The sequence below is a fragment of the Triturus cristatus genome, chromosome 8 (assembly GCF_964204655.1).
Source record: "Triturus cristatus chromosome 8, aTriCri1.1, whole genome shotgun sequence".
NCBI lineage: Eukaryota > Metazoa > Chordata > Amphibia > Caudata > Salamandridae > Triturus > Triturus cristatus.
The window spans coordinates 955,264,924-955,409,102 of record NC_140591.1 but is presented as its reverse complement, the minus strand read 5'-3'; the positions used below and the strand labels follow the sequence as shown (position 1 = coordinate 955,409,102).

Below are 144,179 nucleotides of genomic sequence, written 5' to 3'. Positions count from 1 at the left end.
GTCCAAATACAACTGGCCGAGTTCTTGGAGTCTCACAAACTTCTTCACGATTCCCAATCGGATTTCAGATCGGGCTATAGTACCGAGACGGCCGTGCTGGAAGTGGCAGAAACAGTAAGGGGGACTGTGGATCAAGGCAACTATGCGATGCTAGTGCTGTTGGACTTATCCGCAGCATTTGATACGGTGTCGCACCAGATCCTCATAGAAAGACAGCTTCTCTGGGAGTGACCGGAACCACCTCACATTGGTTCCGCTCCTTTCTGGAGGGACGATCCCAGAAAGTGTTCCTCCGCCCGTATGTGTCCTCTTCTAGCCCTTTGACATCTGGAGTTCCGCTAGGCTCAGCCTTGAGTCCCTCCCTTTTTAATGTTTATTTGGCCCCTCTGGCCCATATAATTGAACAACTAGGGGTAAAGGTTATCTCCTACGCTGATGATACTCATCTTGTGTTTTACTTTAGGGAACACTCAGAGGCGGCATTTATTAACTTCAAGCGGTGTCTATTGAAAGTGGCATCTTGGATGACTGATAACTGCATGAAGCTAAATGCAGAAAAAACGGAGGTACTCTTTTTTAATCAACCATCTTCCCCCAGGCCAGAACTCTGGTGGCCTTCAGAACTGAATCCCCCCCTGTGCCGGCATCCTCAGCCAGAAACCTGGGATTTAAATTTGATTCTAATCTATCAGGCAAATCTCAGATTGGCCAGGTTTCCTCCACGTGTTTTTGGAAATTAAAAGCCTTGAGAAGATTTCTGAATCTAATGCCGATGGACTGTAGAAAGTCAGTAGTCCTTGCATTAGTCATCTCTCAGCTGGATTATGCAAACAGTTTATATCTTGGTTTGCCAGAGTATCTTATTAGAAAGTTGCGGATCATACAAAATGCGGCAGCAAGGCTCATTAGGAATGTGCCATATCGCCATCACATCACCCCGCATCTCCGGAGCCTACATTGGCTGCCGGTCAAAAGGTGTATAGGATTTAAGGCACTAACCCTGGCCTACAGAGCAACTAGAGGCTCTGGTCCAGTATAACTTAAGCAAAGACTCCGGAAATACCACCAAACCAGGGCGCTTCGGTCAAATCATCAGGAGCTACTGGTAATTCCACACTTTAGGAAAGCTAGGATTGGTGGCTGGGCTTTTTCGGTAAGAACAACCGTGTTATGGAATTCTATGCCCGAACACCTTCGGAAGTTCAAATCAGAACGCGTTTTCAGGCAAGCCCTGAAAACGTGGCTGTTCGACCTGCCCTAGCACCTTCTAGCGCCCTAACTACACTACTGCTCATGCTGCTAGCGCCGGGACACCTCCGTTGGAGGTAGCCGAACGCTCTACAAATAGCATTAATAATAATAATAATAATAATAATATAGACGAAGTGCCTTCATGATGGAGACTAGGGTAAGTATTGTGGTAATAGTGCAAGAATTTATATCCTGGCGACAATTTTACCTCTGAAGTCAATCAATGTTTTCCAATGTTGATTTGGGGTCTGTCTGGTCCAATAAGCTTTGGTTGAGTTTGGGACTTTTCTATGGGAATATGTTGTTACAGTTGGATATGAGACGAATCTGGTGGACAGCTTCTATATTCTAAGGCTAGAAGATTCTCAGCTATCTCGTTCCCTTTGAGAATTAATTCTATGCAATCAGTGGCCTGATTTGGGACTACACATCTTCTTGCCCCTAGGATGTCGGCACGAATTACTGATCGGCGCCTCCTAACACGGCAAATCCAATGAATCGCTTTGTTTGTCAGTGAATCTATGCTCTCATACCCCTTCCTCTCGCCCAGTTTGGGAACATTGGTAATATATATCTTCCGAGTGGCATATGGGGTAAAAAGTAAGGGTGGGCATAGTTCGCGAAGTAGCACTTCGCGAAGCTACGCAAAGTGAAGTTCGCACTACGCGAGCTACGCGTAGCACTTCGCGAACTGCGTAGTAACATGTTCGCACTGTGCAAGATGTTGTTTTCAATGATTGTACAGTGCGGACAAGCAACCGGCACTGTGCAATCATTGAAAATGGCATCTTGCACAGTGCGAGCTGTAGTTTTCTGCTGCTCGAGTAGATTTTTACTCGAGCGGCAGCTTTCTCAACGCGAACTGGTAGTTTCTCATCGCGAGCGGTCGCGAGCATACGCGACCCCTCGCAATGAGAAACCTGACCTCCTCGCGTTGGGAATCTCGTCGGGAGGTTTATTTTCCATGCTCGCGATCGCAAACAAGGAAAAAGTCTCGCCGGGATGTCATTTTGCTTGCTCGCGGTCGCCAACTTGACGTTGAGGACCGCGAGCAAGCAAAAAATGACCGCAGCACTACGCAACACTACGCTACGCGTGTTCGCACTGTGCTACGTGCAGTTCGCGTAGTGCGAAGTAGCGCGAACTTCGCAAACTACGCGAGCGTAGCGTAGTGCTTCGCCCAGGCCTAGTAAAAAGTGCTTGGGCTTGAGAGATTTTCTGTAACTAGCCATATTTAGCCGACGGAGCCCGCTGGCATACCCTATTTCTTGTTGCTCCATGGTGATTACATAATTTACTCTCCACCATTTGGTTAAGAGAGGAATCACTTATGGGGGGGATATGTTTGATACCCCTTGGACATGGCAGACAATAACAGAATGTTGGTTGCTTTGTGCAGAAGGATCCCTTCCATGCTTAGTAGGGGGTATTATGTGTGGAGACATATAAGAAGGTTGGCTGCATTCTCTCTGCCCCTTCGCAGCAGGATGAACAGTTCTTGAACTATTCTCCAACAGTTGCATCAGGAACCCTTCTAAGCCAGCTATCATGGATCTTACAACCCCCACTTCTGTCCTCAGGTCACTAATAGGAGGGATGGTATTTAGGTTGTGATCTTGGGGAATTGGAACTGGCTCACTTAATACCTCTGTATCGGGATGCATATTGTCCTTTATTGGGTCAGTGTTTAAGTCAAAAAGAGGGGAGTATTTATTACTACACTGGACCCCTAAGGTGGGCTGGCTCATTGTGCAAGTATCAGTTGGTGGTATAAATCTCTCTGTTCGCTAGAGGTGGGATTCTTACTTGCTATTCTATTACACATTTTTACAATAGACGGTGTAGTGCTCAATCTGGTATTATTTTTGGGGGGGGCATGGCTGCCTGATGGACTTGGTGAGGCTAATGCTTCAGTGTCTGGTATGCCTTCACACTCATCTAGTAGGCAATTGATTTGATCTAGGACACAATTACTATCAGCGCGTTTCTTCGATTTCTTTGCTTTTTTCCCCTTCCCCACTACCCCACCACCCCCAACCTTCAGCCGCTTTCTTTTTCCCCATGAGCAGCACAACCACGTTCGACATAAGGAAAACTGCGCCCACTTGTTCGTCGCCCTAGAGGTCCTCTTTTTTCCTAAGAGAAGACACAACAAAAATACCCAACCAAATTGAAGGTCCACCAGAAACCCACAAAAGAAATGTCCTGCAACTAAACAAGTGGGTATTATGAGGTTGTGAGGTTATGGATCAATAGTCTAGACACGGAAAGGGTCAATAAATTCCGCAGTGTAGGGGATGGCACCAAAATGGAGGGAGGTTGCAATTGATCCAGCGCGAGACCGGAGAAAAAGGGGAAAATTATCTATATACACAACTATCCTCCCTGTGTCGCAGACCCGACGTCACACTAGCTCATTCACACACGCAGTCATTGGTGGGGCCCATAACATCAACACTCACATGTCTCCACTCGCACGTCTGCACACAGGAGGGATGATGATTTCGCGCTGGACATGTGGGGGGTACCTTATTACCTATAGGGAAGAAAAGTTATTTTACAGAATATACATTAGCATTCACCACCTATAGTTTCCTAATCCCAAACATCAAGGCACTCCACCACTTGGTCGACGGACCAATTAGTTTGATTGGTTGATGGTGATTTAGAACCAGCTAAAACATATTTAAGACTCAGAATCCTTTATTCTCTTCATTGAAAAACCACAAACTCGTAATTTCTGTTAATCAAATATTTGTTTATCTAAATATTGTTTGCAATTAATATTAGCATTTGTCTCATCAGAAGTTTTAGAATTTTTTTTTAGTTAAATTGATACAAATCGCATGACATTATATTTACCTATTCTTGCTATCTGGATTTTTCTGTAGTTCATTTGGCTCTGCATAACTGAATTTAGCCGTTAGTTGTCCAAATAAAGCAGGCCAAAGCTCAAAGTCTGAAAGTTCTTTGCTCAGCACGTTACAGTTCCAAAGATCTCCTAAGAACCAGAAATCGTGCAAGCATCTGTCATCGCCTGTGGGGTAAAAGAGGGTGTGCAGTCATCCAAACCGCCAAATGCTCTCTTCCCTCCCTATTCTACTACTCTTTTATAATACATTTCGGGATAACATGAAACATTTTTAGGCCAAGAAAGACGGTGATTGGCTGGTTGGGGAACGTCCGATTTTTATTCTATGAGGTTCTCATGGATTTTGCTGGTTCATTTCCTCTGTTAGTGTTGCCCTTATGCAATAATGTTGAAGGTTTGCTTGTAAGTCCCAATTGTTCATTTAGACCAGTTTTTACTGACTGAAGTTTGGCAGTCCACCAAGTTCCCATCCTTGACCAGGAACATGGTGCATCAGGGTCGTCAGAAAGTTTGCGGAGCCATCCGAGTCTGCGCAGTAGGCATCGCGCTCAAGAGACGGTGGCCACTTCTGAACTCCATTACAGACGCCATTTTTAGGTAGGCCCAAATGCCAACTTAAGCAAAACAAACACAAAAGAATAATTAATACAAAGAAATGAAGATTCTAATGTTAAACCCTCACTAATCCCTTTATGTATTTGTATTTTCCTAGCATATAGCAACATTTAAAGCGATAATACTCACCTTTAGGATCCAAACAGGAACGCAAACAACACATAAGCGACATAAATCATGCGATATCCTATTACCACATGTACTACTATTAATATGCGTACATATTTTAGTTATTAGAGTTATTTTGCCATGCAAATAGCAATATCCCATGTGTAATTGGTGTATGCAAATGGTTGGTTTAGTTTTACACTGCAATCCATTAGTAAAATTATAATCAGTAGGTTATATAGTTAGTAATTTCATGCAAAATAGAGGTATATAAAATGTTGTTCTACCTGCTCCACCACAATCATTCAAGCTTTAATGTCACAGGTTGGAGGGAATGTAAACAAACCGTCCTCCTAGCAGAGGATAGAATAGAACGACAAAGTGGCTTTTATAATTACAGCAGCCCACCTCAGCAGATCTCTGGGTCCTGAGACGCACGGGGGAGGTTGGCCCTACCCTGCCTCTTCCTGCCAATGACGGGCAAGGATGGGCCTGCCCTTAGCCCGGGCTTCGCCAGGGCAAAGCCTGCGTGCCGCCCAAGCCGTGCGTGACAGCGGGCACTTTTATAGCGCGTTGCTCCCTCCAGGGAGTGAAGGCTTCTGGGGCATGTGGTCCTGTGGCCCCCCAGCAGCAAGACAAACAGCATATGCGGAGGTAGATGCTCCCGCGCCGTGGGTGACAGCAGGCACTTTTATAGCACGTTGCTACCTCCAAGGAGTGAAGGCTTCTGGGGCATGTGGTCCTGTGGCCCCCCAGCAGCAAGACAAACAGCAGATGAGGTGGTAGATGCTCCATATAGTGGTGTTTGCCATTTGAAACTACTATAGGTGTTGGCAGTGCATAGGAAAACATGGGCTGCCAATGGGGCACTCTCAAGATTGGCAGCTCGATTATGGTACCACTGAAATATGTTATGTTTGGTATCAAACAATGTGGCTTTGCACCCTTGACACAATTCTCATGTGCTGGGTAACATGGCATGCACCAAAGTGGCACCTTTGAGGTTGCCTACCTGGCTGCCCCAACTTCACTGTGCTCTAGCTGATGAGCCCGCACTTTCCAGCACGTACTGCCGCCAAGACTGGATTCTGACCTTTTTCCGGGCAGTATGATCACATCCAGGAGTCAGGAACAAAGGCTTGGGCAGGAAGGAGGTCACACCTCCCTCCTCCCAAGTAGGCTAATGAACTGACACATGAGAGCGGTAAGTTTTAAAGACTGCCCTGCCTCTGATATACATTCCGGCTGTCCCCCTGGGGAGGAAACAGCTCTCCACTTGTCCAAGGCATGCTTGAACCTAGGCAATATGGTGAATTAGCTATGCAGGAGGTCTACACCCCAGGAAGGCTGGCCACACCTCTAGGGTGAGCAGCATAGTCTGTGCACATAAAGTAGAAATCTGCTAACTTCAGGAGAACAGAAATAGTTTGTTCTAGTTAGGAAAGGTGACCTACACCACCAGATGTGGTCACATCAGGGATGGCCTAGCTGAAGAGACTAGCTGCCCATTGGTTACTAGCTCCCACACACCTAACTCCCCTAAATATAGGAGTTAGGGAACCCCTGACACAAGAACCCCAGATCTAAACAACTTACTACAAAGAGGGACCAATAGAAGACCTGTGCCGCCAACAACAGGACTTCTACCACAGCATAATGCAAAAGTGGGATACTTTGTTGCTGAGGCAACAGACTTTGAACTGAGTTGATGATCCCCATCCTTGGCTAGTACTCGACACTCCGGAAGAGAGGGACCCTTGTGGAAGCCAGAAGCACCCTCAGTTTCCCCTGGACAAGTAGCACTAGCCCCTGCAAACTACAGGTAAAAACACAAACTGTATCAGAATCACTGCCCATTTAGCCCTCTGAGGGATCGCCCAAATCCAGGTTATCCAGTGCATTGTGGGAGTTGTAGTCTCACCTGCCCTTAAGTTTCAGGCTGCTGCTTTACTCCCTCAGACCCAGTTACGTTTCTGAAGCTTTTCCCTTTGCTTAGCACTGCCAAGGCTTGTTGGTCACTAATCCGGTAACCAACCCTTACACTCGAAGCTGCATGTACAGAGAACACTGTGTAAACATCATCCGACATCATCAGCTGTGTATCTGTTTTGTTTTTGCTTTCTGTTTCTTGCAGCACCATGTAAGCGGTACAAACAGCATCACCAGCATGTCCCATCCAGCACCACAGACAGCCAAAAAAACTCTTCACCCTGACTCCATGGACTAGGCAAAATTGATCTGACTGATGTCCCCTGGTCCTGGAGCCTGCATGTCCTTAACCCTATGGGTTCCATGGAACTCAACCTGCAAGTGTTCGATTGCCACTAGTGGTTTTTGCCATTGACCGCAATGTTATTTTGTCTATGTATTTTACTGCACTGATTAAATATTGCTTAAAAAATATACAACTCTGCTTATATTTATACTATCCCGTCCATTTTGGTATCAAAATTAAGATAAAAATACACTCTATTTTAAATTAGTGTCGGATTCCTCTCAAGTCACTCCAATTACTTATCATCCATGTTGGCACTCTGAAATGCTTAACACATGTTCCTCAAGCCTGACTGATCTTTGGCACTCTACCAGGATTGAGCTAAGTATTTATTAGTGTGAATCCAAGGACCATCTTTGGGGTATTGTGATAATATTACATGGTAAGGTCACCCAGCCATACAACATACTCCCAACTACCAACACTCCCAAGACCTATTGGCCTCAGTGAACCATTGTTTTTCTGAAACAGATCCCAGATCAAGTGTCCCGGTAGGTGGTGTAGTTTCAGGGGGATTTAATCTGGCGTGTGGAACTACACAGGACTGCCCACCCTCCCCATGGTTGTATGTTTTTGAGGTGGAACCTCCGGTAAACTGGATGTGATGCGAAATGCGTAAATACTAAGAGTCAGATGAGAAATGGACTGGGAAGATATAATTCCCTTGTATACTGAAGACCTCCTTCTGTACGTAACAGAGCCAGAACATTCCATTCCCAGGCTTCTGGAAATGCTCAACTTATTTGGCGACTATACAGGAGTCGGCATAAACTAGCATAAATACATAGCGCTCTGGCTCACCCCCTGGCAACCCTTTGCAGTCTGGGGAAATCACTTACCATGGCAGATGGAAGGCTTCATATAGTTGGGAGTGTACATCACTAAGAACCACATGGTGTTCATGTGCAACAACCAAGAGAAGATCCATGAAGATTATAAGGCAGATGGTAGCCCAATAGAGAAAGCTTCCACTGTCTTTGAAGGAAAGGGCATCCCTCTGCAAAATGATCTTTCTGCCAAAAATGATGTATATGCTTCAAAATAAGCCCTACGAGGTCACACGCGCTTTGGAAAGTTAATGCAGTGACACCACTGTTGCTATGGTATGGGGGCCTATAGGATTGTACTGTGCACACTAACTATCTCCAAATATTATGGTGGCATCGTTTTACCTAATGTAAAACTGTACTACAGGGCTTCACAGCTCCTAAAGGTCAATGATTGGGTGTTTTGCTTACTTGCATAAACCATTGCTACAGGCTGACAGGAGAGCATGACCCTACGAAGATACCACAGAGAGCTGTATGGCAGAGGGATGGAGGCTGGAGACCAACCCAGTTGACCATGTATTGTAGAAGGATGGAGACTGGAGACCATCTCTGATTACTAACATTTAGGCTGGCAAGGGGCGGCTTACATTAGAAACACCTCTCTGGGACTCAGCCTTTCTCCCAGCCCTGACCAAACTACAATGTTTTCACAAGTTGGCTCTCTCTACCGAGCATCTCAAAACTAGGGGACGTGTGGGGCCCCACAGGCCTATTATCGTTTGATGAACTCCAAAGACAATATGAGTTAGCTGACACTCAACGCTATTGCTATGTACAGCTTCAACATGCATTGTATTCATTTGGATCCCTCATGGAGTCCTTGGATGATAAATATCCTTTGGATCCTAGACTTTTGCTGGCACCACTCTGGAAACTTGCCTTCTCACAAATGTACAGGGCACTAATCACCCACAGTCATGACCCACTTGAGGCCTTCAGGCTTAAATTGGAGGTGAAATTGAGGCTGATTGATGACAGAGATTGGAAAGAAGCCTATAAATACCAGAGAAAAGCCGCAATTAGATTATGCTTTCGACTAATCCATTGAACATCCTCCTCAGGGATTGGTGGGGTAAAATGATGGGCCAGGAACATGTACTGGTGCTTTTTTTTATTACCTACATTTAAGTGGTGCTATATTATTTAAAGCTGAAGAAAGTTGTTTTCATATAATCTGTAAGGAAATGCCTCTTTTTGCATGCTCAATCCCCCAATGTTTTGGACTGATGCTGCTGGTTTTTCTACTATGACAGTGCACTAAGGTCTGCTAGCCAGACCTCCCTTTAGAATATATATCTCACCACTGAGGGAAGCCTGTTTTTACTCACCTGACCATGTATTTCTGATTTGGGGTTGACAGCGAGTTCATGACGGGCAAGTTTGTTAATTATGATGCAATTTTGCTCATGTATGTAAGTGTATCATTATAAACATTGGCATTGATTATATCAAAATTAGCACTATTGAGTCCAAAAGCAGGGTGCCGTTCATTAAAAAGTAGGACATACATTTTCATATGTCCTAGCAAACCACAAATTTTCATTTTTACAGTGGAAAGAAGTTTAGCCCTATTGGTAAAAGCAGGGTTATACGTTGACCACTCAGCTGTGCTAACTCCTGAAAGTAACAACTAAAGTTGGTACTACAACTTATGCAACGAATCATTACATTAAACCTGACTTGATGCCCAAGTCAAATTTAATGTAACTTTTGAGTAAAAGGCAAGTTTCCACTGGCCATTTGCAGATGCTGGCCACAAGGAAGCCTTCTGCCTTCCTAGGGAGAAGTGTGAATGTCTCCCAGGAAAGAATACAACAGAGGCTTGCCATTGGAAGAGGTGTTATCTCTCTGTGGCAGGAAGCCACACGGGGTAGAGCCCAAAAGGCGAGCTTCAAAGGGGAAGACACCTGTGAAACCGATATGGCGGACACACAAGAGGGGCTGCTCTTTTGTTCTGTTTGGCGTCAGGGACAGATAGGGGAAACAGTTCCCAAACTGGGTTCCCCATGATTATAAATGCCTCAGGTAGCCACACATTTAGGGTGGGCTACCAAGCTCCACACACTGAGGGGTAGGTCCGACCATCTTGAGAGTGGCAGAATATTGCACTCTGGGATAGCTAAATTCCACACATTGCAGGAAGTCATCATTAGATGGGAGGGGACCTGGTAGCCCGTTGGCTAGTAGCCGCTGCATCCCAGAGGGCAAGTTGTGGGCATAAAAGTGGCACCACTGGCACACAGACCTCAAAGAAGGATGCCATGTTGTGTCCTGGAATTAACAGAAATATGACAGTTAACTTGCAGTTAAAGCATTCTTCAGTGTGTTTCCAGGCTCTATGAGCCAACTCCCATTAACTTCAATGGAGTGTTCCTGATGCAAGGGATACAGGATGCTGAAGATTCTGAACATGCTAACAATGGTGATCCAGTCAACGGATCAGTCAAAGACTGGACTGCTCCTGCCGTTCCTGGGCTATCAAAGAGAGGACTGCGACGGTGTTTCCTAGCTCAAGGAAAAGTCATTCACGAGCCTCAGTGAAAAGTGGTGAACTCCAAGAGTAATATCAACCTCAGTGGCCAAGGTCTCCCCACCCTGTTCTTGGACCGAGGAGTGGCCACAGGATGAGCCCCATTGACCCGATCAGCATTGTTAGCTTTTTCAGTATCTTCAGCATCCTGTATCCCTTGCATCAAGACCACTCCATTGAAGTCAATGGGAGTTGGCCAAAAAAATCATAGAAATGGACTGGTAACTGCTTTAACTGCAAGGTACTTGTCCTACTAAGCCTTACTGGCCCCCTTAACTTGCTCCCTGCCGGAGTTGGTCACCCAAAGTGAGCAAAAGCACCAGAACTCAAATCTTTACAAAGTTGGCAAAAGTTCCCAAAGTAATAATTAAACATGGTAGTTGCCAATGCCTATTTATAATTTAAGTGAAAAGCAATGATATACATTTTTTAAATCTATATCTCTGGTACCCTCTAGTGGATTTTGTTTGTTTTGGTTTCTAAAAATGTATAAAAATATGATCTATTTTTATAAATTGGTGTCAGATTTCTTTTGTGTTCGTTCTTTTCTTATTCAATTGTTTTGGTGCTTCTAAATGCTTTTCACTTGTTCCTTTGATGTAGCCTGATTGCTCAGAGCCACACAGTTATCCAGGGTTGTGTTAAGGTTTTATAAATGAGGTTGACTGGACCTAAGACAGGGTTGTGAGTTTATTACACCATATAATAAACTTCATTTTCTCACATGCTCCTTATAGAACACTGGGACTGTAAATATTGGACTAGGACTTGCTCAAAACTGAGATGTGACTTCATCAACTGGCAGACTTCTTCGATTATGCTGCTGCCTAACATAACATTGAGTAGCAGTCAACACCGACTTCGAGCTGTGGGAGTATGTAAAAGGGATTGCATAATGATCAGACCAAGAAACTGCAAACGTCTGCTTTGTCTAACACAATCTGATACCTGGAAAATCAAGAGTATAACCTACTATATGAGTAGGGACACATTCATTCAAATTGAGTTAAAAAACGGAAAGCACTCTCAAAAATTAGATTGCCAGGTGTTAGTAGGCGAGTAAATGAAGATTAAAGTCACCACAAATCACAATATTCATGTGTTAGATGACAACTGAGAAAGGTCAAATGTAGTAGTGATTTCAAGGCTTTGGTGGTCCTACTTTGGCAAGGATGATAGGACAAGAATAGAATCCTTTACTTCCGGGTGGGGTCAATTATTGTGAATTAACGTATTTCAGGAGCTGAATACTTATGCCAATAAAGCTTGCTGTATTTTAAGGTTTCTTTACATATATAAGAAAGCACACCTGCATGCTTCCCTTCTCAAAAAGATATTAAGTAGCCTGCTGGCGGAAGGTCCATGATTGCTGAGCCACATTCCAGCTTTACCTCCTATTCTATAAAAAGGCCAATCATGTCAAGATTGTGCTATACAATATAGTTGGAAATCACGCACAAATTTATTAGCAGCAGAGTGCTAAGCTAGCGATCAGGGATTTCGGACAACTGTCCTGTTTCCGTTATATAGGACATTATTTGATTGTGCTGCCGATATACTCAGAGTAAAGTATTTGGAGGCACAAGTTATGCAAATCACATTCATCCAATAAAAGACCGAACAACAAAAAATCAAAGCTCATTTTATAATGTGTAGGATCGAGCGGACTGTATTCCGGCCACGTTTCGGCCATGGAGGCATGCAGCCAGGCTTGCCTTTGGCGCGCAGGCAGAGTTTTACAGCTGCCGGGCCAATTGTACTTTGAGTAAAACGAAAGCTAAACTGCCAGGCGAAATGGTGGGTCGCAGCGTGTACAAAGAAAGGTAAACATACGCCAATCAAGAGGGCACTATGTAATAAAAAAGCAATGACTTATTAAAGAACATAGGGGCATATTATCAAGACAGGCGATAAAATTATTGCAGCTTTAGCGGCAGAAAACTGCCGCTAAAACGGCGATAATGAGCTTGATAATCTGCTCTATGGAATTCCAATTGAAGCCCATGTTAGATGTGAAGGACATCTAACCTAAGCTTCAATTGGAATTCCATAGAGCAGATTATCAAGCCCATTATCACCGTTTTAGCGGCAGTTTTCTACCGCTAAAGCGGCGATAATTTTATCGCCTGTCTTGATAATATGCCCTATAATAGGCCTAAAAGTATCATTAGTACACTTTACAAAAGAACATAAAACTAAAGAAGAAAATTAAATAAGACCAATAAACGCAAATAGCTTCATCCAACATTTAAAACTGGTAACTGAGTGCTGAGAAAATCAAAACACGCACTATAGCCCCCACCCCCACAGTAATTGCAAAGAACAATTTGATGGAATAAAAGAGTAACACATCCACTAACAAAGTGCTGGCAGGTAGATTAATGACACATATATTATAATGTACGTTTAGTGGCCTACCACACTAAAGCAATTACATTTCTTTAGGTTATGTGGATGTGGAGCATGGTAATTTTGGTCCTCAACAAAAAGTATCTTATTTGAACCAAGTTAGTCAAGTTGACACGCTTTTCTGGCACTGCGGATTGTCCAAAATAAATAATTTGACCATTCGTTATGTAAATGGCCTTGTATCAGTGCCACACTTTATATTCAGGTTGTGTAATTTCACCTGGGAACGTGAACCCTTGAAACAAAAGTTAAGACTCATCCTTTTTCAGATAACAGAGATTTTATATATTTTTTATTATTATTATCCATTCATGTAAAATAACTTACTCAGGAAGAAATCCAATATTTGTATATGCTAATACTGACACAGTGACAATTTGAAATCTGGCTTTAAAGGGGATCCAAAAACAAAGACAGAAAATTAGGGGGAGACATTGGGGCATATTTACAAGCCTCTATTGCCACTGGAGCATAATTTTTTGGATGCTCCAGTGGCATAGCGCCATGTTCAATATTTACAAGTTGGCGCTAAGCCACTTAGCGTGGCTTAACACCACCTTGTAAATATGCCCCTTTCCGCCGTAGTCTTCTGGGGCAAAGGGGCATGCAATGGGTGTTGCAGTGGGCGGTCCACCGCAGCACCCACTTCTTTTTGACACTGACCCAAATTTACAAGGAGGTGTAAATCTGTGGCAGCCCTAAAAACTGATGGCATGCAAGAGCAGGTGTTAGAACGGCGCACGAGGGGAAATGCTTTTATTTCTCCTCGTTTTTGCTTTTTTTATGTGTGCTGCAGCAGACAACTAGCCATTCTGGATTGTTTAAGTGCAGGAAGGGACACATTTCTGCACATAAACAATCATTTCCTGCAATGCAGGCACCCTTGCACTATGGTGCAAGAGTGCCTGCTTTGGCGCTAGGCAGCTAATTTTACACATGGGTGCGCCGTTTTATAGTAAATAAGATGCATCCCTGCATTTTGAAAATGTCAGAGCATGGCGCACACAGGCAAATTTGGCGTTGCTCCGACATTTTCAAGTAAATATGCCATATGATTTGGGATTTTGTGCATATAACAGATAGATGCAAATTATTTTTTATCACCTCACTGTACTCTGATGTGGGTCCTTCCCAAACAGACTGATGCTTTCTATGTGGAAAGTCTTCCCTGTAGCGCTAGTGGCAGGTGCTGAAATTCATTTGATGTGGTGAGAGAGAGTCCAGGCAACCAAGGAATATATTGTTGGTTCAGAAAGAGTTCTGTCATGCTTAAAAAAAATCACCATGTTTTTTATTAATTCCTGTAAGGAACAGATTTACTCTGCTTTAAAGCACTGTCCTGGTACAGGATTACTTTATAGGGCTTGGAAAGCGAAGTTTGAGGATCATTTAGTGATTGTTATGATTGGTTTAGGTATACCCACAAAAGACACACCTTTTAAGAAATGATGGACAGATTGTTGGATCTCAGAATGAAATTGAAAGAAAAAGGTAAGCACTTTCTATTGCTGCTGCAAAGAACTCTTGCTTTGGCTGCTGTAGAAAAATGTGGAGATTGTAAAACCCACTAGATGGAACTTCTGCTCTAAGAGCTTGTTCCAAAGAATGTGAGGACAAATATATCAACGGATACTCGAGAACATTGGGATCTAGATCCTCTTTTGGTTATTCTGCTTTACTGGAAACCTTTCTTCCTGTAGCCAGTGATGAAGGAGCTACAGAGGACTTGGAACAAAGGGGTTTTGCTGATTAGTAAGAAAATGTCCAATTTATTGGTGAGCTAGTAAGAAAACTGAGTGAACCTGTACCAGTAGTGGGAGGCAGCCACATCCTCTTCCTTTCAACAGGACTGGGTTTACTGGATGATGTTGAACCCCCTCAGGCACAAGCACGTTATATACAATTTAGGATTGGGGTTCTCCCATTGAATGCTATGAAAAGCAATTGGGCGAATGCTACTGTAACTTCGTTGTGCCCGTCGTGTGGTTTTAGCCCAGAAACCATAGAACATTTTATCTTCTTCTGTCCCCACTATGCTAACTCAAGAAAAATATGGATTATTCTGGCATGTCGTCTGTTGTCATTCTCACGTCCCGCTGATGCACTACGTGTATTCAGATCAGATACGACAAGTGGGGTTGTGTTTACACTATCAAGATATTTGCTTTACGCCTGGTGGCAGAGGACTAAGCTGGAAAAATAATATCCCTTGGCACGAGCCTGAAATACGTAGGAAATGTATGCTCTACGGTTAATTGGTGGTACTGTAGTGTATAACGATGTTTGTTAATTGTCTTGTGAATGCTGGTGCATTTTTAATGTCTATTTTAGATATTCTAAAGTTTTTAAGTTTCTCAGACAAGTAAACAATTGTATTATCTTACTCTCTAACGATGTTTAGAATCATGAAGATGATGTAATTTTAATATTTTCTTGTTCTTTTTTTAATCAAATGAAATATTGTATGTTATGAGATTTATTTCTAGGTATATGATCATGTTATTGATCGAATAAATTTACTACTACTAGAACCAGTCCAGAACAAAACACCACAAGCTCCATTTTGCTGTACCTTTTTTGTCTACATGGGACAACATAATAATCTTTGTGGGTTTTGGAGACTGAGGAGTCGAGGAGCTCCTAGATCCAAGGTACCACAATGTCATACAAAAGAACAGACTCATTCCATGCATACCTTTTTGTCACGATGTTCCTACCTGGGAACCTATGGGAGAGGAGGAGGTGATCAGCTACCTCCTTACGTCTCTCCTGTGCTTTATTTTCAGTCACCATGGGAAACGCCTGGTCCGGACTGTAGCGGTCCCTTTAACTCACCCCCTTCCCACTTCCTGGAGAAACAGATGCCCCACGTGACAGTGTCACATGCGCCTATCGGATCACCGGCTGGCGAAGAGGCGGGGTTCTTAAACCAGGAAGAGGCCGAGAAGGGGGTCGCCTATTGGGACTATGGACGTTACAAGTGGAAGAGCCGAAGTGAAACCGACGCGCAGGAGGAAGACGCCAACCAAGCCCAGCTGCGGTACGGAGAGGGAGAAGCACCGAAATCTCAACGGAACTGACAGAGAAGACCAGGCGAACGGGAGCCGGACCCGATCTGGTACCACGAGAGCTCCACCCACGCTCACGGAGGAGTGTGGCTCCCAGAGGTACGTGCTTGAGTGCGGGGTTGGTTCCGGAGTGGCTCTGCCATACTTGACTCTGCAGCAAGCCAGGGGAGGGAGGAGAACCCTGAGTTGTTAACCCCGATGGGCATTTTCTTTTCCTTCGTGTAGTTAAAAGCACAAAACGTCTCATGTGACATTGGTGGCGGCTCAGGTGTTCTTCCCTCACTCCTTTTCCCCTATCCCACATGTGATATAGGACCCCAGAGTGATAAGTCTTCCTTTTTTCTTTCCTTTATGGTGACCCGACCTCAAGTCGATGGAAGCGGAGAGCAAACCAATCTCAGAGTCATCACACAGCCGTGATATTAAGGAGCAACTTGACCAGAAGGACTGTATCTATTTCGGACTTTGAATCAGGAAAGATTAAATAAAAGTCTTCCTGTATCCCACCCTCTGTGTCTGTCTCCGGCTGTTTACCCACACTTTTTCTTCCCCACAAATGCCACTGATCAGAAGTAAGCAATCACTTGCTAATCTCACAATGAAAAATCCACTTGTCGGTTGACTTAATTGAGTCACTGGAAATCTGAAAAAAAGCAGACCAAGGGAAACTCCATGCATGCAAATCCTCTCATCTCTCATGTAGGAAATTGGTTTTTGATTTCCAAGAAACAACTACAATCCCTGTCAGGGTAACCCACAAACGTCTCTAGATTAACCTGTGATTAACCTTCTGGTATCTTGGCACAAAAGCAGTCAGACTTAATTTAGAAGCACTGTGGTAGGGATTTATGCAACAAACAAACAGTAATAAAATGAAAACACAACACAAGAAAAATCCCACACCAATTTAGAAAAATAGAGTGAAATTTTATAAACAAAATTACACCAAGATGAATTAAATCCAATCAATTCAAATCAAAATCCTTATTTGGATATTAGTATATCCATAAAAGCATAAGTCGCATAATAGCATGAAAGAGTACACAAATCCATTAGTCATGAAAACAATATGGTAAGATCGTACGTAACAAAGCATGTTAAAACAAGTAAAAGAAATTAACAATAAAAACCCTATAAATCATTTGAGGCATTGTGAGCTGATTAAGAACTAATCCATGAACAGTATCCATTAAGTTCATATAAAACATGACCACAATATATCAAATTAGTTCAATAAAAGAAGCTTCATAAAGTGTACAATGTGTTTCGAGCGCGTGATGCAATTTTGAGAAAAGTGCCTACACGAACAGTTAATTCATCATCTTCCAACTTGCGAATTTCCATGTAGGCTGCATTTAAGTGAATCGACGAGATTGTAAAAAAATGGAATCACATTGTTTTGTGTATTCTTTGTAGAACTTACAAAAAAAATAGGAAGTGGAGTATTGTTTGCCCACTCCTATCATCAAATGGGCAAGGTAATTGGTCTAAATTAGCAGTGTACCCCAATGGGAAACACCGTAGAAATTTGACTGTGCCAGCCCTTAAACAGAAGAGGATTCCTTTGTCCCATCGACCTATTGATTTTAAGAGATAACTAGGTGGTATATTTGATACATCCACAATGGGCATATAACTTGATACAGACGTTTTCAGAGCCTCCCTTTCATGTCTTATAGTTTGTAATGATCACAAAGAGCCCCCGGAATAATTGTTTGTTCATACTATCAATTTCAGTTGGATTTGTAAAGACCAGTGTGTGGTTAATGCTACTCAAGCTCTCCCTCACTGCGGCAAGTCATGGTATTTCTTTCCCCTTGTCAGACTTGAGACAGTCTCTTATTATCTCTCTAGTGAGGGACGCTACAGGATTTTTCCAGATAGCGAGCCAAAAAGGGCAGGGCGAGCCTTTATGTAATCTTCAACATAGTCAATTTTAATTCAGCATGGTAAATATATTGTGAGGTGTAGATCGGTGCTCCCAGAAATTTTAATAGAATCTGTTTTCTTTGAGCTAGATACTATTACTCATTGTGTAGCCCCATACCTCCGTGCCATATGTCGCTGTTGGGACGCACTGTGTTTGGTACATTTTCAGAAGTGCTAACATTATCTCAGTCCTTTAAGGTTGTGGTAAACCAAGAATTGAATTAATAACTTTGGACAACTTATTCCTGCTATATGCCAAATGGTCGACCCAAGAACTATTGGCAGAGAAGACTAGCCCCAAATAGGAAAAAGTGCTGGTGCATTGTAGTTTTTGTTTGTCTACAGTTATGGTGTTTAAAAGATGCTTTTTTGACCCACAATACATGATAAATGATTTTTTAAAATTAGTACATAAATCTAAACTCCCCATAAAATCCACAAAACCCTGCACTAAAATATGCAAGGCATTAGGTGTTCGGCCCATTAGGACCACGTCGTCGGCATACAGCAGGGTAGGGACTGGCTTACCATTCTGGGGACATCATTTGTGAGTACAATCAAAGATTTATGTAGATCATTATTATATAGAATAAAAAGCAGTGGGGCCAGGACATACCGCTGCCTTACCCCTCTGTCGACTCTGATGTCGTCAGAATCCTCCCCACTCTTATTAATCCTCTCACGAGCTCTCAGGTCCTCATGCAGGTAGGCTAAGAAGTGAACTAAAACCTTATCTAAACCATATTCTAAAAGTGTATACCATAAATGAGACCGGTTAACAAAATCAAAGGCCGAGGTGAGATCCATAAAAGCCAAATATACAGGTCATTGCTGGGCAATAGTATACTTCCCAATAATTAAATTGAGATTCAAGCATTGTTCGATTGTGCCCACTTTACTTCTATATAACAATTGGCACGGTTGTAAAATACAACCCCCCTTGGCCCATGTTTTTATCTTGTTTTACAAGATCCCCTCTAAGATTTTCATAGTATTGTCTATCAGGGAGATTGGCCTATAACAGTTAGGCTGAGAACGGTCGCCCTTTTTGAAAATTGGTACAATAGTACTTGTTAACCAAGTATTTGGGAGCGGGGCATTAGTTAAATTACTAAGAACATTTAATAGAAGCGGCGCCCAGAACTCAGGTTTAAACTTGATCAAATCAATGGGCAGCCCATCAGTTCCTGGGGCTTTACTCCCCATACTTTGATAGCATCTTCAACTTCCTGTAAGGAGATAGAAATTCCTGGGGAGGCCTGATACTCTGTTGATGCCTCATTCTGTGTTGGTACAGAATAGTTTCTAGAAAAATGGGCTATCCATGCCTTACTAGTTATATTGCAGTTTATTGAAGACAATGGTTGGCCAAGAGATCTCATATCTTTAACCGCAGCCCAGAAAACATTCCCATTATTTAGCATGGAAGCCTGTGCTAGTGCGTCCCAGTGCTCATTCACAAGTTCTTCTTTCCTTTGTGAGACGGCTACCTTATACTTTTTCCTTAGTGATTTAAACAAGAAGGGGATTTCTGGGGGTTGTTAATAAGAGTGCCCTATGAAGCTATCTATTGGTCAATGAACATTTGCCATTAAACCATCTTGGTCTATGTTGTACTCCCGGAATGGGTTTAGACAGTATGAATTTGATAATCTCACATAATTTTGAGAAGGCACCAATTACCTCCGGGTTAAAATCATGTAGTGTTAAGCATGAATCAATAAGGCTCGGGTAGTCGCTAATTATCTTAGAAAAGAGATCTGTGTAGTTGGCTCCTCGCCAAACCAATCCTAAGTTATCTGTAGAGGGTGTCAGGTTCCTGACACCACACTCGTTATTGTACATCGGCTTTGGAGCAATTCTCAGTTCTATTATATTAGGGTTGTGGTTGAAAAGAGTAGTTGGGATGACCTTGGCTTTCATTAGAAAATCTTCAAGAGTAGGGGAAATAAAAACATAATCTATAGTAGAGGCACTACTACCCCTTCCTCTAAATATCGGTTCAGGAAGGTCATGGTTGCTAGTTACTGCAGCAATTTCCATCACATTGATCGGATTATAAGTAAGCAAATGATGACGTAATTCAATGCCCCTATTACATCAATGTATTTTAGTACTTGATCCTGTAGTTGAGGTGATATTCCTAGGAATCTTGGAGTTAAAATCACCCCCAAACAAATGCCAACAGTATTACCAAATCTGTTGTGTTGTTTTAGGGATGAGATAAAACTAAACAAATTAACAACATTTATATTAGGTGCAGAATGAACCTTTACACTACCTCAGCGGCAATATTGACCCAAATTGAAAGGCCACCAGATAGACGACCAAGCTTAGGAATGGAGGCAAGAGTGTTGAAACATTCAGACCCTTCAATATATAAGTCTTGCGTAGCCCAGGTCTCCTGAAACATAAGAATGTCCTGCTCTTGTAGTATATCCAGCCAATTTGGTAAAAATATTTTTGACTCTAAACCAGTGACATTCCAACTTAGTACTTTTAAATTACAATCATTAGTTACTTTATTTAACATATCATATTCATTTGTGTCTAGGGGATGCACATCTGTATTCAATATGAGAGTAAATTCATTGGTCACCAAAAGGTGGTGTTAGTCAATCCTGGTTATCCAGATCAGATAATGGTAGGAACCTATTTTGTGTGAATGGGTGGGGGGCATCGTTTATCAAGGTCCCAGGGACCGGTTTATAAAAATAGCCCAATGGTAGTGAGTGGATATGTGTAGAGTTGGTAGTGAAGTCTTCCTGTGCCCTTAATAATGATCTAACCATGGACGGCCTGCAAAAATTAATCACTATGCGGTCTCCCTCTATGTTCTTCGGTGACACCTCCACCCACCCTATTCTTCTTACCATAATGATGTTATTCATATCTGACACCCTAAACCTCCTATGTTTGGATAACCAGCCCACGCACTTATTTCGTCATTGATGCCAAGTCTCACCCTGTTCTTTCTTAAGGGTTGGCACCCTTGCCAGCACTAAGACATAGGGGCATGCTTCTGGTGCAGTCCTAGGACCTCCACATTAGACCCATAGTGTCCCTTTCTCTTGAGGTTAGGTCAACTTCTATTCATACTGCCTGACATTAAGTTCTCTGCAGAGGTTCTAATCACTGGTTCGGACTGGCTAGTAGAGGGCAGGTTTTGAGTAGTCCTAAATATGTTTTGTGCATTTTTAAAAGAGGGTCGATTTTCACACTCATCATTAAGCTTGGGTAAAAATAATTCCTTAACTTTGCTACATGTTAAAAAATGAATTATCAGACAAGGGGCCTTTGAGCAGAATTGGGGTTGGGATCCATGGATCAGTTCTCGGCCCAACATCAATTAATAAGGGCAAACCCTCCCCTGCGGTAGCAACAGTCTGAATAGTCTCTTGTTGTCCACTCATTTTTTTATTATGGTATCCAAATGGTCTAAGCGTTCCCAAAGCGAGGTGAAGTTCTTGTCTATCAATTCTTTGATTTGTACAAAGACAGTATCAATAACTGTATCAAAAAGTGCGACACCGAGGGCACTATATGTTGGTATAGAAGATGCAACATCAGTCTGTGTACTAATAGAATTAATTTGTGCCACCTCAGGGTTAGGAACAATTGATGAAGGCTGTATCCATGAGCTCCAAATGTTAAGTGATTAGCTTGAGCAAGTAGGTTGTTTTCTTTTAGAACTAGTGGGCTTCCCAGATTTCCTTTGAGGCTTAACCATCGGAACTGCGGCGGGCGCTAATGTGTCCATGTTTGACTGCGACTCAGGCGTATAAGCACCCTTAAAGCTGCCACTAGAGAGAACCATATTGTTAGCACTAGTTCATGAAGCTGGGTGCAATTGTAGGCATATGGCTGGCTGCAGATTGGATAGCTGAAACTACTGGCGACCCTCCTGTTTTTGGACCGTTCAGTAGTGCCTCACTTTACAGAGATAGACGTCATTCAGTGAGTTCACTTTTATTAGAAGCAATGCTAACAACCCTTTCTAGCATCCTATCTATACTAGTGGTAGCAGGGCGCAATGTCAATGTCCCTGTGCACTTCCCCATAATTAACACTTAAAATACCATTTCGAGGTAGTGGGACACTCAAAGCACTTGCTTAATTACTAGCTGTTAATATATGAAAGAGGGGTGGCCCAGCCCTGCCTCCTCCTGGTGCTGACGCGAGCACATGTGCCTGCCCTTGTACCGGGCTTTGCCCGGGTACGCCTGCGTGCATCCCGTGCTGCGGGATCCCTGGCAGGAATTAATGCACCTCCTGGCAGGCAGAGCAGACGTTGGTGGCGTCCGAGCCGCTTGGCAGGCTGGGCGTTGTTGTTTTGGCTCTCCCGCAGCCCCCCATGGTCACAAAAACAATAAGGAATGGGCTGTAAATCCAATCAATAATACTGGAGTTGCTTATTTTTTAAGTTTTAGGTGAAAAATAGCACCTAAAAGATCGAAGTGCCAACTGTGGGTATCTAATTGCACAAGATTGGGGCGAAGTAAAATGTTATGGCCAACTGCGATGGAGTACGGTTCGGCTACACAAGGTGGACTGTGCCCAGTCCAGGCTTACCTTCGGACTTAGAAGAAATTTCAGTGAAAAGTTCCTGAAAAGGTAAAGCTCAGAGGGTTGAGGCAGCAGACGGTGTCGATAGAGGAGGCGTGTTTGTCAAGGAGCTGCTGGACGGGGTAGCATTGAGGATTTCTACCTTCGTACTTTGTCACTTTTTTGGAAGTTGAGATTTGCTAACGGGATGAAGCAGTAGATTGTAGCTGTCGAGGGCTCCAGAGACTAGATACTGTCACTTGGAGGTCCTGCTGAACAGTATTTGCTGCTGCAGAGAAGAATGTAGCTGTAGCTACTGCAACGTCAGGCCAGCAGGTGATGCACTACAGGTGGATCGACAAGCAGATAGGTCCTGTTCTCCTGTCAGTTCTAAAAACACTTTTTATTGAAAATATTTTTAAGTTCCAAGCTTCAGGCTTTGGCAGTAGGAGCACCTTTAGCACCACTTTCAAAGGTCTAGGAATGGTTCGGCATCACTTGGGGGGTGGGGGTCAGGACTCACTCCAGGCACATGCCAGATGCAGGTTCCAAGGAATCTGTAGCTTATTATGTCCCTGTAGCTCAGGGTACAAGGCAATGTTTAAGCAGAATAGCAGTCCTCTGGAAGCAGCAGGACAGCCCTTTGAGGTACAAAGCAGGGATGTTCTCTGAAGTATCATACAGTCCTTCTGGGGGTTCTCCACTGGTCCAGGAGTGTACTCAAGAGCTAGTCTGAGGGTTCCATATTTATATCTGGTGTCATCCTTTCAAGTGGGAGATATGTCTAGGCTATTCCTCCATCCTGTATGGAAATTTTCTTTCTTCCCATACCCAGGCTCCAAGTGGCCAAGTTGGCAACAACCTGGGGCAGGAAGCAGCGCCACCAGAACATGTAAAACTTAAACATACATGTCCTACATTTAAATACAAGCCCCCCTGCCCTATGGGATGTTTAGGGCCTTTCTTAAAGTGACATATGTCTTAAAAAGGAAGGTTTAGGACTGGCAAAAGGTTCGTTTTGGCAGGTAAAAATGGCAGTTTGAAAACTGCACACAAAGGCTGCAATGGCAGGTCTGAGACAAATTTAACAGGCTACCTAAGTGTATGGCAGAATAAATGCTTTAGGCCCCCTAATAGCATTTCATTTACAAGCCTTGGGTGCATGTAGTACCCCTTTATGATGGACTTACATGTAAATTAGATGTGCCAGTTGGGTGTAAGCCAATTTCACCATGTTTGAAAGAGAGAACACAGGCATGTTAGCACAGTTTTGCAGTGGTAAAGTGTGCAGAGTGAAAGCCAACAAAAACAGGTACAGAAAACAGGAGGGGTGAAGGCAAAAAGTTTGAAGACTCTGCAGAGAGGGCCAAGTCCAAAACCAACCTAATGATTAAAACTCTTCAGTAGTAAACTGAGCTCTGTTTGAGCATACAGCACTTCAATACAAAGACATTAATCGAATTTAAAAAACGCATCATTCAAGAGATATCTTACCTGAGGCAGTTAGATTTCCAAAATCCCTACCCACAGAAACATTGGGAGCAGACATGTGACAGGATATGCTCCAAAACGGTACGAATACAGTCTCTATCATATACATAGCAACAAAAAAAGGCAAACAAGATAGTTAATTGATCCAGTCTAGGGCAGAGCCCAGTAGAAAATGTCAGAGAAAAATGTAATGTACTGGTATTAAGGTAATAATAAACATATAAGCATATCTATAAAATCTTTAACAGATGTTGAATCAATACGCATGAGGTAGCTATGGGAACAGAATAAACGATTCTAGACATGAAATCAGTTTCCATAGTAGCACAAATGAAATTGTGCTTTACTTTTGTGCATCTGAAGACAAATAATTTCTCATAAGACCAAGGACCAGCATTGTTTAAGCCTAATACACATAATATATTTTGTAAATGTGCCCTTGACATTAAAAGCAAAGTGAAAATGCCATTTATTTACATATAATCTGTTCCTTACATGAAACATAACAATATGCCTGCACCTACATGGAGCAGGGAGAGGGCATCAAGTTATTTTGTTTGGGATTTCCGGCAGTGGCCCTCGTCCTCATGCAAGAAATCCATGACTGCGAATACAGCCTCCCCCCAGGCTTGCACAGCAATGGGAGACGAGCATTTCGAAGCCATCTTTGTCCGCACTGTAAGGGAAAGAAACAATAAATAGTGCATAACTTTCCTTTTTGTTTCTTCCTCTATCGTGTGCATATATTATAACGCAGATGTAAAAAATAAAATGATGACAGAGTGGTTAATGAAAATAAAACTATTGTAAAATAGCATTCACTAAAGAATACCACCACATTTTACAGCAGCGTAGTGTAATGTTACGCACATGGAATTACGTGAGTTACTCCCACCACATGCCCCTTATTTATTATTTTTTCACGCAGCGCAACACAGCAAGCTATCTTACTGCACTGCATGTAAGGGAAAGGGCAGCAATGTGCAGTATTTAACATTATATAGCGCATTCCTGTCATTTCCTACTGCTGATACACCTTTGGCTGCCTAATGCCAATACAGGCAGCCTTGCATCATGGTGCAAGGCTGCCTGTGTTTTTTGGCATGATTGTTTTTGTGGAGGAAGGGACAATGTCCTGCACAAAAACAATCCTCAAAGGCATTTGCTTTTTTCTGTGAAGCTTAACTCGAAAGACACCTGCCCACCTGCCTACCTGTTGGGGTGAACTCTGCTCTGCATTCTGCCGCCGGCGCCGCAGCTTCTGTGCTCCCTTCTGCTGCGTGTCTCCCCCGCCGCCGCCACTTTACATCGCGGACGAGTGAGGGGGGAGACTACAGCCCCCAGACTGCCTTGCGGCCGCTGACGCCGCCAACGCGCCCGGAGGCGCTTAAAAGTTCACGGCTCCCTCGGGGGAGTGGGAAGCTTAACTCGAAAGACACCTGCCCACCTGCCTACCTGTTGGGGTGAACTCTGCTCTGCATTCTGCCGTCGGCGCCGCAGCTTCTGTGCTCCCTTCTGCTGCGTGTCTCCCCCGCCGCCGCCACTTTACATCGCGGACGAGTGAGGGGGGAGACTACAGCCCCCAGACTGCCTTGCGGCCGCTGACGCCGCCAACGCGCCCGGAGGCGCTTAAAAGTTCACGGCTCCCTCGGGGGAGCGGGAAGCTTAACTCGAAAGACACCTGCCCACCTGCCTACCTGTTGGGGTGAACTCTGCTCTGCATTCTGCCGTCGGCGCCGCAGCTTCTGTGCTCTCTTCTGCTGCGTGTCTCCCCCACCGCCGCCACTTTACATCGCAGACGAGTGAGGGGGGAGACTACAGCCCCCAGACTGCCTTGCGGCCGCTGACGCCGCCAACGCGCCCGGAGGCGCTTAAAAGTTCACGGCTCCCTCCGCGTCGCGGGACGCGCGCGGGCGACGCCGGGCTAAGCCCGGGCAAAGGGCGGGCCCTCTGTGGCCCTCAGAGGCCTGAGGAGGTCGGGTCTGGGCCAGAGACGTTGTTGCTGTGTGATTTACGTCCTTGAGGTTGATTGTGAGCCCGCGCTTTATGGTTGTGTCATTAAGTGGTTATTAGAGTTAACATATGGTGGGTACAGTGGGCTTGTTGTCTTTGAAGAACCTCACTACTCCTGATTTAAATCTGTTATAGTATTTGGTGGAGTGGTAGGACCAATGAGCAACGGCAAACTTAATGAAATGCCGCCAATGAAGGGCCCAATGGATAATTATCTCATTAAAAAGGTCAGCAAGATTAATAGTGATAGGAGGGCTTCCTTGGGCAAAGAAAGCCTTATCTTGATGCCTGGAGAAGTGTCCCTCCCATTGGTTGATACACACACGGCTAGTAATTCTACCTGTGGAGTAATGAAAGCTGTTACTACTACTGTTCAGGTGCATAACGAAAGGCATGTTGACCCTTTAGCTAACCCTAAGGTTCATTTAGAGCATGCCTCGGTATCTACTAAATCGATTAGGAAAGTTAAAAAAGCTAAACGTAGATATAGGGGTAAGCATGCTCAAAAAAGATTAGTAACTTCAACTTATAAAAGCGGTTCTCTAACGCAGAAATTTTTGGGTAAAAATCCCGATTTGGGGCATTTAGGAACAGAGCCATCATTTTTGCCTAATTCACAAAATTTGCCATTAGCTCCCATTACATTACATAATTTTGATCTTGAGGGATCTGCAGGCGAAGTTTCGGATAATTTTTATGTAGCAGATTCCCCTTTAAATACGCCCGACAACGCTGGCGACTCTTTATTGAGTTTTTATGCTAGCAGTGTCGACGAAGGGTCTCCTAATTTGCTGAATTTTTCACCGGCTTCTCCTCTAATTTCACTCAATGAAGAACCTAAAGGGACTAAACTCCAGAAAAATAAGGGAGGTTTAACTTTAAAATGGCTAACTGAAAATTTGCAAGAGATCATAACTCCTATTCTTAGGGAAGTAATGGGTCAATTGACCTCGCAGATGCCATCCTTAGTAACCAATCATTGCTTTCCTAATGAGAGAGATACTTTGGCGAAAATTGAATATATGGTAAAATCTCTAATTCAGCCTCTTTTGGAGAATGTCGTAACTACTAACATGCGCTTTGACTCTATTGAGAAAAAACTCACTGATAACACCTCTGCACTTTCTGCCTTGGTGACAGGCCTAGAGAACAGTAGCTCTGGCAATTCTTCTGCCAAAGCACCGAGTAATATTACTTCTGACCCACTAAGCCATTCTACTACTCTAAAATCTACCCAGATTAGACATGTGTCATCCTGCCTTCCATCTACTAAAGTTCCAACTAAGCCCCTCCAAACGAATAAAAACATGCAAAGCAAAGCAATTGATAATATAGCCGATAATTTGACCTCGGAATCAAATTTAGCTTCAACACAAATGAACAACGTGCCTATTAAGGAAGGTGGCCTAAAGAATACCCTTAATAAACCTCGGCAATCCCACAATATAGTGGATCTTCCTCCTGAAGCTGCTCCCTATGCAATTGTTCTAGCTGGCGTCCCTGAGCTCACTAATGATATCAGGGAAGACCATCAAAGCCTTCGGAATAAAGTGATCTATTGGCTGCGCAAGAATAGACCATTGCCCGCCTATATTAATGGGGAAATACTGCATGTTAGGCGTTGTGAATGGGTGGGGTCGCGTCCCAAAGACATAAAAGGGGACGTAATTATAGTAAATTTTAAAGACCACAGAGCAGTCAGACACATTGGGGATTGGTATGATTACATTAGCAGTGATACTGTTTCGACACATTATCTTAACTATTTTTACCCATATTCACCAGTTCAATATCGCTCAAACCAGGAGGACGGTTGGCAGATTGTCAATAGATCAGAACCTAACCATTACGGCCGTAGTCGATTTTCACTTGCACAAACACGTGAATCATTCAATTGCCAGTCTAGACAACCCCATCCTCCTAATAGAGGTTGGAACAATTATTTGTGGGAAAACAGAGACATTGTCCTGCCTGCCTATAATCTACCAACCCAAAACCGGTTTGATGTCTTTTCCGGGTTAGAATACGTGGATTGACGCAAGACCGTTACTCCCAATAGCCTACCTATTAGTTCAGGTGTACATAATGTCGATACTCAGGAGAACACCAATGAACAGATGTCATTATTTTGCACCGAGGATATTATGTATGCACAAACTATTCATAGTACAACCTATGATAATAAGATGAAGGACAGTTATGATCCCAGCCATAAGGCCTTACACACATTTAATTTAAATGATGAGGGACTCATTGGGAGCCCCTGTCATAATCAAATCCAGGAGTCTGGGACCCCTAGTGATTTAACCAATGGGGAAATTAAAGTTAAAGTTAATAGGAAAACCTGCACACTTCTATTTTGGAATGTGGCAGGTCTTAGGGAGAAAATCAATAACCCATCCTGGGGCACACTCATGGATGGTCATGATATCCTGGCTTTCCAGGAAACATGGTCCTTAGACCCAGTGAATATGCATGGGTATAGAAGCTTTTTTACCCCGGCGGTGGGGGGTACCCATGGTAGAGCTAAGGGAGGTCTATTGACTTTTGTCTCTAATTTGCTTAGATATGATGGGATCCGGTTTTCTCCAAAATCTAGCTTTTATCAACTGATTATTTTAAGGAATATAAAGGGACTTAATGTCGTTATTATTAATTTTTACAATAATATATCAAGGAAAGAAATCCCCAGTGTCCTAGCAACACTGAGGGAGGATTTATATCATGAAATAGACAAAACCGATAGAGAAGTTATGTTTGTTTGGGGGGGGGGATTTTAATTCTAAACTTTGTACTAAGAGTAAACAGGGATTATGCGGCTTAATGATAGAGCAGGAATCTAACTTAACTCATTTCGAACATTCTCTGATTGGGGATTTATTGAATGACATTATGTTTATGTATGATTTAGGCTATGTAAATGAATCCGCCCAAAATCCTACCACCTTCGTGCCTACATTTATTGGTAAAGGTGCATCATCCACCATCGACTTTATCATTGCCTCAAATAATTGCAGTCACAAATATATTAAATCTAGTACCTTGGACCTGCCGGTAAGCGATCATTTGCCCCAGATTATGGTGGTTGAAAATCTTTTTCCTGATCAACAAGAGGATGTGCCTCTTACACACATAGCATCGGATATGGCCCTTGGTAGTCAAAATGGGTACTATTTAAAATGGGACAAGGTTGTCCCGGAAAGGTTCTTAGACAACCTATTGAAGGTTTGCCCTGGTAGTTTTGCCATCTGCTTAGATGATAAATCTAGTAGTGACTTGATTATCGAACACTTTAATATAATAGCTACCACAATTAAGAATATATTGTGGGTGGAGGCAAACAATGGTGCAAAGGGTAAGAGAAGCTGGTTTGATAATGCCTGCACCAGATCTTTAACAGCTTTAAAAATAGCCGTTCATAGAACACCACGTGATCCCATCGAAATAAGACACTGCAGGAAAAAATATAATGAAGCCTTAAAGAATAGGAAAATGGATATAAAAAAGAATGCCCTGGAAATGCTATGTGAAGCATCGCAACAGAAGGATACATCTGCATTCTGGAGGGCTGTTAATACACTTTTCCTATACGATAATTCTAAGGCGCGTATAGAGATTGCCATCACAGAGGAGGATTGGGTGGCGCATTTTTCTAGCCTTTATAGTTCACAAGAATTTCCCAATATTACTAGCCCCATCACTGGGGATCTTATAGGTGAAGGGAGTGAAAAATTGGTAGTAACCCTGGAGGAAGTCAATAAGGGTCTGAATGCAATGAAGGGCGGCAAAGCTGCAGGGCCCGACGGGATCCCCGCTGATTTGTATAAAGGAAATGCTGAGCTTTGGGGTCCCATGCTGGTGCAATTATTTAACGCAGCACTGGCTAGGGGCCTAAATCCGTCCTGGTTCACTTCGGTGATTGTACCCATTTACAAAAAGGGAGACAGACAATGTTGTGCCTGTTACAGACCAATCTCCTTATTGGACTCATCTGTTAAAATCCTGGGGAGAATTATCTTGGCTAGACTACATAGCTGGGCAGTAGAAAATGACATAATGAGTGACCTACAATATGGTTTCCAAAAGGGTATTGGCACCATTGAACAGTGCCTAAATCTGATGTTAATACAATCAAAATATCTTAGCATAAAGGGTGAGTGCCTGTATTTTACGTTCGTTGACCTTTCGTCAGCGTTTGATTGTGTTTCACATGCTAAATTATGGGCAATTTTAAAAGAGATAGGTGTGGAGGATTCTATTGTGTGCTTTTTGAAGGATCTTTATTCAGGTGCTAATGCTACGGTTCGCTTTGGCAGTGGGGGCCAATGTACCAGGAGCTTTCGGGTGGGCCGGGGCGTGCGTCAGGGATGCGTCCTGGCCCCCTTTTTATTCCTGGTGTATATTAATGGTCTTGAGCGCCACCTCTTGCGGGAGTGTGTGGACATGCCTAGGATTGGGGGAAGGTTCGTCCCCGCGCTCCTATATGCGGATGACGCAGTCTTAATGGCTCGCACCCCCATGGCGCTACAATCTTTGATACAATCCTTTGAATCTTTTATGTCCAATCTAGATTTAAGGGTTAATTGCAGTAAAACCTTCACAATGAACTGTGGCAAAAAAACTGGCAAACATACTAAAAGAATGTTCTTGAATGGAGTTTGTTTGGAATCTACTTCTACCTTCTCCTATCTTGGCGTTCTGTTCCACGAAAATGGGGTGTGGTCCCATGCAGTTAAGGCCAGAACTTTTTTGTTCCAAAAAACTATTATGGCCTTAAAGAATTTTATTAAAAAACTGGGAAAGAAACCGATTAAAGAAATTTTAACAATTTATAATGCCACATGTATATCGGTTGCTATGTATGGCTCAGGTCTTTGGGGCTATTTTAACATTGATTCGATCCAGAAAGTGGAAAACAGATTTTTGAGATATGTCCTGGCAGTACCTCAGTGTGTCGCGACCTATATCTGCCACATTGAACTTGGTCTAACATATATATCCGATTTGATTAGAATCCAGCCAGTTCTCTTGTGGCATAGGATCTGGACAACTAATGAGTGCACAATGAATCGGGCCATCCTGCAGGACGTCCTTAAATTGGAAAATGTGGGTTGTGTAGAATGGCTAACTTATGTTAGAACATTTCTTGGTAAAATTGGTTGCCCACAATATTTCGAAGAGCCACTCTTAATGGACCAGGTTTCTAGGAAATCTTTGTTTAGGTTATCCCTGGAATACCTTATGGAAATTAGAAGGGTGGAGGAAATGAAGAAAAAGACTGTATCTCTACATTTTCCTCTGCTCTCTGGTATTAAAGTACAGCCATATTTATCATTGTCGATATCAAACTATGACCGTTTTATCTTGACCCGTTTTAGATTGTCTATTGTTTTTAGACTTTTGTCTCTCCCAGTTATGAATTCGTGGTCGCCAAATCTACCTCCATGCTTGTGTGATGATTCTTCATCCCAGTCAGATATTCACATTTTATTCTTTTGCAAATTGTATACTACACCTCGTAGGTCATATATTACTCCTCTTCTTAAAGAATGGAAAATCAATAACTATCGCCTTGCCTTTTTAGAACTACAGAGAATGGATACTTATCTTACCATTACCGCAGTCCTAAGTTTTTTTAAAACTGTTTTTAAACTCAGGAAAACATTGGGTCTTTAATATGTTTTTAAATTTTGACCCTTCTCCTTTTTATACTTTATGTGTATTATGTATTACTGAAATTTACTGCTGTAACTTTCATGGTTTTTGTCTTTTAAACCGAATAAAGTATTCTTGACTTGACTTGTGTGTGCTTCAGAATGCAGCACTTATAGAAAGGGCAAAAAACAATGAGAAATAAAAAAACTTCTCCTTGATACGTCTCACCTGGGGAGGCATACCATTTTACACATTCCCAGGTCTACCACTAAAGGTAAATCTGGGATTGTGGCAAAATCCATGGGTGGATGCTAGGGAACACCCACGCTTCACCCATGGAATGCCTTCCTGGGGCAAAGTAATGCAAGGCAGTGAATTGCTTCTCTTGCTTTACTCCAGATATATCAAGCCATGCAGGGCCACGCAAGGTGGCCTTGTGTGGCTTGGTAAATCTACCTTAGGTTTTGCATCGCCCTTGCCCCCCCCTTGTATGGCACAAGGGCGACACAATCTTGATAAAATCTGGTCCTTCGTCAATGCCACCCAACCTGAAAAGCTACTCCTGACTTTAGCATATGCCTAAAGGAGATTACATCTGATTTTTCATCTGACTAAAGTTCTGTCTGATTACTTAGCAGATGTGATTTGTCATATATTATTACTAATGAAAGACAATGCCTGCTATTTGTTATGATGCACTCCAATGCAAGAAGAATTCTACAAACATTAATAATTCGAATTTCTTGTTTCTAATGATATTTATTGTGAGCTAACAGACTAGGATCTGCGCTGAAATTGCCTGCAAATCGGTGGCATATGAATGAAGGTTTTGCAACACACTTGTGCCACACAAGGGGGCACAAGGGTGATGCAAAACCTAACTGAGATTAATAAAGCTACACAAGGCCACATTATATAGCCCTGCATGACTTCATAAATCTAGAGTAATGCAAAGCAGTACAAATCGCTGCCTTCAATTACCCTGCCGCAGTGAGGCATTCCTTGGGTGGAGCACGGGTAATCCCATGCATTTACACATGGATTTTGGCACATTCCCAGATTTTCCATGAGTTTTAGACCTAGGAATGCTTCAAAATACTACACCTTCCCAGGTGAGGCATAATGGGGGGAAATATCTTTATTTGTCCATGTTTTCCTCTTTCAACGTGTGCTGCATTCTGCAGTTAATATAGAAAGGGAAAAATACCTCTCATGATTGTTTTTGTGCAGGAAGGTGTCCCTTCCTGTACAAAAACAATACTGCCTACAATGCAGGCACCCTTGCAACATGGCACCTGTGTTGGTGCTAGGCATCCAAAAGTGCACTAGCACTGGGAAAAGGCAGGAATGCACTTTATAATGTTAAATATGGAGCATTCCTGCAGTTTCACGCAGAGCAGCTGTGTTGCACTGCACGAGAGATTGATAAATATGCCCTGCTTAATTGCTCAGCGCACTTTTGTTCACGTTGAGGATTTTTATGCTGGTTTCGTACCACACACATTTCTTATCGAGCAGCTACTCATTGCTTCTCTGGTCACTATACACCACAACATTAAAGTCCATTTTGCCTTGTACCCATATTGCCTTCATTTTCTTTTGCAAACAGCTTCGACATTCATGAGTAAAAGTACTGGGATCTGATGGTTGTAAAGAGAAATGCGAGACAACAGGAGGTAACCCTCATCATGCTTTTTTTTTTACTTGTACTGTGTTTTCATATATTTAAATGTCAAATTGCCCCATTATAAGGTATACCTTAAAGGGCACACCTCTGCCTTGATTAGAGTCGTCATCCATCTGACGTTTGATGGGAGTGACCTGTCATCAGACTATGTCTTTGTCGTTTGTGACTATAAAACATCTTCGTTTTGTTCAGGCCCAAAGACAGCAAAAAAGGATGAGTTCCTCTACCAACATATGGAAGTTTACAAAGGTGGACTGTGTCCTTTTTCTTTGATGCAACCTGGTGGGTTAAAGCAATCTGGGAAGCCATACAACTCATGTACGGGGCAGCATACACAATCTTCACAAGGCAAAAGGAAGACAAGAGGCGCAAGATCACACAGTGAGTCGTGTTCACAATGAAGTTGAAACCATGCAGCCTTTCCTTCGCATCCGACTAATAAGAACTGTAACTACCTGTATAAACTGTGGAGTGGCCGGATGTGTGACCTTGCCGAACCCTAAAATGACACATTATAGCTTCACACCGCAGGATGCGCTGCCTGCAACATTCTGGAGAAAGACACAATTCTAAGTAAATGGAAAGGACAGTTGTGAACACCTTTGTTAAAATGAAAAATGGATCACAGGGTAGAAGCGCACAGCTCGATAAATGCACTTCCAAGAAAAATAAGCCCACCTATCATTTCGACTGCAGACAATACTACCGTTTTGTTCGTGCTCAAATTCTGCTCGAAGTGGAGAATCCCAAGATTATCTACTCACATAGTTCATGCACTTAAAGCCATGGGGAGGGGAATACGTGCTTATAAAAGGTGCACTAATAGAGCCGGTTTGTAAGAGTCGAAATCTAAAAGGCCTGGTCACAAGTGAGTGATCCACCATATCTCGGTTGTAGATACCTACTGAGGATGTCACAATTCTTTCCCATGTTGACAAACGCGGCCTGTCGTTCATGGAGAAGCAGAAGACGTGATTTGAGTATGCCCTCCTGGTCAATCTAAGTCTTAGGCTGTGGAGAGGTGTGGCTCACTGGTTAGAGGCGGCAGATCCGCAAGCAGAGAATCGGCCAGGGACCAGGGTTCAATTCCCGACGCGGCAGGGTCGTGGACCAGGGTCAAAACGGACTCGATAATTCTCGCCTCCGTACCTACTCTAACCAGGAACACACTCGGCAACTCTGGCCATTAGCTTGCCTCATCTCCACAACGGCCCCCCACATTCGCCGGGGATGCCTGGTTTCACCTTGGAGATACCCAGGAGGGACCATCTCACAGGGATAGCCAGGACGGGTTCCCCAGCGGTCTACAGCGCCACGACGCCTCAGGGCAGCAGTGCGCTTTACAAGACACATACATTTAGGCTTGCAACGTGTTGATACATATTTAAGTACAGGTACTTTTTTTTTTTTTTTGCATCTTTTATATAGCGCAAACTCGACCCGAAGGTATTGGATCGCTGTACATGAGCACCGTATTTACATTACATATTCAGGCACGGGGAGATTAAGTGATTTGCCCAGAATCACAGGATGTGCACGCGACCTCGAGGCTCGAACCCTGGTTTCCTGCACCAAAGTCGGCAGTTTAAGCCGACGGACCACATCCTCTCCCCTCTCCTTGCCACCATCGTGAGTGGAGAGTAAATGTCTGATGATGTCAGCAGGCTCCATCCCCACCACACACTTTGCATGGCAAGAGATGACACTAAGAGACAGGAGGTGAAGGAAAGGGTGAGCCTGTGAGTTGCTTCTTTGAATCTGTGAAGCTCCTTAAACAAACGGGTCATGCATCTTATGCTCCAGTGGACACTTTGTCATGTGATGACATCTGAAGATGCATGTACTGGGCAGAGGAAATGTGTACACCTAATCGCATATGAGTACTAACTATACCAAGGGCTTGGTGTTAAGCTGTGCTTTGCACAGTACCTCTGTGTTGCAGACCCTGAGCACAGCTGAAGGCCCTGCCGTGAGTAATACTAATAAAGGCATGGACCAGGTCATCTGGATTCCTTTTTCTGCTCTTTATGAGGCACCAAAGATATTATTGGTGTGATGTCATCAATAAGTGGTTGTGATGCCATGCTGCGAGTCATGAGATGTTCAGCAAAGCACTTGAGGCTCTATGGTTGTGTATTGATTGATCACATGCACATTTTAGTGTTTTTAGGTTTTGCATTGTAACCATAGCGTAACTTCAAAATAGTTTTAAATTGAAAGTCATATTTTTTTTTATAACTTAGTTTAGTAGAGAGCCATAGCATACTATTAAGAAAGGTGCCTTTGATTGTGTAGTGATGTGGGTTATCTAAAATATGGTGTGTGGCTACTGGACAATCCGTATGTCATTTGGGGACTTGTGCCTGTAGTACCTGCAGAGAAAAGTCCACAACCGGTACATAATTGTGGCCGCGGACATCGTTGCTGGGCATGCCATTTGCCAAGTAAATAGACCTAAAAACTTGCAGTGCAATGGAAGGGGCCTTTGCCTGCAGCTGATATATAGGGCCAGATGTACGGCTCAACAATTTGCGAGTCGCAAATTGCATCACATTTGCAACTCACAAATTGGGAAGCACAACAGTGTCTGAAACCCTGTTTGCTATTCCCAATGGGGTCGCAATTGCATGCGTCATGCATATTAATGAGGCTGTCACAATTTCCGATCCCATTGGGAATGGCAGGCACTCCCAGGGATGGTGGCCTGCTGGGATCTGCAGACAACCATGTCTGGGACTGCTGTAAAATAAAGCAGTTTTTTAAATTAAATGCAGACGGTTTTTCTTCAAGGAAAACGGGATGCATTTAAAAAATTGAAAATGAAACTTTTCAGTCGCAAAACAGTTCTACACAGCTTCAGGAGTTGCTATTAGGAAGGGACGCCCTTGGAACGCCCCTTCCTAATAGCGAGTCGCTAATCCTATTTTGATTTGCGACTCATAAAATAGGATTAGCACATGGGCCACACATTTTTTGAGGTCGCAAACGGGTCTAAAACCCATTTGCGCCCCCAAGAAACGTTAGTGCATCTGGCCCATAGTTCTTAATTCATGTTTAGTTCAAATGGACAGTTTTCATTTTATTGGTGGTCAAAAGCTAGACCAAAAATTATAATGTGTTTTTAATATCAAGTAGTCTTAATTGTACAGAGGTTCAATTAACAAATGTTTGATAGTTTTCAAATATTACAACAACAAAAAATCACAGGGATCTGTATAATTAGGAGAGTAAAAACATCGAGGGCCAGTCCTAATAACAAGCACAACTGGTAGGCTACAGGCAGAGTGAGTCTTTGCTGTGAAGTGTATGCTTGCGCCTATAATTGGTTATTTTACATGCTGGATATTACTGACAATCTGTGCTGTAAAAATATCTACACTCCACTGAAGTCCAGTATACTGAGTATATTACCGGATTAATAAAATCATATTGAGTGCTGATGTAGAGCAGTCTTTGGCCTTCATTCAGTAGCCTAATAAAATCATATTGAGTGCTGATGTAGAGCAGTCTTTGGCCTTCATTCAGTAGCCTAATAAGATCATATTGAGTGCTGATGTAGAGCAGTCTTTGGCCTTCATTCAGTAGCCTAGCAAGAATGCAATGGACTCTGGTGCACCCGTTTGACTGCTGTAAAATGCGGCAATTATCAGGGTTCAATATAGGCCTTGTGGCTCTGAGCCCAGGTGACACTTCACATGCTACAGCAATGGTAGCTACACTCCTGCCCTTATTCTGAGTTGCACAATCTCCTATTGGCCAGTAAAAGGAATTACCAGATCCCAAGCGATTATGAGTAATGTGGTGAACCTGTGGGTTCAAAGGTAGCCAAAATCTCAAGTCAAAAACCCGAATAATCAGATACAATACATTGGATTTCCCCAGTAATCCTCATCTCCTTGTGCATCATTTTCTGGCAGATTGGAACAATTTGATGCAGTGGCAGTGGATAAAGCTTAATGTGTATAAGAAAGTTTGCTGGTGCCCGACGCTCTGTTAATAATCCGCTGGCCGATGCAATTAAACGTCATCGCTCTGAATACCAATGCCGGTAGTCTTTAATCCATTACCAGACACTCTTGCAAGTTCCTACATTCTGTTGTGATAGTTCTGATGTCTTTTTCTGTGTTGCCTATTTGTGTTTTTTATCCCGCTTACATTCAGGTAAATGTCTTATATGTAAAAATAAGTGCCGGTCCGCAAAAATAAGTGCTGGTGTCCACCAACAGCAATCACTGGCTTAAATTAAGCACTGGTAGTGGAGCCGGCCAACAGAGTCAATGTATGGTTGCCTTCATCTCCAAAATTAGAAAACAATGCTTGAATAACAGCGACAGAATAAGCCTCAGCAGCCTTTGCATTACAGGTGGTCCCAGTCAAAATTTCACCCACTTGTTTTTCTCTTGCTGTGCTATTATTCAGCTGGTCTTCTTAATCTGTAATGTAATCACTGATGACAGTCTCCAACAATTTGTAGCTATGTCTCTTTTCTCCCTCAAACCCACACGCAATGCAAACAGTTTTGACTGTTGTTTCTCATTCTTAAACCAGTGCTTGATTTGAGCCAGTGGTTTCCGGTGCTCGGCACCGGCACTTAATTGTCAACTCCGGCTCTTATGACAGTCTGCCACATGGTGGCACTGTCTGTCTAATTTAGAGATGAGTACACCAACAACAGTTGTTTATCAATTGAGTATACATTATGAAAAATAAATACCCGCCACCCAAGCCATTCTTATAGCTTTGGGGGCCTAGAATACTCTGAATTGTCACACTTGTAAGAGTGTGGTGGTTGGTAGTTGTTTTGGTACTGTCGTTGGACCGCTGGCAGCGGTACTGGGTGGTCCAAGCTGCAGTGGCCTCCTGAAAAAGGCCTTAGCAGTTACTTTTTTTTAAAATCTGTCTGCAGCTCAGCACCACCACAGAAACACTTTTTCAAGATTAGCAGGATCTCCAGAGGTACTTTAGGTACAAGTACAACATACAGAGCAGGTTTGCATCCTCATTTTCAATCATTGGGTGAGAAACTCCTAGCACCCCCTGAACATGGATGTCTTATATTAACTATGATACTAGGGGAGATTCTTTATGAAGTTCGCAGTACTGGCCTCTTCTGTAGCAGAAGGCATAAGATAGAGATGAAGAAATTATTCAGATAGTTGAGTAGTTAGACTCATATGATAGTGTTGTGCAATTATGTCTAGAGAGACTGATGGAAGGAATGACCTCCATTCAGACACCTAATACAGGCCCCGGGATTTGGCTATGCTATATATTGATTCCCCATGTCTGCAGCATCTGCAGAACACAGCTCACAACTATGCACTGTGTGGGTTGCCGTCCAGTGTCAAGTATCCATGTTTCAGTACTTCTAAGGCCAAAAGGGGTGACTGTAGGCTTTACACCCCTTGCCCCGTATTTGTACCTACAATGCCAAAATAAACTTTAGATATGCTGGGCCCGATTCACAGAACAAACTTAAGACAAAATCCTAAACTTAGTACCATTTTAGTATTCACAGAATGCACTTACTACTTCTGGTATTCACAGAATGAACGTACTACTTTTGCGATTCACAGAATAAACTTACTACTTTTGCTATTCACAGAATGGATTTAAGACTACTAACTTTACGTCCGCACTCGGGCCGGAAATTCCGGCCCGGAGGCGGAGCTTCCGGCCCGGAGGCGGGGCTTCCGGGCCGGAGGCGGAGCTTCCGGCCCGGAGGTGGGGATTCCGGCCAGTGGCGGAGATTTAAAATCTCCACCTCTGGGCCGGAAGCTCCGCCTCCGGGCCGGAAGCCCCACCTCCGGCCCGGAAGCCCCGCCTCTGGGCCGGAAGCTCCGCCTCCGGACCGGAAGCTCCGCCTCCGAGCCGGAATTTCCGGCCCGAGTGAGGACGTAAAGTTAGTAGTCTTAAATCCATTCTGTGAATAGCAAAAGTAGTAAGTTTATTCTGTGAATCGCAAAAGTAGTAAGTTCATTCTGTGAATACCAGAAGTAGTAAGTGCATTCTGTGAATACTAAAATGGTACTAAGTATAGGATTTTGTCTTACGTTTGTTCTGTGAATCGGGCCCGCTGTGTGCCCAGCACATGCACCTGTGGTACTCGCAGAGCATGGTGTGTTGCTATGATATGCAGTTACTGGCACAGGGTGTGGCCCAAAAAGGTAGAAGTCTGCCTCCTCTTCTGTTCCTCACTGTGTTTTAACATTTGCTTTTCTTGCTTGTGACTGAACATAAACAGACATATTTACTAACACTTTGAACTGGATTTGAGCCAGAACAATGATGCAAACTGGTGTTGTTTTAGCAATTACTTTCCAGTGCAAATCATAATTTGCTTTGGGAAGTAGCGCTAAAGGAATGGAAAAAATAGCACTTTGTGCTTCTGTGCACTATTTTGCATCAAGGGGGCACATGGCCTTTCCCATGCAACCACCCATGTACTTAGATGCAATCTAATAAAAAAAAGTAAATAGAACTTTGCACCTCCTCGAGGATGGCATGAAGAAGTGAGAACAGTTTTCTTTTCTGTAAAACTTTCCAACTTTGGATATGTGTTGCTCTGGGATATCCTTTCAGCACAAAACCCATGCTTGACATCATGTATATAGTGCAAAGGTGTGCGTTGGTGCATGGCAGCCTAAAGTGTGCCCGCGCAGCAGGAGAAAGAAACACTGACATACCCTAGCAAATATGATGCCACTCTGCGCATTCCCTTTCAAGCAACGCAGACGTTTTTGTTGCTGCACAGTGCTAAGTTGCGTGAAAACTTTAGTAAATCTCCTGAAAAATTCTTTTTTTTAATTATACGTGAATGGAAGGGACAATCCTAAACCTTGTAGTAATGCCAAATGTCATATTGATAAAAATACCTCAAAAGAAATGCAATCCCACAACCGTTCCTTTGCCAGACACAGGCTGCATTGATTGTTTTGTATCTGCTCTGCTGCATCAACTAGTTTTTGTTTCACCCATTGATTTTCCACTCAACAAGACAAATGCATCCGACACAAAACAGCATCTCAAAACATAATATCAATGTAAGGTTTACGTAAATGTCAATTTAAGTAATTAAAAATGATGCATGTTGCAATTCATGAAGTAAAGCCAAACTAAAGCCAGAAATTAATTTTATGACAAATTTAGAATAACCTATTCATATTCTCTCGCAATGACACTTCCAATAAACTAGGGAGATTCATGAGCATTTACAGAATAAATCTGCACGAGTATATTTCCCAAGTTCTGTACAATATGTCTACCTTTAAGTGGGTTGCAGTTAACAATGACACACAGAGCAGTGCATCTTGCCTTAGTGCAATTAAAGGACATTTTGTAAAGTGCAATTAGTTCAGCAGGAACAGAATTTCCCAAACCATGCATGATTTATATCCCGCTCACAGTGTCGTAAACATCAGCACCCTGAAGGGAGAGTTTGGCGCATGCCTGTATTACATTACATCACGGTGAGTTTTACTTTACGTTGCAAAAACATTTCCTCATGGGGTGCATACATCAAAACAATAGTATAGGAGGAAGGAATGCATATTGCACACAACAGCCAGGGTAAGCATTTCCATAAATTGAGGTGAGGCACCACTAAGGGCCTCCTGATGAGTTACTGGCCAAATCGGGAGTACAAACAAGCATTGGCATAGCCAATAGGTTTCGCTTTTGGGACCTTATAAGTGTTTAGCCATGCAACACTTGATGTTGTTTAATCAAGGATATTGTGCTGGATAACTAAACACTTATAATGTCCTAAAGGCGAGACCTATCGGCTATGCATTGGGGGGGCCTTATAAGTGTTTAGGTAGAGCTATTGACTTTGCCAATGTTTCTAAGTTGTGCAGTAGAGAAGTGTGGCTGCTGTGCAGCATGCTGAGAAGTTGTAATTAAAAAGTGTAAGAAGCACTGAGTGATGCTGTGGTGTTGTTGAGTGATGCTGTTCTGGCCCTGATTTATGCTGTAGTGGCGTTGAGTGATGCTGTGCTGGCCTTGAGTGATGCTGTGGTGGTCCTGTGTGATGCTGTGGTGGTGCTGACTGATGCTGTGGTGGTGCTGACTGATGCTGTGACGCTGCAGAGTGATGCTGTGGTAGCATATAGTGATGCTGTGGTAGTACTGAGTGATGCTGTGGTGTTCCTGAGTGATGCGGTGGTGGTGCTGAGTGATGCTGTGGTGGTCCTGAGTGAGTCTGTGGTGGTGCTGCCCGAAGCTGTGGTGATGCTGATTGATGCTGTGGTGCTGCAGAGTGATGCTGTGGTAGCATTTAGTGATGGTGTGATGGTACTGAGTGATGCTGTGGTGTTACTGTGGTGGTGCTGAGTGATGATGTGGTGGTGCTGAGTGATGCTGTGGTGGTGCTGAGTGAAGCTGTGGTGGTGCAGAGTGATGCTGTGGTGGCCCTGAGTGATGCTATGGTGGTGCTGAGTGAAGCTTTGGTGGTGCTGACTGATGCTGTGGTGGCGTTGAGTGATCCTGTGCTGGCCCTGAGTGATGCTTTGGTGGCCCTGAGTGATGCTGTGGTGGTGCTGACTGATGCTGTGTTGATGCTGATTGATGCTGTTGTGCTTTAGTTTGATGCTGTAGTGGTACTGAGGGATGCTGTGGTGTTCCTGAGTGATGCTGTGGTGGTGCTGAGTGATGTTGTGGTGAAGGTGAGTGATGCTGTTGTGTCCCTGAGCAGCCGCGGCCCGTGGAGGGAGTTCCGTGGGGTGGAAAGGTGGGGCGGTGGAGGGGCAGGGTGGGTTGGTACTAAAAACCGGAATATGGATAATTGGAGGTAAGTAAACAATTAAATAAATATAACGAATTTTGTTGTGCGCCCTGCATCGCAAAATGTGATGCAGCGCACGCTACGAAATATTATTTTGGGCAGAGTACTGAACATCCGTGCATCATTCCTATCAGAACCACCTGTTTTTCAGCACAGAACTGGGAGAAGGAAGCCTTGCTGTCTCCCTGTGTGTTGGCGGGACAGCATGGTACTGCTGAACACACAAGGGCAGAAACACCACCGAGGTTGGAGAGATGCTTAATGTTGCCCTGCCATAGTGGAGACACTCAAAACCACCTACGTTCACAACAGTTTTTGTCTCAAACGTGCTGCTTCCTGTTGAAGTTGAGAGCATGAGAAGCAGTGATGTCGTATTAAGATCACCTGCTATGATTTAGGACTAGGAGCTGAGTCTAGGCCCAGCCCTGGATGACTGATGCATTTAATTGCTGAAACTGTGCAAGTATGTCATGGAATAGGGCACAAGGGGTTGCTCTAACCGGGTGTTAGACCTTTATTTAACCATCCTGTTATTTGGAGTTCCCTGCCTAACTGTGCTTCAACTCTATCGACTCACACTGTCCTCTTTTAGAGCTCCCTGCTGCGCCCTCTGAGCTACAGCTTCTCTGCTGGAATTTCCATTCACTATTGCATCAGCTTTCGTTCCTATGCCAAGGCAGCAGAAAACATTTTTGGATTATCCGCTTGTTTAGCCGGAAATTTGCTTCAAAAGAAGCTGCATCTTTTGCAGAAGCCGCCATTTTGGTGCGATGGTCTTTGGAGGTAAACCCACCAATGCCCATGTCGGATGGTGTCATTTCTGCCACCAAATGTGGAAACCCAAAATGTACCCCCGATTAGGGACACATTGTCAATTCTACATGTCCTGTACCTCTAATTTGCTCAGGGTTTTCCCCAGAATGTTTGAGAGACAACAATTAGCAATGTATAAAACCAAGCATGCTTTCTGTGCTAGTTTTTCAAGGTGATAACATCAGAAAAGGCGGTAGATCAGCTGCTGAAGCCTCAATGGTTTAGCCAGATGAGCATCCACCTGCGGGTTTCATACCACGAAAGGGTCATGATATCGGATGCTTTGTACGGCATGAGCCCCAGACAGTATATATAATATGTTTCTGTAGATGTACCATTATTGCTCCCTTCTAGATCCTGTCTTGTGTCCTTACTTTCTCAGATACATGGGAGTAGGAAACTAAAGCAAATGGGGTTAAGGGGTCTTTAATAGCCTAAAGAAGTCAAAGAGAGTCTTCCTTGAGAATACATGACAGGCTCTTGCTGTAAGAATCTGTTTGAAAATAAACTCTCCTGCCAAGTTCCTCCATGACAATCTCTTGCAGGTGTAATGCAATTCTTGTAAAAATATCAATGCGAAATGAAACCAACCTTTTGAAATGTCACTAGGCCAAGATGACACTATTTTGATAATGCATAGTGAAGTAAACCTTTTAAAAAATTCTGTTTCAGAACGCAACATAATGACAATCTCTCAGTGCGAAAATATCCTTTGTAAATGTAGCCTACTTATTGAAAATTACATACTTTTTTGTGAAAAACCCATGTCAAATAAAGCAGGTCATTTGTTAAAATTACCACTTTCATTTGAGGTGCTTCTTGTGAGACTACAGTGTAATTTAGTTTAAAAACATTATTGACAGAGCAAATGGGTTTAGATTTGTTATAGGGCTTCTGCACAACTTGCACATGTAGAGAAACGCACATATACAGATGCCAACATTATATGGCACAGGAGCTCACAAAGAAAATGTCCAGAATCAAAAACATGTGAATTCACAAAATACAACAGGCACACATAGACAACGTGGCAAATAAAGGGGAACATTTCTCAAAAAATCACGCAGCACCGCACAGCTCAGCAAGTCACCTTGCTGCGTTGCGTGATAGGGAAAGGGCATTGTATTTAACATTATACGGTGCATTCCTGTATTTTCCCTACACTGTTGCACAATGTGCTGCCTACCACCAATGCAGGCACCCTTGCACCATGGTCAGGAACATTTTAAGGATTTTGGGGGCCCTGGGCCAAACTTATTTTGGGGGCCCCTATTGGGAACAGTTTTGAATGCATGATTCCATTTCAGCTCTTTCATGCAGTCTTTGATCAGATCAATAACAGGCACACTCGTCCAAATGCTAAATGTGTTTACATCAAATATTCAGGGATACTGATGTGTGTTTTCAATATTGTACAGTGCTGCAAATAGAATAGTGCTGCAGATAATATCTCTTACACTCTCCCATTTCTTATATGTGATGTCCTGTTTTGATCTCAAAGAAAGTTTTTGTATGGGTGTTGCATAAACACATTTATCTGCAAAATGGCTGTAATAGACTCTCACGTAGCACCCAAAATAAAAATAAATTAAAGGAAAAATGGTATTTAAACTCTGTTTAAGAATTTGTAAAGGGCATCAGTGCAAGACTCTCTGTAGAACAGAGCTGACTCTATCAGGGGGCCCACTGAAAGACTGGGGCCCTGGGCCAGAGCCCTCTTTGCCCATGCCTTAAAATGTCTCTGAACATGGGGCAAGGGTGCCTGCATTGCTGGTAGGGTTGTTCTTGTGCCGGAAGGGACATCGTCCTGCATATATAAAGAAGAAGTAAAAGGGAGAAATAAAGATATTTCTTCTTGTGATGCCTCACCTGGGGGGATGTAACATTTTAGATGCTTTCCCAGGTCTACCAGTAATGGAAAATCTGGGAATGTGGCAAAATCCATGGGTGGATATGTAGGAACACCCATGTGCCACCCATAGAACGGCTCTCTGGGGCAGAGTAATGCAACACATCGATTTTCACTAGGTTGCGTTACTCTAGATTTATCAAGCTAGCTTTGGGTGACTACATAAATCTTACTTAGTAGTTGAGTTGCCCTTGAGCCCCATTACGTGGTGCAAGGGCAATGTAACTACTTGGTAAATCTGATCCTGATAATTTACATATTCCATGGTGTGTACTTCTCAACTAAAGTAAACAAAATCCGGAATGGATCTTAATCCCTCAATTACATCTGTAAAGCAGGACCACTTAGATGTAAAAAGAAAGATTAGGGTGAGAAATGACGGCATACCTGTCTGCCCTCTCTGAAAACTGTATAAGATAAATGTCCACACATAAAGAAAAGCTCTTTAAGTTACTTCAGAATGTCCACACATACAGGAAAAACATCTAGGTTACTTCAGAATAGCAGTTTTTCACACCAGATACATCATGCAAAATAAATCTGATCTCTTAATTTCACTTCCTCATTATTAGTAATGGGGGTCTCTAATTGGCAGTGGTTTGCAACCTGTCCAAGTAGGGACCCTTATTCTAGTCAGGGTAAGGGAGTTATTCACCCAAGAATAACCCTGCTCACCCCTTGGTAGCTTTGCACGAGCATTCAGACTTATCTCAAAGCATTTGTACAAAACACACACAGCAACACAGTGAAAACAATTCAAATGGACACCATACCAGTTTAGAAAAATAACCAATCTTTAACAAGTAAACAAGACCAAAATGACAAAAATCCAACATACATGTAGATATCACTTTTTTCAAGGTTTAAGCAAGTTTAGTCCATAGAACTCTAAGACTGCATTGATTTTAGCACAAAGTACCTTTGATGCAGCAAAACCCAAGATGAAAAACAGACGCAGAGGAGGGAAGCATCAGAAAACTCAAGCGATACGTCCCTTCATGAGTCCCAGGGGAATGGAGGCGTCAATTCTTCTGCACGGCAGGAGAAGTGTTGTGTCGATTCCTTACTGTGAGGAGAAGCAATGCGCCAAATTCTAGACACGCAACCTCAGCTCCTTACTGTGTCGCTGAAGTCTTGGCACAAAGGTGCGATGCCTGGAAAATCCAGGCACGCTGGGTCGAGGCGGCAGTTGCAAAACAGGTGCTGTGTTGATTCAAACAGCCGCGGGCAGGTGATGTGTTAAATTTGCAGCTGCTCAGCAAGGCCAGCCTCGGAGTCAGAGCGAGTGCCTTGGACTTCGGAGACACAGTGCTCGGGACTCGGGGTGTGGCAATTTTCTGGCTGCATGCCAGGTCCTGCATCGATTCTTCAGCCACTGGAAGGCTCCTCCTCAAATCTTCTGCTGCTCCACCAAAGATACATCGTAAAAACTGCTGCTGAGAATCAGTTCATGGATTTTCAGTATGTGAAGCAGCAAAGCCACCTTGAAGGGCACAGAACTGGGATTGGCACCACTTGGTAGGTCAGAACTCACTCCCAGCATAGGAGTTCTGGGGAGCTGCAGATGAAGTCCTTGATGCCCCTGACACTTCCAACAGGAGGCAAGCACACAGAGGCCCTTGGAGAACCTTGACAAGCAGGATAAGAATATAAAGTCTAGTCCTTCCAATGCCCAAGACAGAAGTCACAAGCAACAGGCCAGCACAAAACAGCAAGAAGCTAAGTGGCAGTTCTCCTCCTACTGCTTCTCCAGCTCTTCTTCTTGGCAGGATTGCCTCTTGATGCAGAAGTGTTAAAAAGATGTGAGGTTACAAGTCCAATACCTATACCCCCTTCTGCCTTTGAAGTAAGTATACTTCAAAGGATAGTCTTTGTAGTGCACAGAGCCCGCCTGGCCCTGAACTGGCTCCAGCCACACTACAGGGGATTGAAGACAGCTTTGTGTGAGGACAGGCACAGCCCTATTTAGGTGTCAGTGACAACTGCTCTCACCATTCCAGCTCAGGAAGGCCCATCAGCCTACTTATGGGCCATCAAGTTATGCATGGCACACCTCAGCTCCCTTTGTGTGACTGTCTAGAGTGAATGCACAAATAGTCCAACTGTCATTCTAAAGCAGATGTGGATTCCACAGGCAGGCAGAGGCAAAAGATGGTAAAGCAAAATAATGCCCACTTTCTTAGAGTGGCATTTTCAAACACATAATATACAAACCACCTCCACAGAAATATGTTTTTAAATTCTGAGTTCAGGGAAACCAAACTCCGAATCTCTATATCTTCGCAATTGAAAGTAAGGTGTTACAAGGCAGCTCCAATAATAACCTATGGGAGAGATAATCCTTGAAATAGTGAAAAAACAATTGGCAGTATTTCACTATCAGGACATGTAAAACACACCAGTACATGTCCTACCTTTCCCATACACTGCAGCCTGCTCATGGGGCTACCTTCTACCTACTTTAGGGGTGCCTCACATGTAGTAGAAGGGAAGGTTTGTGCCTGGCAAGTGGGTGCACATTCAAAGCTCTAATTGTGCTTATGTGCAAAAAGATAGGCCTTAGGTTAACCCATTGCAACATTTTTGGAAATCGAGTTTGTCCATTCGTATCTGTGACCCCCAAGTAATTGGATGCCAAAACTTCTCATTCAAGAAAACGCCTATAGGACCATAGCCATAAAACACCATGTGCCCAAATATAAAATTCTACACCTACCAAAAGCTTAAAACCAAATCTGTTGTATCCAGTGTCAGTTATACGATGCAAGCTTGACTGCTGTAGAAACATGGTCTATATGTTGAAAGCCGAACTGCCATCTTTAACACAAGTGACAAACTTGGTCTGACAAATTACTTACGGGAAAATGAGTGTCATGCGACCACCAGCTACTGTGCCTTTCTTTAATCTGCTGTCCGTAATGGATTCAAAATCTGTAAAGGAATGTGTGCCGTGATTACCATTCTGTTCTAACAAGCAGTGGTCTCGGAAAACGCAGATGGAACAAACGCAGATGGAACAAACAACGTTACCTTCTTTTTTGTGATTTTCAGTGCGAAAATAACGCATTGTGCACGTTTGGCTTTTCCCAACATGCAATGTTGTGTGTGGTTGCCAACAGAGTTTAATAGAAGTGAGGTGAAAGTGAGTAAAAGAATGCAGGGAAAGACTTCCTACCACGGATCTGGTAGAATAAAATACCTCGCCTCAAGGAAACAGTCCACCGCAACGCTTACTGATATTAGCTGTCTCAGTTGCAGTTAGAGTGGAGGATCAAAATTACTAAAAAACCTGCTGTGTGAATATTCATTCTACAAATGTGCCATGAAATGTACCCCCAATTTTTTTTCAATTAAATTACACGAAAAAAGGGTGCAAGTGCATACTGATTGTGAATATCAGTAAACTTAACATGAAATACTGAATACTGTGTCTTTAACGGATGTGATACTAGTCCTTTAAATGTGTGCTGGAGATCCACTTGTGCCGTACATAGCAAACTGATGTAAAAATATCGGACACCATGTTCAATAAGATTGGTCAGAAACAGCTTCCGAAATTGCATCACTTGATATCGGAATCATTATAAAAAACATATAATTTAAGTTTTGTCATTTAGCTCCTTTGGTTTTAAAGTCTGTAGTAGTTTAATCCAAAAAGTTTATCTACAAGCTAAAGGTTTATGTATATCTCTGTCTGGTGTAGGGGTGAGTCTTTCTAGAACAGTGAAGCACAATTCAGTTCAGTGCCAAAGTGCAAGTGCTCCCTTTGTAAATAATTTGTATGGATTGGTGATTCCATGATTGGCATATTTGATTTACTAGTCAGTCCCTAGTATAGTGCACTGTGTTTGCCTAGGACCTGGGAATCAAATGCTGCTAGTGGGCTGCAGCTTGATTGTGCCCCCCACATAAGCAGCCTCTAAATGTAAATCAGGCCTGCCATTGTAGAGCCTGTGTGCAATTGGTACTGCCATGTTGACCTGGCCAGTGCACCCACTTGCCAGGCCCTAACCTTCCCTTTTCTTACATGTTAGTCACCCCTAAGGAAGGCCCAAGGTACCCCTGTGGACAGGGTGCAGTGTATGTGAAAGGTGGGACATGCCCTGGTGTGTGTGACATGTCCTGATAGTGAAATACTACCAATTTCGTTTTTCACTATTGCAAGGCTACCTCTTACCATAGGATAGAATGGGGAGTTTGCTTATAACATTATATAAACATAACTACCTTTGGGAACAAGGTAGGAAAAGATAGTATAGTATGCCTGAACTCAAAATGGTAAAATGCATCATTTAGTGAGGGTGATTTTTACATTCTGTGTTTCAAAAATACCACTTTTAGAAAGTAGGTATTTTCTTGCTTAGCCATCCAGTGTGCCTCTGCCAGGATGTGCATTGACTGTCTGGCTTTGAAGTGGCAGGGGCTAGGGATGAACAGTGGCTCCAGAGAGTTTGGATGGGTCAGGCCCGGGCTGAATAGAACTGGGCTGCATTTAGATTAGGGGGAGGAGATTTCCTTTCACCTAAATGGGCCTGGTATGCCTACCACAATACTGTCTCCACCTCCTGCCATGAGACTGCACCAGAGAGAACAGAACTGTTTTTGACTAAGCACAGGGCTTGTCTGCCACCAAAGAACAACAAATCTTGCTCTATAAAAAGTGGGACCCAGACACCAGACTTTTAGATCACTTCTGGGAATCAAGAGGAACCTTTGCCAAGGAGAAGAGCTGGGGAAACTGAGGAGCAATACTGCCCCAGCACTGTTTGCTGTCCAGGAATGGCCTGCAGTGGCTACTTTCTGCCAAGGAAAGGGAAGAGAACTTTGCTGTTTGTTGTGTCCCCTGCTTGAGGAAGATATCCAAGGGCTTGAAGAAGAGCTTGCCTCGTATTCTAAACACTCAGGGACACAAAGACTTAACCACCAGCTCCCCTGAACTTCCTTGCTGGGAGTACTGTCCTGCTAAGAGGTGCCTGCTGTTGTTTTGACCTCTGGAGGCTGTTTTGCCACTGGGAGCTGGAAAAATAATGCGACTTTGAGAAGCGTGACGCATCTGCATCTGTTTCCGACCCATCGCCGAAGAAATTGTCGCAGCGCCTGCCCGTGGCTCGAGAAATCACAGCACGCTGCATCGAGTGCACCAATCTCCAAAGGCTGAGATCAACGCACCGATTCTGATGCAAGCCCTGCTGTGCGGTTGCAAGAACCCACGCATGGTCCCGGATCGTCGCATCGCATCGAGGCGCCAAGTCTGTCGCATCACTGCAGGATGCAGTAAGAAGCTGACACATCACCTCCCCATGCAGTAAGAAAATGACGCATCACCTCCTCTCCGGTAAGGAACCGGCACATCACCTCCCCTGCGCAGCAGTAAGGATCCGATGTATCACCTCCCCTTACCTTCCCTGAGTGTAAGGAACCAAAGCATCACCTTCCCTGCAAACCTTTTTGTTTGTCTGGCCGACGCACCCGAGGTACTTTGTGTGAAAAGTGTTGCATCTGCAATTTGCTTAGAACTGAATCATTTCTACCATTTGAAGACCATTTTTTTATTACTGTATTGTGTATTTTTGTTGTTTTGGTCTTGTTGGATTTAGATAAAGATTACTTATTTTTCTAAACTGGTGTGATGTCCATTGGTACTGTTTTCACTGTATTACTGTATATGTTCACAAATGCTTTACACACTGCCTTTGTGATAAGCCTGTCTACTCGTGCCAAGCTACCAAGGGGGTAAGCAGGGGTTATTTTAGGAGTGTATCCCCCTTACCCTGACTAGGAGCAAGGGTCCCTATTTGGACAAAGGTACCAACCCCTGCCAACTAGAGACCTCCATTTCTAACAGGCCATGAAAGGACTTTTGGGTTTAATTTCATGTGTTTCCTCTTGCTCTACAGTTAGACACGGTCGATCATACCACCTTGATCGACCGTGTCTCAAACTTAGGTATTAACTCCAAAGCATAGGAACTCTTGGCCTCCTTCCTATCTAACCGCTCACAGTCTGTGAGTCTCGGCGATTTCAACTCTCCTCCATTTACCCTCCCATGTGGAGTGCCACAAGGATCATCCTTGAGTCCGACACTATTTAATATCTATGTGTCGGACCTGGCCAAGGTAATTAAAACCCATGGAATCAGGCTTACAACCTACGCCGATGACACACAGCTGGTGCTTACTATTAACAAGGACGGAGAAGCAATTGCAGCCAATTTTCAAACTGGCATGCTTGCCATCAGTTCTTGGATGGATGAGAATTGCCTAAAGTTGAACTCCGACAAAACGGAGGTAGTAATATTTGGCAAACTACATCCAGCTTGGTCCCCTACTTGGTGGCCAACCACCTTGGGACCTCCACCCACTCCTGTACCCAAAGCTAGAAACCTAGGGGTCATATTCGATGACAAGCTATCCTTCCTAGCCCACACAAACACCATTGTCTCATCATCCTTCTTCATTCTCAGAATGATAAAAAAAACTACTCCCATTCCTTCCCCCAAATGCAGGAAAAACACTGGTTAGCATGCTAGTATTCTCAAAAATTGACTATTGCAATGGCCTGTTCCTGAATGCCCAAAAAAAGATCATTAAATAATTGCAGATGGTGCAGAACGCCGCGGCCAGACTGATAACAGGTACTCCCAAGTACAACTCGATCTCCCTGGTGGTCCGCAAGCTGCATTGGCTACCAATATCTAGCCGCATCAAGTTTAAGGCCCTCTGCATTGCCTTTAAGGCCATTCACAACTCAGGACCAGACTTTCTAAAAAAAGCCTTCCGGCCCCATGTGCCTCATCGAACCTTACGCTCTTCAACTGCTAATTTGCTTAAGGTTCCTCGCACATATAAGGCATCCTGGGGCGACAGGATGTTCACCATTGCCACCACTAAGCTATGGAACTCTCTCCCCCAACACCTAAAAACATGCCCAACATTAACTGCTTTTAGGAAACTTATAAAAACGTGGCTTTTTAATCAGTGAGCACCTCAATAACTTCTTACTCATTCTGTCCGTAGCGCCGAGACACCCACGGGTAGTTGTGCGCTCTATAAATTGTTTAAATAAATAAATAAAAATAAATTAGATCTGTTTGCGATATGTTGTGAAAACACCATCTTAAGCGCAATTTTCTCATGAATTTAAAGAAGGATATCTCAGTTTCCAACACATTCATATGGTATGTAGGCACAAAAGACCTACCTTTGTTGAGGACCAAAAGTTTGTGGCGGGTCAATGATCTATTTGATATTTTCATGACTAAGTCAAATTTCTCAAGGCGCTGGAGTGTTTGGTTATTTTTCTTTTGTCTCATCCTTGTTTGTTTTTTTTCGAGGCTCCTCTTTCTTCAGGCTGGCGATTTGAGGTTTTTCCCTATCTCTAAAAAAAGAGTCTTTTGATGTGGCGGTTATAGATAGGGATTCTGAGGTTTTGTCCACACTGGTGGTGTTTAATAGGATAGGAGGTCGTGATATCACCATCTTTTTGTCTGTGACAACACTTTCTTCTGATGAAGAAGCTGCAGTTTTTGAAAGCGCGCCGCTGGGCGTAGGCATCTGCTCATGTGTATACCCCATCTAGCTTATAGCCTATGATGTCCTGTTTGAATTTCCTGAGCTTTCTCTCATGGACCTCTTTGGCATGAGCATTACAATTTTTATTGATGTCATTTAATGTCTTGGTCAAATTATCACCATCCATTCTTTTTTCTAACTCTGTCTTAAGATCATGAATCTCCCCGAAAAATCCTTCAGGATGCTTGAGAGTTCCTCTATAATCAAGAGGATTAAATCAAGGGAACATTTTTTCAAAATGGCATACCATCTTATAATGAAATTCTTATTGAATTTGAAGAGCATCGGTTTTAACGAAATCCTAAGGCCTCTAGGAATCCATTTCACCTTGTGATATTGTATTAAGGTTGTGACGTGCAACCTTTGATTGACTCCTTTGCGTAATGTGTATTCTAACTGTTTCAACAATTGATTGACTGTTCCTGGAGTGGCTGTGAAAGATTTTACTTCTTGAATTAAAGAGTATATAGACTCTGCTTCCTCTGTGGTGTAAACCTTTGTGTCAGCCTGATTAAATGTTAAGTGTGCGATATCTTCAAACAACATTTTTTATTGATTGGTGCAGGCTAAATGATTTGAGCAGATAAAGTCAACAAATGTCTGAAAAATAGTATATTTAGCCTGCATTCACACTTATTCAATAGTGTGCTGCCTTGTAACAGGACCTCCTTGTGTCCATGTGATAAGTATCCTAAGAAGTGTACATCCAATGTACACTCAACACACAGTGCACTACTCTGGACCTCTATGGTTCTTCCAATAGTATACCATTCTAACCAAGCTCAATACAGTAAAACAACCATTTATGATTTTATCTTTCTTATGTAGTTTACTCTTTGCAATTCTTCGGATATGGAAGCATAACCAACCATAAAAAAAAATCCTCTTGCTCAGTAGAGCTTACACATGTATCAACAATATTATAATTAAAACGATGTTACATCACATTGCTTCAATTAATAACCACATTTCAGCTTCGTAAATGCTTCTTTTTTCAATGTTTCTTTTCCCAGTGCATTTCAGATTTTTATAACCCTTCTTCAGGGGTACTGCAAAAATAACATTTAAATGTTTACACATTATAATCGTTAATAACGTGGTACAGTATTTTCATTAATTGTGCTTATAGGCGGTGTTTCCACAACATATTCAGTGAGGAAAAGAATTTCCATCACCCGTGTGTTCTTCAGTCAACATTCAAAGCTCTAATTGTGCTTATGTGCAAAAAGACATGCCTTAGGGGTTAACCCTCTGCAACCTTTGTGGAAATTAAGTTTGTCCATTCGTATCCGTGACCCCTAAGTAACTAAATGCCAAATTTCTCATCCAAGACAACGCCTATAGGACCATAGCCAATAAACACCATGTGCCCAAATATGAAATTCTACACCTACCAAAAGCTTAAAACCAAATCTGTTGTATCCAGGGTCAGTTACGCGATGTGAGCTTGACCACTAGAGAAAACATGGTCTATATGTTAAAAGCCGTACTGCCATCATTGACACAAGTGACTAACTTGGTCTGACAAATTACTTATGGGAAAATGAGCGGCATGTGACCAGCAGCTACTGTGCCTTTGTTTAACCTGCTGTCCGTAATGGATTCAAAATCTGCTAAGGAACGTGTGCCGTGATTACCTTTCTGTTCTAACAAACAGTGGTATCGTAAAGCGCAGCATTATCTTCTTTTTTGTGATTTTCAGTGCGAAAATAAATTGACATGCGGGTTCGGCTTTTTCCAACATGTTGTGCTGTGTGTGACTGCCGACAGAGTTTAATCGACGTGAGTAAAAGAATGTGAGAAAAGACTACCTACCACGGATATGGTAAAAAAAATAATTTGCTTCAAGGAAACAGTCCATCGCAACTCTTCATGATAATAACTGTCTCAGTTGCAGTTAGAGTGGATGGTCAAAATTACTAAAAAACCTGCTGTGTGAATGTTTATTCTACAAATATTCCCCAGAAAATGCTGGGTGTGCGCAGGGGGCTGCTAGTGGAGATAGGAGAAGTGGAACAAGCCCTTCGGGAAGTGGAGCGGGATCGCCCTGGGAGGCTGGATAAACAGGGGGAGCTAGTGGAAGCAAAGGAAGCAGTGCGGCACAAGTGGAGCGGTTGCGTTGCTTCGATTATAAAGCTTATGTTGCACGTGCCCACGCAGAGGGAGACAAATGAGGAGCTCTCCTAGCTTGGCTGGCTAACCTGTCGCGCAGAGGCTCGATTATTCCGGGGATCCGGGACCACCGGGCGGGCGCTTGCTATACTCAACAGGGTATAAATGAGTTGTTTTTTGACTATTACAAGGACTTATATCAGAGCATGACGACCCAGACGGAGGGTGACTTGAGTAGGTTTACACAGGAACTCAAACTCCCACGATTGGATGATGATCAGGCGGAGATGTTAGGAAGAGATATTGATATTGGAGAAGTGAGGGCGGCTACTAAGCATATGGCATGAAATAAGACACCGGGGACGTATGGCCTCCCGATAGAATTTTACCTAACCTACACTGAGCAGCTAGCACTCCGAATGGTAGCGCTATATAACAATGCGAAGCGTATAGGCCAGCTTCCAGTGTCAACGAGAGAGGCAGTTATCATCCCTCTCCTTAAACCTGGTAAGCCCGCATGGGACCGATCTGCATACCACCCGTTATCCATGCTTAATTCAGATTACAAAATACTGAGCCGTATATTGGCCACTCGACTCCTGCCTTTCATATTGACCAAAATACATCAGGACCAGGCTGGATTTATTCCTGCTAGGAATACGGCCCTAAATATTCGGCGCCTAATGCTGATTTTAGAAGCAGACTCTTTTCCGAAAGACACAGTGTTTGCTGTCGATATCAAAAAAGCCTTTGACAGCCTGGAATGGCTCTATCTGTTCCACGTCATGTCCAAATTTGGACTGGGAGACAAATTAATAGAGTGGACGGCCTTACTTTACAACTGCTCTACGGCACAGGTTAGGATGGGTAGATTGATATCTGATGCTTGTGACGTAAGCCGGGGCAAGAGACAGGGATGCCCACTGTCCCCACTCCTGTTTGTGTTGGCCATGGAGCCACTGGCAGCTAAGGACTGGACTGGGCGAACTACCAAGGCCTACAAGCACAAGGGCAGATTCACCACAGAGCCATATACGCCAACGACTTGCTTATGTTTTTGGTAGACACAGGGCAGGCGCTACTAGGGGTGAAGGCATTATCACATGAACTGGGTGTGGTGTCTGGACTTAGAGTAAATTGGGCAAAGTCTTGTTTGTTCCCAACTGTCGGAGACAAAGACGGACCATAGGATATAGCAGGAGGGCCATGGGAATACAGGTGTCTCCTGTATTTAGGGGTAAAGATATGCCATACACAAGTGGATATGTTGGAGGGCAATATTGGCAGTGCAGTGAGAGGCCTGGCGAGCAGCTTTGAGCTCTAGGGAACACTTCCACTATCAGTGGCTGGGGGAGTGGCCTTACCTAAAATGGTGGCCCTCCCCAGGCTAATACATTACTTTGAGACCCTGCCGGTTTGGATTACAGCACGGATTTTTAAACAGTTTACGACCATGGTCACAGGTTTTCTGTGGGGTACCGATAGACGGAGGGTGGCTTTGACTGTATTAATGCGTCCAAGGTCTGAGGGGGATGATCAGTTCCTGATTTTGAAACCTATTACATAGCAGCTCAGCTGCAATGGCTTACGCAAAGTGTAGCAGCATGGCTGCATAGATCAGAAGAGAAGAGAGCTAGAGCCCCGGCATTGAGATTACTTTCTCAAATTGTACTGGACCTTCCTGTCCGTGCTGGTGCCCTCCCACGGGACCTTAAAGCGGTGAGGCAGTGCTGGAAACGGAGCCTAAAATGGGCAAGAATTGCGGTGCCATATGCCCCTGATATACCACTATCCGTGTGTGAGGCACTGCCCCACGGAGGTGCATGGCAGGATTTGGTAGACTGGGGTAAGAAAGGGATGACTACCATAGGGGATCTTTATGAAGATGGTAACAAGCTGCCTTTTTCACGACTAACAGGAGCGTTTTGATTTATGAGGGGGGGGGGGCTTTTTGCTCCATGCAGCGCTTACCATGGCTATCCGTGGACACTGGAAGGAGGGCCTAACGGAAACAAAAACCTCATTGGAATGTCAATATATAGTAACAGCTGCAGGGAAGTTTAAGGCAGTCACATGCCTGTACAGGCGTATGATGCAGGAGAAGCTGTTGCCCCTGAATGTCCTTAAGCGCAAGTGGGAGGAAGATGTAGGGAAGAGATACCAGACAAGGCCTGGGCTGAGGTAGTGGAAAGAGCATGGAAGGGCACCAAGAACGCCCGTTTTCAATTGATGCACTTTTACATATTGCACAGAGCCTATCTCACTCCAGTGAAAATTAAACCCTACTTTGGCACTGATTCGGATGACTGTTCCCGCTGCCAGGGGGAAGGAGCGGATTCCATCACATGTTCTGGGGGTGCCCACAACTAGATACTTATTGGACCGAGGTAGTGGCCTTGTTGAACGCCGTAACGGACAGGGAGTTGAAACCGGCGATGTGGCCATGTATGCTGCATTTTTTTCCACATACGGCTAAACACAAGATCACTAGCAAATTCCTAGATATGGGTCTTTTGCTGGCCAAAAGGGAAATCACGATGTATTGGAAAGCGCACAGGGGCCCCAACATAGCTAGTTGGAAGAAGGAATTCATCAAATGGGCGGAATCTGATGGGATAGCGAGGTTGCAATTGGCAAAGAGAACGAGTACCGAAAAGGCAGTAGAAGCGCCAAAAGCATGGGAAATGGTAGTGGGATTGTTAAAGGACCCAGACATTGATAGCGATGAAGACAGTGAGATTGCTGTACCAGCGATAGGAAATTAAAATGCTAGTACCCAAGTACAGCAGTACTGAGACCCCTAGCACCAACATGATACATGAGCACACAGTAGAGGCGCACAACCAACTTCACTGTTAGCCCTGGTATGTTGGCGAAACCCATGTATAACAGATGGATACTGAGTGTATTATGCAGAGTTGGAAGTGACATGCCTGGGGGGGGAATGGGTGGGGGGGAGGTTAGGGAGTTTAGTTAGATTAGTAATGACTTTACGTTACATTGCACCTATCACCCTGGGATTGTTCTAGCTAGTGAGGACCGTTCTTATTATTTCTTCACTTTGTTTTGGACACTGAGAGGGCGGGTTGCTGATATGCATTGTAGACTTCAATTTGTAGGACCTTACAATATATGCTTGTAATATCCTCTCGAATGGGAAGTATTATGTAACGAAATTTGACACAATGCAAATTTGTGCTGACAAGGAAAACTCAATAAAGTTTGTTTACAAAAAAAATGGATATCCAATCATAATCACAACTCACACAGGGAGCACTTGCAGTTTAGCACTGATCAGCAGTGGTAAAGTGCCCAGAGTCCTAAAGCCAACAAAAACATGCCAAAAAAATTAGGAGTAAGAATGCAAAACGTTTTTGATACACATTCAACAAGCATTTGCAATGCAATCGGTCTCGCCTTTGGGACCTTATATGTATTTAGCTATGCAGCACATTAGCCTGGGTGCTGAAACATCTACTGTTCTTTAACAATGAGGGAAAGTAAGCACCAAACTGCCTAACATGCCAGGTATGGAACACATGGAGAGAAATATTGCCTTTCAGCAGGTTACTCCAAAGCTCTGTTTTTAATGTAAAATCAGGGTCTTTGGTGGTCATATTACTGAAAATACAAGATTAAAAAAAAATATTGTCCACAGGTGCTCGTTGAAGACAATTTGTCTTCTATAATATATTATATAGTGCTCGTGTATAGTGCATACTTTGAACGGAGTCACCTCTAGGCCATGAATAAGAACCCAGGAGTTGAGGCTGAGGCAGTTTGAGTTTCTAAAAGTGCTTGTAAGTGGGTCAAAAATATATTCAGAATACATGGCCATGCAATCCTTGGCCTCTCTGTAGAGCACATAGGTTAATTGTCAGGTATTCCATTTGCAATTTTGTGCAGATATGTGTGATGGAGATGCACAGTTGTCAAAATATTGACAAGGTGAAAGTAAAAGAAAATGAAAGCAGTGTTTACAGGTGAGTGAGTGCATTTAGTAAAGGAGATGCGAGGAGGTACATTCAGAAGAGAGTGAAAAAATGGCGCTTATTGTTCTCACTCAATCTTAAATAGCTATCAACCACTGATCTTAAATAGCTAACAGTCATGACTGGTTTTAGGTGTTTGTCAGTTGTTGTGTTATACATCTGGATTCAATAACAGAACTCTGAGAGAAACTAAAGTACTGGTTGAATGGCCCACTATGTAAATCATAGAAATGTAGGTTATGCGTTAAGCCCCGCCCTCAAATACCTAGCCAAGCACCCTTTAGCACGTCATAAATGTCAATAATATCTGTGCAAATGTCCGATATGGAAAACTTCCGGTAGTTTACTGAAAAGGTGGCCTCCTGGAGATAGTGAATTTGGAGCCATAAAGAGGGTGTCTGCAAACTTTCAGTCACAAAAAGTGAAAGTATCTGTACGCTATCACGGCCAGAGGTCTTTGGCCAAATGTGAATGATCCTGCTCCAGCTCTACTGGCCAAGTGACAGCCCTACATGAGCCTGACAGTACCATTCCAGATTCCCTTAAGGGCCAGGCTGCTTCGGGTGAAATCTGAGATGTTCCCAGATCTAATTGTGAACATGAGTCAGACTGGTAGAGCTGAGCGAATGAAACTGTGGCAGGCTGGGGTCTGCCCGTACAGAAATGTAGGTTATGCGTTAAGCCCCGCCCTCAAATACATAGCCAAGCACCCTTTAGAGGCCGTCCCCCACACACAATCACTTTTCCCCCTCACTTAAATCTCTGATGACACAAAGAAAAATAATAGATTTTCTTTCAGACTAGTTCCTCTGGAAAGCCGGTGGACCTGGGGCAGAGTCAGCACGTCAGAAATGTCAATACTATCTGTGAAAATGCCTGCTATGGAAAACTTCAGGTAGTTTACTCAAAAGATACCCTATTGGAGATAGTTAATTTGGGGCAATAGAGGGTGTCTGCAAACTTTCAGTCACAAAAAGTGAAAGTATCTGGACGCTATCACTGCCAGAGGTCTTCGGCCAAATGTGAATGATCCTGACCCAGCCCTACTGGCCAAGTGACAGCCCTCCCGCCATCTGTAGCATGAACCTGACAGTACCATCCCAGATTCCCTTAAGGGCCAGGCTGCTTAGGGTCAAATCTGAGATGATCACAGATCTAATCATGAGCATGAGTCAGCCTTCAGGCCAGATACCCGCAGGAGAGTTGATTTTCATAAGCTTTCTCTGACGCGATCGCTGTCGAAAAACAGGAAGGGATGTATGTGTGACGGTCCCTTGCCGTGCGGCCTCGGATCCCAGGCAGGAGGAGCAGGAAGGAGCACACGAACATCAGAAGATGATGATAATGACGATCAGCTGGACGTCGTAGAAGGGGTAGACACCGTCGAAGACCATTATTGTTCCGATGTTCCTCCCGACCGACCGCTGCAGTACTTTGTATTCCTGGGATTGGAGCTCTGCCGTGAATTTGGAATGCCACTGTTTTGTTGCACATGCGTATGATGTAAGGCAACGCGCACATGCGACACAAAGAGTGCGCCTTCACCCACCAATCACACCACAAACAAGCATTGAAAATGCACTCGGACTAGGATTTTCCCAAGAACTATTGCATTTTAAATGGAAGTGCCGTTATGAAAGAAGGCACGAATGGGAGGAGGTGCGGGGGTGGTTGTGGTACAAGAAGTTAAGGATTGTAGGAGGGAACGGGGAGAGACAGGGAAACAAAGCGGTTTTACAAGTAAAGGGGCTGATGCCATGGCAGTCAGGAGGCGGGACTAAGATGCCCAAAAACCAATCAAAAAGCAGAATTTATTATTGCAGCCAATCAAATTTATGGCCGAAAAGTGGGCGGGGCTTCCCCCACTATACACTATACAGCATCTCTCGACGAGATAGCGCATGCGCTGCCTATCCGTGTCCTAAAAAGGCCCTGGTCCAACTCTCACGGATTCCTTAGATCTTAAGATGTTAACTTCCCTCAAATAATTAACGCACCAGACACTGAAACATGTGTGTGACATAAACATCACAGGTTTGAACCCCTTAATGGCATTGAATACCTTCAAAATGACCACTACTAACATCTGTTTTGTGCGGCACCATGAAGTCACAATATTATTATAGTAATCGCTACAACCAAAAAGGTAATTTCTATTCCAAAGTAGTTGATGTAGAACTGATATTAGGAAGCTGTCTTATGAGCACAATGTGGCCGTTCCAAAAAAGAGAAACCATTCAGAACTAAGAGTGGCGCTGGAACTAAGAAAGCGGGAAGTCTGCACTACCCCATGATAAAGCTGAAAGACTTCAGATCGAAAATTAACAATAAAAAAAAACTTAGAATGTTTCCCTTACAACTTTTTAGCACATCAATCTGTCTCTTCTTTCTGAGTGCTGACATTGTTTAAAATGCTTGCTTTTGTTCTTACTGACTGTAAAAAAGGGAGCATTTGTATTTTTAATAAAGCGGAATGTGAGCAGAGAAGGCTCAGCTATCACACAGCATTTCTTGTCAAAATGTTTGCGCCGTGGAAAAATAAATACAATCATATGTCTTTCAAACTAAATTGTAAAAGCAATTCTACATAGAGTAGCAGCAACGGAAGCACTGACTTCTAATCCTAAAGTGTGATGATAACAAACGGGGTCAAAACAAACCAAGATTCATTCAACTTTACTTTGTGTGAAGCTAAACTTTTAAAGTTGCCCATGTTTTATAATTAATCTGCTTTAAGTATGTTGCATTTCCATTTAAAAATCAAACTGTATTTTGTTAAGTAATAGGTAATTCCAATGTGTTTTTAGCGTATCATGACTTTTGCCTCCCATCATGGATACTAGCACTTGAAAACATGAATATGGGGCCTTATGCCTAATTTGCACCTAAAGAAACACATTAGACTTGGAGGTAGAACACCTAGTAAACGTTATTTCAATTATTTAGGATTTACCTTCTTACTTACTAAGTGCTCCAAATGAGCAGCAGTAGGTTTAATTTCTGTGTATATATTGGGTGGTCCAAATTGTTTGAGAATACTATATTTTATATACGTTTTTAACCTATGTCATTACACCAGCAGGTGCATTAGACCGCACTGACCTAGTGCTCCATTACATAGTGATGAAGTTCTTACTAAGGATTGGTTCTTGGTCCTTCAAGCCTACTTTTAGAACGCCTAAAGTCAGTGTTACATTTAGGGTCTCCAGATTAGTGCGCTTACAAAATGCAACTGAGTGTGGCGCAGTCATGCCAGAAATACACACTGAAGAGCAGTCATGTCATTAATATTAGGGGCTTATTTATGAGAGCCCTGCATCACTTTTGCTCCATGTAAAGTGGTACATTCGTAATCCATGGCTCTCATTTTGATTTATGAAGACACCTAAAGAAACCCTGCGTGGCTTTGAGTGGCCCCATAAATCATGAGTAAGGTGACACAGTGCAAAATGTTGCGTCTCCTTACTCTGCGCCTAGGAGGCATTACATGGGAATTGCGTGTGTTTTCTCACTCAACACCCATGGAATTTGACGTTGTCAAAGATTTATAAAGTGATGTAAACTTGGGAAGTAAAGAATCTGTAGGCCTCCCAAGGTGAGTCTTAACGAGGAGAGATATGTTTATTTTTCCTAATTTTTTCCTCTTTCCACGTGTACTGCAGAGCAGCACACATGGAAAGAGGAAAACACCTTTTAGGATTGTTCTTGTGCAGGAAGGTGTCCCTTCCTACACAAAAACAATCCTGCATGCCACAGGGGCACTCTTGCACCTAGGTTCAAGGGTGACTACATTGGTGCTGGGCTGCCGAAACAGCGCCAGGGCAAGAAGAAAGGACGGGAATACACTGTATTGCTTAAACACAGTGCATTTCTGCCCTTTCCATTTCGCATAGGGCAGTGCAGCAAGGTGCCTCGCTTGCCCTGGGCCAAAATTCCATAAATAAGCCCCTAAGTGAACACAAGTGTCCGATTTTAGCAGAAATTAATAATAGGTGACACAAATGGATATTAACCAATTAGCGTACATGTATCACAACTCATTAAGGAAATTTGAAGGCTCCATAGGATTGTATTAAAAAAATAGTATCAGCTAACCTTCGTACTTGCACCAGCCAAGATTTCTTCTTGTAGGTACAAGTGTACCAGTCCTGATTAGCCTGCAGTGGTGCTAATGAAACAAGGATGCTGCTCAGAATAAGCTATACCATATAGTCACAATCATTTTTTTTTATTGCCATCAGCCTCTGGACAAAATTTCAAGAAACAAGGATTTAAGGGCCAGCATTGAGGGGTATTTTTTCCTTGTAGAGCAGCACTGTGATATTATTTATACTCAGCGCATAATACATCTGATAGCAGTATTGTGGTGAATGCACATTCGTGAGGAACGGAATAGCGGCGGCCAAGAACTATTGGAGCTTGTACAAAATCATTATTTTTGCCCTAATCACCCCCATTTATTGACTTATACTGGTGATTGCTGACTATTAAAATGCCCTGGGCTCTGCTAACTAGGCACAGTACCAGTGCTCTATCCTTAAAAGGTTTATGGTAATTAGTATAATTCTACTTGGCCAAGACAACCTGACTGTGAATCTCTAATATATGCTAGGACATGAAGGTTAAGAAACACCAGTGGACTTAATACACTTAAGTGTGCACTGCTGTGGTGTCTGGTGTCAATTTAAAGCCAGACCTGCCTTTCAGGCTGGTTTTCAAATAAAACTATGTCCAAATTCGACTTTTGAATTAAAAGTACTTCTAAAGTCTAAAACTACCTTTCCATTACATATAAGTCACCCCTAAAGTCTGCTCTAGATGTCCCAAGAGTAGGGTACATTATTACAAATAGCAGGGACAATATAAAATATGTTGTATATGCCCTGGTAGGGAAATTCAACCAGAGTTGTTTTCCCCATTGCAGTGCTGCAACCCCATAGGCTAACGTGGGAAGGCTTTATTCTATTCTATTCTATTCTGCCATTTTTATATAGCTCACACCTTCCCAGAGGCCTCCCAGCGCTGTAACAGATGTAGTAGATCATCAAAAGCTGCAAGAGTATTAGTCGCTGAACAGCCAGGTCATCAAGGCTTTGCGGAAGGGGAGTTTGACTCCAAGAGGCACAGTTCAAGAGGTAAGGTATTCCAAAGTTTATCAAATCAACATTAAAGAGCGGTGAGGGTCACAGAACTCGTGTGCACAGGTGAGTATTCTAGGTGAATCACTTATTGGCTAGATATTCAAAGAAATCGCTCACTTCTGATGATCCACCGCCCAGAGGTCATCTAATAAAAGATTAAATTCACACAGAAGGAGCATACAATTATTATGAATTGATCCACAATTGATTATTGCAATTGTGGATTAATTCATTATAATTGTAAAATCCTTCTGTGTGGATTTATTCCAAAGTTTAGACGCCATAAAAGAGGTGGAACACCCACCCCATCGTGATCCACCGATCCTGGGGACCTTCAATTAATGAGCTGAGGTGGATCAATGAGGTCTCCCAGGCAGATATCGGGAGGCTGACAGTCTTAACCCCTTCGCCGCGCCACGAATTTTGCTGCGGTGCTGGGGGGGTTCGGGGTGAGCGCGGCGCCGCCATGCTCGTGACGGAACCACTCCGTCATGAGCCACGGGCGCGCTGTGCTCATGACGGAGTGGTTCCGTCACGACTCCGCCCACTTGCATTGTTCGCCCGCACAGGCGGGGAATCAGCGCCACGTGGGCGGAGCGGCCGCAACGGCCACAGCATGACGGAACCACTCCGTCATGAGCACACGGCACCCGTGGCTCATGACGGAGTGGTTCTGTCATGAGGAGGCAAGGGGTAAACAGTGAGGGTCCTTTCTTGTTTATTGCCCCATGCATAATGCAATGGGACTTGAACTGAACTTGACGTTCCACTGGGAGCCAGTGGAGGTCTCTAAGAGCCCTAGTGGCAGACTGATGTTTGGTAATGTTCATCAAAGTCAAGCTGCAGCATTCTGCAACCGTGCAGAGATGACCTAGCCAGACAGTTTGGGTTGAATTGTTCCCATGGGGAATAGGCTAAAGACTGATTTGCATATGGCTAGGACAAAACTGAGGTAGCATGTTGAGCAAAAAATCTTTGGGTTTAACACAGATCTGTGACTGGGGGTGAATGTTTGACAATGGTCAGCATTCTGTCCATTATTTTTTTCTTTTGCTGAAACAATACAGCCATTTGGTGGGAGGAGATTTGCTTTGTAGGGAGATGAGCTGGACTTTAAAGACAGGAACACAGATGTCATAGGAACCAGGCCAGCCCCCAGTTCCTTGATCCACAGCCAGATGGGAGTTCCTCTAATTAGATTAGAATAGAGGCTGTAAGGGGAATGCAGTTACTTTTTAGCATCAGCTCTGGGCTGGATTACACAGGCATACATTCCAAGGAGAGAATTCCTCCATTTTGATTTCAAGAGAATAGTGCATTCTGGGTCAAAAATATGCCATACTTTGCAGGAAGTGGTCATAGCAGAGGGAGGCAATGTTACCCTTGTTGGTTGGGGTGCCCCTCACTTGTCACACCAGAATGGAGGATAAATATGGCAGAGCTGCTGGGGGTCCTCACAACACTGCCTGAAATAAAAAGAGAAGAAGGACTGCCCTGCTGACCCTTGAACTACACCACAGAAGGCTTGCATTCAGAAGGACTGCACCTGCTCCACTCTCAAGGCTCCACAAAGAAAGAACTGTGCCTTTCTTAAAGGAAAAGGAGTGGACTCCCTGAGCAGCAACAGGTAGACAGGTGCAAGAACAAGCCTCCTGCAACAGCCAAAGAGAAGACTACTCGAGCTGACTAGCTTCAACTGGATTTTACTGGATTGAACAGGTGCATTGTAGTAGATTGAGTCCTAGCCCCCAATTGGCAATCCACTGCTTCTGAACACTTGACCAGCACTAGAGACACTGATCTCCTGAAAGGAACCAAGAACCAACTAGACTACAGCTCCAGGATCTGTGTTCAACAAGTTCCTGACCCCAAAGAGGCGCCTCTCAGGTTGTTTGCCCTTGAAGTGGTTCCTGAGCTCTTGAACTCAAGCTTTTGGGCTCTTTGTGACCAAAAGCTGACCCGTTCACACTGGAACCATGCCACTCACACAGACATTCAGAGCGAGTCACCGCAAGTTTGTCGCTTCACCCAGCAAGTATCATCTGTCGGCATGGATCTTCCCCAGAAGGCTCCCGCCCACATGGCCACGACGCCCAGATGACTCTTTGCACCCCACCGACCATTACCAGTGACACTTTCCTTGCACCCGGTGAGCTTCTCCCCCACGAATGGGACTCTTGGCACAACACTTGAGAAAGTAAAGCTTCAACTGGACTAACCTGGGACTGTATTTGACTCCTGCTCTATCAGGGTTGGTTCAAACTTTTACATTTGACCCAGTCCAGCACAACCCGAGAGCCGTGGTTTGCACTTTATGATTTTAAGTGCTATACCGCTAATTATTCTGTATAAAATCATATCTCTGGTTTCCTATATTGGATTGTTGGAATTTTGGTGCCATTTTAAAGATAAAGATATTCTCTTTTTTTATAAATCAGTGTTGTTCTTTTACCTATTTACTGTTTTGGTGATATTAAATGCTTTACACTTACCTGTCTCCTAATTTAAGCCTGACTGCTTGTTTCCAAGCTATCAAGGGTTGAGCAAGGGTTAATTTATTGAGACTTGACTGTACCTTATTGGTGATTGTGGTATTATCAGCTGAAGGTGCATACCCTTACCTTCTAATAATCAACCTTCCTATAGTTCTTCAACAGATAAATGTCAATATTATCCGGAAACCTAGTGGCAATAGAAAGTGACCCTATTTACATTTTGCCACACACTCTTTGCATTGAAGTCTACTGAACAGACCGCTTCCTTTCCAAATAAGAGGGAGAAAAGACTTCTATTCCAGCCCCACATCTCCCTAGCCTCTCCTTTGAGGTACACTCCATTTTCTACATATGTTAAATTGGTGAGGTTGCTTTGTTATGGAGTACACCAATAACCAAGCAGGCAAGACTCACAATCTAGGAGTAGTGCTGACACAACCTCCCTCATTCATCATATTCCCATGAAGCAATCACCAGTGGCACATGGGATGAAATATACCAACCTGTAGGTGTAAGGTTTTCTGCACAGTGGCAAATCTTGTTGTGACACAATGGTCCTCCAGTTATATTAAGCACAAATCATTGAAAATTGTTAGACACCTGTAAGGATCTACTCATCCATCATCAAAACTGATTTAGAATTTCAGTGGATGGGTCTTGGGATTTATATTAATTTCATTCTATATTAACACTGCTCATGGGCTCCGCAAGGGGCATCAAGGTGCTGGGGAAACAGCTTGCCTACTAGCAGCGAAGATGTAGACAATAAAAGATGATTTTTCAGTGATTTCCTGTAATCTTGATAGTTAGAGAGCTGGTGAATAGTAAGAGGGAGGGTATACCGTGCTCTTCAGCTATCCTGGATCATGAAACAGGTACTTAGTGGTCGAGCGCAAAGTATGATACACAGGGTTTAACTTGCACTCTTTGCTAGCACAGGAAGCCAATGTAGCTTTTACATTGCTTTAGTTATCAGCTGGAATACCTTGAGCTCAGCGATAACTTCTACAGCAAAAGTTTGCCCACTACCTGCTCTCACTGATGTTTTCCCAAATGGACAGTATTCGTTTTGTTAAAGAAGCACTGGTTCCATGCAGGAACAAGGGCTGCTTAAAAATTACATTTGAAAATGCAAAAGCAGGAATGCCGGTCTGCTCTCAGATGCAGTCTCCATCCTAGGGTTAGTAGCTAATTACAGGAGGTTGCAAATTGTGACATATCTAATTAATATTCGTTACCCGGGTAATTCTGCTACCCCTTCAAATGGTGAATATAGGACTTGCCCCTTTTTGGCTAAAGTTCTCTAAACTTTTTGCTTCCCCCTAGAGCTTTTTTCGGACTAGGTGTTGCCAACTTAGATGCTTTGGACATTTTGCCACTGCTAAACAGTGTCAAAGTGCAAGTGTTCCCTGTATAAAGTGTAATGGTGATTGGTTGTCCATGATTGGTATGTTTGCCTTACTAGTAAAGTCCCTAGTAAAGAGCACTATGTGTGCCAGGGCTGACAATGCAAATGCTACTAGTGGGCCTGCAGCCCTAATTGTGCCACCCACACAAGTAGCCTTAAAAAGGGAACTCAGGCCTGCCATTGCAGTGCCTGCACACAGTTTGTTAAACTGCCATGTTGTTCTGACAAGTGCACCCACTTGCCAGACCTTATCCTTCCCTTTCTATGCACATCACACACCCCTATGGTAGGTCCAGGGTACCCCCTGGGCAGGGTGCAGTGCATGTGAAAGGTAGGACATGTACTAAGGTGCGTACTATGTCCTGACAGTGAAATAATCTCCATTTAGTTTTTCACTGTTGAAAGGCTATCTTGCCCATAGAATAGAATGGGAAGGCTGTGTAATATGTTTTCCAGCCTATCTTCCCAAAGGCTTAAGATGGAGAGGTGAAGTTTAGTATGCCTGAACTCACAATGTAATAACACATCTTTTTATGAAGATGGTTTTTGCATTGTGTATTTATAAGCCACTCTTTTAAAAGTGGCTGGGTTTTTGTGCGCCAACATTTCTGTGTGTCTCTGCCTGGTTGTGGAGTGACTGTCTGGATTTTAAAGTGATAGGATCTGGGGAATGTCTTGACCCAGGAGAGGAGGTGAGACAGCAACAGGCTGACCTGCATCTGGAGTGTAGGGGGAGAAGTAGCCCCTAGAGGTGAAGAGGCCTGCGTAGCTACTATAAAACAATTGTCCCATCTCCTGCTGAGTGATTGAGAATCCAGACTCCTACTAATCAAAGGAAGAACGTGTTACTGGCAGGGAGGCACCCAGAACTGGTTTGAACAGGGGTCAGTGCCCCCTGAAACACAAATACTTCAAAGCCATTGAGGGGTATAACTATAAGAGCTGAAGCCCCAGAACTTTGGAGCATGGCTTGATCAAGATTGAACAAGACTGGAGCTACTCCGTGGTCAAGAGGAACCTTTGCCAAGGAAGAAACAACTGATGAGACTGAAGGAAAGGACTGACCCTTGCTGTGTGTTCTGGGGCTGTCCTGCAGTTTGCTATTTTAACCAAGGAAGGGCTAAAGGGACTTTTCTGTGTGATGTGTCCCCCTGCTTGAAAGGACTTTGCTGTGCTGTGTCCTGAAGTAACTTATCCCCAAGGGCCCGAGGTGAGCTAGCTCACTGTTGCGGAAACTCAGGAACACAAAAGTTTCCAGGAGAGTCTCAGCGAAGCTGTGTGCATATGCTTGTTGCAGTCTGAGACCCTCATAAAGTGTTCCCTGTGAACGTGGGCACCTGGAGTCCAAGGAAGGATCAGTGACGCTGTGTGCGTGTGCTTTTTGCAGCCTGAACCCTCTGTGAGGATTGTTCAGTTATCGTGTGCACCGGAATCGAAGTGAGTCTCATCGATGCTGTGTGCGTGTTCTGTGTGCACCGTGAGATCTTCGTGAGGATTGCCTTGTCATCGTTCATACCGGGAATCCAAGTGATTCTCATCAACGTTGTGTGCATGTGCTGTGTGCACCATGAGACCTCCGTGAGGATTGCCTTGTCATCGTGCACCCGGAGTCCAGGTCAGTCTCTTCGACGCTGTGTGCGTGTGCTCTGTGCACTGTGAGACCTTCGTGAGGATTGCCTTGTTAAGGTGCACCCAGAGTTAAAGTGAGTCTCAGCAACGCTGAGCGTGTGATCTTCGTTCAGCCTGAGACCTTTGTATGCAGTGCCCGGTGATCATGCACCCGAAACTCAAGGGAGTCTCAGCAACGCTGTGTGCTTGTGCCCTGTGGCAGCCTGAGATCTTCGTAGCAGTAGTGGCCCAGACCGGCAGCCCCGGAGGAGCTGAGCCGCTGGCCCGAGCCCGCCGTTGCCAATTCACAAAGATTGCATCGAAGGCCCAGCCGCTGGACGAGGAGAGGAGAGTGAGTTCATGCCCCCCAGCTAATGTGTTTTGACTCCTGGGGCGGGGTGCGGGCTCGGAGTGAGACGCTCTCTGCCTCTCTCTCGTTCCGGCAGCGTGAGCCTCTGCTTCGGCTCATATTGCGGCCCGTATTGCCAAGGGAGTGGCAGTACCGGGGCCGGAGTGCGGAGCTGCACTTTTTGATTACACCATACCTGTGTAGGGGCAACTGTTGACAGAGGCTGACTGCGAGTCCGAAGGAGTGGCGGAGAGACCGCCTAAGGCACCGTGATCGGTGCTGGAGTGTATTACACATTTTTCAATTTCTGCTTAACGGAGTACCTGATTGTCGTATTACACATTGCATCATTTCTGCATAACGGAGTATCTGATTAGTGTATTATGCATTAGATTATACCTGCATAACGAACTACCTGATTACTGTATGACGCATTGCATTATTTCTGTATAACAAACTGCCTGATTGTCATGTGACGCATTGCATTGTTTCTGCATAACGAATTACCTAATTAGCGCATTACGCATTGCATTATTCCTGCATAATGGACTACCTGATTAGTGTATCACGCATTGCCTTATTTCTGCATAATGACGTATTTGGTGGTTGTATTACGCATCACATTATTTTTACATTGCAAAGTGTCTGATTGCTGCGTTACGCACTGCATTATTTTTACATCGCAAAGAGGTTTATTATAATGTCGGGCGGATCGCCACCGCCCCTATGGCGGTGGTGATCCGCCCGACATTATACACCGCCCTCCACCCATTTCCCCCCACCATATTACTATGGCGGGGGGACCCCAGCAGACCGAAAGACCGTCTGCCGGTTTTCCACCGGTCGACCAGTCGACGGGGCGGAAATGGGGCTGGATATGACATCCATATTAGCATACAGGCGGATTAGTGCCTTTCCATGGTGCCGTTGCAGCCATGGAAAGGCATGCGGTGCATGACTGTGGGGGGCCGTTGAAGGCCCCCCAGGGTGTTAGGGGGTGTACATGGCATTTGCATGCACAACAGGCAACGTGGCAGGCACCACGCAGTGCCTGCCACGTTGTGCAGGCAAATGCAAAAGGTGCAGCCAAAGCATTGTGGCGGGCGGTGCTGTGTGCACCGCCCACCACAATGATGTGGATGGAGGATGCCACCGCCACTGTGGTGGTGGCATCCTAATTGCCAGTGCGGGACCGCCGCACCACTGGTGGCTGGTCCCAGCACCTCTAGTTTGCGCCATCCTAATAGGCCCCAAAGTGTCTGATTGCTGCGTTACGCATGGCATTAGTTTTAAATTGCAAAGTGTCTGATTGCTGCGTTACGCATTGCATTATTTTTACTTTGCAAAGTGTCTGATTGCTGAGTTATGCATTGCATTATTTTTACATTGCAAAAGTGCCTGATTCTAGCATTACGAACTCTATAACATGGTATTAGGATTACAGGGGAATGTTTAGAAGAGCTCATTAATATCGCCTGAACTTACAAGGTCTGGCTGGCCTAACAACCGGCCAGGAGAAATAGTATATACACTCATATGTTGGATTTATATCATGTGGTCTTATCGTATATCTTTTCATATATAATTTATACTAGTTTATATAAAACTTGTGTGGTGTCTATTTGTGTTGTCATCATTGGGTTGCTGTGAGCGTGGTTGCAAATACTTTATACATTTGCCTTGACGATAAGCCTGGCTGCTCATGCCAAGCTACCAAGGGGGTGAGCGGGGCTATCTCAAGAGGTGACCTTCCTTTCCTGAACGTGGAACCGCAGGTCCGTATTTGGCCTAAGGTACCTACCTCAGCCAACCAGGGATGCCGGGTCTAACAGTGATTTGGTGACCTGATCTATTGAGACATAGGTTGTTTCTCTTACAATCAGAATGTGTTCTCAAAATGTTCAAGTGCAATTTGTAAATCACACACATAGCTTCTCGTTTGAATTGGACCACACATGATCAAAACTGCTTTTTTGGCAGCACCATAAGATTTAGATTTTTCTGTTGTATCTGAAACTTAACATTGAAATGTTCCAGCGGATGCTAAACTGTTTGCCATAAAGGGATCCACTGCTCCTTGAAGTTAACTTAACCTTGTATCAAATATGTAGCATAAAATACAAATTATTTTGGAAGTTCATTCTCACAAATATTCTGCAGCAGGTGTATTCGTCTGCCAGGGTGCATTTCTGGATGTGGAACCTATTGCCTCCTTGTTAAACACAGATCACCGTAGGAGATGTTACATTTCATGAGCTTTCCCATTGTAGCATGTAACATGGGGAATGGCACTCACTGATCAAGCAACAGTTCAACTATTCTTATGATACAACACATAGAAACCTTCAGTCTTGGATAGGTTTGAAGGGATTGAAGATCTTGTTTACTTTTCAGTATAATACACACTCGCTTCAACATCCAACCTTCTGAAAATCATTGCAACACATTTCGAAGTCAGGTACATTGTGATGAGTATGAAAACATCAGACTCACCCCATCCTACAGACTTAGATACTCCCCTTGCCTACCTTGGGTGGTAGCAGTACCCTTTGATGTCAGGGATGGAACCCCAGGATTCCATGGGGTTTGGAGCCCTACTGGTAGGCAGGTAGGAATATGTACTGATAGTCACTCAATGCCTAAATTATGTGACATCACATGTGAGGGCCAGAATACTTTGAGCACAAAGCTACCCTCTGATGGAGTGCAACACTCACGACAGAGCACACTTACAAATCATGAATGATAGCCACGATGCTGATGACAGTCAGCCACCAGGGCACTGGGACAAGGGAGCCAATTGGGCCAGGGGATACAAGTATGAAGGGAGACTTATCATCACTCTGTTGTAAAATAAATCAGGCAAAAATAGAATGGGTCTCTTCTCATGCATCATCTAACCGTAGCACTAATGAAATGGCAGCGTACCGATGCAAGCTGAAACTCCATACTTCAAGGGTTCCCTGACAAAATATCGATGTAAAAAATATAGAAGTAAAAAATATCAATAAAAAATATAGAATGCTAAAAAATCGACTTCCTATAAACAGTTAAGTACAAAAATATCGGAAAAAAAATATTGATGTAAAAAATATAGATGTACAAATATCAAATTTTATATTATCTACTGGCAGTCGCCAGTAGATAGTTATAGTTAGGACCGTGTTTCCATAGGAAATCTCAAAATTCTATTTTGAATAACTTTGGCGCCGGTTGACGAATCTTCGCGAAATTTTCAAAACTAATGGGGCGCTCTTCTCAGCTCCTACCCTGAAAGTCTCTGGGGGATTCGTCAAGCGGGGGCCGAGAAAAAAGGGGGGTCCCAAAATGCGTTTTCCCCATGCATTTTCCCATAGGACCTTTAGTCGAAGGTACATCCCGAACAGCTGAACAGAATTACTTGAAATTTGGCAGAGAGGTAGTCCTCAGGTCAGGGATGTGCCTTTTGCATATATGGAGTGAATCTGTTCAGTAGTTCCAGAGAAAATTGCATTAAAAAGCACATACATATCTATAGCCGCCCTAACGTGCGCGAGCGTAATTCTGATTGGTTGTTACATGTCAGTCAACGTTCGAATCGGTCGAAATCAGGAAGTGTCGGCCGCCATTTTGTTTGTTTTCAGTGCGAGAGTGGAAAAGGAAGGTGGGGAACGTGAAAAGGGGGCAGGGTAGAGAGTTCCTGACCCCCTAGCCTTGGTCAGGGGGTCCCTGAAGGACCCCAAAGGCAGAAAAAAACATTACATTTTTTTTTTTTAAATCGCGGGGGTGCACCGTGCGCGCACGGTGAAAAACCATAAATAAAAAAATTTTAAGACGTAGTTTATTGAAAAATAAATATATAAAAAAAATAATAATACATACATAACTTAGCATTTAAAAAAAAATACAAATTCACTGAAAAAACCATAGGTTTCACACACGTTATAGTTAGGAATTAGCATTTAATAAACCTTTCAAATTCACTTAAAAAACCATAGGTTTCACACATGTTATAGTTAGGTGGATATTTCACTCGTAAAAAAACAATGAAATTCCCCGTTATAGTTAGTTGAGATAACTATAACTCGCGCGACCGCCACTCTATCACAAGGATGATGTCATCAGTGATGTCATGAGTGATGCCACTGACCATGTCATGAATGATGTAATATGTGACATCATCAGCAGTGGATTGCGGGCGCGCAAGATGTAGTTAGTACAACTAACTATATCAGAGGAATTTCAATGGTTTGGTTTGAGTGAAATGTCCAGCTAACTATAACATCCCTTAAACCTATTGTTTTTTCAGTGAATTTCTAAGGTTTTTTAAATGCTAATTCCTAACTATATCAGGCCTGAAACCTATGGTTTTTTCAGTGAATTTCAAAGATTTTTAAATGCTAATTCCTAACTATATCAGGCTTGAAACCTATGTTTTTTCAGTGAATTTCAAAGGTTTTGTAAATGACCATTTTTAATGTATTAATTGTTATACTGATTTTTTTTATACTGATTTACTAAATTTTTTAAACTATTTATTTTTAGATTTTTTTAAATTACATTATAATTACATTATACATTACAATACAAAATATACTTTCTCAGAATGAATTACTTTAGTTTAAATACTTTGCAAATAGGCAGTAGATTTTTAAGTACAGTAGTTACAGTTGTTTCAATGGGCAACACAATTTCAAGCACAATGCAACATTGAGCTCAATGTGAATTTCTAGTCAAATGCAATTAGTTACTTTATGGATTTCTTTTCTAACCACAGGACTGGATTCAGTCCTTGGACATCTCCTGTAAACAGATGAGTAAAAGCGTTTTGGTTACAGTAGTGATTTTTAAGGAATATTATTGTATTTTAAAAGTTGACACTTCGAAATTTTTAACACATTGAATCACCAATAATATCATATGGTAGAAAATTCACTTAGCAGGTAAGTAGTGTTATCGTTACGTTTTCTGACTCAGTGGTGGATCCTGGATCCAGCACAGGTGAATCTCCTGTAAACAGTTGAAAGAATGTGCTTATGTCATACAGACGATTTTTAGGTATATTTTTAGTTTGTGAAAATAGACAGAAACTTTTCTGGTGAAAACCACACAATGGATTCCTATAGAAGGAAATACAAGTTACTGGTAAGTACGCTTAGAATTACTTTCCAGGGTCAGTGCTGGGCTAAAAGATGCAGCACTGGGTTCTCTCCTGATAACAGGTGAGTAAATTGGAATTCGTAGTTCGGCTGATTTTAGAGGAATATTTGTACAATGGTGAAGGAAGGGGGCGGGGCCTGAGGTGACATGTGCAAACACGCTCTGTGGCGAGTTTTAAGTTGGGGAATTAATTCATCTTCAATCCTGCGGTCCCCTGGGGGCCAACTAGCCCACCAGGTACCCCCAGTAAGCGCCAGGGAGCTGCGTTGCAGAGAGGTGTAATGAGGCCACGCCCCTTTTTAAAACACTCTGCAACGCAGCTCCGTGGCACTTACTGGAGGTACATGGTGGGCTAGTTGGCCCCTAGGGGACCTCTGGATTGAAGATGAATTAATTCCCCAACTTAAAACGCGCCACAGGGCATGTTTGAATACATATCACCTCAGGCCCCGCCCCCTACCTTCACCATTGTGCAAACGCGCCCTGTGACATGTTTTAAGTTGGGGGATTAAGTCCCCTTGAATCGTGTGGCCCTGGTAGCCAACTATCCCACCGGGGACCTCCAGTATGCGCCAGGGAGCTGCGTTGCAAAGAGGTGTTCAGAGGCCATGCCGCTTTTTACAACACTCTGCAACGCTGCTCCGTGGCGCTTAGTGGAGGTACCTGGTGGGCTAGTTGGCCCCTAGGGGACCTCTGGATTGAAGAGGAATGAATTCCCCAACTTAAAACGCGCCACAGGGCGTGTTTGCACACATATCACCTCAGGCCCACCCCTACCTTCACCACTGTGCAAACGCGCCCGTGGCGCGTTTTAAGTTGAGGGATTAAGTCCCCTTGAATCCTGAGGTCCCCTGTGGGCCAACTAGCCCACCAGGTACCTCCAGTAAGCTCCACGGAGCTGCGTTGCAGAGAGGTGTAAAAAGGGGCGTGGCATAATTATATCTTTCTGCAACGCAGCCCCCTGGCACATACTGGAGGTTCCTGGTGGGCTAGTTGGCCCCCAGGGACCCCCAGTATTCAAGGGGAATTAGTTCCCCCTCTGCAAACGTGCCAGGGAGTGCGTTTGCAGAGTGGTGCAAGGAGGTGGCGTGGCCTCCAGCCCGATCCTGTCTTTTTTTTGAAGGGGGGCAGTGTAGCCCCCCTTCTTTTTCTAATTTATTGGCCCTGGGGACCCCATCCCCCAGGGCCTGCCCCCAATTTGTTTTAAAAAAAAGAAATTGGGCCAACTCCCTGCCCCAGGGACCCCATCCCCCAGGGCATGGCCAATTTTGAAAAATATTTTTCTATTTTGGAGGGGGGCTGCGTAGCCCCCCTCCTCGGGCCACTTCAAGGACCCCATCCCCCGGGACGGCCATTTTTTTAAAATATTTTTTTTAATCTTAATTGGGGAGGGGGGTCGCGTGCTCCCCATATGGAAAAGCAATCTGCTTTGCTTCATTGAAGCGAGAGCAGGTTTCCCTGCTCTCGCTTTAATGAAGCAAAGCAGTTTGCAATGGCAGGCTGGGGGGTTTCGGTCCCCAGGGCCTATACAAGGCTCCAGGAGGGCCCCCTCCGACATTGTGAAGTTGCCCCGGGGTTGGCAGTTCCCTGGGCCGGGGGGGCCTGAGAGCCTCCCACACCAAATGTATTGAAGCCCCGGGGGTGGCGGTCCCCGGGGCTGCGGGGGGCATTGAGCCCCGCACCAATATTATGTTAGAGCCCTGGGGGTGGCGGTCCCCGGGGCAGTGTGGGGGGGATTGGGACCCCCCACACTTTTTTTAAATATGCCCCCGGGATTTGGCTACCCCGGGGGCAAATCAGCATATTCAGTGCGGGAGCCCACTGAATTTTTTTTCTTATCGGCAGGATGCGTGCATCCAGCACGCATCCTCCCGTTTAAAAAAAAATTAAATAGTTTTAGGGAACTTGGGAGTCCTTGTGGGACCTACCTGAGCAGGCCTAGGGGGTCAGGGTGTTTGTACCCTGCCCCCTTTTCGCATTTTGCGATGTTTTTTTGGGGGTTTCTTGTGCCTCGGTTCTACCAGATGGCTGCCAACACTTCCTGATTCAGAGTGTTGGCAACCAATTAAAATTCAGCTTGTGATCGGGAGGGTGCGCGCTGGGTGCGCATAGGGTGCGTGGATCCTCTGAGGCCATAGATATATATGTACTTTTAACTGTAATTTTCTCAGGAACTACTGAACGGATTTACACCATTTAAGCACAAGACATGAGTCGGAACTGAGGACTACCTCTTTGCCAAATTTGGTGTAATTCCGTTCAGCAGTTCAGGCTGTAGCTGCGGCTAAAGGTCCTATGGGAAAATGCATGGGGAAAACGCGTTTTGGGACCCCCTTTTTTTCTCGGCCCCCGCTTGACGAATCACCGTGAAACTTTCAGGATAGGAGCGGACTAGAGCTGCCCAAAAATTTGGAAAATTTCGCGAAGACTCGTCAATCGACGCCAAAGTTATTCCAAATAAAATGTTGCGGATTTCCCATGGAAAATAGGTCCTAACTATATCTACCCACTATATATATATATATATATATATATATATAAAACCTACTGGTGATTGCCAGTAGGAAGTTATAGTTAGGACCCAGTTTCCATAGGAAAAGCGTTATTTGATTTGGCAATATCTTTGGCACTGTTTGACGAAGTTTCGTGAAATTTTAAAAACTAATGGGGCACTCCAGTCAGCTCCTGCCTTGAAAGTTTCAGGGTGATTCGTCATTTGCGGGCCGAGAAAAAAGGGGGGGGTCCCAAAACGTGTTTATTCCATGTTAATTTCCAGAGGAACATAAGACATGACTACAGCACAAACTGCTCAACGGAATTAAACCAAATTTGGCAAAAACATAGCTTTTGGTCCAGAAAGCACTTTTTCATTTAAATGGTATAAATTTGTTTAGTAGTTCCTGAGAAATTCAAAAAAGAAAAATATTGATATATGAGCACCGAGGAGGAGTCGCGACTCCTCCGAGCACGAGCTGGCTTTTGATTGTCTGCCAACACTCCAAACCAGGAAGTGCTGGCAGCCATCTGGTGACTTGGTAACCGAGTCACAAGAAAAGAGTGGAAAAAAGGTTGAAAAACGAGAAAAGGGGGCAGTAAAAAAAACACCCTGACTCCCCCAGGCCTGCTCAGGGGGTCCCAGGAGGACCCACAGGCCCAAAAAAAGCATTTTTTAAAAGTCCGTATTTGCACCGGGTGCGCGAATCCGGCCAATTGTTTTACAAAAATGAAGCGCGGGCTCCCACGCTTCATTATCTGTAAGCCCCCAGGTGGGCCAGGTCCCAGGACAATGTTTATACTGTATGTGGGGGCCTGTGGGGGGCCCTGCAGCCCCAGGGAATGCCACCTCCACTGGGCTTTTGAAATAATATGTGGGGGGCACCTAGCACCCCCGCAGGTCCAGGGACAGCCACCTCCCCAGGGCTTTAACAAAAATGTGTGGGGGGACCACCACCTACCCAGGGCATTGCTAATTATATGCAGGGGCCTCTCAGGGACTGCCACCTCCCTGGGGCTTAATTCTAATAAATTAATGTGGGGGTCTCCTGCCCCCCATACTGCTCCGGAGAGCACAACTTCCCCGGGGCACTATTTATTTACATAGGGGGTGGGCTCCGGAGACCACCACCTTCCCGGGGCTTTGAAAATGATTGGAGGGGGGCCGCATGGCCCCCCTCCTGGAGCCCTTGATGGCCCTGGGGACCGCCACCCACCAGGGCTGGCTTCTGCAATGTCCCGTGGTGCCCACCACCGGGACATTGCCATTTGCTATAGCAGGGGGGGAGCATGGCTCCCGCCCTGCCATAGCAAACACTGCTTTGGTTTGTTGAAGCTAGAGCAGGAAAGCCTGCTCTCGCTTTAACAAAGCAGTGCAGGATTGCTTTTGATTAAGGTGAGCTGCATGTCAGCAGTTCCCCTTGCTTAAAAGCAATGCCGGCTCCTGCAGGTGGCAGGGAGCCTGCGGAACTGTGGAGGCATTGGGGCTCCCCCACAGTCCCCAACAAGGGCCGGCCCTGGGGATGGGGTCCCCAGGGCCAGAAGTGGCCCTTGACGGGAGCCACTGGGCCCCCCTCCAATTTAAGTTAAAAAAAAGTTTTTAAAAAGGCTGGCCAGTCCCGGGAAACGGTGTCCCGAGGGACAATAGTGGCCCTGGAAGGGGGGGCCACGTGGCCCCCTTCCCAATGTTCTCAAGTAATACATTAAAAAAAGAAGGCCATGCCCCGGGGGATGGGGTCCCCAGGGCCAAAATTGGTTTCTGGAGGAGGGCCCCCTTCCCGTTTTTTTCCTTTTTTGAAAAAAAAAAGGGGTCAGGCCCTGGGGGATGGGATATCCAGGGCCCCAAAAATAGTAAAAGAAGGGAGGCCACACAGCCCCCCTTCTAAAACAAAAATTAAATTAAAGCCGGCATCACGCCGGAGGCCCCAACCCTCCCTGCACCACTCTGCAAACGCGCCCCTCGGTGCGTTGTAAGATGGGAAATTAAGTCCCCATTAATTTCTTAGGGTCCCTGGAGCCAACAATCCCACCAGGTTCCTCCAGTAAGTGCCACATAGCTGGTTTACAGAGAGGTGGTCCGAGGCCACGCCCCTCTTTACACCACTCTGCTGGTGGGGCGATGAGGTACTCTTGTGTCCTGAGGACCTCAGGACACAAGTGGACTTTAACCCCCAAGCAGCAGTGCTGCGTTTGCAGAGTGGTGTAGAAAGGGGGCATGGCCTCGGACCATTCAAAGCAATCCAGGTGTGTGACGCTTACTGGAGGTACCTGGTGGGCTAGTTGGCCCCCAGGGACCCTCAGGAATGAAGGGCACTTAATATCCCAACTTAGAACATGCCAGGAGGTGTGTTTGCAGAGTGTTGGGGAAAGGGGACGTGGCCTTTGTCCTCCTCTCAGCAATCCTACTGTGTGGGGCTTACTGGAGATAAGACGTAGGCTAGTTTGCCCCTAAAGGACCCCCAGCAGTGATGGGGACTTCAATCCCCATCCCGGAGCACGCCAGGGAGCGCGTTTGCTGAGTGGTGGGCAAAGGGGGCGTGGCCTGCTATGAGAACTTAGCAATCCTGCTGTGTGGGACTTACTGGAGGTAATAGGAGGGGTAGTTGGCCCCCAAGGTTATCCTTGGGATCTAACTACCCCTCTTGTTACCTGTAGTAAGTCCCACACAGTGGAATTGCTAGTAAGTCTAAGAAAGACATGCCCCCTTTCTCCACCACTCTGCAAACGTGCCTCCGGGCAGACTACGGGATAGAGGATGAAGTACAATTTACTCCTGTGGGACTTTGGGGGCCAAGAAGCCCTTTTGGTAGCTCCTCTAAGTCCTATGCAGCGGAATTCCTGAGCGCTGGTCGGAGGCCCAGCACCCTTTCTCTACCACTCTGCAAACGTGACTCCTACTTAAAGAAGCATCTTTCTGCACCTCTGACTTAGAGGTATCTTTAATCCCCCTGCCCTATTATGTACTAGGGCCTTACAGAGGAGGTCATGCCAATCACAAGTGTACCCCAACGTATAGTATTGCCAAGTGTATGTAGGTGTTTTCACTGAATTCTAAGCGTCTTTTAGCATAGCACTGGCTTTAGGCCTGGTTAGGCAGAGTCAGTTACCACCAGTACTCATCAGCAAAGTGTTGGGGGCACAGGATGACTTTGCAACAAGGCCTCTTTCTGCTCCTCTGTTGGTTCTTTGTGCACATCTCTTGCTTCTTTCTGCGCCTTTCTTCCTCTTTCTGCAGATGTCCTACCTCTGTAGGCATAGTTTGAAATTAGCATTTAAAAAAACCTTAGAAATTCACTGAAAAAAACACAGGCTTCAGGGACGATATAGTTAGTTGGACATTTTACTCGTACAAAACCAGAGAAATTCGTCTGTTATAGTTAGTTAAGCTAACTATAACTCGCGCCTCCGCAATGCACTGCTGATGACGTCCCATATTACAGCATTAATGACATGGTCAGTGACATCACTGATGACATCACTGATGATATCTCAAATGACATCACTGATGACATCATCCAGCGACTGTGTGTGTCTGTAAAGTTTAAATATGATTCAGCAGAATCGAACCAAATACAAAAAATAATTGAAAAGAACTAGGCCATACTGCAAGCCAATTCAATTTTACAGAAGGAACTACGAGAAAAGCCTTAGATTACATATAGGAGGAATGTTTCCCTCAAGGATGTTCTAGTAAACAGCCATCTGGAGAGAGTGAAAATCAGGGACTTTGGTATCGTAGGATTCTATCCATGTACTAAATGTAAGGCTTGCAGAAGAAGCACTAAGGTTAAGGACTACATAATACCAGGAAAAACAGGGAACAAGAAAATTCTCAAATTGCTTGATTGCAACTCAGATTTTGTAATATATTGCCTGGTGTGCCCCTGTGGCAAGAAATACATCAGCAGTTTCGGTGCACCAAGCAAAGAAAAAGGTGCTGGAGCAAATCCGAGCCATAAACAACCATGACAACACATATCCAGTTGCAAGACACTCTGCTGAAATGCTTGAAAGCACAGGTGACAAACTGCGGTATTTTTGTATTGATCAGGTACAGCACAGGGAGAGAGGAGGAGACAAAGTACGTCTACTGAGATGGTTAGAATCCAGATATATTGTGGATCTCCAGACTAAGATCCTGATGGGGTTAAATACGGAGGAGGAATGGTGTATACATGTAGGGTAAGGAATTAAAATCAATGAATCATCAACTTATCATATATAGAGAGTAGGAGTAATGAGAAAGGGGAACAAGGAACATGAAAGATGAGCCCAGAAATCATAGCACTATATTTTGAGGAATGATATTAATATTACTATCTGCATTGTAGTCCCTGTGCTTTGGAAAAAAAAGAATTGAATGGGAGAGATGTTTTAAGACACTTAGGTACCGATTCCGATCCGGGTCGGAAAGCACTCCGACCGATCCGGATCCGGAGTGTTTTCTGACCGAACCGGAGGCCTGCAGACCGACCGAGTGAGTACGATCCGGCCGTATGCTGCCGGGTTTGGTTCGGTCGGACTCCCATAGAAGTCAATGGGAGCCGGTCGTACGACGCGTACATGGGCTTCCATTGACTGAATGGGTACTTCTCGCACTAGGGCGCCCCCTACAGTGGGTATGCGTCGGTGCCATCCGCATCATACATGCCTGTGTTGGGGGGACCTTTGGTCTCCCCCTGTGTCTGAGTCATAGGGCTGCTGGTGTCAGGGGGTCCGACGCAGACCCCCAAAGGCAACCACCCGGACGTTTTGCGAGCCGGACACTCCGGCTCGCACAGGCTGTCCGACGCGTGCATCATTCTGGCGCGGTCGTAAATCGCATCTACTGCACACCACGGTTAGCTTATGACCGAGATGTACGGAGCGGTTTGGACCCTGAAACGGCTCGGTCGGTGAATTTCACGTAGCTCGCATCGTACTTGCTCGCACGTACAGCTGTACGAGTCGGCTGGAAAACACGCGTACGGCTCGTAGTTTTTCCGGCAGGATCGCGTTTGGTGCCCTTCCAACCCGGATCGGAATCGGCCCCTATGTAATTAAGGAACTAGATTTGTTTCGGAGCACTACACACTTGTTAATCAACTTATGATTTTTCATTATTTCCTTGGGAGTATTGTTTTGGGATAATTACTTTAGGGATTACAGGATCACATGTGGTCAGGACTGCCGGGACTTGCACTTTGCACTTGGCACCTTAAAATATCATGAAACACGTTTCTAGATTCATGAACTAAAGGTAACTGATTGTTATGAATTATCTTTGAATGTATTATGTGCAATAATTCTTGAACACTAACAATTTGTGGACATTGAAGAATGTATAGATGAAACCTTAAGTGGATGATCAATTGCCCATTCAGGGTGGAATACGGCAAATGGGGGCAAAAGTGTATAGGCATTAACATGGAATGAGCAAAATTATATATTTACATATAGAATTAATGATGTCCTCCACTTATACAATGTTGTCATGTTTGGGGAACAGGTCCCAGACGTAGGCTTACTGTGATTTTTGCAAATGCTTCAATGCCCACAGTGGTTTAATTTAGTTTAACTCAATTGATCAGGGTTGATGGGCCAATTATTTGCATTGTTGTAGGAATAGATAAGGAGTATTAACAAAATATCAAATGTGGTAACAATGTGATAATGCTTTATATTTTATACTTTATACTTTGTCCATCTCATAATGGCAGGAAACCTTGTTTGGACCAATTGGGCTGAAACGCAGTGAGAAGTCCTATGTTCATGTCAATTATGTTTTGTAGAATCACGCATCACAAGTGTATTTAATTAATCATTTCAAAATGTGACACTGACATTGAGAAAGTCCAGGGAGCCGAAAAGCATTTGTCAGCAAGGGTGACACGCACTGTATTGATAATAAAATATTGATTTTCATCAAGCCCAGACTGCCGGGCGTTTTTTAAGAAACAATGTGGTAACGAGAGTCCGTCATCGCGTGCCGGATGCACCCGATGTGTCTGAGAGGGTGGCCGTGGCAGAAATGGGGAAAAGGAATATGAATAAATATATATATATATATATATATATATATATATATATATATTACCTACTGGCGGTCGCCAGTAGGTAGTTATAGTTAGGACCTATTTTCCATAGGAAATCCACAACATTCTATTCCCAATAAGTCTGGCGCCGGTTGACGAATCCTCACGAACTTTTTCAAACTTTTGGCCAGCTCTGCTCCGCTCCTACCCTGAAAATGTTGTGCTGATTCATCAAGCGGGGGCCGATAAAAAAGGGGGATCCAAAAACGCGTTTTTCCTATGCAATTTCCCATAGGACCTGTTGTCGCAGCTACAGCCAGAACCGCTGAACGGAATGACACCAAATTTGGCAAAGAGGTAGTCCTCAGTTTAGACTCATGCCTTTTGCATAAATGGTGTGAATCCGTTCAGTAGTTCCTGAGAAAATTAGAGTTAAATGTACATAAATATCTATGGCCGGGGAGGATCCGCGGACCCTACCCGCACCGTGAGCGCACCCTCCCCGAACAGAGCGCGCACCCTCCCGATCGCGCACTGAATGCTAATTGGCTGTTAAGTGTCTCTCTACATTCAAAACGAGGCACTGTTGGCAGCCATTTTCTGCCTTGGTAGAAGCGAGGCTGAAGAAGCAAGGGGAATAATTGTGTAAAACATATAAAGGGGCAGAGTGGAAATACTCTGACCCTCTAGAGGTGCTTAGGGGGTCCCAGAAGGACCCCCTGGGGCCCCCTTTTTAAAAAAAAAACGGCAAAATGAGCGCACGGTGCGCGCATCCTATCGCGTTGGGTGCGCGGATCCACGGAATTTTTTTTTAAAAAGACAAGAAATCATTGGTTGTATGACTACTTTGTACACTGAAAGGTAGGGTGTATGTTTCTGTTTTTTAAAGGTATGATTCTTATTGGTTAACAAAAACAGATTGTAAGGAACATTATATATGATTAGTTGATATGTTGAAAAGTGAAGCACACTTCCTCTCTTGTGTAGGAACATTGTGTGCTGAACTTCTGACCTGTGTGCTTAGTGCAGTGTTCCATGACCTGTTTCTATGGTAACAGGCAGAAGGCAGATTGGGGGAAGGGTTGAAATGTATTTCAGTTGGAAAGGGTTGAAATGTTTAACCAATAGAAATGTGTGTTTGCTTTTGAGTTTGTGTGTGAAGGATTGTGATTTGATGTTTACATGTATATGTGTGGAAAATAAAAGGGAAACCTTTCCATTCTTTGTTTTTGCTGAGAGGTGCACAGTGCAGAGATTCTGTAAAAGAAAATATGGTGAGTGACTGATATACTTCTTAATCTACAAAAGAACTTGAAAGATTAGTTATTTAATTGTGAGGGGATTTATGTAGACTATTTTGATTTTAATCAAACTAATGTATTTCTCCTGCTAAAGTGTGGGGAGTACTTTTTTTCTCTACAATCTTATTGACAGTGTGTGTGCATGTAGAAACCATTCTGTGATAAGCATTTGTGTTTTTCATGTGTTTGCAGACAGATAACTGTGCTGTTTTTATATTTTGGTAGAATTAGAAACCAGTCATTGTTTATGAATTTGTGAAATGAGTTATGTTATGTTTCTATACTAAAATGTAGTACTACTTCTAGATGAAGAAATGTGTTTTGGTATAGTGCAAGGGATAGTGCTGTTTGTCTAGAATCACACAGTGAGTATGTGTGCATTTGGGAACCACTGTGAGAGAAGCATTTGGTAACATCGTGTATTTGCTGACAGATAACTGTTTTAACCTGTCATGTTGTGAAGTTTTAGTAGCATTAGAAGACAGTTATGGCTTATGATTTGATTAAATGAGTCAGGCTTTGACAGAAAAGTGCAGTCCTGAAATATGTAGATTGTGTGCAGTTCCCTTACCACTTGCACTGTAGTGAATGAGTTTTGGTAAACTCCTAGGGATAGTGGTGCTTGTCTAGAATCACAGTGTGAGTTAGTGTGAATTTGGGATCACTGTAAGAGAAGCATTTGGTGACATCATGTATTTGCTGACAGATAACTTTTTTAAAACCTGTCATGTTGTGAAGTTTTAGTAGCATTAGAATCCAGTCTTTGCTTATGCGTTGATTAAATGAGTCATGCTTTGACACTATTGTGCTGTACTTAAATATGTAGATTGTGTGCAGTACCATTAACTCTTCTAGACTAGTGAATGAGTTTTGGTAAACTCCTAGGATAGTGTTGATTGTCTAAAATCACACTGTGAGTCTGTGTGCATTTGGGTAAGGATTGTGAGAGAAGCATTTGGTAACATCGTGTATTTGCTGACAGATAACTGTTTTAAAACCGGTCATGTTGTCAAGTTTTAGTAGCATTAGAAGCCAGTCTTTGCTTAGGCTTTGATTAAATGAGTCAGGCTTTGACACAAAAGTGCAGTCCTGAAATATGAAGATTGTGTGCAGTTCCTTTACCACTTCCACAGTAGTGAATGATTTTTGGTAAACTCCTAGGTATAGTTGTTCTTGTCTAGAATCACACTGTGAGTCTGTGTGCATTTGGGAACCACTGTGAGAGAAGCATTTGGTAACATCGTGTATTTTTTAGCAGATAACTCTTTTAAAACCTGTCATGTTGTCAAGTTTTAGTAGCATTAGAAGCTAATCTTTGCTTATGCATTGATAAAATGAGTCAGGGTTTGACACTAAGGAGCAGTACCATGTACTATTCTCTTCACTGTGGCAGAACTGAAAATTTAAAAGTTTTACCTAAGCACTGTCCTAGAAGTAGTCTGATTATTTAGTCAGTTTCTAAGTACCAAATAGATTGCTTCAAATGTCTATGCAGTATGCATGCAGTGTTCTAACATACTATACACTTGTCTTTTACACCTTCAAATCCCCAGTCAGTATCCATACACTTCCAGCAAACACCCTGTTACTCCCTTGCACTCCTCTAGTGACCTTATTAAGCATCATGTACTAATCCATTCACTGCTCCAAACCCTAATAAATTCACCCAGGCACTCTCCTTGCAGTACTCTAATCATTCAGACAGTACCCAAGTACTCATCCCGTGACCCAGGCCTTAGTATATGGACTGCTTCAAACCTGTATCCATTATGCATGCAGTCCTGTAACCACCTACACAATTGTCTTTCACACCTTCAATTCCCTAGTCAGTATCCATACACTTCCAGGAAACACCCTGTCACTCCCTTTGCAGTCTTCTAGTGACCCATTCAGCATCATGTACTAATCCATTTACTGTGCGAAAACTCAAACACTTATAAATTTACCAAGATACTATCTTTGCAGTACTCGAATCATTCAGTCAGTGCCTAAGTATTCATGCACTGAGCCAGGCCTTAGCACATGGACTGCTTCAAACCCCTATCCACTATGCATGCAGTCTTCTAACCACTAAGACGCTTGTCTTTCACACTTTCAATTTCCTAGTCAGTATCCATACAGTCCAGCAAACATCGTGTCACTGCCTTTGCACTCCTCTAGTGACCCATTCAGTACCAAGTACTAATCCATTCCCTGTGCGAAAAGCCTAGCACTTATAAATTCACCTAGGCACTCTCCTTGCTGTACTCTAATCATTCAGTCAGTACCCAAGTAGTCATGCAGTGAGCCAGGCCTTAGCACTTGACTGCTTTAAATGCCTATGCAGTATGGATGCAGTCCTCTAATCACCTACACAGTTTTGTTTCACAACTTCAATTCCCTAGTTAGTATTCATACTCTTCTAGCAAACACCCTGTCACTCACCCAGTGTGTCTCCTTATAGTACTGTAATCATTTAGTCAGTTAGCATGTAGAGTTTTAGTGAGGTAGGCTTTAGGGCATGAACTGCTTCAAAGTAGTATGCACTATGCATGTAGTGTTTTAACCATCGTCACACTTGTGGTTCAGGGCCATAGTTTCCTAGTCAGTATTTATATAAAATGTGTTTGTACAGTAATGGAATAGTATAATTTTGAAAGTTATTAATATACATTTATTTGTGATTCTTTTTTACAGATACAGAACAGGAGTGTTTCTCATCTGTTTGCACTCTTCTCGTGCAAGATTGTTTGGATGAAGGCTCCTTAGGTGTTTCATCATACTTGCTGTGCCGCATGAGTATTTTTTGTTAGGATCCCCTTGTAACAAAACTCTTTTGAAAATCTTGTACATGAGAAAGGTGGTATTGGACTTTGTTTGCTTCTCGAGAAAAGTAGAAAATGTCCACATCACTGAAGGAAAACGTTGTGGGCGTGGTGCATCCTCCAAAAATTCAACTTTAGATTTGGAGAATATTTTATAGCGACATCATTTACAGTTTTTATAAGTTAAAGTTAAAACATTTTGTTAGCTGTGTGCATTTTATATTTCTGTGATTTGTATTTAGAATATGGCATGTTTTTTTTTTTAACAATCTTTGAGATTGGGTATTTTTTTGCCCGCTGTTAAGTGATGAGTACAATTGAAATCACTATTTTTAGTGAAATTGAATATATTCTGAGAACAGCAAAAAAGGCAAAAAAATGACTTTGTGGAAATTATGCTGTGTTGTAAAAAATTTATTATTACATGTTATAATTTTTTTTCCTTTTCTTTCACAGATCCAAATTTTAAAATAAGCAATTTATATGTATTTATATTTGAATGAAAAACAGAAAAAAATGTATACCATTTTTTATTCCTATTACTGTGAAGGTAAGTTTAACTAAGTCTCAATATGCAGAATGAAGAGGCCTGCAAGAAGCTACAAAGTTGTAACACGTTTCTAAAAACACTCTGTTTATGTAGTATTGAAATCTGACCATAATCAGATATCAAGTGACCTGCAAAACAAGAGATTTGAGGGGTTCATAATATTTCACCTTTTTAGCTGTTGAAGGACCGCAATCATATCAATCATTCTTCTTTGAACATCTTTGCAGACAAAACTCTGTGCTTACCTTCTATCATTCGCAAGGAAATTTAAAAACGGAAATATGTCACTTTTTGTAACATAATTATTGTGCAAGATACTCTTTTATATTTACAAAGAGAGGAAAAGGCACTCTGTGCACTTTTTATACTCCATGTAAATATAACCTCATCATGCACACCACTTTGTGTTGAAAGGGTGTTCTATAAGTGTTGTTGTGCATGATTGCACTTAATACTCATAGAACAAGACACATGTCTAGATTTATCAGAAATCATAAATCTCGATATGTGTGTGAATGCTGCACCATTCTAAAATTGGTGTAGGAAAGCACAACAAGGAGAATTGTTTTAATTTCTCCACATTTTTATATCTTCAATGCATGCTGAAATGTTCAGCATACATTGAAGAAGAAAAATGCATTTTCTCATTGATTTTGTGCAGGAAGGTGTGTCTTGCAGGAAAATAAACAGCACATGACACAGATATCCTTGCACTATGGTGCAAGGGTGCCTGTGTCACCACATGGCTGCAGTTTAAGCAGCCGTGCAGAGAGAAGCATAGATTTGCAACATATTTATGTACATATGTTGCATTCCTGTGCTTCGGAAGTACTACAGCACACTGCAGTTAAAGAGGTTACTGTGTGATGCTGCAGCACTTCCTCATAATTCTGCACTTATACATTGACCATACGCTACTAATGCATTCATTCAGTCAATTACATACTACACATACATTCATCTAAACTAACACTAACAAAGAAATTTAGCTCTTTTTTTAAACCAGGAAAGTTAGTTCTTACAAGAACTTTTTTTTTTCTTCTTTCTTCTTTTATAATTTTTTGGGGGTTTTCTGAACATTTTTTAAATTTTGGGGGGTTTTCCTGCAAAAACAAAAAACAAAAAACAAAACAGGAGAAACCAAACAATGAACTTCAGGGAACAATAATAAAAATAAAAAAAACAAGCAAATGTGACTTTCTTGCCGGCGGCAGATCAGATCGATCGACTGCTCACCATAGCACAAAGTCTTATTGCACTTAGTGCAGAGCACTTTTAAAAATTGAAATTGAGGACGGATGTCCAAGGTTTGGGCTGATGGATGCGCTCTTGATGTGCTCGGCTGCGATGAGGTGGATGGCGCAGGAGCAGGAGTGTTTCTCATCCGTCTGCACTCTTCTTGTGCAAGATTGTTCGGATGAAGGGTCCTCATGTGCTTCATCATACTTGCTGTGCCGCAAGAGTATTTCTTGTTAGGATCCCCTCTCGATAGGACTCTTTTGCAAATCTTGCACGTGACCAAGGTGGCATTGGTCTTATTCTGCCCCTCGGGAAAAGTAAAAAATGTCCACACCACTGAAGAAAAACGTTTTTTGGGTGGTGCCTCCGGCAAAAATTCATCCTCAGAAGTATGAGGTGATGCAGGTGATGTCTGCTGCCCTGAAGCCATTTTTGGCTGAAAAAAGTTAGAGCTAAGTGTAAACTTAGTCTAAAAAATCTTCTTCTCTCCAAAGAGACGGTGCTCTAAAGAAGGTCAAAGAAGAATGATTGAAATGGGTGGGGTCTTTCAATAGTGAGGAAGTGTAATGAGCCAATCAAATCTCTTTTTTTGCAGGTCACATGGGATCCGCGCACCGTGCTCTTACGCAGCACGCACCCAGCTCGCATCCGCGAAATTGAATTAAAAAGAAATATAGGATTAGATGTAAAAATATATTAGTTTTAAGACTAGTTTAGAGTTTGTCTTCAATTAATATTCACAAGAAATACATATATATATGTTTTTTTTAAATGTTAAATATTTTGTGGGATCCACTCACCTACCGTGTCATAGTCGCGTTACGTACATCGAACGTGTCGCGTATAGGCTGGGAGTCGCGTACCTGTCGCATTGCGATCACGCACTAAACACGTACCAAACTCGTACCATGCGCGGATGCTATCACGTAGGGATCGAGAACGGTGCGCATAGGGTGCGCGTATCCAAAAACATTGAAAACAATATATAAAATACAGTTTTGAACATATAGTTAAAAAAATATTTTGAAAAATATAAAAAAATATGTTTGAAAAACCCATTAAGTTCAAATAACATTTTTTAATTTTTAAAAGAATTAATTGAAAAAATAAGTTTAAAAAATGGAGATAAAAAATTATTTGAAAAAAAAAGATAATTAATGAAATTGACACACTGAATTTGAAAAATATAGAAATCCAATCAAAATCATTAAACATGATATCTTCAGAGATAAGTTATAGTTAGGAATTAGCATTTAAAAAACTTTGAAATTCACTGAAAAAACCAAAGGTTTCAGGGACGTTATAGTTAGGAATTGGCATTCAAAAAAACCTTAGAAATTCACTAAAAAAACCATAGGTTTCAGGGGCGTTATAGTTAGCTGGACATTTCCCTCGTACAAGACCCTAGAAATTCCCCCGTTATAGTTAGTTCAGGTAACTATAACTCGCGCCCCCGCAATGCACTGCTGATGACGTCACATATTACATCACTCATGACATGGTTAGTAACATCACTGATGACATCACTAATGACATCTCAAATGACATCACTGATGACATCACTGATATATATATATATATATCTCTGCGTGTGTGTGTGTATGTATGTGTGTACGAATAACATAAAATCTAATAGAAAAAGCATTCTATTATAAATTAAAACATTAAACTATTTAAAAATCATCAAACTTAAATTTCCCACTCCAGTGAGTGCAACAGTATGGGAAGTGCTGGAAGCGGAGGGGTAAAAATTACTTTTCCCTCTCCAGTGAGTGTAACAGTAGGGAAAGTGATGGCTAGCAAAGGGGTAAAAATTACTATTCCCACTCCACTAAGTGTAACAGTAGGGAAAGTGTTGGATAGCGGAGGGGTAAAAATTACAATTCCCACTCCAGTGATTGCAAAAGTAGGGAATGTGTTGGATAGCGGAAGGGTAAAAAATACTATTCCCACTCCAGTAAGTGCAACAGTAGGGAAAGTGTTAGATAGTAGTGGGATAAAGTTTACTATTCCCATTCCAATGATTGTAAAAGTAGGGAAAGTGTTGGATAGCAGAGGGGTTAAAATTACTATTCCTACTCCAGCGAGTGCAACAGTAGGGAAAGTGTTGGATTGCAGAGCAGTAACAATTGATATTCTCACTACAGTCAGTTCAAAATTAAAAACATTTTAACTACAAAAATATTTAAAAAACAAAAGAAATTAAAAAAATATATAACTATGTTAAAAATTAAAATACAAATATATTTAATAATAATAATAATAATAATACATATGACAAATACCTACACATATTATATTAAATACAATAAAAAATAATTTCAAACAAATATTTTTAATTGGAAATTATTTAGAAACAAAAACATTAATTATTACATAAATGTACTTTATTATTTCCTACCCTATAACACCACACAATTCACAACCCACGTAAATGTCTTTTTTTAAGTTCTCTTTAATTAACCTAATTCATTACCAATTGAAAAAATATTATTATTTAAAAAACATATTAAAACCCATAAAAATGATTTAACTTCCCACACTTTACCCCTATAATCCCCACAACCCTCAGCTAAAATGAAATTGTAAAAAAATAATTACACAATTAAAACTTATTTTTAATAAAAAAACTAATAGTATTTAACAACTAATTATGAAGTAAGTAAAATTAATATACTCCCCACACAGTACCCCATAACGATAAAGCCCACACACAAAAAATATAAACAAGTACACTATTTAAATATACATCAATATTAATGATCAACTAATGTTTAATTAATTACACATAAATTACTTCCCACCCTTTACCCCTATAAATCCCACAACCCACAGCTAAAATTAATTACACAAATTTAATTATCAAGTAATTAACTAATATTAATTAACAACTAATTATTAATTAATTAAGCATACATCACTTTCCATCCTTTACCCAATAAACCCAATAAACCCCACAACCCACACCTAAAAATAAACCCACACAGTTACCTTAATTATCAATTATTAGTAATATAAATTAACAATTAATTAAACATAAATTACTTCCCACCCCTTACCCCATAAACCCAACAACCCCCACCTAAATAAATTTACACAATTACCATAATTAATTATCAATTAATTAATATTAGTTCACAACCAATTAATAATTAATTACAAATAAATTACTTCCCACAATTAACACTATAAAATCTAAGTTAAATAAATAAAAAATAATCATATCTTTAAGATAATTTAATTTCTTCCCACCCTATTCCCCTACAGACATACAACTCACTACGGAACTAAAAAATGCATAATGTCATTAAAATAAAATTCATAGGGCCATATGGAGGTAAAACCCAAATTGCAAGTTCTTAATAGCAATTTTTACCGAATCGCAATTAAGAACTCGCAATTCCCGAAATCGCTAAAATATAGCGATTCGGTAATATCCGCTAAAATAAATACCGACTCCTTATTACCGATTCGGCATTACCGAATCCTTATTACCAAATTGGTATTTAGCGAATCCGGTATTTCAAAAAAACGCAAATCTGTGAATCAGCCAATCCTGTGCTTCCTGATGACCTCACAACCAGGAAGTGGCCACACCCATGCAGTTACACTGATCCTGAAGCTGTGGGAGAGGCAGGGAGAAGAAGCAAAAGCACAGGAGCTGCACAGCTACCACCTTGCTGACACACCAAAAACTGCCATGGACTCACAGGAGAAGGGGAAGGATGCCGGAGAAAGGAAGAGAAAACACAAGTTCAGTAAGAGGGAGTTGGAGGTACTAATTGAGGAGGGGGTGAAGGATCCCGACCAGCTGTTCGGGGGAAAAATCACTGCACATACCCGAGTCAAAGGAAGATATGGCTTGTAATCCAGCAGAAAATAAATGCCATCGGCATCACCCAGCGCTCGACAGAGGAACTTAAGAAGCGCTGGTACCTTCTCCGCAAACGTGCCAAGGAGTGGTTGGCTGACAGGCTCAAACAAGCCAGAAAGACAGGTGGGGGGACATCACCAGCGACTGCCTTGGAACAAATGGTGGAGTCCACCCTCCAGCCGGAGAGCGTCAATGGCATTGGTGACGTGGACATTTCAGCCACAGGAGCCAACAGACAAGGTAAGATGCATGCACAGCATGCTGTGCCCCCCTCCCTAACCCCAATCCCCAATTACCCTGCAAGAATCCCACTCCAGTCCATGCTTTGCTAATAATCAGCAATGCATCATGGGAGATGTAGTCCCAATCAACTAATAGCATAGCAGTCAGTCCACTGAACCCAAACGCATGTCACACACATCAGTAGATAAACAAGTGGGGGACAGACAGTTAGATTGGCAGTCATTAAATTTATTGTAAGGCAAATGTTGCTTGACAAGTGAGTAAATGGACATTCTGTATCCACAGGCGAGCCATCGTGCCAGGTTGCAGATGGGTAGATAGAAGGGTACCCAGGGAGCCCAACACACTGGAGGAGGATGTCCTGTCACCTGCTGAGGTCACACCACCACCACCACCACCATCACCAACACCACCATTACCACCGAGAGCCAGGAGGTTTACAGTGGGTAGCGTCCAGGAGATGGAGGTCTCAGAGGAGGGGAGCATGAGAGCCCAACAGACCCCGCAGGATGAGGATGGACACGCAGCAGGAACACAGTCCCCCATGGAGGTTGGCAACACAGGTGCCTGAAGACGCCGACCAAGGGCACACAGTCCTGAGGTAGAGGAGTCCAGTGTCTTTGTAGGTCTGGAGGGGAAGATGCTGAAAGTGCAGTGCCTGCAAGGCAAAACAATGAGGGCAATGCAATGCCAGAAGGTGGCCAACAACAAACATATTTGCGACATGAAGGAGGCCATATACTTCCTCAACAACACCGTGGCTGAGGGCATGCGGGACATGTCAAAGGCTGTTAGGCTGTTATGCAGCAAGATGGAAAGAGACCATGGGGCAAGGCGCAGGGACAGACAGAGATTGGATGGGTACACAAAGGCAGTGAACCAACTATGCAATGCCACCAATGTCCTTAGCAGGCGCTCGGTGGCCATGCAGTTGGAGATGGCCAAGTGCAGCCGTGACGTCACAAGGGGATTGGTCACAGTCACCAGTGCCCTGGAGATGCTGCAGACCACGCAAATTGCTGCCACAGGATCGGGGAATGAGGGTGAAAGTGAGGAGGCAACAAGCCGCAGCAGTATCACTCCCCCGTTACAGGAGTCCAGGAGGCACAGTGGAAGGCACGGACCAGCCGCAGGACAGTCCACTAGGGAGGATATTGTGCCTAGGCAATGCAGTAGTGCTGCACGTGGGCACAGAAAATAAAACCAGGCATCCCCTGGCATTGGGAGATGGGTGAAGTAACCCATTTGAAATAATGATGGGATTGGGAACATTGCATGGGGAGTAACTATGCCATGCTGGGGTTGTTGAGGCACTGTGAGGCCATCATGGTGTGGCGGTGTGCTGTCCTATTGCCTGACTTAAGGTCAATTAAACACCGTTACGCTATTTCAGTTAGTCGCTTTGTCTCATTACTTATTCAGAAATAGTTGTGTGTGATCTCAGCCCGTCTGTGTCTCCCATCTGGTGCTGCTGCGACACCTGCTGCACTGTGCTGTGGCTGTGGATAATCCTCTCCCTCATCCTCTGATTCAGTGAGTTCCACTGTTGTTCCTTTCCTTGTAGCCAGGTTATGCAGCATGGAACATGTTGCTATTATTTTGCAGCAGGTCAGAAGGCGGTACTGCCGTGCACCTCCACTTTTGTGGAGGCAGCGGAACCTGCTTTTGAGGGGTCCAAATGTGGGCTAAACCACATTCCACGTTGATTTATGTGCAACATTGAATCGCCTTTCACTTGGGGTAGATGGGTTGAGGTATGGAGTCAGGATAAATTCTCGCACCGCATATGCGCTATCACCTAGGTGTTAAAGGAAGAAAGATTATTCGCAGTCAGCAATAGATACGTCAAAGGTAGACAGCAGGGTGTGTCACATTTATTTACCAAGCAGGTATCCTTCTCCAAATTCACCCCCAGCAAGACTGGTATAGATCCCACTGTTCCTGAAGATGTAGGAATCATGCCTACTCCCTGGAAATTTCGCAACAATGTCAGTAATGATGTGAGACGCAACACATATGACCTGTACGTTTATTGAATGTGTTGATTTGCGGTTAAGGTAGATGTACTCTGTAGCAGAGGGGAGCAGATTGGTATGTGTGTCCCGTCAATGCACCCTATTTCATGTGGGAACTGGGCCTTCTGATAAAAGTCCTTCTTTGTCTTGTGCAGTTCCACCTGTGTGCTGGGGAACCAGATATAGTGGTGCATCCTTTGCATCATGGCATCCAGGAATTTGTTGAAGAAGCACGACAGGCAACTCTGTGAGACACCACCAGCCAGAGCTATTACCCCCTGGTGACTGCCGGATGCTAGTAGGTGCAGGCAACCGAGGACCTGCACATGTGGAGGTATTGCGTGCGCCCTTGGTGTCTGGTGCTCCAGAAGTGGGTGCAGGTCATGTATCAGGTCCAGGATGGTGGTTGGGTGAAGCCCGTACCGCTCATGGATTTCTGCCTCTGTGAGTTGGAATAGTGAGATGCGCAGTGTGTATACGTGTTTCTGTTGTCTCCAGATCCTTTGAACTGCAGCTTGTATCCGTATCCGCCTTGCAATGACATAGAGGGCCGCCATTGTATTCACGCAGATGCATTCTGGGGCTGTTTATATGCTGTGCACCTGGTTACCACCTGCTTTGAGTTAGTGGTAATTTGCGACTCTTATTTTGCGATTTTTAATGGAATCAGTATTAGCGATTTTAGGTACATTGTTCTGCGACTTTATTTAGCGATTCCTTATTTAGCGATTCGCTAAATAGTGAGTCGGTGTGGCATATTCGCTAAATAAGGAATCGCTAGGTTCATTCCATTGGTTTTAGCGATTCTTTATTTAGCTATTCAGTGTTTCTGCCTCTACATTTCACGTGGGGTTTCAGCGTTCGCAAACGTGGAAATTCTGCGAATTTTGGCGTTTGCGATCGCTAATTCACTACCTACATCTGGCCCATAACTACTAAAAATGTAACCTTTATTAAAATACACAAACAATACTTATACAGAAAACATACATCACATACATTTAAAATATAAACTGACATACATAACACTAATTTAAAAAATCTACATTTTAAACAACTATATTTTTGCAAACAATATAAATGACTTCTAATTAAAAAAAAACAATATTTCTTACCTTAAATTCGATATTCTTGACCACGATATTCCTGTGGTCGATATTTCTGAAACACAATATTTCCAACTCGATATTTGTGTAAGTGAACATTTCAAACTGGATATTCTGTCTCAGCAGCCTCTGCAGAATGCAGCAAACATACACGGAAGAAAAAACAAGGAGAAATATAGGGGCTCATTACGATGGCATAACGATCACCACTGCCGAGGCGGCAGGGGTGACCATTATGCTATCGTAAATACCCCCCACCATATCACGATGGCGGTGGGTATCGCGGGGAACGGAAAGTGTCTGCTGCTTTTCCACCGGCAGGCAATCGTTACGATTGCCTGCCGGGCGGAGCAGGGGCTCCAATATGGTGGCGGTGCCTAGCAGGCACCGCCAGCCATATTAGGATGTGGATTTTTGAAGGCCTTGAAAGGCTGGCGGAGATTGGCCTTGGGGGCCCGTTGCGGGCCCCTGGGGGGATTGGCGGTGCACTTGGGGTACCTATGGTACCCCCTACATGTCGCTGCACCAAGTGGCAGGCACCGTGTGGTGCCTGCCATGTGGTGCAGTGACATGCCAGGCATGCGATTTTGACATAGCGGCATGTGCTGCTATAAGCAGCACCCGCCGCAAAGTCAAAATGCAGAATGCGACCGCCAGGGTGGCGGTCGCATCCTAATTTGCAGTGCGGGACCGCCACATGTCTGGCTGCCGGTTCCAACACCGCAAGGATGTCAGGCGGACTCAGGTCCGCCCGCCATCCTAATTTGCCCCAAAGTTATTTCTCCTTGTTACGCCTCACCTTGGGTGGTGTAAAGTTTTGGTACCTCACCAGGTTTACATGCTCTCGGAAATCTGGAAAGTGTCAAAATTCATGGGTGTTGCATGTGAAAAACCCTCACAGTGCTTATGGAACACCTCTGAATGCAGTGTAAAGCAACACAGCGATTTTTGCTGCCTTACACCAATCTATGAGGCCATTCTAAGACACACATAGTGGCTTTGCGTGGCCTCATCAATATCGATATCGATATGACCATGTGATTCGCACCACCGGAGCATCACAAAAAGTGATGCTACAGCCACGCAAGGGGCTGGTAAATATGCCACTCAGTGCAAACTTCAATCAGGCATTCTCTGCTGCAATTAAAGCAGGTATTGTGAAATGCAATACAAGTTACAACTACACCTACAGATAATCAATTATGCAATTTGTAGTGTGATGCAGTCTCAAGTTCATGAATATTTTTTTCATTATTTCTGAATGTAAAGCTCAAAATATTTAAAAGAAAAGGGAAGTTTCAGCTCCAATAGTATCAGTTTCAGTGTTACATTGTCAGACCCCCACCATGGCCCTGGCCACATTGCATACATGGTTGCTCCTGCTTCCTCAAGCCTCCGCACCCGCCATCCATGGAGTGCTAGCACAAGGCTCATGCCCTGTCCATATTATGAGACGGTGCGAACTCTGCAATGTTTTCCATTTACACCCAAGACATCTTGCATCTCATTTGTGTTGGCACTGGTTAGGGAAACTTTGCCTCAATGAAGTCATGCAACTTTGCCAAGCTTTGCTGAAGGAAAATTTTCCCTGAATTCACACAATGTTGTGTTGTATGAGAATTCCTTGCTCCTACACGTACTGCAGAGGAATTTCACCAAAAACAGACCTCCAAGTCACTCTGGACATTATTTGTGCAAGGATGAGTGAGACTGGACCTGTTCAAGATATGAACGAGTGTAATACTTAGATACTCATTGTTAAATGTTCAAAAAAACAATCAAGGATTTAACGTATGACTTGTAACATTAGTTTACCATGAACAATGGCTAGCCATTGTGGTTGATATGGTCATTCTATTCACCCTTGGAGACTTTCTCCAACTGTGTACAAATCCACATGGAGGAAATTTAGGGGATCTGCTCAGGATTGTGTTATCATCTCAGGTCCATCTAAGAAGGCTTTTTGGCTCAACACACCACAGACATCACAGTTACTAGGGCTTTTTTTCTCCAGAATCTGATATGGCACAAAGAATAGCTAGTGAAGCCAAAAGTAAATGTCCATGAGGCCCACTCTGAAGATGAGATGGAGTAAATTACATGCATGAGTTTAACTGTGAACCACAGCGGGTAGGCTTCAAATTAGTAAACTTATGGATGTAATATTGTAAAATGACAATCATAAGATGGGCTAGCAAGAGAAGGTACAGGGAGCCACGGTCCTACCTGACCTCAATAGGCCCAAATATGGAAGATGCCAATGGAAGGTCATTTGATTCTCATACCCCCTTGCATTTGCCTGATGCCATCTGAGGAAAAGATTTTGTGGAAAATGATCAAGGTGGTGGCACAACCATGTAACTTCATCACAGACAAAGGCCAGGAAACTACAATGGTAGTTAGGTTTGCAGCAGGCCTTAGATTGTCTGGCTTCCCCATCTGGTGGGATATGTATCCAGGAAGTGACAGAACAATGAGTGTTGGACTGTGTCAAAAGGGAGGCTGGTTGGCAGTTCTGACATGCCTATGACAAAGAGATTCAGTCACGACAACAATAAACAGGAAAGATGCACAAATAAGGTGAAGGCATATAAAGCTGTGAAGTATCAAGCAATATCATTGAACATAACTTGCTTGAGTTCATCTTTTGACTGTGGATAAAGGGCCTTCCAATACTCAAGCATGCCTCTGCTAATATCACTTCCATCTGGGCAATAGTCCAGGATGATGGCAGTGCCATCAGTAGAAACATTATAAGGGAGTAGGGCAGCTGACACATGTCATTGTGGACAAGTACTGGAGACTGGGAAACTAAATTCTTTAATCATGTTGCAACCAGTTGGGCTGCCAAATCTGGAAGGGATAGAGGAAAGAAGGGGAAAAGAAAGGAAAGACTGACTTTTCCGATAGGGGTTTGGGATGCATACTGTGTGAGATTTAAGACAAAGGGGCATGCAGGTGTTGTGCCTATGGAACTCTGAACTTGGTTGAAACTATGCAGGCCACTGCTCTTAAAGCGTTCTTTCTTGTATTGCACAGAGCCAATGAGGATGCTCCAATGGCTATGCGGATGCCTCTAAAGTTACCGAGGCCATATTATAGAAAGTAAAGTACATCAAAAGGAGGCTCCTCTACTGTGGAACACAAAACATTGTGCTAAGCAAACGTACAAGTTGCATAAGTGAGCACAATATTTTGTTTTAATTCAATGTACATTTATTTGTATTCATAATAATGAATACATATTTTCCAACTGGAATTAATCTGACAACAAGATGAATATTGTTTTAAAACAATTGATACTGGTTGTGACACATCACCAGTGAAAGAGACTTTGTAGAAGTGGTTTAAGTGATTACACAAAACAAATATAAAAATCAGGTGTGAAACAAGGACACTAAGGTTTCTCTTAGTCATTAAGCGAGGTTAAGGTACACCAGTCAAATGTTTCTAATCGGTATCCATCACTTTTCAACAAATTATTTTTCTACCACGAATTCAATGATCAATGCCAAGTGTATGAATTTTTGAATCAATAATGTTCATTCTTTCTTTGTAATAGTGTATTTCCTTAGGGCAAGATGGTTTAAGTTGTTCAGACCCACTCATCTGCTGAGGGCATGGGGTCTGGTGTGAGTAATAATAAATATGATGTGAGTTGGCAACTCTGGGATTGTTTACTATAGGATAGCCAGATGGGTGGGTTCTGGTGCCTTAATTCAATTGTCACGGTGTCATTGTGCTTGGGATAAGGGTAGACCTAGTTATAGATAGTGGGATACTCTTTTAGAGAAAGCTTTAGATTATGTATTCTTGTGATCTAGTGATACCCAGTGAAAGTGAAATATCTCTATGATCTATGAAAGGCAGATGTCAATTTTTATAAATAGATGGCTCAACCAATTATGAATCAGAAGCATTGCTTGTTAACATAGTTGTTGTCTTATTTATGCACAGCACTATTGGATGCTTTACTCTATCATTGTTTATCTAAGGTTAAATTTGCTCAGGACAGTCATGCATCCTCATGCAGGCTCTTTCTATTATGTCTATATCATGAGTAATATGGTTCCCATCTGACATTTTCGAAGGCCTTGTACCTCAGAGAGGGTTTCTACTCTAGACCAGAGTCAATGTGTCCCTGTCAGACTTCAAGGACCAGCCCAAACAACGGTTTATCACATTTTCAGAGACTTCATCTTCTGAGTCTAGCAAACTAGATCCAGCTGAAGGCACATCTGCCAAGGTTTATAGGAGACATAGGACCACCAAGCCTCATTAGGCACAGGCAGAGGAAAGGGCTGAGGAGAACAACAATGGGAAATGAAAACCAGCAGGAAGTTTTACAAGCAATAACAGACAGCCCCATACATTTTCCAGAGATCTCAGACTCCAGGGGCATGGCTACATAGAATTCATGCAGCACAGCACAGCAAGATAAGTTGCTGTGCTGTGTTGCATGAATGACTGAGAGCAGAACGGTGTCCTATCTGCTTAGGGGTGGGACAGTTCTGCCCTCTCCCTGTGCTGCTGCACTTGTGGCTGCCACCTCCCCCCCACCCTCCAGGCTATAATACTCAGCATACTTTTTTGTGCTAGAAGGGGTCCCTTCTTAAAACAAAAACTAAGCTTTCAGGCATTTTCCTCTTATTATGTGTGCTTCAGAATGCAAAGAGTAAAGATTGAGGAGAGTAAATGCAAAGAATAAAAAAGTGGAGACATTAAAAACATTCTCCATGTTATACCTGCATCAGGAAGGTGCACAAATCCCTGTGTAAAAGTCTGTGTAGATAGGGATTAGAATCAAAACCCATAGGTAGTTTTATGGGAACGCCTTTTTGCCAGCAATGGAATGCCCTCTTGGTTCAAAGTATTTTTTTTATTTAATGATGATAATCCATAGAACTAAGACTAACACAAGGTTTCAAGAGGGGCGTATTATTATATTTGAGGTGCTTGTTGTTCTACAGATGAAGATCAGCCCTTCAGGACCACCACAACCATGTGTACATGGGAATCTTGTTTATTTCAATAAATCAATAAATGGGCATTTTTGGATGTTTCATGATACTTCACTGCATGAACTCAGTAATTATATTTATTGTGCAATTCTGTTGTGTAGTAATTGATAATTTCTTAGGAGATTGCATAATGAAGTATACTAAAGAATATGGTGATAAGTAGGTATTACTTGTAATGTTCTGTATTTAGTATACATGCAGTTGTTTTGATGAGTTACTTGAACTAGGTTGACAATGCGTAAGTAAATATCTTGTATTTTGAATTTTTATGAAGTTAGAATGAATGTTATATGTTATATTTTATGGGCGTATTCACAAATAAACCAATTTGTTGAATATTGTGTCATGTTCAAAGCACAGTGTCACTTATTATTATATAAGTGTAAATCACAAACTATGATACGACATAGCATGATTATATCATTCGATTCCCTCTTGCACCTTGCGAGGTCATTGGGGTCAGAGGACACATGATGTATATTCGCATGAACTTGCCAGCTTCTGTGTGCCAACAGTCCGGCTGTTTTGGTCCTGGCAATTACCAGATGTAAAATATTCATCGAAATACTGTAAATTCTCCTTGAAATAGTTTGGGTTGGGGAAGTGTCACGTGACTCTTTTTAGGCTTTAGTGATACAAATACAACAACAATAACACTTGATTAGGCACTCGCTCAGCAACACAGCGAGTGCTTTGATCTCATGTGAGCTTTAGATAGGTCCGTCCTAACCTAAAAGTAGTTCCACTGCCACGGCATTAAGATAGCGATTCATTAACAATGAATCATTGCTGGACACCCAAAAACTCTTTCATGATGGAAGTCGCAGCTATCTGGAAAGATGCTAACCAGCTAAATCATTCTGAGTTTTGTTTAAGGTGAAGACATAACAGGCAAAAAGTTAATTCCCTTTATGAAAATGTCTAATTAGCGAAAGATGCAAATACCACTGTCTGCTTGACAACTATTCCATATAGAAACATTTGAAGGACTTCTGCAAGGCACGTTCAGAGCTTATTGTACTGGTACAAATGTATGTAGAGTTGCTCTGTCAAATCACAAGCTCTTCTGTCACATCACAAACACATTCACAACAGGCGTCATTAAGACCTCTGCTAGTGTAAAAAGGATGTTGGCAAACCAGCTGCAATGGAATACAACTCTTTTTCCCATTCCTCGTAATGCGGCCAAAGATGACTCCTTTAGATGCGATGTGTTACCCTCGATTGGAGTCAGCAAAATGTATACTTGGTGCAGCATCTGTCCTGTTCAGTCTGTCTGTACATAATTCTAACTTACAACTGATATAAGGTCAATCTTACTGCAGCAATTAGTGCAACCTCAGAAAAATGAAAAAAGCTTAAGTACAACTACAGATGCAAGTTCAAGCTACCCAAGCAGGAACCTTGGCGACATAGCAGACCAGTATTTAAAATATCCAATCTGAAGAAATGCAACATCACTGTTATTATATGATGTTACATTCGCTCATCTTTGAACTAACAAGCTGAAGGAGGAGCAATTAAAAGAATAGCCAAGGGAGATCTATGAGATTCACGACTGATCTCTTGAAGTAAATACAGACGCTATTGAGCAACGTGATTATCTGTGGCCCATCAAACCTTGGCATAACAGAGCCCATAGTAGCCACTTATAAGTATTATTTACATATTTAACAAGCATTGACAAATACAATATGTGTGGCTTGAGCAGCAAGAAAGCAGGAAACATGCCAGTAAAGGATATCGCGCGATAACAGCTAGGTGACTCAGGCAGGTATAGGGAGGATCCTAAAAGGAAAACTTAAATGGATTCAAACAGGGATAAAGTACTATGGGATACACAGAATGAATTAAAAGACAGACGAGCAGCAGAAACAAGGAAAAGAGAAGAAAAAACTGAAAGTGTAGACATAGAAGAAAGATGTAAAAAGCAGAAAAAGAGAATGCTATTTATTTCCTAGGACCCCATTGTGCAGACCAGCTGAGATATGTGGCAGAGCCAAGGAGGAACAAGGAACTACACTTAAGGATCACTGAGCAAAGAGATCTTCCATCTGGCTCTTCCGAAGGAGCAGCAGGGTAAGGACCAACTACCCAGTAGATTATTGGATGTCGTTGCCTCAGCAGGTGCCAAGAAAGGGATCATTAGCAAGGAACTGAAGATGCCAATACTGGGGAGTTGCTGACTTCTGCTCTCCATTCGTGGAGTGACAATTCCCACCACTGTTCAGGACAATGATAGCCTTTTAGGTATGTGTGGGGAGCAGCAAAAGGGAGAGGCAATCAATGGGCTCACTTCAGAGGTAAACCATGGTTGCTTTATCATTGCTTGAAAGGGCAGCAGGGTTTGAAGAGGAGCACAATGGCGATTGAAGAACTGCATGGGTGTCCTGGTGTGGTGAAGTAATTCAGAAATATTATTACAGGCCAGGTAGTTAAACAGAAGTCAATAGTATGAAAACAATAACCATTAGGAGGCAACGGGGTCTGGTGCATGAGTTATGACTGGTGTAGCGCCACAAGGGGTGCATTCACACTCACGGATGACAAGGGTAAACTTGGTTCAATACACCACGATGACTGTGAAAGACAAGTTATTGTAGACCCACAAACACCAGTCAAGGTGTAATTGATACAGAGGTATTGCATTTGTGTTACTAACAATTTCATAACGGGATCAGGGGCACCGTGAGGAAAGCAACAGACCATATTTTGTTATTCACAGTATCACACACTGTACTAAGAAGTATGAACGTTTTTACATTTAAAAAAATATATTAGTACAAGAACAATCTGTTCCTTAGTGCATCCAAAGCAACTACACAAAATATTATAAAAACAGCTACTAGATATGCTATAACTAACGAGAACACAAGAGATTGGAATTTCTTTCATAGATTTAGGAATGTCTGACATAGATTACGTGCATCAAGGTATGCTTTTCAGACATCTCCTTATGAACATTTAAGGCTAATGGACATCAATGGACTATTTAATTCCACCCTAACTCACAGTTTTCTTGCTGCCTGCTCCCCCCACTTTTTTCTTTCACCACCCCGTCCCCCTAGACTCCTTTTACAGTCTCCTTCTGCCAATTAACCTACTCCGAAGTCTAAAATAATGGCCCTGTAACTATCCGTTCTCAACCTATTCTCCCCACCCACTAGGACTACTATCTGCCTATTTAAGCTTTATCTGTTAAATAAGATTCCCCTCACCTCCATGTACTCATTTTCGGGTGCCCCTTCCTTGCTAGGGCACACTCTCAGAATGGAGATAAGTCCCGACCCCTCAGGATATAAGGCCTTCATTATCAACTACCCTTCTAACCTTTCCAAAAATGCAGCCAAAAACACAAACATCACATACTCAAAGGCAGACCCGATACTGCAAACAAGGGTAGTATAGTTAATTACCTCATCTTCTATACCAGAAAACGAGCATGCTGGCGGAATGTGTTCTATTCCATGCTTCGAATATCAGGAACTAGGAAAACACCTCATGGTCTCAAATTAACAACGTCGCCCTCGCTCACCTTCACCGCTAATGCCACTATCACCTTCTACGATAATGGTATCATCCTTATCCAAGCCTCTAATGCCAATCTAGCCATGATGGCCAGCATCTTCCCTACACTCAATAAGGCAGTCTCGGCTAAATCCAATTCCCATACACTATCACCACTTTGGACTTAACCAGTCCTCCCCCCTCCACAGCCGGAAGGTCCACACTGTCCCTAAATCATTCTCCCCCTTAGATGATCTCAGAGCCTCTCAATCCCCTGTCAGCCTGATCCAATACACTAGACCTCCGACTCTCCATTCTCCAGTCCAATACAGGCTGATTCTCAATCGGTGAGGTTCCGTCTCACCCTACCTCCATTGCACTCAACAAAAGTTACCCATCACGCACCCCTCTTTCTATGCCACCTGCTAGGCCAGAGTCCTGGCAATTGCCCCCCAAGGACCATGTTCAGCAAAACCCACTCAACCCTTACTTGACCGTCCCTGACTCACAGGGCAATGGCCCTCCCACCCTCCTACTTTTACCAACCTCTCTATCCATGCATCATGGAACACCACAAGTCCTCGATGACCAACTCCCCCCTCTGGAACATCAACATACTGCCTTAGACCTCTCTGACACACATCGAGACCTCTCCTCTGCGCCATATCTCCCCACACAACCTCTACCCCTCTCACAGCACTCAGACCTGGTGGCGCGCCTGAATGATATATCTCCCCAGTTGCATCTTCTCAACGTCGAACTTCATGATTTGAAAGCTCTCTCAAACGAATATCAGTTCCCTCCTCTCCCTTGCGAATTTACCCACAGTCCCTGCTAGTGATAAAACTTGCCTTGATCAGCCTTCCCCCCTCTCTATCTCCAAAACCATACCCTTACCTAACGCTCCCTCCCACACCAGAAGAGCAAAGGCCTATATCGCGTATAATGATATCGATGCCTTGCTCAATTCTTACTTGTTTATCTTAGACACCAATAAGATTACTCCGGGGCAAATTCAAGCTATTCACGCTAACCCGAACAGAGAACCCCCTCACATCCTTAGAGGCATAAATAACGACAACCTTATGAGAGTGAACATCATACAGACTCCTCCCCCCATACACCGGTACAACTTAAATGCGTACTACTCCACTGCGGGTCAGCCAGCAAACACGCCTCTGACATATTCAACCTCATCCAACACAATGAGATAGACATCATCATCCTCACTGAAACTTGGCTCAATTCCTCTTCCACTCCTATCCTAGACCTCTTAGTGCCCCCTACCCATGGCATAATTCGTCTAGACAGAGCCATGAAGGCAGGCAGTGGCCTAGCTTGTATACATCAGACCACATTCTCGGTCTCCCACTCAGAGTCCTCTATACCATCCTCATGCATCTCTAGTCCCAACCTTCCGGTCTGCAAACTACACATTTTTTATCACCCCTCTGGGGACAACCTCCCCTTCATCGAACAAGTAATGGAAATCATCTCTGGCAATGTTGATTCTGTTATGCCCCAAATCTTTTTCGGTGATTTCAACCTTCACTGGTCTAACCCCAATGACCAAGCTGTAACATGCCTCAAATCCTTCTTAAGTGATCACGAGTTGATTCAACATAGTGACTGGCCAACTCATAATAAAGGAGAGATTCTGGACCTCATCATCACCAAAGGTCACAGCATCACACTGGATACCCTTGTAATTGGTCCGATCATCACAGTATCCTCTTTTATATCAACATAGAAGTCTCTCTGAGGAAGGCTCAACCAACGAAATCGAAGATTTGGAAAAGGGACCTCAGAGATATCAATACAGCCAATCTAGCAACCCACTGTAAATGTTCCCTCTTTTCCCAAGTTGACATGTCTGAGGTACATGCACTCACTGATTTCTACAACTCTACTATCTCTAGCATCATGGATTGCATTGCTCCACTCCAACAAAAAAATGCCTCAACAAAAATATCCAATCGGTGGTTCAACTGAAACTTAAAGTTGGAACGCTGCAACCTCAGGTCGATCGAACGATACTGGAGAATCAAACCATCCTCCGACCAGCTAAAAATTCTTATATCGGTAAGGAGCTCCTATAACAAACAAATCAAGATCGCTACGGCTGACTACTTCAGATCCCAACTTAATCAAGCCGCTAATCGCCCCAAGAAACTTTTTGAGCTGGTTAAACAACAATCGATGGAAGAACCAAATCGCCCAGACTCTGGAGTCAGTCCACCTTTGTGCGATGACCTGGCTGCTTTCTTTACTGAGAAATCAAGACTCATGAATATTGATCTTGACTCCAGGAAGGCTCTATTGCTATCTGGTGGGTCTGCGCCCCCCCCGACCCTACTAGAAAAGATCGAACCAATTAGCCTGAGCACTAAGAACAATACCTCCTGGGGTACCTTCACTACCCTCAGTGAAAGAGACATTAACAAGACTCTTCAGAGTATCAACCCTTCTAATCATTTTAGTGACCCGTTACCACCTTCCATCTTCAAAGAAATGAAGGATGTCATCACCCCCATCTGGACAAAGATTGTCAATGCGTATCTGTCACAAGGCAGGATCCCGGATTGCTGAAAAGCTGCTCAGGTAACACCTATTTTAAAAAAGCCTACCGCAGATAATACGGACCTTAACAACTTCCACCCTATTTCTAACATCCCCATTCCAGCAAAACTACTAGAAAAATCTGTCCAATCTCAACTCTGTACTCACATCAAAAATTTCCCTCTCCTGGACCAACATCAATCTGGCTTTCGGAGTGGGCACAGCACTGAATCGGCTCTCACTCACGTTATGGATGACATGTTAAATGTTTTGACCAAAATGAATCTTGCCTCCTTATTCTTCTTGGCCTTTCCTCTGCGCTTGACACTGTTAATCATGATAACCTCCTATCCATTTTGGAACACAGGATGGGTCTTTCTTGTTCGGTGCTGCAATGGCTCTCATCCTTCCTCCACCACAGATACCAAAGATTTAAGGCAAACCCCTCTCTGTCCTAGCCATCACCAGTATCCATGGGGGTCCCCCAAGGGTCTGCATTATCCCCCATACTCTTCAACTTTTTCCTGGAACCATTAGCTAATGCACTAAATTCCACAGAAATCCTCTTCCATGTGTATGCTGATGATACACAACTTTATCTGAAAATCTCCTCCCCGGATAACTTCATATCACTCAACACTATCCTAATAAATACTCAAAACTGAGTAACTGAGAACCATCTCCAGCTCAACACCTCCAAAACAGAATTCCCTCTAATTTCTCCTCCGAATCATATACCCAAGTTAGACCTTTGGATGAACCACCTCACTGCCTTCAACTGCTCCCCCCTCATTATTGACTCAGCCAAATCTCTCAGAATCACCCTGGGCAAGCATCTGAACATGAAGAATCATATTAGCAATGTGTGCAAGGGAGCTAATCACCTGATGAGGATATTCAGGAATCTCAAACATTTCCTCCCACAAGCTGACTTCAAGCAAGTGGTTCAAGCGCTTGTTTTCCCGAGGCTAGACTATGGCAGTGCTATGCTCTGTGGCCTCCCAAACTATACCTTGGTACCACTAAGGGCCTCAATGAATGCTGCGGCCAGATTGGTTACTGGTACCAAAAGAAATGCGCACATCTCCCCAGTTTTAAAATCCCTAAATTGGTTACCCAATGAAGCAAGAATAAAGCTAAATATTGCCTGCCTGTCTCACAAAGCTCTCCATTTCAAACCCCCCTGCTATCTAGCGCAAAAGCTAGAATTATCCAGAGGGGGTAGACCTTCTAGGAGTGCTAACTCACTCCTCCTGAAACCACAGATCTTTTGTAAAAAAAGAACCTGTCACCGAGCTTTCTCTGGCTCTGCGCCGAAGATCTGGAACTCTCTCCCACCGGAAATACGCAGAATCTCCTCCAAGGTTACCTTCAAATTAGAAGTGAAAAGGTTCCTCATGAATAAGTTCTTACCTTGAAAGGGTTTTGGATCGTCTGCTCTAATGCATTGGACTTACACCCTAAGCCCTGCGCTGGTTGTTATTCTTTTTTACTAATCATTTGCTCCCCTCCCAGTTCGCTATGTACCAGTTGTTATCTTATTCTTTGTTGACCTTTTTTGGCTGTAACCTTTTTGTTTGGTATGCCTATTTGATATGTGCTTGGGTTGGTATTCCTTTTGATGCCTGTATGCAATTGTTACCTTTCTTTCCCTTCAATTATAAAGTGCTCTGATATCCTTCGGGATAATGTTCGGGCTATATAAAACTTTTAAAATAATATATATATAAATCAGACAACATCATTTTGGGTATATGTCTGTTTATGTTCTTAGTAAACCATGACATAATGAGGGAGAGACATTTGACCCAGATAAATGTCACCTAAGATGTTGTATCTATGTCATTAATCAAATAACTTGATGATGTTGCAGTTCTTAAAAAGATAAGGTCTGGGGACATATGCGTTGAAAGGCAGACATGGCAATGGTTCAGGATCAAACAAGGAAAACAGAGGTGTCCATGGTCTGAGTTGAGGAAGATTGTGACTTCCATGATCCAAGATGGAGTTGGGTTCACAGAAGATGGAGTTATATCCCAGGAACTTTAAATCATCCCTGGCTAGTATGTATGATTTGACATCATAGGGGCGTGTCAGGCCCTATGATTCAAGTGACATATAGGGAAATCCATGCTCTTAACTTCTTATCATCTAAAAACATTTATACTAAAATACATATCTAAAGCATGTATACAGTGCACTTGCAGCATAAAACAAAATCCATTAATACATTGTGGATATAAAGGAAAGGTAAAAACATTTATGATACTATATGGTTCACACAGCAAAGCAAGAAACTTTGTAAGCCATGCATAGTTAAAGATAATCATTGAATACATTTCACTCTGAAGAGATTTAGGCATCGTGGTGAATAAACATACCAGGTTTAAAAAAATAAATAGGCCATATAAAAAATGTGCAGTTGGAAGGCAAACATTTAAAAAGTATTAAAACAGAAAAAAAAGCATTTTCAGTCCATCGTTCATACAGGCTTTATGGTACATATGAAAAAATGCATGCCATGATTCGTTGGTCAACTTACTTGTGGAGTTCCTTCCTCACCGGAGGACATGTTGACAATGTCTGGTGCATACGTAGCACACGTGTGATCTTTGTGAAAACCATACAGAGGTTGTTTGCAGTCAGTAGTCTGTGTGCTTGAGGGACCAGCAACGGGTAGCTCGTCTGAGGCCCTCAGTGTTGGTTGCGGCTCTTCTTCAGAGTGCTCAAAGAATAACAATGTGTCAAGCCATTTGTCAAGAGCTGGTCAAAAAATGCCACATGTGATACTGCTTTGTCATATCTAGCAGCCTGCATAAGGGATAGGTACATCACTTGGCATTATCTCTGGTGCTCATATAGAAGTTAGATGATTCTCTCCATATCAAGATAAGCCACTGGGTGCTGCTCCAGATTTAAGTCCAAAAGGATGTCCATCAGACATATTCACCAGAAAACAGGTTTTACTGTTGTGGCATTCACTTTGCAAAAGTCAAGCATCTAATGCTTGCTGAGTTCAGATAGCCAAGTATGCCCCAAGTAGAGTACCTGAGTCTCTCTGCAACTTTGCTTGGTTGGATATGGGTACTCCATGTTGTTGATGTCCTTGGAGGAACAAGAGAAAGATGATGATACCTCAGCCAATTAGCAGTATTATGATCAGTTATCCTCCAAAAAGACTGTAGAAAAGAGAATGAAAAGATGATGGAATAAGTCCAAATATGGCTTTAAATCCAGTCATTAATCCAGGGACAATATTCTTAAAAAGATGTATAACACCAGTTATTACAGATTAATTAAATATCACTTAAATCTGCTAAATACTTTGAGTATTGTGTGTTTAATAGCCACTGAGTTTCTGAAACAGTCCTGGCTTTCTGCAGATTATAAACTTCAACCGCTTAAGTCTAAGGGGCTTCTTTTTGTAAGAGAGCAGACAATAGTTTGCTCAAATCGCCAAACGCATAGATTTTTTTTTCTAATACTATGCCAATGGATGTTCCTCATAATATTTGTAGGTAGAGGGTACAAGGTCCTTCCACAACACTGTATTGTTTCAGAAACCGTTATCAGGTATGGCTGGACAGGCTCAAATCCACACAAATAACATTGTTCAAAAACAAATTTGAGCCATTATTCAGAAGTTCAAAATGTATAGGAATTAATGCAAGGGGGGAAAAGATAAGATACAGCCTAACCCTGGCATTAGATTGCTACACATTCCGTGAAAAGATATGGTGTCACACAGATGGGAGTGTCCAAGAGGATTTCTGCAATTGCCTGTATTGATATACACAGGGCCATCCTCATTTTAATTTAAACAGATGTGAGTCAAAGGGAATTTCCATGAATGTCCTTGAATGGAACAGTTGTAAATTGTGCATTGTTTCATACCAACCAATAGATTGATATTTTTAACAATCATGAAAATGAAAGGCTGTTATGGGTAAAGAATTAATACCATGTATTAACCAGGTCATGGGTGGCATGTCACTGACTATAAATGGTGTACCCTCAACTTGTTCTATGTGTAATAGAGTATATATGGATTCTTTCTTGGCCACTGTTTTTTGCACGAGTGTCACATTATATACGGTTCGCATAAGGCTGCTTTATTTAAAGTTACCAGGGCACAAAATCTGATCCAAGTGTTTGTAATGCCCAATTTAGCTGTGGAGTTGCTCTTAACTGAGCCTATCCATGTTGTAACAGATTCAGATCCACTTTCATAAGGTCTAGGACTGAGGATAAGATGTGACTTAGGGCCATATGTAGGAAGCCAAATACCAGTCGGTAACGGCCGATTTTCAGTAAATATCCCGTTACCGACCGGTATTTAGGCATTTGCTATGTAGGGGGCATATTTCAGGATTCGGTAATTTACCGAATCGGTAAAATTACCGAATCAGTAATTTTACCGATTCGGTAAATACCGAATCCTGAAATGATATGTAGGTGACACTCAAATGAGTGATGTCTAGGAAAAAGAATTCGGTATTTACCACCAAATATATGTTGGTGATAAATACCGAATACCTAGCAAAACGTAATATTTTGCTGATGTCAAAGTGCCATGTGGCAGACATACATGCCCTTAGGGCATGTATGTGCGCCACATGTGCACACATGGACGAATCAGGGGTGCAACAGGGTGTCAATGTGACACCCTGCCACCCATGATACTGCCTCCCCCATTACCGATTCGGTATTTACCGATTCGGTAATGGTAACTGGCTTCCCATTAATTCCTATGGGCCTCCTGGCCCATAGGAATCAATGGGAAGGTATGCATCATTACCGAATCGGTAAATACCGATTCTAAATTACCGACCCTTTCCGAATCGGTAAATATTACCGATTGATTACCTACATCACATTTACCGATTCATAAATACCGAATCGGTAAAATTCGGTATTTATGAGTCGGTAAATGTGACCCTACCTACATATGGCCCTTAGTGAGTTCACACTTCTAAAAAGCATGTGTTTTCATTGTTAATAACTTTAAAGACCTTTTGCATATTTTCTTGATCTATTTGCCTAATTCCTTCTGCAGCTCCTTTTCAGAATATTCATTTAATTCTTTATAAATGGCATATATTCCTGTGGCCAGGAATCTTTTTTTTATTTGAGGATGTGGTCCCAAAAGAAAGTCAGAAAAGTCCATATTTTCATGAATGGAAGAGAAGTGTTCCTTTATGGCTGGAAGATGAGTGTTCTAGCCATCTTTGGTATAACTTGCCTACACTGTATGTTTGTGTATTGTAACCTGGATCAGGATTATTATGTTTGGGTCTAGGAGGGCTAGAAAGAAAACACTAGATGTGTGTTTTAGAATTATAAGGCCATAAGGCCAAATCTTCAACAGAAAATTGTGTTAAATCATAGGTCCCATTAAGCTACATATCATTTATATCTGATTCAGACATATTTTTTGAGAATATCCAATTATTGAACACAGTCAGATTGACTTTTGTAATAGAAGCTTTCTTTAAATCCTTCATTGTTCTGAATCTCATACAAGTAGTCTGCTTGATAGTTTTGTTTAGATAGATTATTTATTTTTGCATTATACAGGCTTGAATTAAACTTCTTTGGCTAGAATCTGCCAGAATTTGGTCCCACAAATTCTTCTCTCATCAACATTTGTTTTCCAATACTTAAATCCAGAATAGCCAGGTTGTAACCAAACTCAGTGGAATAAATCAGCCTGTTGGTAGTGATTACATTTTTTGGAAGCTACTGTACCTTCTGTGTGAAATCAAAAAAATGAATTAGTGTGACCTGTCAGCACTCTTAAGGTATGGAAATTTCATTAATAAATTAAAACAGCTTTCAAGAGGCAAAGCCTCACACTGTTCCCATTGTGTGCATTTCTAAACTTCTCCAGGATATCTATTCCTATGTATGAAGTAATGTACATAGTGCTGATAGCGATACATTGTTTTGTAGTTTGCTGAATTCAAATAGAATCTTCATTATTTGAAGTAGCATATGCCTGCAAATCAGACACAATTCTTTTAACAGTCACAATGTCCCAATCTGAAAAATAACTGAGTATTATAATATCATTATTTGAAGCCTTTATGACATAAGCCAATTGAAGTGTCTCAGTAGGGCCCATAATCTGATAGGGAACCTTTGCCAGGCTATGCCCTTGGGCATAGGATACACTTTCAATATTTGCAGCATAGAAACCTCTCCGGGATCTGTGGGATGAAGAGTGAGGCTGTAGTTAATGAACCACAAGTGATGCAATTGTTTTTGTAGGGACAAAATGTCCATTGAGTAGCAATAGAATGATGAATATCGTTGACAACCATATAATGAGAAGAAAAGTTCCCAAAGCAATTCAAGCATACAACCACAGAGGAATTGTATATTCGTCCACTGACAGGTGCGAAGCAGTCTTTGGCAATGAGTGACTGTGAAGGGGGTTGAAAAGCCTTGTGAGAAATATCCAAAGTCATTTTCGTATATCATTGCTCTTACAGGACTGTTGAAATGGTACCAGTTCAAATGGCGTAGCACCAGGTGATATCGCTTTCTATACCATGGAATTAGGTTGACAGTAGCCACTGATGTCAGCATCAACTGTGTTTGTTGCACTACGTGTTCTGCGTAGAGTGTTAAGCTCAAAGATCTCCGGTTGGGAAGTGAAACTAGAAAGGTTACTGCTTTGTTCATGGGGTATGGTATTCAGAGTAGGGAGAGGCTGGGAGGCACCACTCTGAATCCTTCTTGGTGTGTGCCTTGGCTGACTGTAGAGGACTGGCCACATTGTGTTTCGATAAACACCTGTCTGTTTCTTCTTGATCCAGGAAGAGGAAGCAGGAAATCAGTTTTGTTGCCTTTTACCCCAAGAACAATGACAGGTGGTCTGTTAGATGGCACAAAAGCTTGTTTGTCATGGATTTTCTACAGCACTAAGTACCCACCTTTGGGAACCCACCCGTCGGCAGCAGCAATGAGCTTCTCTTCACAGGTGTTGGTGTCTGAGTGGTTTGTTTAGCAGCTTGTCTCTGACTTCTTCGAAACGCTGTAAAACATTCAAATGTTTTTCCAATAATTCAAATGTATCCTCATCCACCACCTTCCCTGGAGTATCTAAGCCAGATACATAAATAGGAACATCAAAGGAATCCTTGCATGCAGTGCCTCCTCCCAAACCTCATCTAGGCAAGTTACTTAGTGTAATCTTTATACAGATTATGAAACCACCGAAGACCCGGACTTAACCCCTAGCAGTCAAAGCTTGTTTAATCACACCTTTGGCCCTCTCTACAACACCATTTGATTCAGCCTTGAACGGGTTGCTTAATTGCAAACAAAATTCTAGAGCAGAAATTGAATCATTGTGTGTATTGGAGGCAAATGCAGTACCATTATCTGAATTAAATGAATGAACTGCCCCTATTGACACTAGACAATGCAAATCTTTTACGACTGCTGAAGCCTTTGCATTTATCCATGGCCAAACTACCCTAATGCTATCTGAGTTAAGGGTGTAGGAGTATTTGGGAGGAAAACCTGCCGGAGGTTTCCTAACTTGCTTGGTTGCATTTATGGCTGTGTCAATCTTAGTTTGAGACCTAGTTAAGACTGCAACTCGGACAGTCTGTATTGCAGCTCTTGCCACTTGGCCAGCTGCACAGTTCCCTTTAGCATAAATACAGCTACATTGATGGCCCAAAGTGTGCCTCACTTGAACCAATGAATGGTTGTCTTGTAAGACAGCAACCTTGCCCAATTTTTTCTAGGCTTTCCCTTTGAATCTTTGAATCTATTTAGACGCCAATGTTGCAAATCAACATTCTAACCTTGCCCACAAAAAATGTTGAGTCGGACACAATGGGGTCAATTCACTAAACTAATCGGAGCCAAAAGTCTAACTTTATGACATTTTGCATTCACAGAAGTCATTTATGACTTTTGGTATTCACAGAAGTCATTTACTAGTCATTTCTTTAAGTCCACACTCTGGGTGGAATCTCCTCACCTGGGCCAGAATCTCCGCAACCGGGTTGGATTCTCTGCAGTCAAGGCAGAATCTATGGCTCGGGCCGGATGGCCATTGTCTTCAATGTGAAACACCTGTGTAGGTGCTTACCATCCCCCCCTCCACCTGAAACACTGCAGCCCAACAACCAATTCCAACCCTGCAGTAAACATAAAAGCAAAGCTAACACAGACAAACCTTCCAACATGTCCCTGAATGTGTTTTTTGCTCTGCCCCTTGCCATGTGTCAAGGAGATTTGAGGAGGAGGAGGATGACAAGGAGGAGAGTAGAGAGGCTTTTCCTATAAAGGAGTAACCTACTTGGGATGTCCAGAAAAGATGTCAGGGCCTGATGTTGTTTTCCCCAGATGTAATCTTGGAGATGGTTTGTGAGTGGGAGCAGGAACTTGACTCTGTGACCTCTCGCTCCCTTGTCATCCCAGCCTATCTCAAGTTCCTTGCTGCTCTCCATTTCTTCGCTACAGCGTAGTTCCACAGGGTGGGCATCTCTCAGGTAAGCCAGTCCTGGTGCTTTATTTATTTTATTTATAAAGTTTTATATAGCGCAAATGTGACCCAAGCAGGTATCAGAGCGCTTTACAGTTGTACTGAGGTGAAAACAGAGTTGCAAGTAAAACAACAACAATGATAAGCAGGGTACTGTAAACGATAGAGGAACAATAAAATATGCAGCAGGAAATAATGTAGCATATACGAGCACCAAACCAACAACAGATGAGCACAAGCAAACTGAGTGGTCATAGTCAACGGAGGTAGGTGCCGTCAAACAAGGGCATTCATCCATAGGGCTTTCACTTCTTTTTTGAAAGACGTCGTAGAGGGAATCAGTCTAATGTGATAAGGCAGGGAGTCCCAGATACTCGGGGCAATACCGGAAAATGCCCGGTTATAAGTTTTCTTTTTCTGGAATTTTTGAGGTTTCAGCAACAGAGTGGTGGAACTCCTAGAAGATCAGCTCCCACCAGAGAGCTCCAGTTTTGGGGCTAGGTACATCGGGGTGTTGAAGTGAAGGGCCTAAATATTATAATAATAATAAACGCGCACCTCTGTGTCAGCTGACACAGAGGTGCGCATTTATTATTATTATTTTTCCTATTTATCACTTTATTACAGGTTGTGCACGGAGTGATACACATGGGGCTGGTCCCCATGCGGTGCCTGAAGAAGAGGTTTAGGGGATAACCTCTAAACATGTTGACTTTCAATATTAGGGACTATTAGTACATTAATACCTAATTCTTCCCTTTTATTAAACCCCTTTTTATCCTTTACCAACTAGGAGCAAGAATAAATTCATTTTTGCTCACTAGCTTGGTCATTTTTAAACAACTACCCACACCACTAGACATTGTCTTTATAACTCAGTGCTCCTACGTAATTGTCGCAAGTCGCAGCACGCCCCAAGCAGTAGATGCTTGGGATGGCCCCAATGATGAAGCATGTCACCTAGGGGAAACCTTTGGTGAGTGAGGGGACTCAAGAAAATAATTCTCTTTTCTTTATTTGAGGTGCGTCTTACTCATATAGTAGACCCCTCCTTTTCCCTACTAGCTAGGTTCCCTGATCCACGATCTCTGATCTTTTTTTGTCCAGAAAGGAGGCAAACCAATTTAAAACAGGGCCGGAGAGACCCATCCTTCGTTCCAACAATTCTAGGAGGTTATCATGCTTGACCATATCAAATGCTGAAGATACGTCCAGGAGGATTAGAAGGCAGGCTTCATTCCGATCAAGCATTTTTAGGGAGTCATCTACTATATGAGTAATAGCTGTTTCAGTACTATGACCCTGGCGAAAACCCGATTGGAATTGATCTAAGAGCTGGAATTGATCAATGTGGTTACATAGTTAAACAAGAACACATTTCTCAAGGAGCTTCGATAGAGTTGGGATGCAAGTAATCAGGTGAAAGTTATTGAGGTCCTGAGGTCCTCTTGGTCAGCCGTGGGTTTTTTGAGAATGGGCGAAACCTGCCCTGCCTTCAGACATTCAGGAATCATACCTTGATGTATGGAGGCATTTACTATTTTGGTCCAGAGGGGGACTAAGGACCCTTTTATTTCATTCAAGAAGCTGGAGGGTAGAGGGTCACTGAAGTGGTTAGAGGGTTTCAGAGTACTAAGCAAGTTAAGAATAGAGCAATCATCATAGGAGTGAATTGGTTACAGCAGCGTTATTTTCGGGTGAAAGTCCTATGTCAGGAAGAGGCTGGAGTAGAGTGGGTTGGTTCCAGCAGGAGATATTTGTGGAAGAGGGAACAATGGCGGGCAGAGGAAGGGGTGGAGGGAGGGGAGTAGGGATAGTCTGGCAAGGGAAAGTAGGTTGTTTGCTTTGTAGAACTTGTAGCTCGTTTTCGATCTTAGTAGTCTTTTCAACGAAGAAAGAGGCAAACACTTCACAGGTTGGCAGCGTAAGCGCCTGCAATGGCGTAAGGGTGGGAAGATAATTGGATTGGAGTTTGATCAGTTCAAAAAGTTTTTTTGGTCTGTTTCTGGCATTATCTAGTTGGCTTCTGAAAAAATTTAATTTGGCCATCTTGATATGTTTGTTGTAAGAGCTTCTCCTAGATCTCAGGAGCAAAAGGTGTTCCGGGGACAGCGATCCTCTCCAGGATCACTGTATTTTCAGTTGTAGTGGAACATCAGAGTCTAGGATACTCAGTATTGAGCTATTGTAGTGATCCGTGAGGTCATGAACCTCGTACAGGTAAGGAGGAGGCAACAAGGTGTTCTTGCTGATGGAGATCAGGTCATCCATGTTTGAGTTTCAAAGAGAGCGTTTCCAAAGCCTGGGATTCTTCTCTTGTGATCTTTTCTTTGACCAGAGTTCGATGATGTGGAAGGAGATTTAGTGATGATCAGACCAGTCACATGGGGCAATTGAAACCAATTGGATAGCATCAGGTACTGGGCTGCATCAAATGAGAGCCTACCTCCACATTGAATGCCCCATACACTTGACAGGAGACAAAGTGTAGGTAGGGATTTCTATCTCATTTCCCGCTTCTCACATGTGCTGGGTACAATTGATTGTACCCATGTGGCTTTTCAGCCACCCCACCACATTGCACATATCTTCTGCAACAGACACCAATGGTATTCCAACAATGTGCTGGTTATCTGTGATGCCAGTGGTAGATTCATTAATGTGCCAGCAGTGTTTCCAGGCAGGACCCATATGACAGCTTTGTATTCCTTAGGTCACCTCTTGCCCGGTGGATGGCTGTTGGAGATTTGGCAACATGTGGCTACTACCTAGCACAAAACATGTGTAATATGCATAATTGTAATGTATACATGTCATCTCATATAAACCACCATTTTACAATAATATTCATCATGCCATATACGAGTCAAGCTTGAGGAACCTACAGAAATAGGTGCTCCCTTATTCCCAATAGGAGTTAACCAGGATTACTTCGGACGTCTCCATAATGATGCAATAATGTTTCAAATGTGTGAAATCGGTGTAAACTACTCAAGGTACAGCCGTAAAATATAAGCCCCATGTTGGGCACCAACTGTTGCATAAGTTCCAACTTTGGCGTAGCTCTTAAAGGGGTGATTTCCTAACCACAGGTAGCTAGGGAGAAATTGATTCAACATACCACCATGAATTTGTAAGACAAGTTTTTGTAGAACTGCAAACACTACTCAATTTGTAATTGATATCCAGGTGTTGCTTTTGGGTTACTAACAATCCAATAAAGGGATCAGGGGCACCATGAAAACAGCCAAAAATCGTATTTTTTTCTTCACCGTATCACACAAAAATGCACTAAAAAAAATTAACACTTTGACATTAAAAGTATGTATTGCCACTGGAACAATCTATTTCCTAGTACATCTAAAATAACTACACAAAATATTATAAAAACAGCAACTAGACATGTTATAAATATCAAGAACAATATGAACATTTCAAGCATTGTTAAAATGTCACTTAAAATAGTAACTAGAACACCCTAATGCCCATTTCTATGCAATATACTAGGAGAGCATGAAAGGCAGAGCAACTTGCACTCGAGTTTCTTAGTGGAAAAAAGCACACTGCATACCTTGTTGTCAGCAAAGGCTGTCTTTATCAGCAGAGGTGTGAAGACAGTGTTCCCTGGGAAGGGTAAACACTCACTGAGGTAGCAGTCAGTCAATCTTCCCCTGGGACATGACTTGATTAGCTTCAGGCGAGATGTATCATCAACAAATTTTGATGTTCACTAGCAGTAGGTGAGAATGTCTTGGGTAGAATCTCAGGCAATAATTTGGGAGAAGGATCTCTCCTCACAAGCAGTCAAGTGGCAGTCCTTATGCCCTAAATCTTATCAGGGATTGGAAATCCTAACATAAGTTTAGGGATATCTTACATAGATTATGTGCATCATGGGATGCATTTCAGAAGTCTCCTAATGGACATGGACATATAAGGCAGAGTGCGTTATTTTCTTTATATGTCTGTACGTGTTCTTTGTAAACCTTGACATGATGATGAAGAGACATTTTACCCAGACGAATTTCACCTTAGATGTTGTATCTCTGTCATTAAGTGAAGAACTTTATGATATCTGCATTAATAGGCAGACACCACAATGATTCTGAATTAATCAGGGAAAATGGCGGTGTTCATTGTCTAAGTTGAGGAAGATGGTGGCTTCCATTGGCTAACATGGAGTTGGGCCTACATAAGATAGAGTTAGACCCTTGGGACTTTACGTCTGGTCGAAAAATGGCCAGAAGCATACAAAGGGCTCAATTAAGGAAACAGGTTGAGTTATTTAATTTTATTCTTTATCTCATTTTCCTTTCATATTTACTTACCCTTTTCTCTACTCCAAGAATTGCACATGCTGGAGTGGCTGGGAGAACGAGGAACAAAGAGTAAGCAGGAGGACCAAACCTGAGAGCTAGGAAAAAGTCCAATGCCTACAAAAGAAGTGAGACATTTATGAGAGACTTGAGACTGGGTAAGTGTTATTTTTCAAAAATGGAGAGACTTTACCTGTCTGAATAAAAGTAATTGATTTGGCCCAGAAGCCCGTTTGTGATTTGCTGTACCAGGGTGTCCCACATCCCACTTGACTTGTTGGTAAATTATAATTATTTTGTAAAATGTTTATTACTAATAGTCCCCAATTTGTCAGTACAATATTTATTTTTTGCTTAAGTATTGAAATTTGAGAACATAGAGAATTTGTAAACCATACGACCCACAAAGCAGCAACGTTTCAATGCGTACACTCCTTCAGCAAAATACGAAGCACAATCCATACAGTGCATGGGGTGGTTTATTGCAGGTGCCAAGCTGAAAACCCAACGTGTTTCGGCATTTGTGCGCCTTGATCACGGGTAGAAAAACAACGTTTTTCAGCACCATTTCAATACAAATTATGTGCAGAGCGAAAATGAGCTCACAATGACAACAAAAAACGGACTAACAGAGAACAAATACCCTATAGTTTACAGGTCGGCCATTTTGTAGTGACACAGTTGTCAATTTATAAGTAAAAGTATAAGTAAAAATAAAAATAAATACAACATAGCAATTGCACACATTTGTAAAACGTGGATATTTTTATTCGTAATAGTGCAAAGGTTCAGTGATGCAATGAAGGTACTCCGCGGTTTTAGAAGGTTGAAGTATGTGAACATGGAGCTGCATTTTTAAAATAAAAGTAAGTTTAGCTTAAGTACTTTGAAGTAGCATATATCGCTATTGTGATATGTACCCTGTTGTCCTCTGCCCAATGCCTTACATATTAGGTGATAGCTGTTTTTTAAGCATATAGTTTAAGTGTATTTGTGCACTACGACGACATCAAGCATAATATCTTAATTCAGGGGTTCTTTGTTCACATAAAACTTAGTAAATGATAAATATTCAAAAAGAACAATGAGATATTAAAATTGATTTAAAATATTTTTCATTCATTCATGTATTTATTGTTTCAGCTTGCAATAAAGCATTAAAATGATTAATCATAAAAATGAAGAGATACATGTTTCCTCTGTATGTATACTGCATAAACACATACAGAAACTATCTATGTTACAACATTTAAAATGTTTCCTTTATTATACATATCCCTTAGTAGAAAAATACCTCCCTCCTACACATCCTGAATTATAAATTAAAGCCAAATAAGTGAATAGTGTGCCTCAATGGGCAATTGTTAATCTAAAAAACTTTCCCAACTATATAGAATAAAAGAGGAATCAATAAGTTGGTGTGGCTCTCATCCTCCATCAATGGCAAGTAAAGTGCAACAATTTTAGGCACAAAACACTCAATGGCAACTAGCAGCTGAGTTATATTTGGATCAGTGATGTATCTCCTGCACCTCAAAGAAGCCTCAGAGGTATAACCTATTTACTAAAAAATGAAAGAAGCAACTTTGGCTAATGTACAGGATTATTAAAATATAAATAAAACAATCATGGGTATCGTTGACTGTACAAAAAGCTAATAAAGTGCTGCATTTGCTAATCATGTAAGTCAACTCTTGATGACCTTTAATTGTCAATACATCTAAACAACCTTATCTGTACAAATAGCTATTAAATACATTAATCAAAAAGCATAGCCTAAAATGTAATACGTCCGTACCTATGATGAACCTGAGCAGGTTTTGGGCAGATAGATATCATCTGTCTACTAGAGGGGGAGAGGCAACTTGGCTAATATTCACGATTATAGCAGTAAGAACAGAACAGTAGTTAGTATCCTTGACCGTACAAAAAGCTTATTAAGTGCTATGTCTAATGATCGTATAAGTCCACTCTGATCTTGATGACTGGAAAATGTCAATCCTTCTAAGCTGCCCAATTGTTAGAAGATGAAAGTATTATGAAGTATGGCAGGGGTCCCTTACCGTGTAATAGTAGCACAATACACAAAGATGGACCCTCGGGTACCCTCGTGTAAACCTTCTCTCAGTCTGGGTAGAGTGGCAAAGAGCAGGCAAACTAATTAGAGTAACATGTGTTAAGCATTTCACATCACCAACGTGGACGTTAAGTAATTGACACGACTCAAGAGGAATCCAAACCAATTTATAAAAATTGTGATGATTTTTATATATTTTTAGACACCAAAACAAAGTTGATAAATAAACAATAACTGGAGTTATCAACTTTGAAGAATTTTAATAAATCAGTACATGATGAGTCCCTAGACCAGTTCACAACATCTAGCATAATTTTATGTGGCTCCTGGGAGCGGGATGCAGATGTGCACTTTAACTGTCAAACAGAGCTGTCAATTATGCTTGCAGTCTTTAAATGGCTAACTTTGCAAAAAGGTAATTGGGGGAAAGTTGAATAAAACCCTTTGGAACTTTAGCAAGGTGCTGCTTTGTACCAGGAATCTTCAGGCAGATTGGATCTGTCTGGCTCGGAAGACTCGGGTGCAGAGGTGATTGGCTACCCTTGGTTCTGAACAGGATTCTCAGCAACTGGTGCTGGCAGGCATGCCAAGAGAGGGTGAAAACAAATGCAGGATCTCTACGATGGAGCCACAGGCATGGTTGGTTGTTTGTGGCGGTGGATATCTTCCCTTGAAGCGTCGACTAAAGCAGGTAGCAGTCAGACTGACCACCGACAAGCTTTGGTAACTGCAAGCACTGTGGTTGAGGAAATCTTCTTCCAGAGGACATGGGGAAGATTGTAGAAAGCTGAGTCTCACTGAGGGTCGGGACTACTGTTCCCAAAAGCCACCTGCCCATGGACTTTTGAGCAGCCATGCCAGACAGCTCGGTGGACAGTACTTCAAGGTTGTGGATTTAGTGGTTTGTTTCTGCCACCTGCAGACGAGTAGTTCCTCTGACCTAAGGAAGTTTGTGTTTAGTCTAGAGTTTGCATAGGGTTCACCTTCCTTCCAGAACTGATCTTTTGCCTTGGTCGATTCAAACTCCTGTGGGTGCAGGGTGGCTGCCAGGTGCAGAGCTCAGTGCCTCTCTTTGTGGAGTGAGAAAGCAAAAGACACACAATTGATGGACGGAAGGCAGAACAAATCAAAACATTCACCCCCAGTCAAGAGATCTGGGTTAAATCCATTATTATTTTGCTCACTATGCCACCCTAGTTTAGACCTGGCCATATGCAAATCAGTCTTGACCCTGTGCCTCATGGGAACAGTCCAGCCAGAACTGCCAAGCCAGGTCCTCCCTGGACCGGAAACAAGCATCCTAGGACCGGTTTCGGGGTTTCACCCCTCTTCAGCCAGGATAGTTTGATTCCAGTGGCACAGTGAGCCCAGGACCCACATCTGGGCATACCTGGCGCACTTAGGGCGAGAAAGCAAAAGACACACAATTGATGGACGGAATGCAGAACAAATCAAAACATTCACACCCAGTCAAGTGATCTGGGTTAAATCCATCATTCTTTTGCTCACTATGCCACCCCAGTTTCAACTGTTGTTTTTGCATTTGTCACCACGAGTGGGACGGGTATGCTCAGACGTGAGTCCCGTGCTCTCCATGCCACTGGAATCAAGCTATCCTGGCTTAAGAGGGGTGAAACCCTGAAACCCATCCTAGGATGCTTGGTTCCAGTCCAGGGAGGAACTGGCTTGGCAGTTCGGGCTAGACTGTTCCCATGAGGCACAGGGTCAAGACTGATTTGCATATGGCTGGGTTCAAACTGGAATGTCATGGTGAGCAAAAAAACGATGGATTTAGGCCCAGATCTCTCTACTGGGGTGAATGTATGACATTATTCTGCATTCTGTCCATCAACTGTTGTTTTTTCTTTTTGTGGAGTGGCATACACTAAAAAAAAAACATCCAAGGTATGAGAGCACTGGTTTACCTTGGTGGGCACTGTCTAAAGTGCCAACTAGGTACATGCTGGTTAAACCTGGACACCACCACCATGACCAGGAATAAAAAGCACTGTGTTTGACACTAAACACGAAGGAAATTGATCATTCCATAATAGAGCTGGACATCTGTAGATGTCCAGTGTCCAAACCATGTGATCCTATGGAGGGTCGGTCACTTGTGGTAGAATGACATTTATAATGCTACCACGAGGCAATATATGCTTGAACATATATTTCCACACATATAACATAATGCTAAGGGTGGGCGGAGTGCTCCGCTCCGCCCACGGAGTGTGCGTAGTACTGCCCACTTTGCGCTGCACAAAGTAGGCGTAGCAGGGGCAGACTACGCACACCCTGCGGCGGAGGAGAGTTGCCCGCCACCCGCCTCCCTCCCGCCCTCATTTTACAACTACTCAGAAACATTAGATAAAGAAAATTACTTACCTGAGCTGCCGCGTCCCGGGGCTCCATCTTGCTGCTTCCTGGATAACTTCTTCCTCACGCATGCGCATTTCTCCTGAGAAATGCGCATGCGCTGGCGTCTGCACATGGTCATTCGTGAGGAAGAAGCTATCCAGGAAGCAGCAAGATGGAGCCACGGGACGCGGCAGCTCAGGTAAGTAATTTTCTTTATCTAATGTTTCTGAGTAATTGTAAAAAGAGGGCAGGAGGGAGGCGGGCGGCACGCAGTGGGGCTACACGAAGTGTGCGGGTGGGCGTAGATTTGCCCCCCACTCCGTAATGCTTCACGTAGCCTCACTACACCCACTACGCCCAGAGCTGCATAATGCACCCTGCCTGCTGGGCTATAGGAGTCCTACCTTAGGGGTGACTGTCATGTATTAAAAGCACTGAGGTGACCCTGTCACAGATAGTGTGTGCAGAGTCAAACCCAAGCAAGCAGGCTGCTTGTGCAGGGCTGAATTGGCAGGCCTCCAGGCTTTGGTTCCACCCATGTCATTCATGGTGGCACAATAAGTACTGCAGCCCTGTTGCCGCTTTTACATCCCTGGTATCATCTACAAACCTTACAGGGATGTAAAAGTATGTGCCAAATGGGTGCACCAATTCACATTTACTGTTAGAGGGAAAGAGCACTGGAGCTGGGGCCTGGTGAGCAGGGCCCAGCACACTATCTGATCAATTACCACAGCATCTACTAGCAAAAGGTGGGGGATGACCATCCAAAAAGGGCACTTTACAACACTTATCTAAGCGAATAGCTAATATTTTCATGAGAAGCATGGCCATACCAGTGATATGCATGAGCTGTTTTTGGGCAGTCAGGCAAGATAGCCTGACACATGACAAGTAATGTGTTCTGTAGCAAAGTGTTTATGTATCCTTACAGTTCATTAAATTATATTTTAAAATAGAGGATGGAGATAAAACCTTCGGGGGTCAATGACATAACACAGAGGAGCATAAAGTGAATATGTGTTATTTGACCGCCCAAAGGGCACGAGCATGTGTCATCTCTCAGCCAAAAAGCCTTGGGCTAGAATTTAACAAAAGACTGAGGGCCTTATTTAGGTCTTGGTGGATGGAATACTCCATCACAAATGTGACTGATATCCCATCAGCCATATTACAATCTACATAGGATATAATTGGACCATATTATGGCAGACATGATATCAGTTATGTTTGTGATGGAGTATTTCCCTCAACCGAGATCTCAATTGGACCCTGAATCTATGACATTCTCAATCTAAACCCAAAGTATAAAGCCCTTTTTTCAAGTGGCCATTTTGAATCGAGGCATGACTCCCACCGAGGTTCGCACTTCAAAGCCAGATGTTTTGTCAATAGAGCACTTTTTTTAGTGTCATGCTTACTCCACGTAAAAGCCCAATATTTCTCACCATTTGTAGTGCGGCTTTAATCATCATTTCTGTATTGAGCCATAAATCCGAGCAGTCTATCTATTGATGTAAAAATGTGCTCGACATGTCTAAACTAATGTAGACTGCTGCAGTAATGGCTTTTCAGGAGATCCTTCAAGGTCTTCCAGAACTCTACAAGGGCTTGAGTGGACCATATTCGAATCCGGTAACCTACAGTGTGAAAGGCAATAAAGTTCCCCACAGATGCCATTCCCAACTCAGCTCTAAGTATTATCATTGGAGTTGATGTAATAATTGCCTCAATAAAGAATTGTCTCATTTTTATAAAGCCTGCACATTTATATGACCCCAAATTTGGCCACCATAAGAACCCGCCACCATAGCTTTTGTTTTGTATGAGGTAAGTGAGGGCTTTATTAAGTAATTCTTGCAAATATTTGCAAGTCTCTATATTGCTTCATCCTGTTGAGACAGTATTGCCTATGACATGGCTGCTTGGCTACTACAGTACTCATAGGTTTTGACCTGCTCATTGGTTTTCCATAGAACCTAAAGGTCGATTTTTAGGTCAGCTTTGGATTTTATTGGCATACATTTTTTTTGTCTGTATTGATAATTAATTTCCTTCTTTTAGAAAATAATTCAAAGCCTTCTAGCAGCTATTGCATTGACAATTCTGGTCAGGATAACCGCATCATCTGCGACAATCAAGACTGGAATATACTAATTCACCAGCTTAGGTACATCAAGGCCAAGATTGATGAGGAACTTTCCTATACAATTGATACTGATATTAAATTAGGCTGGAGCTAAAACACTGTCCTGAGAGATGCCCGTGCATATGTCAAAGGTGGTCATACACTTGCTATTGCTTTCATATTTCACTGCTGTTTTGCCAGTATGTAAATTGATTAGGAATCTCAGTAGGTTATTAGGCACTGCTTGTTCCTTCAGACAGTGGCGTAACGAAACTTGAGGCCCCCCCCCCTGCAAGGTACATGGAGGGCCCCCTCCAAAGTCAATCAGGAGCTCTCCGGCCAGGGTACTGTGCTGAGGGAGGCCCCCTCACAGCGAGGGCTGCTGTGGGGTCCTATGTTCTGCCACTGGACGGGCCCTTCAAGGGTTTGGGGCCCCCCTGTGCGGCAGGGGCCTGCATGAATTCCCTTGTTGGGTGCGTGAATTCCAGTGCTTTAAAATCTTTATTCCAACCCCATGCCTCTTTCATTCACCCCCAGAAACTCCCTGCCCACGTATCTCACTCTTTCAGGTTCTTTTTCGTATCTGCTTTCTTTTTTGTCACTGTTTGTTTGTCTTTTTCCTTTCTCCTTCGTAAATTAACTACTGAACATTTAAAGCAGTTGTTTGAAATATCCGTATTGGAGTATAAAAGGAATATACATCCAGGGGTCAACCTTTAAATCTACTTGTCCTGAAGATGGTCTTATGAATGGAAATCTAAAGACCGAAACGCCGACTTTCACACTGTTTTCTGCATAATTATTGACTATTATTGTGAAAAAGTGTTTGAATTTTGTCAGCATTTTGCGCGAATGAACTAAAGACTTTTTCAGTGCCATCGCCCTACATCCCCACCCCCACCGCTGCCCCCACCGCCGCCACCACCACCACCACCTTTCTGATAAATTGGTGCTGAGGACCTGGATGGCCTTCTGACCAAAGGTTGTGACTCCCTTCGGCGTTGGCCAGTTGATAACTCTGCCGGTGTTTGCTCCTGCTCACCTTTTGGCTAAGGAGGAGAGACTCGATCTTTGGGACTCAAAAAAGGCTGAATTTGTATGTTGTTCATAACAAGGCCTGTTGAGTGGATGAGCTGCTCCTTCTAGAGTTTTCCGAAGCAATGAAAGAGGAGGCTGTGCAGAAGAGGACCCTGTCAGTCGTACAGTCCTCTCAATCAAAATCTATCGCCTAGCCTAAAAACAACCTACTGAAGATCTGACATCTCATTCCACCAGGGCCCAGGCCACTACACCGGTGTTGGTGTGGAGGGTGTCAGTTAACATCTGCCAGACTGCAGTGTGGGCATCAGCATTTGTTCATGAAGCCCTACTACCTTGACAGCCAGGTCCGGCAGGTAGAACACGTCACCCATTTGGTTCTGCAGGATTTTTGATTTGATCCCACTCCTCAGACCTCCACCTTTGGAAGGTATTGCTTTGGCATCTATTGTAAAATTGAGAAATATTCAATTAGATGTATAAATCAGAAGAAGTTACTTTTGTAGTGTGGAAAACTTCAGTTTGTTCTCTGTACTCTAAATGAAAATGTTTCGGGTGAAAATACCCAAAACAATTTCTTCTGTAAAATCAAAGTTTCAAGCTTGATTATTTTTGCTGTGGATTTGGCATGCGTGATGAGATTTGGATTCTATTTACATATTGAGCGGCAGAGTAGGAGATAAAACCACATTTTTCCTATTTACCTTTCTTATTGGCTGAACTATTCAGGTTCAGCCGTCACCACTGTGATGTGTGTGGATCCCACTAGAGTTTCTTACCCAAAGTGGCCTGCAGCCTCAAACTTTCTTTGAAATCACACATTCTTCTTAGATTTCTGTGAGGCAAACTTATGCAATCTGTATGGATCCACACAATTCATACCACCATGTCTTTCCACACATCTCCTGATAAAAATGATGACCCATTTGTATGGCTGAGCCCAGCACATGAACCGGGAACAGATCAGTCTGGGCCCCATGCAAGTCTCTTCTCATATCCAGGACAAGAGAAGCTTGGTCAGCTCCTGGGAACATCCCACCCATAGATAACAAACTGTGTGCCTCTTTTCAACACCACCTCGACCTGATACTCCGAAAAGTCACACTCTGAGACATACTTGATGCCACCTCCAACTAGAGACTCAGAAAGCCTCACTAGGAGCCGTAATTGAAGCTGAGAGCTCCTGCAAACTGTGTGAAAGCACCTCTAGAATTCAGAATTTGGCACCACATAGGGGTCAATATTCTAAAAGTTATAAGAGGACCTCAGTGGAAAGCAAAAGAATCTTTTCTTCCATCTGGAAGCAAGCAAATTTCTAGCCATACCTCTGACCCCTGGACTTCTCCACATTCCAAATTGATGCCAGCTGGCCTTTGAGGAAAAAACCTGGATTTAACTCATCTAGGCCTCCAAAAGGATCAGCCTTGCCAACTATCCATACTCTTTTCCCACAAGACCACCTCTACTACCCCAATACTCTCCTCAACATTACCTAAAGGACCGTGACTTGGAGTCTAGCAGTCCTTACTAGCCTCAAGACCCCTAGGAATTTTGAGGATACCTGGGCGGACTAAGGAGTAGACCCAAAGACTATCCCGACCTTGAGCCCTATTGTGCCAAACCATCCCCCTCCTGATAATACCACAGCATACCATGCATCGATGCAGAGGGCTGCACAGCATCTCAAGTTAAATTATATATTGTACAGGATAGGGGCACCTTCCTAGATTCTTTCCAAGACGTAGCATGCAGTGCAGTACTTCCCAATGCTGAAGGGAAGTCAACGGTCAGTAGCCAACAACTTTAAGGAGCAGGTAAAGGTTCTGAGTGGAAAATTGCAAGCCTACCCCGACAATACAGCTTATATTCATAGGCAGATTGCTGTGGACGCCCTAGTTCACACCACCCATTAAAGGGCTACTGCACAGTCCACAGGATATGCCCCTCCACCTTATTAAGAGTCAAGGTTTACTGATACCATTGGAAAGAATGTAGCGCTTGGAGCAGCCACTCATCAGTGCATTGCAATCTCTTGGGTCTCATCTTTAGGTGTGACTGGTACTACTGGAAAAAGATGGAGAAGTTGATGAAACATTTCCCAGAGATCCATTGTAAATAATGACAGCAGTTGGCCGCTAAGGGGAGAACCGTCAGCAATGTCAATATAAGATGCAAGCACAATGCAGTGGATGCAGCCACATGGAATATTAATATCAGCATTCTCCTTCAATCAATCAATCAATCAATCAATCAATCAAGACATTTGTAGAGCGCGCTACTCACCCGTGAGGGTCCCAAGGCGCTAAGGGGTGGGGGAAGCAGCTACTGGTGGAACAGCCAGGTCTTGAAAAGTCTCCTGAAGGTCAGCAGGTCCTGGGTCTGCTGCAGGTGGGCGGGGAGGGTGTTCAACATCCTGGCGGAGAGGTGGGAGAATGATCTGCCGCCGGTGGTCATTCGGCGGATACGTGGGACGGTGGCGAGGGTGAGGTCGGCGGAGCAAAGCTGGCCGTTCGGGGTGTAGAAGGACAGTCGTTCATTAAAGTATGCTGGTCCAGCGTTGTGGAATACTTTGTGAGCGTGGGTGAGGAGCTTGAAGGTGATCCTCTTGCTGACCGGGAGCCAGTGCAGGTCTCTCAGGTGGGTGGTGATGTGGCTGTGGTGAGGGAGTCCAAGGATGAGGCGTGTGGAGGCCTTTTGTATGCGTTGGAGTCTCTTCTGGAGTGTGGCCGTGGTTCCTGCGTAGAGGGCGTTGCCGTAGTCCAGTTTGCTGCTGACGAATGCTTGGGTGACCGTCCTCGTTTCGGTGGGGATCCATCTGTAGATCTTTCGGAGAATGCAGAGGGTGTTGAAGCAGGAGGAGGAAACAGCATTAACTTGCCAGTTCATAGAGAAAGTGGAGTCCAGAATGAACCACAGACATGCTTGTCTTAAGGTGTCAGAGTTTAGGCTCAGAGTGCAACAGCAACTGTTGAATGTCTTTTGGTGAGCAACATCTGTTTGGCCTCCAGGTCTGCTTGCTGCTTAATCATCAAAAAGAAAATGGATAATGTCAAATTCATGGGTGCCATACAGCACCCTGATCTGCTTTCAGCAGGCATCAAAATATTGGCAGTGCACAACTGGGGGGCTAAGGTCAGAGACCTCCATACCAACCGATATATAATCCTTTCAGGACCCCAAGCAACCCAAAACCTTCCAAAGAGAGGCCTAGAGGGGAAATGGATGTGGAGAGGGCAGAGGTGGCAATAATAATAATTTTATTTGGTAGCAGAATACCTCATCAGCATCCTTGCCCTCCTCGTTATGCGGGTTATAGAGCTTAGCAAAGGCAGTACAAAACAATGAAGGTGGTAACAACTATAACCCAACACTATACTACTGGTGACCTGCCTTGTTTTATATATCACAAAAAATACACAGACTTGGTGGTCACAGGTTTGTCATGTTCCCCTTCTTTGCAGTTATTCTAGTCTAGTGTGCAAACTACTTGATGTAAATTGTGAAGAGGGTCCCCAGAGGCGCGGTAAAACAGGGGCAGCACTAACGCTTGACAGTCATCGCTGCATATGCGGAGGCTAACTGAACACATACACGCATATGGTGGCTGTGCGTACTTGGGCCAAACCATGATTCTGGATTAAACAGGTGGCGCTTGTAACTCCTCATATGTTGCAATGCAGCTGGGTGTATTTAAATGAGTTTCACTTGCTAATGACAAAGTGAAGACTGTGAGCTCAGCAGAAACAGACAAAAAGGGGAGACCGATGCACGAGTCTGTTAAGAGTAGTGGGACTAAAAAGCATCATCTAGAAGGGGAAAAAAATGGGATAATAAATCTTGCTGTCCTGCCAGGGTGCGCACAAATGCATAGCTGCCAAGGTTCCACGATGCTATGTGTGACATTTTTATAATTTCAGTGTAATTATGAGTGACATTTCAATGACTATGAGTGACACTTTCTCAAGAGCCAAAGTCAAGCAATGAAGACAAGGGAAACATATAAATATCAGAAATGAGACCCATTTGTGGAATGAGAAACTCTAAGAAGATCTTAAAACTACTGCAAACGCCTGCAGAGGCTGAGTCATAATTAAAATGAAATTATGAAAATGTTACACATAGCAATCTAAAACCTTGCCAGCTATGGACATCTAGAAAGCAGGTCACATGGCTGCACTAAGAATTAACACCAATAAGAGCAATGACCTGCGTTTAGACTGTAGGACCACTGGAGTGAAGCTGTGCATTAAGTGCCACTGACAATAGGGCAACAGTTTAGTAGAAAACGCAGATCTTTTACTGCATCATGTCCCACCAATGTAGAAGGGGTATTGATGGGTGCACATGAGGCATAAATATCTCTAGTGTCACACAGTGTGTCTGCGTGATCCAGCGAGTGATAAGTTACACACCAAATGTAAATACACCAGATGACACTTCTGGCAAAGATTTAAATGCGTTTTCTGTCCATGGGCAAGAAGTGAAAACGTAAACAGCACAGAAGCAGCATGATCGGAAGTCGGGTAGTCTGTCAGCCTTGTATTGCTGTTTAAAGCCTGCAGAACAGCAAGTGTTGAAAGACCGCTGAATCCAACACCCCACCTTCAGGTGCAGACACCTGCAGGCAAGTGCAAAAGATCTGACTCCAGTGACGGTTAGGACGGATTCTGCTGAGAATACATAGTCTGTGAACTGTTGGCATTGCGGCTGTTTAGAGGGAGCTCAAATATTAAACCAGGCGAGAGGCATCACCTAACTCCATGCCGCTCTCTCGGTTTCATGTGGGACCTGGGACCATACTATAAAGCTGCCTCAGGCCTAAGTCATAAATTAATTATTCAGCTGACTCCGGCCGCCGCAGTCTGCATGTGTGTAATACCGTGATTGCTGGTGAAGCCATAGGAGAGCCTGTGAGGCACACATAGCGGTCACAGTCAGGCCGTGCGGGGGCCTGTGTTATCCCCCTGGGCTGACTATTATTTCAAAAATATGACACCAGTATAATTAAGTGAGCAGCCCCGGTGTCCGGTGTGCCGCCTGCTACTGCTGCGAGTTGAGATAGTTAACACTTGCAATAGTTAATAAACTAAAGAACAGCGAGTACTCCGTAGCAAACAGAAACCATTTATGTAATTTTAAAAACACAATCTTACTTTATATATGCAGCTTTGCCATTTCACCATTCAGCGGAGCCTCTCTTCCGCCTACTGCAGAGTACATCTGTCAGAGTTACGAGGTTTCCCTTCACGTGAGAAAACTCTTTCAATTTTCAAACAGGTTTCTTTCTGTTATATGACGCAGCTCGCAAACCAGCTAGTGCGGAGCCGCGCCGGTCCTTCCTCAAAGATTCCGGCTTTTCTGCAGCAGGATGTGAGTAACGTCCCCCTCAAGTGTCGACACCTGACTGTCATTAACTACTTTGGATCATGGTGTCATGAGGTCAGGCTATCAACAGCGGCGCTGCAGCGAGAAACCTGATGAAGTGAAGTAGTTAATCCATTATCCCCTCACGGGCCATGAAAACACAGCCAGTAACGCAAAGACTGCTGAGGGCTGAACCAGCGCCGGGTCGAGATGGCTCTAAGTGGTTGCAAGCTGCGCGGCCAGGGAGGGGGCCCCTGGAGCGCGGGTACCCCCCCCGCACCACGGGGGCTGCGGAGGCCTGTGTTACGCCCCACCTTCAGAATACTCCGAAGAATTGACCAGTCATTTTATAATATCTTCTGAGAACCTCTATTACTGAGTACTTTGCGCTCAATAGCCCGCAGGCAACTACACCACAGAATAACTGGGACGCTTTTAAAGCGGTGCTTAGGGGCAAATGCATCCAACTTAACGTGGTCCTGAATAAACAGAGAGCAAAAGAGTGGCTAGCTTTTGAAGGAGAATTTAAAAGTAGTGGAGAAAGCACATAGGAACACTCCCACTCGAGCGTTTCAGCAAGAGCTCACCGCATTAAGGAGCAAATTGCGATCCATTTACAACAACAGAGCTGAGTTTACATTGTTGAAATTGCGACAGTTATCATATGCTCAGGGGGACAAGGTGGGGACACACTTAGCAAGACATCTCAGAGAAAAGAAGGAACGTAAATTCATTGGGGGCATCCTGGATGGGGCGCCCGCCTCACCAATTCGGACGACATCAAAGCCAACATTCTTGGCAAATTTTATGGGGAACTCTACTCAGGCATGCCTCCAGATGTGGTCCTGTAACAGCGGTACCTTGACTCTGTGGACCTCCCACACCTTCCCCCCACGACCGCAGACCCTCTAGACGCTCCCATTACATCGGTGGAAGTTGGGCAAGCCATTTCTAAACTTAAACTCCACAAAGCCCTGGGACCAGAGGGTCTAACAGCGCAATTTTATAAATGCTTTGCATCTGATCTCATCCCACACCTCACCGAGATGTTTAGTGTGATAGTGGCAGACCGCAGGGTCTCAGTATCAATGTCTGAGGCGGTGATATCTTTTATTCCCAAACCAGGGTAAAACCCCCAGAACTGTGCCTCTTATAGGCCCATAGCTCTCCTCAATCTCAACACGAAGCTATACTTTGCAATTCTGGCCGCCAGGCTGAATGATTTGATGCCCACATTAATACACCCTGATCAATCAGGCTTCATAGAGGGACGGCAAACGAATGACAACATTCGGCGCACTATACACCTCATCGAAAGTCTCTAAATTTCACATCCCAGCAATTCTAGTGGGACTCGACGCCGAAAAAGCCTTCAACAGGGTGGATTGGCCATTCCTTTTTCTTACCATGTGCAAATTTGGCTTTGGGGACAAGTTTATCATCATGGTCAGGGCCAATTATCATCTTCCACAATCACATGTATTGGTCAATGGGCACGCATCCCTCCCCTTCGCAGAGGTACACGGCAGGGCTGCCCGCTTTCCCCCCCCTTCTATTTGCCCTCAGTATCGAACCCCTGGCTGAGAAACTCTGAGCTAACGAGGAGATCCGGGAAATTCGCTTTGGAGGCATGGACCACAAAGCGTCCCTCTTCGCGGACAACATTTTGCTCACACTCAGGGAACTGGCCCCCTCCCTCCGGGCAGTTCAGGAAGTACTGAGGCACTTTGGACTTGTGGTGGGTTTCAAAATAATCTCTCCAAATCCTCCATACTAAATCTCACTCTCTCCGACGCTGAGGCAACGAGACTGAAGGGCCAAACGTCCCTACAATGGGCTCAACACTCCCTCCTCTACTTAGGTGTCCACCTCACTCCTAGAATCTGGGATTTATACAAAGCTAACTACCCCCCTTTAGTGTCACAGCTTTAGCAGGATTTTTTAAAGATGGCAACCCCTCTACATCTCTTGGCTTGGTCGGATCAACGATGTCAAAATGACGGTCCTGCCCAAACTTTTATATCTCTTTCAGGCTCTCCCCATTGAGCTTCCCTGGGACCTGATGCCCCGCATGCACTCACTCGTCACTAACTTCATCTAGCAAGGGGGAGGGCGCACCTTTCCTTTCATGTGTTGGGACGGCCAAAGAAGGGGGGGTGACACTACTGGATTTTATGCTATAATATTAAGCGGCACAAGTGCGGTGGGGATGGAATGGACAGCCAGGGAATCTGAAAAACACTGGCTCCACATAGACAAGGCGATTGTGGGTCGGTCCTTCTGGGATGTCCTGTGGAAGCCGAAGAAAGACAGCCCAGTGAACGCATACCTAAGCACCCCAACGCGTACCACACTCATAGTCTGCTACCAGGTCATGAAGAGAGAGGGATGGACCTCTTTGTCCTCCCCATATACCCCGATACACTTCAGGCTGGCATTTCTGCACGCTCTATGCGAGGGGCCTTTTGACTGCTGGAGAGAGGGGGGTTGCTTAAAGCTATCAGACCTATTTCACAACTTTGACGTATTGACATTTGAGAACTGCATAAGAGAGTTTCAGGTCGCACACAGTGAGCACTACCACTACCTTCATCTTAAGCATTGGGCTACACTGCCACACATACGAGAGGCTGCCACTAGGGAACTCACGGCTATGGTGAGACTGGTGCTTAAAGCAGGCTCCATGAAAGGGGCCACCTCCTCGCTATACGCCATACTACTTAATACACTACAAGCTCCCCGGGCACGCTACATGTACTTTTGGGAACAGGTCCTGGGACGGGACATCACAGGGGAGGAATGGAAAAATGTCTGGAGCGATATTTCTAGACACAACCATTCAGTAGCTCTGAGGGAGACCCATTTTAAGATGCTCCTAGACTGGTACCTTTACCCCACTAAACTCAAGAAAATTTTCCCTGACACCTCAGATCTCTGCTGGTGGGGCTGTGGTCTACAAGGGAACTTTTGCCACATTTGGTGGGACTGCCCTGGAATTCGGCCATTCTGGGAGGAAATCCTTTGACATATTAAAGATATGCTGGGGTACCCTATTCTGACAACTATAGAGGGGGCTCTATTAGGCATCAGAGATGTTGAGCTGGAGGACCAAACGAAAGCGGACAAGGCAATCATGTGGGCATGTCTGGGGGCGGCTAAACTTTCAATAGAGGTTGCATGGAAAAAGAAAGATACCCCGCGTTATCGATGTGGCACTCCCGCCTATGGAGAATTCTCTCTAAGGAACGCCTCGCTGACATTTTCAGGGATGAATATATAGAATCTTGAGTTTAAATGGGCCCATTGGTAACCTATTTGTCCCGCTGCTTGCCCTCGGCGGTGTGTCCGCCCTCTCTAAGGGCTATGCATCTCTTTCAATTCTAACCCCTCCACGGTGGGTTGGCAGACACACTAATCCCCCACTGAGAGGCTAGGGCCTGCCTTACATTGCCCACTTTTTTAGACGTACCTACGCTACTCACTTCTTCAGCATAAGAAAACAACAACACCGGGGCAGGGGAGAAGGGAGGGTTTGGGGGAGGGGGGGGTTTCTCCTTGTTTTTGGTTTCTTGTTCTCTGCGTAAGGGTACACCCTTACGACTGGTTGTTCTAAATCGAGCATCTTCTCTTCTGAATATACCAACCCTGTAATATGTGAAACTGGACTGTAATTAGCTGATTATTTCACCCCCACGTCTTATAGGCTCTACTACTTTTATGTTGTCATATCTGCCTATGATGCTGACTAATAAAAAGAATTTTGACAAGAAAAAAAGAAGTCTTTAAGTCTATGAAATCCAGAAAAATTGAAGAATTTTGTAGAACTGCATATTTTAAACAGATTATATAAAGCTCAAGACATAGGGGCATATTTACAAAATATTGGCCTAGAGCACTGCTGCAAGTATTTTTGCTGTGCTGCCCTATGCCAATTTAAAAGGGCAGGAATGCACCATATTTACGAGATATAGTGCATTCCTGTCTTTTCATCCAACGCCAGCACACAATTTGGTGCCTAGCACCAATGCAGGCACCCTTGCATCATGGTGCAAGGGTGTCTGCGTTTTTGGCAGGATTGTTTTGTACAGGAAGGGGTATTTTCCTGCACAAAACAATACATGGAGGTGTTTTCCTAGTTCTCTGAGTGCTGTAAAATGCAACACAGAATGAAAGAGTTCAAAAGGAGGACAAATTAACACATTTCCCCTCATTGCGGCTGTTCTGAGGAGGTGTAAGGTTTTGGCACTGCCCCATATTTACGTGATTTTGTAATCCTGGGGCAGCATCAGAATCCATGGGTGTTGCATGGGAACACCCACCACAATGCCCATGGAATGCCTCCTTGACGCAGAGTAAGACAGCACAGCACAGCACTTTGCGCTGCCTTGCCTTACTCCATAGCTATGAGGCCATGCAAAGTCACGCAGGATGGCTTTGCATGAACTCATAGATATGATTGAGAGACCTGTGGCACCAAAGCATAAAAAAGTGATGCTCCGGCAGCTCAGGCCTCTTGTACATAAGAGTCTTGATTGATTGTGCTCTGACCCTAGCGAAATCTAGTTTGGAAGTGTGATATAATCTTCCATCTGTGGCTCCAGCCAAGAGAGCAATAACTTGATGAATATTTTACCTACACCTTCCAGTAAGGATATTGGGCAGTAGTTAGTAGGATCATCTCTCCTCTCTTTTTTGGGAATTGGCAGTATTATGGAGGACCTCCAGGAGACTGGAACCACACCTTCTCCCAATATGGCTTTAAAAGCCACTGACAAGAGCCCCAGCCATGTGCCTAGTATGTTTTTAAACACTTTGACTGGCATCTTATCTGGGCCTGGATCTTTGCCCGATTTTTGATGCTGGATTGCCTGACCTACTTCCATCTTGTGAAATGCATCTGCTGCTTGGTGATGGTAACACAAGGGGGGTGTACCTGCATCTTGACTCTTTTTGGACTCCATACGTGTCCTCTTCTGTGTTGCCGTTTTCGGCCTCCATGGGCTTTTAATATAATGACACAAAGTATTCCACCCATATTGCAGGGCTTATGTTGGCCTGCAGTTTCTAGCAGGGCCTTCACAGCCCCAGCCTATGATTTCCCAATATTTTCTTGCGTCCTTCTGATTATTTGCAGCTTGTAGGGCTTGCCAAGCCTTAGTGCACTGGTTTTTGTTCTTGCATTTTATAAGGTATGTATAGGCTCTTCTGGCTCCTAGAAATTATGTTTAACCCTCCTGGATGTTCCTTCTATTTTTCAGAGCTGCAATAAGTTCTTTCTTTCTTGTTAAAGCATTCATCATCATACCAGTCAAGGTGGGGATCTTGCAATGCTATCTCCCCACTTCCTTTACTGGCCAATCTTAATTGATTGGTAGCTTTGAACAATAACTTAAAGAATTTGGTCAGATCAGGCCTTGGTACCTTATCCTCCACGCTCAGGACTGTGTACGATACATTCCACTGCTGATTAGAGAAAAAGTCAACTGCTTTCCATGTAGTGGCAATTCTGGGTATGTTTTTCCTATTTACGTTTTGGCTCAGTTTGCAGGTATATACAGGTTGTGTCTGATACTAAGTCTCAGTTTGAGCTTCTGAGAAATCAGGCCCAAGATGGAGTGGATCGTGATCGCTTTCTATTCTCTCTTCGAGCCACATATCAACGACCAGGTGCGCAGACTCCAAATTATTCAAAATGTAGTCGATTGCACTAGCTCAATATCCTATGAGACAAGTCTGCTTTGGAGGATTATCAGATATAGATCTGCCATTTAATGTTCTCAGGCCCATGTTTAAAATGATAATGCTCAGATGCTGCCCTTTCTTTGTTGTTCTATAACCTTTAGGCTGGGGGGATAGAAGCCCCAACGCATGGTACTCCTCCATTACTACTCGATCCAACAAAACAGGGTGAAGACTGCTGTTCAAATCCCCCCGTAGATTTATTATTCTATTCAAGTTATCAGGGTGCAAGTAGGTAGTACTCAAGGTACAAAGTAGCACGCCTAGCGATTTTAGGAGCATTGAGGTGGAATCTATCACGCTTTCACTTTTTTCCAGCTTTATATCTTGAATATTGCTGTTTATAGAGGTGCAAGTTATTTTAATCTTATCCATAAAGCTTGCTTTTTCCCATGTTTGGAGACCACCCTGTGCTCGTCCTTTTGGCTGGCTTGTGGTGGGAGTATTGAATGAGATAAACTCCTCTAAATCAATATTCCCCTGAGACCCAAGTTTCTTGCAGGCAACAGATGTCCTGCAGCTTCATGTATGCTATCCTGTCCTTGGCTTCCATGTTTTTACCTAACCCTGCTATGTTCCAACGTACTGCCTAAGGTGAATTGACCAGAGGATGAAGGGGCTGCTGTTTTCCCTATAACTAACTGTTTGGTCACCCAGCAGTCTCAATGAGATCCAACCTATGTTGATGTTGTACATTTGAAAGATTAGGAGTGGCTTTGGGTTGCCTGCCCGACAGAAGTTGTGAATCCGCTACTATCCCTCGATTTGTTGCCACATGAAACCTCAGTTTCTTAAAATCATCTATTGACGGAAGAGGAAAAGAAGGACTGCATGCTTCATTCAAGATTGGATGGTTACAAGGCCATATGTTGGGATTTGAGCGTTGGTGCTTTTTTAAGCCCACCTCAAATATTGGAGGGTATGGCTCAGAAGGCAGCTTATCAACGATTACCTCCCAAGTTGCCAGGTCTTTGGCATGCTCTGTAATGTTGTCCACTGCAACACTATTATGCCAGAGTGATAAAGTCTGCTCCCTTCCCTGAGTGTCCAACTGTGTGTCAAAATGTAACACTAATAAGATTATTAGATGTTATTTGAAGCGATCCTAGTAGTGAATTAACCAGTTATAGGATATTGCCCCCTTTTAAAATATCATGGTTTCCCCTTGTTTGATACAGCAGAGTAAATACCGCAGCCACCTTGCCATTAGGATTCAAAATATTAAAAGAACAGGTTATTTATTTTCTAACTGTTATGTTTTTTGGTAACATTTGGTGTATAATCTATAAGAGTAGGTTTGATATTATGAAAAACATAATGCGTCTGTGTGTTGAAGCTCATATTAGTAAATTTTATGCTGCGTGCCTACAGTTGATGGCTTATACCATAAATTACCCGCAAAATGTGCTAATTTATTTAAGCTGAGTGAAAAGATTCAGCACTGTGCGTTGGTAGTCACACAGTAGTAAAGGCACCAATTTTGGTCAGTTTTTATGAACTTTTGAGTGCATATAGTTTTGCATTTGAAAGTAATTGAGAGGCGCCATTAAGAGTAAGGCAGCTTTTGGTGGTAGAGCGGGTTGAGAGGATGTTCATTTTTTTGAGGACATATCATTAGCACTTCAAACATAGAAAACATTGACCGAGGACAGCAAAGTACATTGGTTTGGTATTGCCTGCTGTTATATATAGTCTAGGATTAATAGTGAATTATGTGTGGATTAAGGAGGAAATAGATAATTGTAGGTTTGGGATGCGAGTCCTGGCTTTGAATACATTGCTGTATAGGGAAGGAGAGGCAAGACATGGAAGTTAAAGATAGCAGTTAATGGAAATATAACATGCTTTACTGTTATAAATATACATTAAATCATTTTTTTGGGGATAAGATGTAGGACTTTTAATGATAGCAGCAATGTGTTATGCATTGTTATATATGTGCTTAGTATGTATTTTTAAGTAATTTTGCATGGGCACTTTCATCTACTTCAGTTCCTTGTAATCCCTTTAGTCATTTAAGGTTGGATTATTTTGCTGCTTTCATTAGAGATTTTGGTGGAGTTGGGGGAGGAAGTAAATATTATGCTTCTTTATTCACTGATTTCGGTTTAGTTTTGTTTATTATAGTCAATTTTATTTGAAAATGTTATTTTGAATAAGACCACCATAGATAGCTCTGTTATTATCACAATACTCTTCTACGGAGCAAGTGGCTTTAATGGCAGCAGATCATCAGTTAATTTCAGGTGATGATGGGACTTAATTTTATTTTTAGAATTTTTAATCTGCATTACGGATAACTGGATGACTTACAAAAGCAGCTGTGGTGACAACAAACACTAGGGGTTATATAGAATGGTGCTGCTCTACTAGTGCCTAGAGTCACAGAGCACCACTTAGAATCAGCACAATGTCACATTTCAGATGATGTGAGCGCACTCTTCCATTTTCCAATTCAACTGATGTCTATCGCCACTCAGACTTCACAAAGGACAATGGCAGGTTTTGATGGAATCAAGTCACTTCTTTATTTATTTCAACAATAACATCAAAAGAACAGCGCCAGAACATTTAGTCCTCTTTCAGGACCTCTTTCCAGGCTGAAAATAGTGCATATTAAAAATATATATTTAATAGTCCAAACAGTCGGCAACCTGCTGAGAGGTATCCCAATCACAGCGGGTGCCAGAATGCACAGGTGTGCCCTCCCGCGTTTTCCAATTATCTTCAAAGTCAGCTCAGAATACACAAGCAGAGACCGGCAACCCAGGACCTGTTCGTACTTCGTGTATTCAATAACTAACGTAGCATCAGGAAGAGTTCTTGATGCTGAGTTTTTTAATTGAATAAATAAAGTATGCGTATCCCCTGGAGCGCTGGTTGTGTATTTTGTATTTTTTGCAGGACAATACAACAGTATACATTAAAAAACATTCTTCTGTATACATTACTTATTAAAAATCTACATGAAGACAAAACAAAAATTCTTAACAAAATCATTAAAAAGTTTGAAATCTTGTTGCACCAGCCACATAACAAAAATGACAAATGGTGTGCCAATTCCAAATATGAAATTTATTATCACATTTTCTTTTACCTAACATTATATAATTTATATGTAAATATTCTTAATATACCCATATCTATCAGTTTAAAAAGTCCATATTATCTGCGTTCAGTAACCAGTAAGTTACTTGTGTCCACAAATTGATTAGAGTTAAAAAAGGAATAATTTTTCATTCACAGTTCTATCTTCCCATTTATTTTAGTGGAAGCTTTTTTATTATATTCTAATTGTAATTAACAATATCTCCACGTTCAACATACTTATACAAAACATTGTAAGATAGTTTAAGCGTACCTAAATTGAAAAGAAAATGAAGTAAAGTAGAAGAAGCCATGTGGGGAAAGCACATCCTTCATTATTGAAAATTGATGTTCCCACAAGCTTGTGTTAACATGCAGTCCTTAGACAGTGATTATGTTGGTATATCACAATCCCAGACAGTAACATAAATGTATGTCTCAATATTTACAATAGTTTAAACACACCAAAGTGAAAAAAGCATATCTCAAGGAAGAGAAGTAGAGACACCTAGCAGGAAAAGAATGTGTTTCATTTTTCAAAAATGATATTACAATAAGTAAGGAGCCCTTAAACAATCCATATGATGGTATATAACCTTACCAAACAGTGACATAAATATGTGTGCCTCAATAGTGTAGCTAAATCATGACACCTTTGGCTTGTCTGATTCACTCCTATTATAAGATATGATATATTACAAAGGCTTGCAACTTTTTATTTAAAGGGAAACTGTGATTTTATCCTATGCATTTCAATAATAAGTCAATTTCTGCATGCTCGGGGGCGTGGTCTGCCGCACTACAGAATGGCTGCTCTGTGAGCAAGCTCCGTCGGCCACAAACTAACCCTTCACTATATCCGCATAAAAAGAGAGTCGGACCCTGCCAAAACCGTGCACCAGATAGCGTACCATCTACGGAACCATCCGGTGCCTCATCTGCCTGCCTTCCCCGTTCCGGCATTAAGTTTTGAGCCCTGAGAAGTGAGGACGGAAGGAGAGAGTGAGCCCAGACATCGCTTAGCGGGTATCCCGCACTAACTGAGACTGCGGCTTTAGCCTCTACGTAGACCTTGTCTGGCTGACTTGACGGGTGCTGCCTGGGTTGGACGCTTACCGCTGTGCGGCCGGATGAGCCTGTAGTGCCCAGCGGCCCCGCAGTGATAAACAACAGAGAGGAGCTGCGACGATCGGGTGAGCTGGAACAGAGAAGTAAATGTGTGGAGCTCCGTGACCCATGGGCACCATTTTCCAGACGCGGCGCAGCAAATACCCCGAGCTACTTGAGACAGCGACTTTGGCCTGCGCCCGGGCCTCATCTGGCTGCCTTGGTGGATGCCCCCCTGCCTGGTCGCATACCGTTGTGCGGCCGGAGGGGCCTGCAGTGCCAGGCAGGCCTGCAGTGCCGGGCAGCCCCACGGTGGGACCCTGAAGAGCGAAGCTGAGACGAACGAGTGAGCTGGAGCAGGTAGGTGATTGTCTTGCGCTCCAGGACCCGGGGGTGCCATTTTAGGCCTGCGTGGCCGGATCTGAGGCCACAGCTTTCCCTGGGGGTGATCTGGTGAGACTTGGCCGCCGGACCCCCTGGGGCCATTCTGATTTGTGTACTGCAGCAGACCCTTTATATTGCGGAGTACCCTCGAGACACAGAACACCCTGCTGGCTCACCCTTGCCTGTACACACGGTATACTGCGACCATGCTGCATAAAGACCGGAACTGGCGTGGAGGCGGAATGGCAGTACTGCAGTGAGTGATTGAAGGGGGCGATTGTGGAGACATACGGTCACTTCCCGCTCTTGATGTAGTTGGGCCCCAACTTGAGGAGAAATATCCTGAGGTCCTGCCTAACTCCCGAACCACAGCGCAGTGGATGCCTTGGTTGACCTGGTGCTTTTCTACACCTTCTCCAAACCCTTTGCATTCCACCGACTCTGGATGACCACGCAGAGAAAAGTCAGTGTGCGCAGTTGACACGAGGTGTGGAATTACACTGCTGTTGCGGTGCAGATACCCTTTGCAGCCATGGGAAAACAAGATACAAAACAGCCCAAAATTAATTTTGATCAAAGGACGGCGACTCAATTTACAGAATCCAGTCCAGAGACTGGCGTGGGAGGATCCACCGAGAGTCAATCGGTGGATCAAGGAGTAGATATTCGGTCACTCATGCTGGAAATGCGATCCAGCCTCAGCACCATTGACGCCAAACTGGATGCACTGACCACCCAAATGGAATCTGTTA

At 43.3% G+C, this 144,179-nt stretch overlaps 1 long non-coding RNA gene across 2 annotated transcripts; it reads right to left on the bottom strand.

The window, feature by feature from the left end:
• Window positions 1-24,381: 24,381 nt before the first annotated feature.
• Window positions 24,382-133,150, bottom strand: LOC146805285 (uncharacterized). 2 transcript variants are annotated; one of them, XR_014967444.1, is made up of 4 exons: window positions 132,900-133,150; window positions 120,158-120,262; window positions 109,866-110,502; window positions 24,382-24,599 (listed from the first exon to the last, which is right to left on the bottom strand). It is a non-coding gene; the product is annotated as an uncharacterized LOC146805285 (long non-coding RNA). The 2 variants fall into 2 exon arrangements; XR_014967443.1 differs by lacking the exon at window positions 120,158-120,262 and having other exon boundaries at window positions 132,900-133,149.
• Window positions 133,151-144,179: the final 11,029 nt, after the last annotated feature.